At 40.2% G+C, this 142696-nt stretch overlaps 2 protein-coding genes across 3 annotated transcripts in view; both read right to left on the bottom strand.

Annotated features, from left to right (window-relative positions):
• Positions 1 to 2639, bottom strand: part of LOC110170159 (uncharacterized) — a 9151-nt gene extending 6512 nt beyond the window's left edge. For both annotated transcript variants that reach the window (XM_055164171.1, XM_055164172.1), the window contains exons 1-3: positions 2504 to 2639; positions 979 to 1040; positions 624 to 906 (exon numbers count right to left, since the gene is read on the bottom strand). In XM_055164171.1, the coding sequence (XP_055020146.1) occupies positions 624 to 906; positions 979 to 1040; positions 2504 to 2637 (479 nt within the window). In that variant the 5' untranslated portion in view covers positions 2638 to 2639. The remainder of the gene's footprint in view (positions 1 to 623; positions 907 to 978; positions 1041 to 2503) is intronic.
• Positions 2640 to 24318: 21679 nt separating this feature from the next.
• cspg5a (chondroitin sulfate proteoglycan 5a) lies at positions 24319 to 118482 on the bottom strand. Its single transcript, XM_020935790.2, has 7 exons — positions 118412 to 118482; positions 84530 to 85490; positions 55215 to 55403; positions 54288 to 54290; positions 39492 to 39645; positions 30583 to 30639; positions 24319 to 24734 (listed from the first exon to the last, which is right to left on the bottom strand). The coding sequence occupies exons 1-7, from the start codon at positions 118437 to 118439 to the stop codon at positions 24570 to 24572; spliced, it is 1557 nt and encodes a 518-aa protein (XP_020791449.1). The 5' UTR covers positions 118440 to 118482; the 3' UTR covers positions 24319 to 24569.
• Positions 118483 to 142696: the final 24214 nt, after the last annotated feature.

Here is a 142696-nt window from a genome sequence, read left to right as displayed (position 1 = left end):
TGATGGCGAACCAACCAGACATAGTGGTGGTGGATAAGAAACAGAGCAGAGCCGTGGTGGTGGACATCACAATACCAAGCGATGGTAATATCAGGAAAAAGGAACACGAGAAGCTAGAGAAATACCAGGGGCTCAAGGAAGAGCTGGAGAGAGCCTGGAAAGTAAAGGCATCAGTGGTGCCTGTGGTGATCGGAGCACTCGGGGCTGTAACCCCCAAACTGGAAGAGGCTACAACAGATACCGGGAAAAACAATGGACATCTCAGTCCAGAAAAGTGCAGTACTGGGAACAGCAAAGATACTGCGCAGAACTCTCAAGCTCCCAGGCCTCTGGTAGAGGACCCAAGCTCAATGAGGGTGAGAGACCAACCACCGTGGAAGGTGAGAAACACATTTTTTTATATATATCTTCATGGAAACCAAACCAGACAAAGTTACAGGTCAGATCTGTGGAGAGGCAACCCCACTCACAGTCAGAATGCCTGTTTTTTTAGGTATTTTTGAGCAATAGAACCACCTGAAATTAAATAAATGTAGAGATGTTTAATGTAAATTTTTGGCTACTCTTTCCACCTCTGGATTTTGGTTGTCATGTGTTGAGAATTAAAGTCTGTTACAACTTACAGCTGATTGTTGTTCCCATTATTGTCCAAAGAGTTGCCCACGCGGATCTCAGCACCGTCCAGTCTATGACCACAGCAGTCTCCTCTGTTTGTGATGGTGATGGAGGTAACTGTGTTCGACTCCTGCAGGTCCACTCTCCACCAGGGGTTAGTGGTGGTGGCTGTGTGGGTGCATGAGTCATGATAGTAGTTAGAATTGCGGTTACCATCAATGGCATTGGAAGCAGCTCCGAGCTCATCGTATGTGTCAATCTGGGTCGCTTCTCCGGTAAGAGCCAAATTAACTGAAAATCAACAAAAACAAATGTGTGGATTGCAGAATAGTTAGGCAAACACACAGAATTTCTCATTCTTACTTGTATTAGCAGAAGCTGTTTCCACAATGAGCAAAAACAAAACTGGAAGTTTCATAATGTTTCTGTAAAGAAATTATATCTATGAATACAATATGGTTCATAGCAGGAATGTAACAATATCCAAGTCTCGATACAATATTATCACAATGTGCATCTCACAGTATAATATTTATTGTGATATTTTGGCTAATATAATTGTAGATGGGATGCTTTTTTGCTTTTAAAATACCCTGACAAGAATTTAGTGTGAATTATTACTGTCATAATCTTAATAATTCAAGTAAAAAAACATATTTCTTCATATTCTTAAGCTGTGTGGAAAAATCCCTCAGTCGTCCAGGTAGAATCCATGGCAATGGTTCTGCTTCAGAACTGAAGAAGCAGCTTGGATGAGTTGCGAAATTTATTCATCCAAATAAACTTTTTCCAGTTGACAAATTGAATTTCTCCTTTGCCATATTTCTTCATGCTGTCTGCTCTGAAATGAATCATGGTATATGTAGTTACCAATGTTTATTAGCTAGTGCTACTATCAAACCATGCATTTAAGCAAAATAACTTGTAATTCCATATATTGTGACACCCCCATTATTGTGATTTCATATTTTGGTTATTGTTACATCACTAGTTCATAGCAAGGTTGTCAAAAGAATTAAAAATCACATACTAATAGGTACTAAAACTAATACTGAACCTAAATGGTCATATTTTTATACCTTTCCCCTTTCAAGGCACTCAAAGCGCCTTACAGCATGGTGGCGTAAGGACACAACAACAGCATTCATCTGTGGGAGTTGGAATTGCACCAACAACCCGTATACCAATGTTTTTACACTCTACCAACTGAGCTGCTGTCGCCCCTGACACCAACTAGATAATCATTTGGACAAGTATATTAATAACAAGGTAAAGGTACACTTTATTGGCCCTGTAGGGAAATTTGTCGTCTGCATTTGACCCATCCTTCAGTGTTACACGGTTACAGTGCTTGGGGACCCATCTTCATGATTTTGTTGCTAGACTTGGTCAGGACTTTGGCAGGAGAATTTGACCTGTAGGTGTCTTCAACATACAGGCACTTTTGCTGTTACTTAGACTTAGACAAACTATATTGATTTACAAGGGGAATTTTTTGGACACAGTAGTTCACACATCACAATATAATATAATAACAAAAAGCAAATACAGCCCTTGTGTGCATCTACACTGGACCCCACCAATCTCCAATCCCTAAGTTAACTTGAAAACTACCACTACATGAAATCACAAAGTGGAGCAGAGCATTTTGAGCTTTGGAGATGTAGACAGACTAATAATAAAGGATTACTCTCAAGTGTGAATGAAACAAAACACAACTGCAGGTCTGTTTTTGATGTGGAAGCAATATTATACCACACTAGTTAATCCGAAAATTGCATAATACTGGATCTTTATTTAAAAAAAGAAAAAAAAGGAAAATCTGAATAAAGAATAAAGACCTGCATAATAATATTTGTAATATTTGAAATGTAGAAGCAGAACTTACCTTAATTTGAGAAGAGAGACAATATGCTTCAGATGACACTGCTGCTGCTGCTTCAGGTCAAGAGTCAGTGCCTCTTTGTATTTACACACAAGCTGTGTTTTTATCAACTCTTTCCAGTACAAACACTTCCTCATGAATTGACGCACTGCCAAATGAATCACATCTGCAGAGCTTCCCTGTTCTTGTTATTTTGCAATAATTCCAGCAAATGCCTGTTCAGCCAATTTAAAACTCACTGATGACACATTTGGGTCTGGTCAAGTGGTAACAGAGGGAAACGGGCAGATTTTTTAGATTCAAATAGTTCTTTTTCAGAAACTAGAGGGACTATTGAAATAAGTAAAGTATCAGAATGTAGGAAAGAGTTACACTCCAACAGGGTCAAGTTAAACCTGTGATATTCTTTCATGTTGTTGACAAAGAATTTAAAAACTCATGTCGGTAACGGAGGGAATGAAATATGCTGCACTTTTTGGGCAATAAATACAAACAGTGATAACTCTTGGTTCTCACTTCCATATCCTTAACAAACTGGTTTGAATATTTGCTTCATATAGTTTTCTACCATATGGTACAAGATTAGGTTGAAAAACCTCTTACTTTTTGACTCATGAGATTTTTTTATTAAGAAAGGTCATGGTAACGGAGGGAAAAGTAACGGAGGGAAAATTGTGCAAACAAGTAGAAGGTGCAGGATTTTGCATAATTTGTCATCTTTTTTCTTCCAAATACTTTAATATTACTTCAAAATGAAAGGAAACTATTTCTATAAAATATGTCAGTCCTTCCAAGCAAATTTTTTTTCATTTTAAATACTTTTTTTTTTTTGAACCTTCATCAACAGTTCAAAGATGGAATAACACAAGATATGATGAAATACATCCATTTATTTACATGATTTGCAGGTCTTTGAAATTTGGGAAATAATTTTTGTTCCATGTTTCATACATGGTCTGTTTAAAACTTCTATGTAACTTTAGAACCAAAAATGGTACAGAAAAAAGGTAAACAGTCTCAGAAACAAGAGTACATATCAGATGCATTAACTTGAATTTTTGGCCTTGCTGTTTACTTCTGCATGACCAGGCCCATTTGCGTCAATAGGATGCATGGACTTCATTTGTTTACTCACAGGTGCATACACACACTGGAGAGTTACTTGTTAAATGCATTAAGTTCATGTGTGCACCAAATATGTAATAATAGCCAAGAGTTTCATGCTGAGGAAATGCACCCTTCGAGGCAACAGTTAAACTGAATAATAAATTAGAGAGAAAATAAAAAGCATTTTGCTTTGTAAAAGACGTGTTTGGGAGTGGCACCTCAAAATGTCGTCCTCTCTGTTTTCTTCTGCATGTTTCCCTTTCTCAAACTCTGTTCAAACAGCTCAGAACAGGAAATGTTGCTCCACTTTGTTTGGCTGTTGAGAGTTAGTGCTCTCACACACCTGGGATGCTGTCCTGAGGAAGTCGGACTGCAGATGGCGCTGTCGTCCTGCCTCCACCGGTAGGAAGACAGCGCCAGAACCTGTTTAAATCAGCTGACCAGACACGTCACAGCAACATCACGTGACCACTCTGAAGAAGACGCTAGTGAGCAGTCGAAACTGTCACGTATGAAATAACACTCTAGGTCTGAAAAAAAGAACCTAATAACATAGGTGTTCTATCCTATTCATATCCGGAGAATAAGGCGACCGGTCCATAACCTGCACGTTGTTTTCGGCCAGACACTCCTGACAGATGCGTGCGATATGCGGACGCTAGGGCTGGGTATCATTAAGAATTTGCCGATACACAGTGTTGTGAAGGTTACTTTTAAACTGTAATCCCCTACAGATTACAGATTACATACCTCAAAATGTAGTTTGTAACGTAAACGATTAAATTACTTAAAGTGAGTAACATAATCTGAATACTTTGGATTACTTGATTTGCTGTAGAGAAGCAAAAACTCGGATATCTTCACATAGGATGTTTTATCTGTTAAAGACAATAAAAAGCCCAGACTTTACTGAACCAAATTAAAAACATTATTGATAGAAGAGGAGGAGACACGGTCCGCACAACATGGTTTAGTCCTGTTAAATCCTGTTTTAGTCTTGTTTTATTCCTGGTTTAGTCCTGGTTTAGACCTGGTTTAGTCCTGGTTTAGCCCAAAATGTGAAAACAGGAAAATACCGCCGTGTAATCCATTTATTTCAACAAAGTAACTGTAATCCAATTACCACTCACTGAAACAGTAACTGTAACTGAATACAGTTACTCATAATTTGTACTCTGATTACGTAACTCTGGTACATGTAATCTGTTACTCCCCAACAGTGCTGATACGATACATACCTCGATACACAGGCCACGATACGATACATACCTCGATACAGTGACCTTTCGATTCAATACGATATATTTCAAATTGATTCGATGCAATTCAATAAAAATAAAGGCAAAATCATGTCTGTGATACTGAGTCTTTGTTAAACCACTTTTTGTGCAAAGTTCAACAAACATTTTAATCATCAAAACAGTGAAAATATCAAATGTGTCGCATAAAAAAGTTTCCTTCTTCTAAACAAGCACCAAAACTGTAGCTCTGTAACAAAATAATTGAGTAACATATACCAAAAATAATCTTGGTGATATATCGATACAGGAACCCACAATATCAATACTGTATCATCACATTAAGCAATACGATATATTGATATTTCAATATTTTTGCACACCCCTAGCGGACACATCTGAGCATACCAATGGCCTGCTCTCTCTCGTTTGCTGCTAAGCGTGGCATGATGACCGTGTGCGACATCTTTCATTTTTCCTCCGGGTTTTTAAAGTCTTCACCAACTGAGCTCAAATCATCGAAAGAACTCGTCGCAAGTTTTCAAACAATGTCCTTACGACTCACACGTTGAAAAATAGGGATTGGCACCGTCCATTATTTTGTTCTTTGGGCTGAAAGGTGTGGCTCCATTGTTTCATAACCCACGACTGATCGTAAACAAAACAGTTTTTGTGTACAAAGTTTTTTTATTCAAAATAATTTGGTATTTAACTTTGTTGCATTTTTAATGCCTCAGGCTACGTTCAGACAACTCAATTCAGATTTTTTTGTGAAATCCGATGTTTTTGCGAGGTTGTTCACATTTCCAATTAAATATGACTTATATGTGATCCCCTGTGTGAACGTAAAATGGCCCGAAAGTGTCCCCATTGCACACTGGAGACACGATGACGTCAACCGCAGCGAGCGTGCTCTGTGTTTACGGAAGTTGTCCAAACATGGACGCAGCATTGAGCACCTGGAGATTTTAAAGTTCCTCTCGTACCGGAGCCAGAACATGAACAACTTACTTGTTTTAAGGAAGAGATTGAGAAGGAGAAGGACAAGGTTTTTGGTCGTGGTGTTTTGTGGGGCAGCGGCAGCGACGTCCGTTGAAAGGAACACGTGGATGTGGAGACGGAGCCAAGAGTGGTGAGTGGTGATGTGCTTCACTTCAGTGACATGGAGTTCATTAACAATTTTCGCCTACTTCAGCACAGAATAGTGACGTTTGTGGCTTGTTGATAACGTGTAGGTCGAATGAATGTGCTTTCACACTGAAATCGCATGTCAAAAGATCAGATATGTATCGGTTTTAGGACCACATATCCAAGTGGCCTGAGTCGCATTTGAAAAAATCGGATCTGTGTCGCTCAGACTGTCATTAAAAGATCAGATTCAGGTCACATAGGGGCCAAAAAATCGTATTTGGGTCACTTCAGGCTGCAGTCTGAACGCAGCCTTAAGGGCTGTTCACACCAAAGCGTCAAAAAACGCCTTGATGCCTCTATTTGGGCTCCTTTGCATTTGAGTTTCAAAAATACTTGACGCGCGTCTGTTGCCCTGGAAACAAGAGCCCGGTCCTGGTCTTTTCCCGAAACAATGTCAGACCAGACTGATAGAGTGTTTTTATGACATAAAACATCAGCGGAGGAGATCGGGTCGACGACTGGGGTGTATATATATTTATACTCCACTAATGACACTGGATCAGTCTCGGTCTAGTCCTGGTTTGGTCCCGGTCTAGTCTCGGTCTAGTCTCGGTCTACTCCCGGTCTAGTCCTTGTTTAGTCCCGGTCTAGTCCTGGTTTAGTCCTGGTCCGGTCCTGGTGTATTCCTCGCGATCGGCTCAGTGATTGTGGCGTATATATTTATGCTCCGCTCATGTTTGTGGTTCTCGCTCCGGTTCTCGGGTCTTGCTTCCTGATAATAACGTTGCTGCGTCACTGGATACTCTTCCCTGATTGGTTGATGCGGCGCGTCTGACGCGAAAAGTTCAGCATTTTCAACTTCTTGACGCTGACGCCTTGGACGCGCGTCTAGACCGCTGACACCAAAACGCTCAAGACGCGCCGCGTCGACGCCAGATTCGCGCCGCGCTGACCCCGAAAACGCGCCGCAAAAACGCAGGACGTTCTAGTCGCGCGTCCACATACACTTTACATTGAAAGTGGACGCTTTGACGCCTTGGTGTGAACGGCCCTTTAGTGTATATTTATTTAATGTGTTCAGACCCTGTGCCAACGCCGCAACAAAAAGACGGAGGCGAGAGGTTGGATTTTAAAATAAAATATAGTTATGAACTAAATCACAAACAAAACATACACTGTTACTGTTACTGTCTTTGGCCTTTACACGACTCCTTATTTTTGTCTCATGATACAAAGGCAGAGAACACAAACTGACAAATAAGGGTCAAAGGTCAATTTTGAACATATAAAACACAATATTTTTCAGGGTATTTATTCACATGATAAAGTATGTCTCAAATACAAACAAAATGACATGAACTCATTTTTGATGTTACAGCGTTTTGCCTTTGTAGGGCAGTATTGTTCGATAAACAGGAAGTGCACTTAGCATACTAACTGTTGTAAGCTTTAATGTCACAGCAAAAGTTTGTAGTGAATAATTAGGATGCTCTGAAACCAAAAGGTACGTGAGGAATAACTTTGGATTGCAAACTGTTCAAAATGAGCCAGATCTGTTTTTCACATTTTTAGACAGCAGAGGTGGGACTTGGACTCGAGTTAGACTTGAGTCACTATTTTTAGGACTTAAGACTTGACTTGATAAAATGGACAGACTTGGGACTTGACTTGAACTTGAAGATCAATGACTTGGGACTTGACTTGAACTTGAAGATCAATGACTTGGGACTTGACTCGGACTTGAGGCCTGTGACCTGTTTTTACAGAATACTTTTTCTCTTTACAGTTTATACATGTGTGATTAATTTTACAGGGAAAAAACAGAGAATGTCCCTCCCACTTCTCTAATTACATTTTGTAACTGAAAATACTTTGATGTGGTATCCCCAAATGTACTACAGTAATATACAGTACAATACAGAGGGAACTACAGAAAACATGACCCTTCATGACAAAATAACTGTTATTAAACACTTTTAAATCTTAATTCTTTCTATTCTGACCGTAATGATTCACACTAAGATCTTGTCAAGACATTTAAAAATGACATTTAAAAAGCCCTTATATAAATACTCATGTATAAATATACCATGACTTTTTAAATACAGTTTATCTTAAAAGTCATAAATTGCAAAAATCTAAGATAAATTTGGTACCAGTGACTCGAGAGTTGACTTGGACTTGCCTGTCTTGGATTGGGACTTGACTTGGACTTGAAGTCAAAGACTTGAGACTTTGAGGCTTATATATATTTTTTTTTAATTCAAATTTTTATTAACAGTCAAATAGAGATGGCAAGTTTCAAATCACAAATGTACAACAATTTGCTTTTTTTTTTTTTTTTTCCCCCCTTCATCCTTCTTTCACATCACATATCTCTCTTTGATAGTGTTGATTTTTTATTTTTTTTTTTCCCCATTATTCCAGTAAGGATACAAAGAAAGAAATTAAAATTAAATTAAAATTAAAAAAAAAAAAAAAAAAACAAAACAAAACAAAAAAAAAAACAAGAAAAAAAATCATAAAAAATATTTGAAAACTTGAGTAGCAGTGCAAGGGATTGTCACTTTTTTTTGTTTTTTTGTTAGGGTGTTAATAATTGAGGCTTATTTTTGTTGTTTTATATTTGTTGTGGGTGTTGCTTTATGTGTTTGTGTTTTTGTTTTTATGTTGATTATTGTATTTTATTAAATGTTTTATTCTGTTGTCCTTAATAAAAAATAAAAATAAAAAAAAAACGATTTGAGACTTACTTGAGACTTGCAAAACAATGACTTGGTCCCACATCTGTTAGTAAAAATCATTGCTCTGCCTGAAATGTTCCACAGTGTGACATTAAACAGCTCTGCTCTAACGTTTATTCAATTACAGGTGGTTTTATTGCTCAAAAAATCCCCAGAAAAACAGATATTCTGACTGTGAGCGGAGTCGCCTCTCCACAGATCTGACCTGTAACTTGGTCTGGTTTGGTCTCCTGTGAATAGAGAAAGGTTTAATACCATACTGTGAAACATTCCAGACAAAGCAATAACGTCTCCACGGAGAAAAGCGCTTGACGGAGCCTCCATCGGGAAAGTGAACGCGCCTTTAAGTGTATCAGAAGATGCAGGAGCTGGGTGTGTCCGCTCTGGGCCACCGTACCGAGTTTGGGTTGTAGACGGGGAAAGGAGGAGGATCCGTGCGCACGTGGTCGTCCCATCTGAGGGCTCTCTCTTTGGCTCTGGCAGGCTGTGGGTTGAGGGTCTGACTCCGTGCTTGGCCGCGGGGCACTCTGTACAGGTAGACGTCGTAGCGGGCCACGTTGTCTCTGGAGCATCTGAAGTTCACCTTGGGAACGTGCAGCTCCAAGTCGATCGTGACCTTACGATACATTGCAATTTGTCATTTATTCTTTGGTGTTTTAGTGGAATTATTTTCATACAAACAACAAACAACAGACAGTGTAACATTCTTAACGAGACTGAATGTAAGATTTGGATTTTAAAGTACATAATCCTACCTGTATTCAGTGTTGGGAAGGTTACTTTTAAAATGAATTCCCCTACAGATTTCAGATTTCATACCCTAAAATGTAGTATGTAACGGATTCCATTAAATTACTTAAAATGAGTAACGTAATCTCAGTATTTTGGATTACTTGATATTGTCATGCTTTTTAAAACTACATGAATGTAACAACCACATCCTGAAAATTCTTGTTTGTTTTCTTCAAATTGTCTGTTGAGCCCAAGTCTCCACGAACAGGCAACTGTATGCTGTATAGAAGCAAAGACGAAGATGTTTTGTCTGCTTAAAGACAATAAAAAGTCCAGTCTTTCCTTAACCAGATTAAAAATATTATTGATAAAGAAATTATTTCTATATGAGATCACCTTTTAATTATGTCCACCCTACTGTTAGGTGTCATATTTAGTCAGGGAGCCAAAGTCTCAAAAACGGGTTGAACCTGACATCGCCTGCCATACTTTTTATTTGTGTTTTTTTTGTTAACTGTGACCCTGAGGACCAATAATTGGAGGGTCTGCTCTTCCGGAAATATCGCGAAAAAAAATTGTGGCCTTATGTTTTGGCATTAAATTGAGCCAAAATCATGTAGAAATGTGTTTTATGAATTTTTTTTCACTGAATGTTGTCACCACATGTGTTCTTTGCATCTGGAATGTATTTGTAGACAGCTTACCCAATCCACTGAGGATTTGAGGAAAAGTTTAACTTTTCAAAATTTTCTATCACAAACTGAAGGTTACCGACACTAAAATGGCCACAATTTTTTTTCGTGATATTTCTGGAAGAGCAGACCCTCCAATTATTGGTCCTCAGGGTCACAGTTAACAAAAAAAAAACACAAATAAAAAGTATGGCAGACGATGTCAGGTTCAACCCATTTTCTAGAGCTTTTGAGACTTTGGCTCCCCGACTAATTGTTTAGTCCTTGATTAGTCCTGGTTTAGATCTGATTTAGTCCTGGTTTAGACCTGGTTTACTCCTGGTTTAGACCTGATTTAGTCCTGGTTTAGACCTGGTTTTAGTCCTGGTTTTAGTCCTGGTTTAGACCTGGTTTAGTCCTGGTTGAGACCTGGTTTAGTCCTGGTTTTAGTCCTGGTTTAGATCTGGTTTAGTCCTGGTTTAGACCTGGTTTTAGTCCTGGTTTAGATGGTTTAGACCTGGTTTAGTCCTGGTTTTAGTCCTGGTTTAGATCTGGTTTAGTCCTGGTTTAGTCCTGGTTTTAGTCCTGGTTTAGACCTGATTTAGACCTAGTTTAGTCCTGGTTTAGATCTGGTTTAGTCCTGGTTTAGACCTGGTTTAATCCTGGTTTAGACCTGGTTTAGTTCTGGTTTGAGTTCTGGTTTAGCCCAAAATGTGAAAACAGGAAAATACCGCCATGTAATCCATTTATTTCAACAAAGTAACTGTAATCCAATTACCACTCACTGAAACAGTAATTTGTACTCTGAATACGTAACTCCGGTACATGTAATCTATTACTCCCCAACACTACCTGTCTTTGTTTATGAAGTAGACATGTTTAAACCAAATATAACTTTTACAAAAACACTCAACATGATTGCAATCCATGTACCACTTGTTTTTCTGAATTTCAAATAAGAACCAAAAACAATGAAATGGGAAAACAGTTTATTTCATTTTTCTGTTTTAGTGTCAAACAACAACAACAACAAAAGATTTCTACCTCTATTTCCAATATTTAATTTAAAGTTTATTTCAATTAACACTAATCAGAAAACAGTCTCAGTGCCTATTTAAATTTTGATATTTTTTTTTCTCTGGTTTATATGTCCCGGAAGTTCTGCTGCTCAGCGCCAGTGGAGGAGTTAGCAATTTGGGGGCCCTAGGCGAACTTGAGTTTGGGGCCCTCACTATAATGCACTGTTTTTTTTGTTTTTTTTTTTGTATTTCTTTAATGTTTATTACCAGTTTTTTCCCCATTGTTTATAAGACACACATCTTTTTTTGAGTTAGATTGTGGATTGGAAACTTGTCTTATTAGTTTGGTCACCTACTAGATAACCAGAGCTGAAAGTACTTTTATTTTTTTGCTAGTACAATTACATTTTTGTTTACATCCATTACATATGATTATGATTATGCTATGATTATGTTCAAATCAGGGTCCAGCTGACTAGTCCATTCTAGGGGTGGGCGATATCTTGATATTTAAAATATATCGAGATATTTTAAAAACTCAATATGGATTTTGACATATCGTATATATCGATATAATTTTTATATACTCTGATTTCGCCTCTTTGCTTATTTGCCGTCTCTGTACTCGTCCTCGTGCGCCTCTGCCTCCTCTCAAAACCAGCCCAGAGGATACAGAACTTGTCTCAAAAAAGGACAACTGGCTCCATTATACTGAGATACTTTGATTATTAAGGCGTTGGACAAACAGCAAACACGTGTCTACTGCTGTGAATGCTGAAAGTTACTAGCACCACGTATCTTTTCCACCATTTACAGACAAGGCAGCACCTCCTCTGTCACAGAGAATCATAGATCCATGGAGAGAACACCTATATTCCACTGAGTCCTGTCCTTTAGTCCAACAGAAGTTGAACCGCGTCAGCAACACAAGGAGCAAGCAGTTTTTTTTCCCCAGTGCTACAGTTTATGCAAATAAGCCATGCAGTTTTAAGTTTCGTTTCTGTAAAACATATACAAATGTTTGCAAAGTTGCATTAAACACATTATAATGTCAAACAGGCTGATGTGGCTCTATAATCGTTAAGCTTTATATGTTGTAAAGTTTAGCCATGTAAAGTTTATTTATGCAGAAGATTTTAATCAATAATCTTCTGAAGTGTAACTTGTACAGCGTTGGGTTTGATCTGCAGTGGATTGTGGGAAACCTCACAGCTCCTTACTGCTGGTGAGGAACATGGATCTATTAAACTAAAGAACCTCCCAAACTTCCTCTGCTAAAGGAGCTCATGGTTCTGGTTATCGTACGGTTAACAGAGTTAATGCAAAGATGAACTTGAGTTGAGCTGTTTTAATTTAATTTTGAATGAAAAGAAGGCAATATGTATTATTTTTGTATACAGGGATGTTTTTATTAATGTCACAGAAGCACTTTGTTCCAAAATGAACATTGTGGTATTTGTTTTTATAGTAGATTTGGGGGGTTATTTTTCCTGTACAGATATTGAGATATATATCGTATATCGAGATATAGCAAAATATATCGAGATATATTTTTTGCTCCTTATCGCCCTGCCCTAGTCCATTCTAACGTGAAAGGGGGGAATGCTTTGACAGTTAAAATAGATTTGACAATCATGGCAATTGGTTGGGGGCCCCTCCAGGTTTGAGGACCCTAGACGGCCGCCTACTATTGCCTAATGGTAGCTCCGCCTCTGCTCAGCCTGGCGCATGTGAATTCAGTGACAACCATGGATCTATAATCTAATTTTCAAAGATTTTATTATAGTTCTATGGTGACAAATGAACAAAGGAGAGTTCATCGCTGCTTCCTGTTTCTCATCATGGAGTTCAACAATGATTTTCTAAGGGGCAGAAGTAAATGCGTCGCTATAAATGGAAAAGACATGTTTGTCCATAAAACTGCAACGATTTTTCAGGTAAGTCTTCCTAGCAGCAAAACTTCAAGGGGCAAATAAACCAGAGAAAATAAAATATCATAATTAAAATAGGCTTGATGAATGTTTTTTTTTTTTTTTTTTTTTTTTGTTATTTAAAACATTTTTTTTTTTACACTAAAATGGAAAAATTAAATAACAAACTGTTTTCCCATTTTATTGTTTTTTGTTCTTAATTGAAATTCAAAGGAACGAATGGTACATGGACCGATAACCAATGGTCGTTCATGTTATAATTTGGAGTTTTGGTTCTTGAGACAATTATCCAATCAGAAACCAGAATGAGCCTCACGTGCTTCTTTCATTTGTGTTGTTGTTTGTTTCAATGGTGAAATCCAGTTGGTTTAAAGCTAAAATGCCTCTCTCTGATCTGAATGGTCACTCCCTGAACCCCAGCACCTGCAGCTCAGTGAGGGAATTCTGGAGGTTCTGAGCTTTCACATGTGGCTACTGAGAATGAGAAACCTGGCTGCGTCTCATTTCTCATTCTTTGCTTCCTTCTCCTTGATTCCTCTCCTCGATTTTGCAGGACATGGGTGAGGAAGTCCCACCCACAGAGGAGACAAAGTGAGGAGAGAGGATCTAAACTCCTCACTGAGACCAAATAAAGTTTGATTCTTTTCTCTGATCTCTGATCCCCGTATCTTCCCTCATGTTTACTCCTTCCTTCTGTGGTTTTCTTTGGGACACCGCTTAATACGTCACATCTGATTGCTGAAAAATGGAGGATTGAGGAGAGGAATCAAGGAGAAGGAAGCGAGGAAAGTGAAATGAAACACGGCTCCTTTCTGTTGCAGGTTTAAGGCACCGGCAACCCAGGTTCAGTTTTAAAACAGTAAGAGCCTTAACGACATGCACTTCCTTTAACTGCCCAGATTTTAAAATGGAGGCATTTCAGAGTTCTTCAGTTGAATCTGAAGCGTTAAAATGCAGATGTTTTAATCTTAAAGGTGCACTATGTAACTTTTCGGTAGTGGTTTCATCACCGTCTTCTTTCTATAGAAATGTGATTACTTTATTCAATTACAAACGGTTTTATTGCTCATAAACAGGCATTTCGAATTTGTGTATCATTTGTTCATTTGTTTTTTTAAAATAAAAGCAAAAAGAAGAAAACAAAAAACAACTATTTTCTTCATTATTTGTTTCCAAAACCAAAATGGAAATAAAATGGATTATGATTTGTTTTTTTCAGTTTTTGATTTCGCGTTTAAATGAATAAAGGAAAAAAACGGATAACAGACGTTTTTCCGTTTCTGTGACTTAAATTGCAATGCCAGACTGAACCAGGACTAAACCAGGACTAAACCAGGACTAAACTGGTCTGGTCCCGGTCTCAATCACAGTCTGGTCCTGGTCTTAGTCCTGGTCTTAGCCCAGGTCTGGTCTCAGTCTCAGTCCTGGTCTAGTCCCGGTCTCAGTCCTGGTCTGGTCCCCGTCTCACTCCTGGTCTCAGTTCTGATCCTGTTCCCGGTCTCAGTCCTGGTCTCAGTCCTGGTCTCAGTCCTGGTTCAGTCCTGTTTTAGTCCGTATGCGACAACACGGTCACAGAAACGGGAAACGATTAAACCATTATTCATTTAAACCACAAATCGAAAACTGAAAAAACTTTATCAATTTTTTTTCATTTTGGATTTGGAGACAAATAATGAAGAAAATAGTTGTTTTTATCCTTTTCTTATTTTTGGTTTTATCTTGAAAAATGAAAAAACGAATGATACACAGATTCATTCATCACCTCTCCACAGATCTGACCTGTAAACTTGGTCTGGTTTGGTCTCCATGAAGATCAAAAGGTTTAACACCGTGCTGTGAAACATTCCAGATGAAGGAATAACGTCTCCACGGAGAAAAGCATTTGACGGAGCCTCCACAGAAAAGTTACACAATGCACCGTTTATCTTCTTTAATGAACTAATATCTCTCTGGACTGTTTTTTGTTTTCTTTCAACTTGAAACAAAAACTGTCTAAAAGTAAACTCAGGATATACTCATAGATACTACTCTGATACTGTCCATCTGAAACTTTAACTTTAATAAGCAATCATAGCATCATTTAATTGCAATATTTTCTTTTCACAATTCAGTTTTCTGTAGGTTAAAAACTGGTGGTTGATTTTACTTGACTTTGTCCCCTCCTAGTGGACTATTGTGTGAAGTGCATGTTTGGTCTGGGCCTCTGTTACATTGAAACATCTTGCGTTCTCCAAAAACTGAATCCATCACAAGGTGGAACAGAGCGTTTTCCATTTGAGAAAAGGTCTCGGAAATCACTAAATACGCTGGGTTTGTGATTTAAACACTTGTGAATGAAACAAAACGCAACTCCGGTAATGTTTTTGAAGAGGAAACTGCATTATAACATCAGAAAATAGTGTAAAGGGCCAAATAGTGCCCTTTAAAGGTGCTATGAGAGCAGTTTTGAAGTCCACACTGTTGAAGTCACGGAGATCCAAGCGTGTGGGAGACTGTGTACATTTAGAGGAATGCAGCAGTAATTGGGTTTGGATCTGTGTGTGTCGGATAAGATGTGGTCTCCATGGATACGGCTCCTCGCAGTCTGGGGATGTGTGCGGAGGGTACTGGCAGCTGATAAGCCTCGAACACAGACATGAGGGGTCAGCGGTCACGGAAAGAACCCGGTCACATATATACAATGACTAAATTCATGCAAAGTTCAGACGGGCCTGACTGGTCAAAATGAGCAGCCATGAAAATATTATGTTGTAAAAGTAGTGTTATCCCATTTTAAACTTTACCTCGGACTATTTTTGTACTTAGGGTTACGCTACTACAGTATGATCTATGTTATAATGGTGTTTACTCATCACAAACAAACCTGGATTTGCATTTAGTTTTTGTTTTTTTTAGCACACAAACCCTGCATATTTAGCCTGAGTTTTCCTCTCAAATTGAAAACCCCCTGTGATGTCATGTGGTGATACAGGAAATGCTCCACTGTGTTTTTAAAACTCCAAACACCTTCATTAGAATCATTTGGATGATTTCAGTCCTACTCAACAAAGAATTGTAATTTTCATTCCCGCTCCCGCCCGTATCTGTGATATTTTGTCCCTCTCCCGCACGCAAATCCTTCAAGATTGGGACGTTTGGAAAGAGAAGTGGAAAGGAACTGTCTAAAACAGGGGCAGGCAAACTACGGGCCAAGGGCCATATGCGGCCCTTCAATCTTTTTAATCTGGTCCACCGAACTTGAGTAATACTACTACTACTACTACTACTACTACTACTACTACTACTACTACTACTACTACTACTAAAAAAAAAAAATCATCATCATCGTCATCATTTTCAGTGTTTTAAAAGTCATTTCAATAAATAGTAAATACTGTAGGACTTGAAAGACAGATATTTTGTTGTACTGCTTTGTAATGATTTTCAATTATGGTATATATATATATATATATATATATATATATATATATATATATATATATATATATATATTATTTTTTTTTTTTTAGTTTTTTTAGTTTTTTAAATTTTAGTTTAGTTTTTTTTTGATTAAATATGTTACCAGGTAAGGCAATTGAGAACACTTTCTCATTTGCAATGACGACCTGGATATTTCAGTAGCATGAGATATGTTTTCTTCATATCCCATGTTATTTTTTTCTCTTATGAGGTGGATTACCAAAAAACTCCATCTCTGCTCCTGTTCCGGCCCTTCTGTCAAATTTTGCAACCCTTTGTGACCCACGAGTCAAAACCGAGCCCACCCATGCGCAAGATTAGACCACATCCGCAAGTTTAGGCTCTTAAAATGTTTATATTAATGCCAAATAAAATATCCAGCACAAATGATGTATGATAGACAAACATTAATATTTTGTATATTTTACTTTACACTCATATTTAGTTCACAGGACTGAAGTTTATCATCCCACCCGCCCGCTCCAGCATTGTGCAGTCCCACTCCCGCAATGAGCTTTCAAAATGTGTCCCGAGCCACACTGTTTTTCATCAGGGCTCTATCCTATGGCCTCTTAGCCAGGCTGGCGCCACCTCTGCTCAATTTCATTTCTCTCCAGCGACTAGGTCAGGAGCCGGAATACACTAGAAGATTCAGAATAACCCCAGAAGTGCGAGTTCGGGCACCAGCCAATCAGCGAAGAGCCATATATTCTGTGTTGGCAACAATTCCCAAGATTGAGGATTTAAAGCCGGAACAAAGAGAATGTTTGGTGAATTTTATCAAGGGGAAAGACGTTATTGTCCTTCTTCCTACGGGATTTGGAAAAAGCTTAATATACCAATTAGCCCTGTTAGCGGCGCTTTACATAGGTCACGACCAAATAGCAGCGATTGGTTAAATGAAAAAAAAGTACCCGCCTACTGTCAAGCGAACAAATCCTAATGCTGCGAGGTCAGACGGTGAAACCGGCTGATGAATCAGGCTAATGGCACCTGCACGTTTGGAGCACTTCCATTGTGGCGACTCTTTATGCAGTGTTTTTTGTTTTTAGGTTTTTTCTCAGTTTTCATCGTTTTGTGCTTTGCATCGTTTTTCTATTTGCGGCTCATTTGATGATGATCCATTTGTCTTTGTTTCTTGCAGTGTGTTTTTTTTTTTTTTTTTCATTTGCACCACATTCTTTGTTTGTACCTCATTGAAACTTGTATCTGAGTTTATGAATTTGCCTCGTTTCTGTACTTGAAGCGTTTTTTTCTCTAACTGAAATGCACTGGGCCGTTGTAGTACGTCTGACCCCCTTCGCCCACTGTAGAATCGCTTTCTCAGCATAAACATCATTGGTTGAGAGGTCAGATTCACCCCAGCTCCCATAGATGAATGCTGTTGTCGTCCTTGGGCAAGACACTTAACCCACCTCGCCCCTATTGTCTGCGTACACTGCTGTATGAATGTGTGTGTGAATGGGCGAGTGGTTCCTTGATGTAAAGCGGTTTAAGTGCCTTGAAGGTGGAAAAGCGCTGTATAAAAATGCGACCGTTTACAACTACGTGACATCACAAGGTGGACCAGAGCATTATGAGCTTTGGGGATGTAGACAAACTAATAATAAAGGATTACTCAAACATGTGTGAATGAAACAAAACACAACTCCAGGTCTGTTTCTGGGAGGTAAAAACATTCTAACATTCTATTAAAGCTCACAAGAGTTTGTTTTGTGTAATGTGGGAGCTTTAAAAAATATAAAATGGAAAAACTTTGCAGAGATGTTACAATCCCCAAATGTTCTTCTTCTCACATGGTCTGAATGTGTGAGACGCGGCCCCTCCCCCGCTGCTCTATGGGTAACGTAATGCCCACTTGTTGCCATGGCGCCCACTGTTACTTCTGGCTCTCCACTTGTTTAAGATCAGAGCCCCTCATACAGATCGGAGTGGGCTTTTGCGGATCGCCCACTGCTCTCTGCAAAAAAGCCCTTTCTTCAGGCATTTGGCAGTTGAAATGCTACTTACTGTCTTTTGTGTTTTTTTGGAAATAGAAACTGCTCCAAAACCTCCGCGCTCGCCAACAGACCCACCCATGCACTCCGCTGGCAGCACCCCTTCGCCATGGGAATGCTCTGTGCCATACCAAAGCCTATTGACTATTATTTGAAAAAAGATAGAGGAGTTTTTTTGTTTTGTTTTTAGTTTAAAGGTGCACTGCGTAACTTTTCAGGATAGGGCTCCACTACTAATACACACTGTTGCTTTGTCTGTAATCTTCCACGATATATAGAATGCATTTATTCGGTTATGGGTGTTTTTATTGCACCGAACTATAACTTTAAAAGCATGCATTCTTACTGTGAGTGGGGTCACGTCTTCACAGATCTCACCTGTAAATTGCGGCGGCATCTCCAGCTCGTTTCTATAGAGATTGAGGCTACGTTTATATGATGACGGTCTGAACAGAAGACGCAAAAGTGGCATCGCGTCTTCATTTTTTATTCCGCGTTTAGACGAAATCTGCGTGCATACCGTGACGCAAAAGTGTGGGGAATTCGATTGTGCATGCATGCCAGGCGGCTAGGTGGTGATGTATGCGATGTAGACGTGTACGCGACGTGAGCAGATCTGACCAGAGTTTTGCGTTTTGGGCAGTGTAGACGGAAACGCTACGGCGGAGCGTATTCAACTTTTCAGGTTTTTGCGTTTTTAAGCCCCAAAAAACGCCGGCACCGTCTAAACGAAAGGCACTTCCGATAAAATATTTTGTCGTTTTAACCACAACCGGAGGCTAACTATGGCCATTGACATGCACTAGCCTTGCACCAGCGACCTCTGTAAATACAAGGACTGGATGGATTTTTTTCCGTCTCCACACGTATCCAACACTCTAGCTCACTAGAAAATGAAATCCAGTGTCCGAAATTCCGAACTGCCCTTTAATCTGTGGAATGGATTATCAGAAGAACTAAAAGTGTGTAGGAGCCTGGTACAGTTTAAAAAAAAAAAACTATTTAAAAGAGAAACAATAAAAAAATACCTGGACGAGAGACAGTGATGCCCTCAGCAGAGAGTGTGAGGTCAGGGGGAGGGAGGTGTAGGGTCAGAGAGTGTTGAGCCAGTGTGGTGTCTGGATGAGTGTGTGATGAGTGAGTGAGTGTTTTGTTTGTCTTGTCTTGTCATGTATAACATGAGTTAGTATATTGAATAGCTGAAGTGTTGTTCTGTGAAGTATGGGATCGGAAATGGAAATGGAATAGAAATGGAATCTAGGTCGGGGTTGGTTTCCTTAAGGTTTTCCAATTCTCTCCATCAACCTAAAACAGACACATTGGGAAAAATCTTCCATCTAAGATATAGTCCTGAACAAGTATAGCTCAAGATCTGGAGATAGGTCTCTGGGTGCTGCACTGTGGCTGCAGGGTGCTCCTGACAGCCCCAGTGACATTGAGGAAAGGGCAAAATCACTCTAAAAAAGAATTTACACCAACCTTGCCTTACCGTCTGTAGTAATGTAAGTTTAGTAACCATCGATGTAGATGTATTGTCTGGAAAAGGGAGCAGATAACATAAGATGACTCTTCTTTCTGCTCCTTTTCTTTCATTTCTTGTATGTTTGATGTTGTGACATTGTTGATGTCTTTTTGTACTATATGAATGAAATGAATAAATACAGATACAAATCTATTGTTTTCATTTTGGTTGTAATTTAACAGCAAAGTAAAGTCTGACACTCGGGTGGAGAGACGTTGAAGCACTTAATATAACTGAAATGAATTTTTGGCATGAACTTATCTTCTCTGAGCACTCAGAAATGGTGTGTTCATATTTTGCCTAGATTGTTGCGCCACAAGTAAAAATACAGACTTGTCATACATAATTTAACCAGACATGTCCAATCTATGGCCCGTGGGCCAAATGTGGCCCTCAGACAATTTTTTCTTGGCCCTCAGGCTTCCAGGTGAATTGGCCCAAATGACCTTGCATCAATTAAAAATGAACTTTTACTGCACGTTTTTGGAAAATCTACCTTGATAAAGCTGATATTTAATATTTAGTGTGTGGTTTTAAGGATCTTAGCATGAATAAAGGACTGATGGCCCATTCTAACGTGTTAAACATGCACATATTTCAATTATTCACTGTATTGAGCATCAGTCTACAGCCCTCGATCAGCCCTCTGCTTCATCTGTGTTTAGATATGTGGCTCTTGATGAAAAAAGTTTGGACACCCCTGCCTTAAACCATCACTGGACTTGTTCTGTGGTGACATTGTTTCAACATTCGAGTATAGTTAGTATAGTTTCCAAAATGTAGACATTACTTTACCTTTAGAAAGCCACAAGAAAGCTTCATATGTGCAGGTCTTGTTTTCAATCTCATTTAAACTGCTTCACTCCTCGGTGCGTCAGCAGGTGGAGCTCTCGGAAACCTTGCTGGCTACAGTTGTGTTTTTTCCATATCGTTCCATACAGTTTTTCAGTTTGCTAGCGTGTCGGAGCTTTTGTTTGGCCATGTTGGGAGCAGGCATGTGCAGATGACAGACGCTTTGTCATTGAATGTGAATATAAATGTATACAAGGCTGTGTGGTCTATTCAAACAGTCTCATGGGTGGAGCCAGTGTGTGGGAGAGTGGGCCAGAGAAATGAAAGCAGGACTGACTGACCCATGTATGCCCTATGAGAAACCACCATTATGTAAACCCTGCCTTATGCAACCAAATATATATACATTTAATGGAATTTCGCTTCCAGCCACTCCCATTTGAAGCTCACTTTGTGTCGGCGAGTGAAGATATGAAACTAAATTGTAGGTTTTACTTAAAAATACTTAATAGCAGTATGCATGAAAAATATATGTAGTTTATAATGAGCTAATACTTTATTAAATTTACTACTATATGTAGCCTGCATTCTGTCAGTTGCCAGTGTCTTAAAGGTGCACTGTGTAACTCTATAGAAATGTCATTGCTCTGCTTGGAATGTTCCACGGTATGACATTAAACACATTTACTTTATGTTTATTCAATTACAAATAGTTTATTGCTCAAAAATACATAGAAGAACAGACATTCTGACTTTGAGCAAGGTTGCCACTCCACAGATCTGACATGGAACTTGGTCTGGTTCAGTCGGTCTGCTTGATGACAGAAAGATTATGAAACATTCCAGACAAAGCATTAACATCTCAAAACATCAACAAAAAAAGCAATTGATGGACCCTACACCCAGAAAAGTTACACAATGCACCTTTAACCTGCAGATAGAAGACACATATATATTTTTTTCATTCTCAGTATATGGACAGGCCTCATGTGAAAGCTCAGAACCTCCAGAATTCACTCCCTGAGGTGCAGAGGCTGCACTAGCACTGATTCATGATTGGCTGGAGGTGCTGGGGGTTAGGTAGTGACCATTCAGATCAGAGTTTTTAACCAGCTGGATTTCAGCATTGAACCTAGCAACTCACATGAGACCCATGTGAAGGTCTGCTTTCTTTCATAAATACATAAATGAATTATGCAACAGAAATAAACACATAAAAAAAAGAAAAAAGAAATTACTATAATATGTTAATTTAGCAAAGTTCTAAGGTATCCACTTTTGATGTAAGCTACAGACCTCAAAGTAGCAATGACATGAGTGGCCCACTCTCCCACACACTGGCTCCACCCATGAGATATTTATCATTAGCCTAAATATAAACTTTTTTTTTTTTTTTTAATCCTTACTTTAAATGTATTATTAAAATATAATAATACATTTATTATTATATTATATTATTTATTTACTTATTAAAATATAATAATACATTTATTTAAATATAAAAGCCTGATCTCGTCAGGTCTTAAAAGCTAAGTAAGGCCGAGTCTGGTTAATATTTGAATGAGATACCACTGGGAATTCCAGGTGCCACAGAGGAGCACCAGGGGCAAAAACTGTCATTGTTTCCTTAGGCAAGACACTTCACCCACATTGCCTAGTAAGAAAGTGGTGAGTGCCTGAGTGTCGGTGGTGGTTGGAGGGGCCGATGGCGCAGATTGGCAGCCTCGCCTCTGTCAGTCTGCCCCAGGGCAGCTGTGGATTACACTAGTAGCTTGCCACCACTGAATGTGGAGAGAAAGAACAATGAACTGTAAAGTGTCTTTGAGTGTCTTGGAAGGTACTATACAAATGGAATGATGAATTCATTCGTTACATGTGAGACAGGGGTGCCCACTTTCAGCAGACATATTTGAAGCAGCATTTCACATTCACCAAAGCCATGCAGCCGGGGTCAAAGTTCAAGCAGAGGAACACACAGGCGCCATTTTGATCATGTTAAAAAGGTTTTATTTCAACAACGGTCTCAATCTCTTTTTGATTATTCTCTGTTTGAAGTTCAAAAAAGTACAAAATAAAATCAAAATACATCAAAGGATTAGAAATCACAAAAAACCAAGACACTGTGTTCCATTTAAAATCAACCCAAGCAATGTTTCCAATATTTATACACACGCACTGGATTAGTCATACATCAACATCAAAAACTCTCAGTAGTTTCATCTTTTTTTTTTTTTTTTTTTTTTTTTTTTTTTTGTACAATGACACCTTTAAACTGTATTGATTTCTTTTTTATTACAAAATACACTGATGCAGGCAGGGATTGAGTGCTGAGTGTACACATTAAAAGCGTGGCTTATGTTTTTCACTTTTTTTTCCACTGTTTGTCTATATGTGCATGTGTGCGGGTCAGGGGGTAGGGGGCAGTAGAGTGACAGTAAACAATGAATAAGGGAAAGAGCGGGGCAGCAGGAGAAGAAGAAAGGGGGGGTTACTCTCAGCTGGGGCAGTGGCAGCCTTGGATGTATTTGAGAACCATAGTAGCCGTGGAAGTCTCTGTTCCCTGCTCCAAAAAACTCCAGTCTACCCAATGAAGGGATTAGACCTGTCACGATAATTACGACACTGATTACTGGTGTTTGATAAATGATAGAACTTTTTTGGGGTCATTATTTATGGAGGGTACTATTGGGGAACTTTGATATTTTTCAGAATTTTACATTTAAGCTGAACAGTGACTATTTTATGACTCAATCTGGAAGAGTTTCATTTACTGTGGCGAACATTTTTAACAATACTGTACATTCAGATTAGTGTTTGGAAATAATGCTGCTTTATGGTTATTGTGCGGGATAAATTAATTTCATTGTCATCATTTATCGTCTGTAATTCTTTTATTTCTATTTCTATTCACTTCAAAATGTGTTCGTGACAGGCCTAGAAGGAACGCTCTATTCCTCAAAGTTATTATAGAGATGACACATTTGTGAAGCTGTGTATTCTTCAGCTTTACCCAGTTTGGAGAAGCAGACAGGAGCCATAGAAGCAAAAGTTAAAGTCATTTTGGAAGTAAGGAAATAAAACAAGTATTCCTGACAGATCCCCTGAATGAGTACGCGGACTGTATTGGCACAATAGAACAGCAAACCAAACAGTTCTAATTACATGTTCCCCCACATCATTAAGACTTACAGAGGCCTTAAGATATTTGACAAGAATACAAATTGCAGGTTTCCTAAATTCGTAAAGAAATCACAATTTATTCTGTAATTGTCCATGGGAGTCGTGGGTGAACTGTGAAGATAAAAACTAGATAATCAACCCACCTCACCACTCATGTAAACCAATTTGGTCAAAAGTACAAAGATTTTAAAATCGATAAAAGTTTTTTTTTTTTTTTTTTGTAGAAACAAGGATTAAGAATGCTTCAGAAGATGTCCCTTAAAAATGACTTCTTTCTAATGTTAAAACTTCAACTATTGCAATACCAAATCAATCAAATTTCAGTTCCGTTTTCAGTTCTCATAATACATCCATGGTGGCAGCGGAGGTGGGGTGACTTTTTTGCAGCAGCTGGGACTGCTTGGTGGCAGTGTAGCCGTATAGACGGTAGCAGACTGGGTTGTCGGGCTGGTAGTTGGCAGGCTGGTTGGTTGGTTGACCGGTCAGGCGCGCAGAGGTCAGACAGAGCTGGGAGGGCGCCCCCTGCTGTTGTCAGTGTGTCTGTGTTCACATCATGTTGTTCTGCATTGAGTTTACCTCGGAGTTCTCCTCGCCCAGGACTTTGTGGTGGTCGGGTTTGGGGGTCAGGGAGTTGTGGATGTTCAGGGATTCGTCCTCTTTGGGCGGGGCCTTCACCGGGTCCTCCAGCTTGTTCTGGGAGTGAGGATCATCCTGCCCAGAGAGGACGGCCAGGGCAGAGACGACAGTTAGAACACAATCAACACAACTTCTACTACTACTATGTCAGTCTATGTAAGTATACCTCATGTTTTAGTCTGAGCTCTTAAAGGTGCACTGTGTAACTTTTCTGTTTGGGGTCCGTCACCTTCATGTTTTCATGGATATGTCATTGCTCTACTTCAAATATTCCACAATATGACATTAAACCGCTCTATCTTACATGTATTCAGTTACAGGTGGTTTTATAGCAGGAAAAACAGGCTGTGAGCGGGGTCGTCTCTCCACAGATCTGACCTGCAACATAGTCTGGTTTGGTCTCCATGAAGATAGAAAGGTTTAATACCATACTGTGAAACATTCCAAACGAAGCAATAACATCTCCCTGGAGAAAAGCATTTGACGGGCGCTTTACCAGAAAAGTTACACAATGCACCTTTAATGTTGACACAATCTACATTTAGAAAGTATCGTCTTTTACAGTACTATATAGTCAGTGGTCCAATGTCTTCCTGTCATGATGATAATTAATTAAATATTGGTGTAATGATTTTAAAATTCTTATTCTCAGATTTTGGTTAAACTATATAATCTTGGGCAACAGGAATGAGATCAAAAACTGGATGAAAATAAGTTCACGCTGCATATTTGATTGGCATTTCGGCTCTTCATTTTAGAAATGGTTTGATTTTGTGAGCCGTATCGTTATGGATATCCAATATATCTGTTACAGTGAAGTTTTGTAAAAATAAATAAATACTTCATTAAAACAATAAATTAAAAGTACATTCAAAAATAAATAAAAATATCTGTGATACATTTTCTAAATTTCAATGGGCACTCTTCACGCTTACGTCACAAAACCGGAAGACTTTGGAAACACGTGGCGGACGACTTTCTTTGGACTCTGTTAGTGATAGTAACTCGGCCCGGTTTTCTTCATCTAGATGTGGTTGTTTTTTCTTTTTATAATTTGAATTTGTGTATTATAATGTGTCTAACTTAATTTTTAAAAATGTGATTGTAGTGTTCCGTTATGTTCAGCAGATCAAGTTAAAACCAGCCGTATGTAAATGACATGAAGACGCGATTAGAGTCCCGTCCCTCATGGAAAGCTTTGGCAGGTTGTGAAGACGCTGCTGCTGAATTCATGGTTTTATCACATGCCCAGTGTTGGTAACTACACCAGAAGTCGTCATCCGCATGTTTCCAAACGTCTTCCGGTAAGCGTGAATAGACTGTGTATCCTTCAGGAACAATTTACAAAAGGACACTTCAATCCATAACCTGTAGTTAATTTTGCTACTTGATCTTAAGTAGGTCAAGAATCCTGTTGTCTTTTTATTGTGATAATTGCTGTTTGTGAATTAGACCAGCGACTATATGGATATTACTACACTAAATTACGACTTATCTCAAAGGTTAAAAATAGCTAACAGTTTACTTACTTCCACACCTGTTATTTCTGAATAAGAATAAATCACACTGTAAGACTAAATAATTTAAAAATATATTTAAATACATCTCTCTACTAGATGTATTTGTTTACACATGCACAAACTGGGTTGCACCAACAATAATACACCAAATTTTTTATATATTTTTTTGAAGATAGCGTCCATAGCTTTCCATATAACAGCTATTTTGCGGACTCTTTGCAGACATCGCTACATTATTGCTGTTGTAACCCAGTGCCGGTCTCCAAACCTGTCTACATCTAAACAAAAGCTGCTAATGCAATGCTTATAAAACGTAGTAGCATTCGCATTTTGGGCAGATGGCTATCGTTTTGAACCCCATGCTTTGTTGAGGGGACTTGGAGGTGACCCGGTAGCGACCCCTCCCAGCCCCTGCCCCACACCTGAGCAGCACAGAAGCGCATGCACATCCACCCCATGCACGTCGCTCGCACAGGCCACCTCCATCTCCTCATGCTCACGGTGAATTCAATGGTATCAGCCCTACTACTGGCCAGGGTTTAGCTCCTCTGTGTGAGAAGTGCGTACCACCATCAGACTTAGCCAAACTCTCTTAGGGACATTGTGTTTTTTTTTTTTTTTTTTAAGAGCTTTCGGTTGACTTGAGTTGGAGCACATTAAGGTCAGGGAGAATTGATTGCGTTTGAGTGTGTTTCAGCTGTTTTTCCCCATTAACACGGAGACTGATCGACGCTACAGTTTAAGGGCACATCCAGGTTCGCTGATCTGCAAGCTTTTACTATTCCAGCTTGTAACAAAGAGTTCCACTCAGCAGATTGGATATATGTCTATTTCAGGCTTTAAACTATCACATATTTAAAGGTCCTATATTATTCTGACTTGACTCTCGTGAGTTTTAATCCATGTTTGAATATTGATACCTCCTCAAAAACAGACATGGAGTTGTATTTTGTTTCATTCATATGTTTGAATAATCAATTATTATTAGTCTGTCTACATCTCCAAAACTGAAAATGCTCTGTTCCACATTGTGATGTCATGTAGTGGTAGTTCATGTTAACAGCTCCCCTTAGCTTTATGGTGTGTTCGATTATCTGTCCGACTCAGAGGTCCGAGGACGTTTTGCTCGGACGGTGGAACTCAGAGAACTCAGAGGAGTGCGAGGAAGGATTCCAAGACAGAATCCAAAGTGGCTGCGCCCAGTGTCACTTTTAAGTATGAACTGTTATCATTGTGTTTGGACACTTTGGTGGTTTAAATGACAATTTCAGTCGCTCGTATTACTGCAATACTGTGTCCGCATCACTGTCTATGGGTATGGTAGTATTACTGCAGTGGCGTACTGCATCCGTATCACTGCCTAAGGGTATGGTGGTCGGTGTTGTGGTCAGGCAAATAATGAACAAAGACTTGTTTTAAACAGGTATTGCTAAATGTCCCTAGGGTTGCTAACAGAAGATAAACAACAAAAATAACAGCTTTCCAGTTGTTTTTCTTCAAGTCAGACATGCAAGACCATAACGGGGCGGCTAGTGCATTGGCTATGTCCATCCATATAGACAGTCTATGCGAGACTGTGCGACAAGTGTGGACAAGATGTCATATCTAAGATCAGAGTGGGAGACGGATGGATAATCAAACGCACCATTAAGCCGGGCTTACACTGTGTGATTTTGGCCCTTTTTGAGATGATTTTTCACTTGTGCCACTGTTTTTGGGATCAGGTTGAGTTTTACACAATGATATGTTGTGCTTCATGTGGGGTAATAAGAACTGATTACTACCTTTCTACTAGCTCCTGATTGGCAATCGTAGGTTGCAAGAATATCAAACCTGTTTGAAATCCAGTCGAAGTAGTTCATATAGTGTGAAGGTGAATCGTACAGTTGGTCGTACAGTTTGAGCTGCAGCTGACTGAAACGATCGATAATATCACACAGTGTATGTTCGGCATTAGTTCAGTAGAGATTCCAGAGCTGAAATTATTTAAATGATTCTAGTGAAGGTGTATGGACTTTTAAAACACTGTGGAGCATTTCCAGTATTACATATGACATCATAAGGTGGAACAGACTGTTTCTGTTTCAGAGAAGAACCTAAATCTGCAGGGTTTGTGTGTTAAACATGTGTGAATCAAATAAAACACAACTCTGGGTGTTGTTGATGAAGAAACAACATTTTAACATAGATCAGAAAACAGAGTAATATAGACCCTTTAAATAAACAGATCTGGATTTATGCAGTAGCCCCAAATAATGAAATAAACTAAAATAAGACACTTCTTCTTTCATGCATTTTGTGGATATCTTGTCATCTACCATTTATTCATGTATTCTTTGGAGCTAACATCTAACCATGTCCGTCATATATCCGTGTGGACAGCCCAGTCTAAATGCACATGCACAGAGCACAGTCCAGTGGTCTATCACATGGGGGGCCGGGCAGCAGCACTAGCCTGACTTTGTGTTGGAGATGAGAGAACTTTGAAAAGAGAGCATTTACCCGCTGGCTGCTGGCCTAGATAGTAACTTCAGGCAGGACGTGCGGGTACGTCACTTCCATGGTTACGGGATAGGGCCCCTCTGTCTTCCCGTCAGCGTGAAACTGGAAAACGTGTGTTGGTTTGTTGGTTTGCAGCTCGTATCATTGTGCATGGTGAGGGGGCAGGGAGCACAGAGCACCAGGACTGTAGAGCAGGTGTTGTTTGGGGAGTGGGAACAGATATAAACAAGGTCTGATGGAGATGAGGGTGAAGATGGAGGCACGGGGACAGGCCCTGCTTTTGGAATTTAAGATAGGGTTCAGTACCTCTGCAGCCCAGTCACCATAATGGGACTGACAACGAGGAGTAATTTTTGCCATCGTGGAACTGCCATATATGCAGGTTGATTTAGGTGATTTCATTGTTTGTCTATATGAACAACTAGTCCCTGATTTTCAAATTTTCTTTTTGTGAGAAAACATTAAAAACAAGACAACCTTTTGGCTGTCTGTGGATGTTCAAGGCTTTGGTTATTTCTGTCTTAGTTGAAGCTAGTCCCTCCTAACAGTAGTTCATTTGTTTACCTGTTGCTATAGTGATGCTCACAGCGTAGTGATATAACCTGGTGATATAACCTGGTGATTAAAAACTGTTGCCAGAACTACTTGAGCAGTCGTTCAAGAATAATGCATGGCAGAATTCTCACTGACCGTGGTATAACTATGTATATAAAATATAAAATCATGTTTTTCTAAGTCTATAGCAGCGTGTATTTGTGTCTCTCTGCTCTTAAAGGTGCATTGCGCAACTTTTCTAGTGGACCGTCACCTACTTGTCTCCGTGGACATGTTAGCTTTCACTGGAATGTTCCACTGTATGACATTAAACTTTTCCATCAAGAATTTATTCATTACGGGTGTTTCTGTTGCTCAAAAATACTCAAATCTCTCTGTGAATAGGGCTGCCTCTCCACAGAGCTGACTTGTAAGCCAGTTTATAGTTGTTTTCCTTCAGATATACTGTATGAGCTTAATCTTTACTTTGGCACATTCTAGACAAAGCAATAACATCTCCATGGAGACGAGCAACTGACCGAGCCTCCACTGAAAAAGTCGAGCAATGCATCTTTAAGTTCTCGTGTTCGCTGAGTCAGTTTTATCTATATTTCGTGTCCTCTTTGGGTTAGTCCTGGTTTAGACTCAGAAAAGTGATCCTTGGTGCGAAAAGTTTGAGAGCCAAGGGATAAACGAACGATAATTTCTCTTCTGAAACCATTGTTGAAGTTTGAAATGTTTTTTTGTGGTCCGTTTTGGTCTGGTTGGTTCTCAGGGCGGCAACAGTAAAATGTCGGGACATATCAAAATCCCTTGATACGATATTTTCACGATATGCATCTCACGATATTTTGTGGAGGCTTACAAAATTGTGAATATGCTACTTTTTCTGTTTTAAAAGCCTTTGGTTCTGTTATAATATGAAGAATTCCATTATTTCTTCATGTAGTCTGCACTGTCAACACCAAAGGATCATGGTCTATGTAGTATTTTTATCTATTGCTGCACCATGGCAAGGCAACGTAAGTTTATTTACATAGCGTAATTGATGCACAAAGTAATTCAAAGTGCTTTACTAAAGAAGAAAGTCATTCAAATCACAAAGAAAGACATTAGAATCACCATAACTATGAATTTAAGCAAAGAGACTTGTAATTCGATATATTGTGATGGCCTCCGATAATATTGCGAGACTTTTGGCGATACAGTTCGGTATGCGGACTGTTCCATTGGTTTTGCAGGGACGGGGGGACCGGGGGGCTGACAGGGCAGGGCCACAGTTATAATGGCGAGGGGCAGGGGGAAGGGGGGGCACAGGACTCTAGGACAAACTGTAAGGGGAGGCGGGACACTTGGCCGGGCCTTACCTCGCAGTCGGACTCCTCTTTGGTCTTACACTCCCAGGTGTATCTGCTCATGGTTTTCTGAAGGGAGGGGGACGGGCACACGTTATACTCCCACAACCACACAAGGCAAATTTAGAAAGACACGGCAGAGGAAAGAGAGACAGAGAGATATAAAGAGAGAGACGTAGAAGTATAGAAAAAGAAACCAGAGACAGCAAAGAGGAGTGGACGTGATTTAGATTATTTTACTCCCAAATACTAGATTCATTAAGACCTTTTAAAATGTTACATCAGAATGTTTAAAATCACATAACGGAGGCGAATGAAGGCAAAATGAGGAAGACCGTAATGCATTTTTTATGATTAAAGATCTATATATTACGCAAAATGGACTCTTGTGAGTTTTAAGCCATGTTATAATGTTGTTACCTCCTCAAAAACTTAACAGGAGTTGTGTTTTGTTTCATTCTCACATGTTTGAGTAATCCTTTATTATTAGTCTCTCTGCATCTCCAAAGCTTAAAATGCTCTGTTCCACCTTGTGATGTCATGAAGTGCTGGTTTTCAAGTTAACAGCTCCTTCTACCGTTCTACCTTCTACCTGCACTCTCTATGTACATTTCAACTTTTCTTTTCTGCATAACTTTGTCTATATTGCACCAAATATCACCAAAATTGGCCAGTTTGTGTATTTTGTGATGTATTTTTAATTTCTGTGTTTTCTTTCAAGACCGCTTTAAATGAATGGTCTATAATCAAAATACTAACACCCATGGTCCTTAGGTACATTTTTGTCCCACTGACTTCCATTCAAAATGGCTTTTTTAAACTGGCATTCTTTGGTATTGAAAACCCTTCAAAATGTTTTGTTTTAGTGTCTTTTTAAATAGTTTTGATACTTTTCTTTTTACTCTGTATCTTCAATTACAAGGCGATATCAATAGAAAGGCATTTGTAAAAAGTAGTCCGCACTGAAGGCCAGAGACGTAGATATTTGAAGTTAAAATGATAAGGTTGTGTTCTAGACAAGCCCCCAGTCTCTGATAATCCCAACACAAACAAATTAAAATTCCTTGAAAGATACAGAAAAAAATTTTTTTTTTTTCATGCACATAATTTGATCCTTTTGCTGTCAAAGATGGCATTTAAGGGGTTAAAATTTAAAAAAAATATTATATATATTTTTGGTATGCATGATTAGGGTATTAAGTAAATGAAAACACTAATATAAAAAAGTTGGACAAAAATCCATACTGCATAAAAATATTGTGGTATTCTTTTCCGGTGTACATTTTTGTCACAAAGGAACACAAAGGGTGCACAAGGGTTAATTCAGTAGAGATTGGAAATCCCAGAGCTGAAATCATCCAACTGATTCAATTGAAGGTGCATCGAGTTTAAAACCTCAGTAGAGAACTTCCTGTATTACCACATGACATCACAAGGTGGAACAGAGTGTTTTCAGTTTGAGAGAAAAACTCAGCCTAGATATGCAGGATTTGTGTGTTAAAAATGTGCGATTGAAACAAAACACAACTCCAGGTCTGTTTGTGATGATGAAACAAGATTAGAACATAGATCAGAGATAGTGTTACATGGGCCCTTCAACTTTTTGAGGACCACAAACCATTAAGAAAGTTGTGTATTCATATTTTTTGCAATCATCTCATCACATTAAAGTGTTAAACTTCTACGGTGCCTCCATGGAATTTGGTTGAATCTGGATGTTCCACAGTAGGGCATTAAACATATCTCCTTTGCATTTGCTCAGTTACAACTATAAAATATGATAGTGTGGGGAGATTCATTGTCTTTGTTGCGTGCATGACATCACTTTGTGCTCCACTCTTTTTGCTGTCGAGGTTCATTAAGATGGAAAGAGGAGGACAGACGCAGAGATCAGATAAAGACTTTCGGAGCCTGACTTCCTGTTAGACGATATTCCCGCCCGGCCTCATCAGGAGAGCGTCTCATCTCCCCCGTGTTTACAGAGAGCGCCCTACCGTCGGCGAACTGTTAGTTTACAGAGGATTTGTAGGGATGTTGTTTCATTAGTGGGTTTGCTTGGAATTGTCAAGAAAAGGGACGAAACATGGAACTTTATGGTTGTCTTTGAGAATAAATTGGGAGCGTTTGGGGTAATGGTAAGAAGGTATTTTCATGAAGCTAAAGTAGAATAAGCAGTAGGAAATGCTTTAGATAAAAGGTCTTTTTAGGTCTTGCAGGTGGTGGTGAGCTAAAATTAATTCCTTTAAAGAGCTGTCGAGGGCATAAGAATGAGTGGTGCTATATTCTGATTGGCTTATGTCTTAATATTTGTAGAGAAGTAGAGAAACTAATTGGCATGGAGTACTAAAGCTTTCAGAAATATTTGTGTGCGTAGGATAGAAATCCATGCATATTTGGCTGTAGTTCAGCATAAAATATCTATTTTTTCAAACTCTCGAATGAATCCAGTCGTACATAAAATGTATTGTGTATTTTATCCATCAGAATATGAATTGAATTGACGACATCAAGAATTACAATCACAAATTGAAAATTTACGATTATGCTTTCTTCAGTATGAATACGAATTCACAATATTGTGAATGTATTTTTGACTTTACTGTTAAAAATACATCATTACTTCACAGGCATTTATTGAGCAGAAGAAACATCGATCGAGATGCTGGAATTTTGCACCACATACAGACTGAACCAGGACTGAACCAGGACTGATCCAGGACTACAACAGGACTAAAACTGGACTAAAACTGACTAAAACTGGACTAAGAGTCCTGTTTTAAAAGTTCCGGTGCAAAAGTCCGGTATATCGATCAATGTGTCTTCTGCTCAATCAATAATGCCTGTGAAGTGATGATGTATTTTTGACAGTAAAGTCGCATCTGTGAATTTGTGTTCGTACTGAAGAAAGCGTAATTGTAAATTTTCATTTCACAATTGTAATTCTTGATGTCGTAACTGTTTAATTTGTATTCTGATGGATAAAATACACACTATACATTTTATGTATGACTGGACTCATTCAAGATTTTAAGAATATTTATTTTATGCTCAAATACAGACAAATACGCACGGATTTCTATTCTATGCACACAAATATTTCTGAAAGCTTTCTTACTCCATAAAAGGTGCATTGTGTAACTTTTTTTAATGGAGGGTCCATCAAATGCTTTTCTCCATGGAGGTGTTATTGCTTTGTCTGGAATGTTTCACAGTGTGGCATTAAACCTTTCTATCATCATGGAGACCAAACCAAACCAAGTTACAGGTCAGATCTGTGAGATTTTGAGACATAAAACCACCAAATTGAATAAATGTAAGGAAGAACTATTTAAAGTCATACTGTAGAACATTATCCATCCATCCATAGGAACAAGAAGGTGATGGAACTCCAACCAAAACCAAACCAAAAAGTTACATAATGCACATTGTTCCAAATTTGCAGCCATGGAAATGGTTGTTGGACAAAATGTTTATTTGAAAATGGCAAGAAAGGTTTTATCCCAAGCATCAGTAAAACACATTTAACATTTTGGGTTTTTGGAAGGTTGTTGCACTGGTTTAGTGGTTGAAACCTGGCAACCCTGCTACAACTAGAGATCGGCTCATATGAGCTTTTTCATGGCCAGTGCCAATACCAATTATTTAGAATCCTGAGGAACCAAGCTCTGCTGATATTTTTGGGCTGATATGTAGATTTGGGCTAATTTTGATAATATAACCCAGATGATTATGTCATTTAAATTGACTACAAACTCACACAGCCTTTTTATCACAACACCAGAATCTAGAATTGTTTAGAATTCAGAGCAGCCAATGGTTGATGATCTCTGCTGATGTTTTTGGGCCGATTTAAAAAAAAAAACAACAACAAAAAAACTCAAATAATCAAATATAATTTTAATACAAACTCATCCACGACCTTGTTTTGCTACAAACTGGATATGGGAGCAGTGTAGTCACATTTTTGCAGTGCTCTCTTTGGACTTAAGTGTTCAGATATGCTTCATGTATTTTTAATGCACAGCTAAATGGCTGGTTGGGCCAAAGAACATATCGGCCTCTGCTGGAGATTTAAGGCCGATATTAGCCTGATATTTTATGTTAATAGGTTCTTTTTTTCAGACCAAGTGTTTGTTTTCATATGTGAGAGTTTGGATTGCTCACTGTGCTCTTCCTCAGAGTGGTCACGTGATGTAGCTGCGACGTGTCCGGTCAGCTGATTTTTACAAGTTTTGGTGCTGTCTTCCTACGGGTGGGATACTGTCCTAAGGAATTCGGACTGCAAATGGCGCTGTCCTCCAGTCAAAACTGTGAACTTGTGAACTTTTACCACTCTCAGGAAGAGCGCTAGTGAGTAGTTGAAATGGTCACTTATGAAAACAAAGTCTTGGTCTGAAAAGAACCTAATAACCTAAAAATTCAGGCTGATATTTGCCCCTTTTTGCGTATCAAATATCGGCCTTAAATCTCCAGCAGAAGCCGATATGTTCTTTGGCCCAACGAGCCGTTTAGCTGTGCATTAAAAATACATGAAGCATATCTGAACACTTAAGTCCAAAGAGAGCACTGCAAAGATGTGACTAAACTGCTCCCTCATTCGTTTGTAGCACAACAAGGTCGTGGATGAGTTTGTATTAAAATTACATTCAATTATTTGAGGAAAATTACCAAAATCGGCCCAAAAACATCAGCAGAGATCATCAAACATTGGCTACTCTGAATTCTAAACAACTCTAGATTCTGGTTTTGTGATATCGGCCTTAAATCTTCAGCAGAGCCCGATATTTTCTTTGGCCCAACCAGCTGTTAAACTATGCATTAAGAACATACGGTACACATAAAGCTTATCTGAACACTTAAGACCAAAGAGAGCGCTGCCTCATCCAGTTAAAGGTTGTATGAAGGATTTTTTTGTTTGTTTCAAATTGTCAATGAAAGTTCAAAATAGAATTATAGAGACGCAGCAGCCTTGTAATTATGATGACCAGAAAAAAAAAAAGAATGAAAATCCATCAACTGTGGACGTGGTTGGGCCTGATAAACGTCAGCCAATAGATAACAAAGCTACCTCTTTATCTATTGGCTGTTGGGTTGTTAATCAAACTCCTTACGTTTCTAGCATCACTGACTTTCCGGCACACTGGGATTACGTGGTTTACGTTCGCCTCTCACGCACTGATGCCGTTTACTCAACCAATACATCGGTTCTTAGCGTCTTTTTCTTTAACTGTAGCTTCCTCTCACTTTGCACAAAGTTTGCTGTAATGGCGGACAAGAATTCACGACCAGTTCATCGCAAAAGAAAGTCCATTTTTGATGTCGCGGAAAGAAGAAAAGGGGAAAAGGAGCGAAGCATAACATTTGAAAAAGGACAAACAGTCGCTGCATTTCTCTTTCCTTGGAAAATCTTCTATACAACCTTTAACAAGATCATGGATGAGTTTGTATTAAATTCATACTCCATTATTTGGGGAAAATGACCAAAATCTTCCCAAAAACATGGGCAAAGATCATGAATATACAACATAATAATAACATAAATTACTGGAAGATCAAATTATCAGCCAACGGTTGTATTGGTCTATCTTTACCTGTTTTTGCAATCTTCTCATCAACATTACAAGTGTTAATATCTCTAACTACAACATCTGCGAGGTTTTTGTTTTGTGTTGCCTTGTGTCTTTTGTTGTTATCTATGCAAACACACAAAAAATATTCTGAAGCATTGATATCAAGCATTTCCAACTACTTTTATTCTAACATTCACTCTCAGAATTATCATGAAGTTTGTTTTTAAGGACAGGACGTGGGCTGTTTTGAAGATATTTAGTCTTATGTCGAGATTTGATCGGGGAAAATGTATTTTGGTTAAAAAAGGGAGGAGGTATGACTGTGATATGATTATGAAGTATTAAAAAGGAGACATGACTGGGCCAGTAGAGCAGCTTGAGAAACTACTGATGGAGTTGTTAGACGGTGGTACCACATCTTTCAAATGAAATGAAAAAAAAAACAACAAAAAAACAAACGAAATCTACTAACCATGCTGCTAACATGTTGATGCTAACAGCTAACCATGCTTTTGTTAGTTACGCTCTTAACCTTAGCCATATTCAAAGTTTATCCTGACAGATTCTTAAAGCACAAATATTCACAACGTTATCTTACCTGGTTTAGACCCTTCCCCCCAAAGAAACTACAAATCCCAAAGTTCCCAGTTCAGGATAAACAAATGAAGCATACATTAAGTTACGTCGGCACAGTTAGCAAAGCTGAGCATGTCCGCTTTGGAGCATGTTAGCGCCACAGAGTACATGAGGTGGGAATGCACAATACAGAGGTCTAGAAGTATTTTGATTTTGGTTTTACTTTATTTAGTGCAGATCTTTTTGAGAGCCATCGATGTTACTTATTTTTCCCACGAATGCTTATTTTATTCAAATGAAAACGTCTTGAGCTCTGTGATTTAACTAGTGTGACGTCGAGTGTTTGCCTCGAGATTAAATCAATAGGCAATAAAGTGGGAAACAAAATCAATAGCCGCAATAAAAGTGTAACGACTGGAGTCTTGAGGGTTGCCACGAGAACAGGCGAGGCCATAACAGCAAGAGAATAAGGCGGACTACAATGTCATTATTACGGTATTTAGGTGAAGTCAAACAAAGCTGTCCATGCATAATTTTTAGGGTGACCAGATGTTCATATTTACCCGGGACAGTCTCAGTTTTGAGGCCTGTGTTCCCTGTCCCAGCAGATTTATCTAAAACCAATGATTAGTACCAGTTTTAAACAAGAAATGCCCCAAGTGTCCCTAGTTTTGACCTGCCAACAGTAAAGAGAGGCATAAATTGTCACTTGTTTTAGGTTTAAACAGAAAAGCTGCTTAAAATCACCAAAACACAAGGAAAATGTGACTATACTGACTCACATGTTAGTCATGAATGGGCCAAGTGCAGAACAATTTTCCTTCATTACGCACTCGTTTCACAATTTTATTATTACCTACTAACCCAAACCAGGGTGTCCCAGTTTTTGATTTTGAAATTCTGGTCACTGTAATCATTTTAGGACTACAAAAATGTGCATAGCCTTCTGCAGTATTAACAATTCCTACTTTTTTATATATAAAAGTCCCGGCCCATGTTTATAAGGTCAGCTGTTATTCAAGGGTAAGGCAGGGCAGTTTCAGCTCCTCACTCAGTGTCTAAAACACTTGTAAACTGTGTATAAAAACACTAACGTTAGACTGATTCATGAGCAGGTTTGAGTTAAATTTATGATATATTTTGGTTTATGGGCTTGGAGATATTTAAGATGTAGAGAATTAGCGTATGTATGAAAATTTCGTTGAATTATTGTCGGACAATTTATTCCTGGTTTTCCCTTTTTGTATTCAGGGTTCCTACAGGTTTCTTCAAGTTAAAGTCAACCTTTTTAAGACCTTTTTAAGACCACTTATATAAAAACTTAATACCTATTTCATGGCCTATTTCAGAGACCTGCTGCATATCCAGACGCTTTTTGTCGCACGTTTAAAAATCTATGTTATTAGGTTCTTTTTTCAGATCAAGGGTTTGTTTTTCATACCTGACAGTTTCGACTGCTCACTAGCGGTCTTCCTCAGAGTGGTCACGTGATGTTGCTGTGACGTGTCCGGTCAGCTGATTTATACAGGTTTAAAACGGACGTTTAAAAAATCGTTAAAAGACTGAAAAAGCGTGTAGTGTGTGGCGGCCTTTACACTGTTAAGTTGTTTTTTAACACTGGTTACGTTATGCCGGACATACTCTGCAATACTTCCGACTGTTTCACTCAGCTCCAGCTCAAACTGTACGACCTAATCAAAAGGTTTAAAAGTTCACAGCTCATGATTCATGTTCTCACTCTATACGAGCTACTTCAACAGTGCGAAACCTGCATGAGAGGTGATCTGATTGTCGATCGGGAGCTGGTCATAAGGTATTAATCAGTTCTGGTTACCCCATGTTTACTACACGAAGCATTACACAAGATTAAGACAAAACTCGGCCTGATTGCACGAGTGAAAAATCGGCTCAAAAAAGGCCAAAAATTGCACAACATACATGCGGCTTTAGCAGTTACTTATTCCATGCTGGGAATATGGGGAATAGAGAGACTCTTACCCATAACCCCAGCATGGAACGGGCTCTGGTAACATAAAACCAACGTTAAGAAACAACATAACGGCATTAATCAAACTTTGAGTTCTGCTGAGATTTTCTTTGATTTTACACACTTTTGCTGAGCTTGCTGCTTGTGCTGCTGTAGCGCGTGATCTTCAGTGACATGTTTGGAGTAATCTGACCCGGGGCTGCGTCGCGTTCTCAATTATCGGGTCCGCCGCTCTTTATTTAGGCTGCGTTATTTAACCAAATAATGATGGTTGACAAATTAAACTTTTGAGGAGAAGTGCGATATCGAGAAGTTACATACTGTATAAATTTTATGACCCAGATATAAAAATTCTACTTTTTCAAGTCTTTTTAAGGTATTATTTCCAAATTCATACATTTTTTAAGACTTAGAGAGCTTTTTAAGACACTGTAGGAACCCTGGTATTATATGTAACACTGTGTTGTATGTAGGTGTATGTATTATTTTTGTTTGATTCTGCATCAGTTCTTCAAAAGACTGTAACAGCTCTAGATTTTCATTTGGTATAGTCTATGATGCTTCTGGCTCCATGATAAAAGATCCACTTGCTGGCTGCTTTCTACTATTGCAACCTCAAAAAACTCTATTTCTCCAATTCACAGCCACCTTGCTCATGGCATTCCCACCTCGTATCAGACCAGAATACTCATGCCCATGCATTAGGGGTCAAAGGTCAGCCAGAGGGTCGCGGGCGGGGTCGGGGAGATGCAGGAGAGGGGTGAAGAGAGAGGCAAGAACCACGTTACCTGACAGATAATGTTATCATAGTAAGCCAATGCACGGGCATGGGGGACGTTAGGAGGGGTGTCGCACAGTTTCCTTACATTTGGGTGGGAGCCCTCAGCGATGGTGGACAGGGAGAAATTGTCATTGTGCTGCTCCGATGAAGGCCTGTACTTACTGCAGAGAGAGAGAAAGAGGGAGGGAGGGAGGGAGGGAGGGGGAGAGAGGAAGAGAGCAGGAGGGAGTGAGATGGAAGTTAGGGGTATGGAGGGAGGGAGACAGGGGAGAAGAATGGGACACATTTTGGGAAGAGATTGTCAAAGAAGGAGGTGAAAGAAGTAGGGATGGAGGGAGGTGAGAAAAAGAGCAAGAAGTTAGCATAATTGCAAAACCAGTGTATGATTTAAACAAAATGTATTGCAAAAATACATGAATACAAAAAATAAACAACGGAGTTCAACAGGGACTGCTCTGGTTCAGGAAGTCCATACATAGTTTCTGGGAAAAACATGTGTTAAAGAGCCAATGTTACGCTATTTTCTGATCTATGTTATAATCTTGTTTTCTCGTGAAAAACTTACCTGGAGTTGTGTTCAAACATGATTAACAAATCAATCCTGCACATTTAGGCAGAGTTTTTCTCTCAAGTAAAAAGCACTCTGTTCCACCTTGACCTGCCGCAGGTTCTGGGGCGGTCTGCAGCCAAGTGTGAAATGGCTGGGATGAAGAACAGCTCCTCCAAATCCAAGGACATGGTTCTCGACTGGAACAAGGTGGCTTGCCCTCTGCAGATGGGTGCTTCAAGCGGAAGAGTTCAAGTATCTCGGGGTCTTGTTCACGAGTGAGGGGAGGATGGAGCGTGAGATTGACAGGTGGATCGGTGCAGTGCTGGCAGTGATGCAGTCGCTGTATAGAACCATTGTGGTGAAGAGGGAGCTGAGCCCAAAGGTGATGGTCATGAGCTTTGGGTAATGACTGAAAGAACAAGATCGCAGATACAAACGGGCAAAATGAGTTTCCTCCGCAGGGTGGCTGGGCGCTCCCTTAGGAGGGTCCCCAGGGAGCAACTTCAGCTGGCTCCCTGGGGACGTGTTCGGGTTATGTCCCACCAGGAGGAGGCCCCGGGGAAGACCCAGGACACGCTGGATGGACTATGTTTCTGTGCTGGGCTGGGAACGCCTTAGGGTCCCCCCGAAGGAGCTGGAGGAAGTATCTGAAGTGAAGAAAGTCTGGGAGTCCTTGCTTAGACTGCTACCCTCGTGACCCGGCTCCAGATAAGTGGAAGAAGATGTTCCACCTTGTTATGTCATGTGGTAACACAAGAAGTGCTCCATTATGTTCAAATTCCATTCACTTCATTTGGATAATTTTAGCACTGGGAATGCCAAACTGAACAAAAGGTAAAATGTAGCTGTTGACTCAACTACCGCTTGATGACATCACAAGGTGGAACAGAGCAGTTTGAGCTTTGGAGATGTAGACAGACTAATAACACAGAATTATTCAAACATTTGTGAATGAAACAAAACACACCTCCAGGTTTTTGCATGTTTTTGATGAGGTAACAACATTATAACTTGGCCAAGAGTCAAGTTTGTGTAATATAGGACCTTTTAAAGCAACCACTTTATGAATATTAGTCAGTACATAGTTAGTTAGCCACCCCAATGCCTTTGAACCCTTAATATTAATTTTTAATGAATCTATGGAAAAAATGATTGGAAAATTGACTTCCATAACCAGAACAGACTTTTGGGCTCTATACTAATATGAATTAGAGATGCACGGATGGGCTATTTTTTCATCCGCAACAGCAACACAAAACTCATCATCCGCCCGCTATCCATTTGCACCCAAGGTTTTGACAAATTTTCAAAAACGCACTCGCCCTCCATCCGCCGATTTTAGATTTTAGAACAATCATACAGCAAACAAACTAAGGAGCCTCGAAAAAAAATGCTAACTCTCTAGCTCATTCATTCCAAAATTCACTCAACGTGCATACCATATTTTTTGGACTATCAGATGTGCTCTTAAGCCTCCAACCCCATCAAAAAACAACTGCGTGCCCCACAATCCAGAGCGCCCTATACACAAATCCACTCAGGTGTCCCAGCATGACTTCAGTAAATTACAAAGCCACACCACCTGCACACGGCGTAGACAGCGACCGCACAGCGAAACACACCCGCAGCCACACTCATCACTCCACACGGACGAGGAACGGAACGGAGGAACGAACCAAAAAAGCGAGTGCAATGTGCCACTTCTAGACACAACTGAACAATTGAGTCACTGCGAACACGCCGACAATCCAGCGATCCCAGACAGCACCCTCCCTACACGCCACAACTGAACAAAGCCCAGAGTCACCGTGAACGCACCAACAAAGTCCAACTGACCCATCCAAGTGTTGTGTTTCGTTTAAAGTTCGTTGCGGTTTATTTGTGAAAAGTTCGCAAATAGACCATTTAATGACAAGTTTTCTGACTAGGCTATTTTTTAACCTTCTTACTACAAGCATAGACTGTACTGTTTTTTCAGATGTAGGTAACAATACATAACAATATAGGCTATATATAATATTTTTTAATTTGAGTAGTTAAACCACCACCCGCCCAAATTTAATTACAATATTATTTTTCGTCACGTCATCTGCCCGACCCGCGGTTTAGCCATGGATACCGCGGCTGTAACCGCAATCCGTGCATCTCTAAACTCTAAACTGTCAGCAATATATTCTTATATCATTGTACTGTACATTTTTGCAGCAATTTTTCATTTTTCTCTCACCAGCCAAGTTACATAAAACCCACCACTTGCTTGTTTCATCTCATGTGAAGACTGTGGGACTTCCCTGTGGTCGGGGCTGCTCTGAACAGCCTTTGAAAAGCTGCTGTTTCTAATGGCTTTGAAGCACCATGTTTATCGAGAGTCTTAATGAGGTCAGTGTTTCAGAAAAAAAAATCTGTCAAATCTGCACAAGTTGCTGTATTCGTGTCTCTCATCCTATCTGTCTCACCAAAGAATTAAACGAAGAATTAAAGGACCTGTACTCAGTTTTTTCCCCATGTATTTGAGAAACTATGTCTTATCCCAGAACATATATTGTATAAGCAGCTCTTGAGGTCAAAGTAAGTCCACTGTGTACTGTCTGTATCTAATTATAAAGCATTTATTGTCTGAGATTCAAGAACGGGCTCAATTAACGCTTACGTCACAAAAGCGGCAGACGTTTGGAAACATGCGGATGACGACTCCCTTTGGGTTTTGTTGGCGATAGTAACAAAATCTGGTAAAACTAAGAAAATGGCCTGGTTTTCTTCAACTAGATGTCATTGTATTCTTTCTTTTCCCTTAAATTGTGTATTATAATTGGAAATCTTTGGCGGATTGTGAAGACGCTGCGGCTGAATCCACGGTTTTATCACATGCCCAGTGCAGGGAACTACACCGGAAGTCGTCATCCGCGTGTTTCCAAACGACTTTGGGTAAGCGTGAACAGGGCATACTCCGTGCGTAGCATATACTAGTCCATTGCAAAAAAATTCCAATATCATGAAAAAGTTCCTGGCTGACATTTCTGTTTAAAATATATTTTTTAAAATTGATTTTATGTAATATTTTCAGAGACACAGGACTCAAATGTGTCACGACTCAATATAATACTGTATATGGACTTGACTTTCGGAAATGAGAGACAAAAAAAATATTGAACTTTTTCATGTTATTGTAATTTTTTGCAATAGACTATTAGTAGTTGTTATGTGATGGCAAAAACGCATCACTTGGACTACTGCAAACTATTTAAAGGGCCCATATTTGTTTCATTCACACATGTTTAACACATGAGCCCTGCATATTTAGGCTGAGTTCTTCTCTCAAACTGAAAATATTCTGCGCCACCTTGTGATGTCATGTGATAATACAGGAAGTGTTCCACTGTGATTTTAAACTTCATACACCTTCACTGGAATCATTTGGATGATTTCAGCCCTGGAATTACCAATCTCTACTGAACTAAAGGTAAAACATACTGTAGCTGTTAACATGAAAACTAGCACCACATGACATCACAAGGTTAAACAGAGCATTTTGAGCTTTGGAGATGGAGACAAACTCATAATAATGGGTCACTCAAACGTGTGAATGAAACGAAACACAGCTCCAGGCAGAGTCTTACATTTGATGGATACCCACAAAAAGTGGCTGAAACGGGTGGGTTTTATGTTTACGGAATGTTACAGGCGCGTATGCAGGTGGGTAGTGATTACACACGGGCAGGTCAGGTGAATCAAATGAACGACAAACGAGAGAAAAATATTTGACGTGCATCCAGGACGTCTGTTGCCCTGGAAACAAATGACATTTCCCGGTCTTTTCCCGGTACGATGGACCAGGCTGCGAGAGACTTTAGTGGATTTATTACATAAAACCATCAGCGGAGGAGATCGGCTCAACTGTGGTCCTGGTTCAGTCCTGGTTTAGTCCTGGTTTAGTCCTGGTCCAGTCCTGGTTTAGTCCTGGTTTAGTCCTGGTCCAGTCCTGGTCCAGTCCTGGTTTAGTCCTGGTCCAGTCCTGGTGTAGTAGTCCTGGTCCAGTCCTGGTGTAGTCCTGGTCCAGTCCTGGTGTAGTACTGGTCCAGTCCTGGTGTAGTCCTGGTCCAGTGCTGGTGAAGTACTGGTTTAGACCTGGTTTAGTCCTGGTCAAGTCCTGGTGTCATCCAGGTTCAGTCCTGGTGTAGTACTGGTTTAGACCAGGTTTAGTCCTGGTCCAGTCCTGGTTAAGTCCTGGTCCAGTCCTGGTGTTAGTACTGGTCCAGTCCTGGTGTAATTCCTGGTTTAGTCCTGGTGTAGTCCTGGTCCAGTCCTGGTGTAGTCCTGGTTAAGTCCTGGTGTAGTCCTGGTCCAGTCCTGGTGTAGTCCTGGTTAAGTCCTGGTGTAGTTCTGGTCCAGTCCTGGTGTAGTCCTGGTTAAGTCCTGGTGTAGTTCTGGTCCAGTCCTGGTGTAGTCCTGGTTCAGTCCTGGTTAGTCCTGGTTAAGTCCTGGTGTAGTTCTGGTCCAGTCCTGGTGTAGTACTGGTGGCTCTGCAGTTGCGGTGTGTATATATTTATAATCTGCTAATGACACGGCGTAGGTTCAGTGCTGGTTTAGTCCTGGTTTCGTTCTGGACTATCGGGCTGTCGGACTAACGGGCTTGACCCTGATTTCCCGGGTTAACGGGCGAGCGTGGTGCTGTACTGCGCAGGTGCGGGCGGGGCGCGTCTCCATAAACGGACCCATGCAGGACTCTGGTGGTAAAACAGGAAGTGCTCCACTGTGTTTTTAACCTCCATACACCTTCACTCGAATCATTTGGATGATTTTCACTGGTTTATAATGTCTTAAAGCTCACAAGGAAACTTTAAAATGAACTGGTTCCATTTTGCAAGTTTTTGAAAAAGTTAAAATGGAGTAGATGATTTTCACAGTTTTTATGGCATTCATTATAGTGAAAGTAGTAAGTCATCTTTTTTTTTTTTTTTTTTTCTTTACTGTCACAAACGGTTTTACTTAAAATGTGATCCAACTTTTTTCCACTTCTCACTTGTTGGTTTTACACACACTCGTCGGAGGAGCCATCTTTCTTTTCCGGGCGTTTTAGCTCTTTTCTGGTGCGATGGCTGGAATCACAGAGCAGATGGAGAGTGGGAGTTTTGACAGCCGACGCGACATGTCCGCCTCTCATTCTCCTCTCCTCTTCCTCGTCTCTGTCCTCCTCTCCTTTCCTTTCTCCTCGCTTCCACCATGTCTCTTCTCCTCATCCTTGTTTCCTCTCTCCTTCATCATCTCCTTTTTTCCTCCTCATCCCTTCTTCTTTTCTCATCCTTGTCTGCTCTCTCCTTATTTGTCTCCTCTCTACAATCTTGTCTCCTCTCTTCCTTCTTGTCTCCACTTTCCTTCCTGGTTTCGTCTCTCCTTCCTCGTCTCTCTTTCTTTGTTCCCTTTTTCCTCCTCTCATGCTCCTTTGTCTTGTCTTTCACCTCTCTCGCATCTCTATCCTTGTCTCCTCTCCTCCCTTATCCCCTCTCTCCTTGCTTGTCTCCTTGTCTCTCTCCTTTCTCATCTCCTCTCTCCTTTCTTGTCTCCTCACTCATTCATCCTCTCATTTCGTCCTCCTTGTCTCTTCTCTTCATCCTCATCTCCTTTCTCACCTTTCCTTGCTCATTTCCTCTCTCCTTCCTTGTCTCCTCTCTCTTTCATCCTCCTATTCCTTCCCTACTTGTCTCCTCTCCTCCCTTATCTCTCTCCTTTCTCCTCTCCTCTCCCATATCTCCTTCCTTGTCTCATCTCTCCTGGCTCCTTTCCTCTCTCCTTTCTTGTCTCCTCCCTCCTTCATCTTGTCATTTTCCATCCTCATTTCCTATCCTTCCTTGACTCTTCTCTCTCCTTTTTTCCTTCTTCATCACATCTGTTCTTCCTTGTTTCCTCACTCCTTCATCCTCACATTCCTTCCTAGTTGTTTCTTCTAGTCATCCTCTCCTTCCTTAACTCCTCTCCTTTTTCCTTCTTTTTCTCATCTCTCCTTCCTTGTCTCCTTATCTTGCTTTCTCTCTCCTCTTTCCTCCTTTGTCACATCTCTCCTTCCTCTTTTTTCCTCTTCTTCCTTCCGCTTCCTCATCTCCTCTCTCCTTCCTTGTCTCCTCACTCCTTCATCCTCCCATTCCTTCCTGCTTGTCTCTTCTAGTCATCCTCTCCTTCCTTGATTCCTCTCCCTCCTTTTTCCCTTCTTTGTATCATCCCTCCTTCCTTGTCTCCTTATCTGTCTCCTTCTTCCTCATCTTCTCTCTCCTTCATCCTCTCATTTTTTGTCTCCTTGTCTCTTCATCCTCATCTCCTTTCTCACCTCTCCTTATTTATTTCCTCTCTCCTTTCTTGTTTCCTCCCTCCTCCATCTTCTCATTCCCATTCTCATTTCCTATCCTTCCTTGAATCCTCTGCCTTCTTTTTCCTTCTTTGTCACATCTCTCCTTCCTTGTCTCCTCACTCCTTCATCCTCTCATTCCTTCCTAGTCATCCTCTCCTTCCTTGATTCCTCTCCCTCCTTTTCCCTTCTTTGTATCATCCCTCCTTCCTTCCTCATCTTCTCTCTCCTTCATCCTCTCATTTTTTGTCTCCTTGTCTCTTCATCCTCATCTCCTTTCTCACCTCTCCTTATTTATTTCCTCTCTCCTTTCTTGTTTCCTCCCTCCTCCATCTTCTCATTCCCATTCTCATTTCCTATCCTTCCTCCTATTCATCCTCTCGTTCCTTCCTAGTCATCCTCTCCTTCCTTGATTCCTCTCCCTCCTTTTTCCTTCTTTGTATCACCCCTCCTTCCTTGTTTCCTTATCTCTGTCCTCCTTCCTCATCTTCTCGTTCCTTCTTTGTCTCCTCACTCCTTCATCCTCTCATTTTTGTCTCCTTGTCTGTTCATCCTCATCTCCTTTCTCACCTCTCCTTATATATCTCCTTTCTTGTTTCCTCCCTCCTCCATCTTCTCATTTCCTATCCTTCCTTGATTTCTTGTCCCTCCTTTTTCCTTCTTTGTCTCATCTCTCCTTCCCTGTCTCCTTATCTATTTCTCTCCTTTCACTCCTTCATCCTTTCCTTTTTTGTCTCCTTGTCTCTTCATCCTCATCTCCTTTCTCATCTCTCCTTATTCTTCATACTCCTTCCTTATCTCCTCTCTCCCTCCTTTGTCCTTCTTTGTCTCATCCTCATCTCTCCTCCTTTGTCTCGTCACCTTTCCTCTCTCTCTCTCTCATCAGGTCTCTCACAGCTGTATGTAGGTCACCCCCTTCTTCCTCCTCTCTCTCTCCATCCCTCCATCCATCCATCCCTCCCTCCCTCAGCGCGGCCCCTCCCCCCTCTGCTCTCACTGCCCTACTTTCGGCTGGATCCGCGCGCCATGACATCACCGTTGTCGCTTTCTCCGCTGCGGCGCTTTTTAAACCCACCGGTCCCGATCCCCTCCTCGGTCACGGATGCTAAAAATAGTTACGACAAAAACCCAGAATGCACCTGTTGGGTTTTCCGGGTCGTCTCTTCCACAAGTACATGAGGTGTTTTGTGTTCCTTTGGGTGTATTTGCAGGAGTAACGTGGGTTTGATAAGATTATATTTTAAACTCCCTGCGACAAGTTGAGCTACTAAAACACAATTAAGATCATTATATTTAAAATTAATAACAACTTAAAATTTTTGTCTCAGGTTTGGCAAATTTTACTTCCTGGAAATCGTGACATCACTCTAGGGAATTCCATAACTGTTACCTAGCAACCATGTATAACATCAAGCCTAAACTCCTCTAATGTGCACCAAAATTATGATGATTTTATTAATATTTTATGATTATTTGACAATTAACTAAAAACACAATTTTATTATGTTGTTGTTGATATTGTTGTTGAATTTTATTATGTTGTTGTTGATATTGTTGTTGAATTTTATTATGTTGTTGTTGATAAAAATGTGTTTCATGTCTGTAAATTGTGCCGAAATTTTGGACAGAATTCTCAGTGTGATGTCAACAATATGGAACTCTCTACTTTCTGTAATTTTCAGCATATTTTTCAACTTTTCTTCACAAATTACTTGATTGGTGTAGAGTTATAGTTTACATTTTCAATTGGTATTATCCCATCCACATTTGTACATATTCGTGTCGTTTTCGTTGCAGATGCGGTGTTCGTTCACACTAATCCGATGGAAAACAGCTCAAGACGGAACGATCTGGTGCCGCCAGCTCCCACAAATTCATCTGAGTACAGATCTGTGTGGACGCCTGAAAACGCTGACGTCACTGTGACTTGCTCCTTCCTGATTCGCTGGGTTCATGACATCGGTCATGTGACGCTATTGCGGAAAACAGTTTATGAAAAGACTCGTCTTAAAATCAGCTGCTGCAACTTATTAGTGTTTCAGGCAGTTTCATGTTAAAGCGAGTTATAGTTAGATCTATAGGTCTATGCGTATGATTTGCAGATGTGTAATCTCTGAAAAGTTTAACATAAACCATCTCCAACGTGACAAAAGCACAGGACACTCACCATCAGCAGAACACCCCTGTGTTACAGAAAGAACACTCATATTCCTCTGAGCCGTGTCCACATCAGCGCACAAGGAGTGATCTGTTTTTGAGCACTTAGTTCTTGTTGTTGTGAAGAATAATAACAACTGCAAACCATTTACTAAATTTTTTTGGTCTATAAGGCACACCGGATTATAAGGTGCAATATCAATAATGTTGAATTCTCTTGTTAATTTTCGTATAAGGTGCACTGGATTATAAGGCGCATTAAGCAAAATAAACAGACGACACTTGAGACTGAGCCTTAGTCCAGGCGTCCATGATCCATTGACAGATTGTGGTGTAATTCGCCCGGTGTTGCCTCCCTGTCTTGGTGAATGTGGATTATGAATGTGAATGTGAGTGGATCATTGAAATGTGGTTTTTGTTTTTTTTCCCTACGAGGACGACTCAAATATACATTGAGTAATAATGTGTTTAATGCAGCTTTGCCACATTTGTTTACGTTTTAGAGAAACAAAACTTAAAACCACATGGCTCATTTGCATAAACTATAAATACTGAAAAAAACAGCTTGCTCCTTGTGCACTGATGCAGTTCAGCTCCTGTTGGACTAAAGGACATGACTCAGTGGAACATGTGTGTTCTTTCTGTGACAGAGGATGTATATCTATCAATCTATATCTATGTATCTATCTATCTATCTATCTATCTATCTCTCTCTCTCTCTCTCTCTCTCTCTCTCTCTCTCTCTCTCTCTCTCTCTCTCTCTCTCTATATATATATATATATATATATATATATATATATATATATATATATATATATATATACACATATACATAAAAAAAAAAAAAAAATGTGTTTCTCACCTTCCACGGTGGTTGGTCTCTCACCCTCATTCAGCTCGGGTCGTCTACTAGAGGCCTGGGAGCTTGAGAGTTTTGCGCAGTATCTTTGCTGTTCCCAGTACTGCACTTTTCTGGACTGACATGTCCATTGTTTTTCCCGGTATCTGTTGTAGCCACTTCCAGTTTGGGGGTTACAGCCCCGAGTGTCCGATCACCACAGGCACCACTGATGTCTTCACTTTCCAGGCTCTCTCCAGCTCTTCCTTGTGCCCCTGGTATTTCTCTAGCTTCTCGTGTTCCTTTTTCCTGATATTACCATCGCTTTGTATTGCGATGTCAACCACCACGGCTCTGCTCTGTTTCTTATCCACCACCACTATGTCTGGTTGGTTGCCATCACCATCCTGTCAGTCTGTATCTGGAAGTCCCACAGGATCTTGGCTCGGTCATTCTCCACAACCTTTGGAGGTGTTTCCACCTTGATCCTGGGGTTTCCAGCCTGTACTCTGCACAGATGTTTCTGTACACTATGCCCGCCACTTGGTTATGTCGCTCCATGTATGCTTTCCCTGCCAGCATCTTACACCCTGCAGTTATGTGCTGGACTGTCTCAGGAGCTTCTTTGCACAGTCTACACCGTGGGTCTTGTCTGGTGTGGTAGATGCGAGACATATATATATATATATATATATATATATATATATATATATATATATATATATATATATATATATATATAGGAGCTGGAGAGAGCCTGTGGCATCAGTGGTGCCTGTGGTGATCGAAGCACTCGGGGCTGTAACCCCCAAACTGGAAGAGGCTACAACAGATACCGGGAAAAACAACGGACATGTCAGTCCAGAAAAGTGCAGTACTGGGAACAGCAAAGATACTGTGCAGAACTCTCAAGCTCCCAGGCCTCTGGTAGAGGACCCGAGCTGAATGAGGGTGAGAGACCTACCACCGTGGAAGGTGAGAAACACATTTTTTTTTTTTTTAGATAGATAGATAGATAGATAGATATGATATGAATGACATATATTTCTGCTCCTGACACCGAACTAAACTTCACTATTTACTTTTTTTTTTTTTCCAGATTTTCACTTTTTAACGCACCAATGACAATATCCATGCAATGTAGAGACTTTATAGCCAAGTTTATGACAAAGGTGTACAGGCATCTTGGAAACTCTTAGTGCATACTAAGGACATAACAATATCTGAATCGCTCAGTGCGATACTTTCATGGAGGCTAACAAAATTGTGAATATGTAACTTTTTCCTTTTAAAATGCATTGATAAAACTTTGGTTCTGTCATAATCCAAAGAACTAAGACTTAAAAGTGCTTATAACTGTTATGTCCTCTAAAACTCCTAAAACTTTAAAATTTACACCTTTTTTCACTGTTATTTAACAAGTGAGATGTACATTTCTTGTTAATTAATTTAAGTATCTTATTGTTTTCTGTTTTTTAGTAGTTTCATTGTGACTTTGACTGATTGTCCTTGTATATTCTATGTTTTTGAAGAGCACTTTGGCCAGCTTGTTTTGGCCAAGTGTTTTATAAATAAAGTTGGTATGGTTTGGTTATTTCTTCATGCATTACAATGAAAACGAAGCAAAGAATCATGGTCTATGTAGTTCCCTCAGTTTTTGAGCTATAGTGCTGCACTGTAACTATTGACTGAAGCAAAGAGACTTGTAATTCGATAGTCCATGATATCATTGTGAGACCTTTGTCGATACGATATCACGATATTTCGGTTATATTTACATCCCTAATGTATACCCGGCCGTGACTTAAGCTGCACGCTAGTTAGTCCTCCTGCAATCTCTTCTGTGTGTCTAACTCGATCACATTTGCATGGAGCCCACGCCTCGACTCATCCACCGCTGCTCCGTTACCATGGAGATGGCGGAGGCTAACACACGGCTAGCTCAACGCAACCCCCAACGCAGCTGCAGCCTTTCATGTGCACTGAGAGGACACTCGCTTTCAGTCTACCGTGAAAATGGATCTCACTCTGCCATATATATACAGTACAACCACAATCATTCACTTTGGACAGAAAACAAAGCCTGCGTTCAGGAACTTCTCCACAACTTTCTAGATCGCCCATAAAAGCAGGAGGCAGGTCAGACTTTTATGGTGAGATGTTCAGGTAGCAATTTTCTTACAGTCTGAGAGTCTACGTCTGGGTTGACAAAGGTCCTATATTACTCAAAATGGACTCTTGTGAAGCTTTAAGTCATGTCATAATGCTGTTACCTCATCAAAAACCAACCTGGAGTCATGTTTTGTTTCATTTACACATGTTTGAGTCTGCATCTCCAATGCTCAGAATGCTCAGTTCCAACTAGTAATGTCATGAATCGGTAGTTTTCGAGTGAACTTCCGCATGTTACTTTTTATATTTTGTTCAGTAGAGACGGGAAATTCCAGGGCTGAAATCATCTAATAGGCTCTATTCACGCTCACGCCACAAACCATTTTGTGACTGTTTGCAGTAAGTAAGTCTGACAAAATCTAAGAAAAATGAGAAAATGTCCCAGTTTTCTTCAACTCCATGTTATTGTATTGTTCCATTATGTTTGGTTAATCAATAATTACAACTATGCCCCAGTTTTCATCATTACCCACTGACACACAACTCCGAGCGCACTGGGTACATATGATTTCCACTGTCACGGAAATCCTGGAAAAGTCATGGAAACTGAAAATGTTATTTTCCAGGCCTAGAAAAGTCATGGAATTTTGTAAATTTATTGAAAGTTTTAGAAAAGTCATGGAATTTTAGTATCGATTTCACGCAACTACAGCGTTCTGATAAGTTCTCATGAGGCTATTCTGATTATCTCCGAACATCTGCTCCTTTTGTTTAAAAGAGACGACAATAAATGCACTGACAGGATTTTGAATGTTAAAAAAATATAATCCCAAACCATAAGGTGAATGGAATGCAGTAATGTGGCATTACAGGGTGAAAATTTTTTTTTTACTCAGTACAAATGGCAGTGAGGCGCGTCACAATGCTTTTTTAACCTGGATTGAAGTGGTTGGTTTTTAATTTTTCTTCATACAAATTTGCCGTGATATCCTAGATTCCAATTCCCAGTCCAAGATTAGTCCAGGGTTCGTCCTGGTTTAGTCCTGGTTTAGACCTGGTTTAGACCTGGTTTAGACCTGGTTTAGACCTGGTTTAGTCCTGGTTTAGACCTGGTTTAGTCCTGGTTTAGACCTGGTTTAGTCCTGGTTTAGACCTGGTTTAGTCCTGTTTTACACCTGGTTTAGACCTGGTTTAGTCCTGTTTTACACCTGGTTTAGACCAGGTATTGTCCTGGTTTAGTTTCGTCTTGGTTTAGTCCTGGTTCAGTCAATATACGGCGCAAAAGTTTGGCACAGTCTTCGCACAGTTTTGGTGAGAGTAACTTAAAAGTGCTGCAATAGTAATGTAATGTCTTACATTTTAAATGCAGTAATATTGTAATGTAACAAATTACTTTGAAATGACAGTAACAAGTCATAAATGAAGTAACTTGCCAAAGAGTGTATATGACATCACAAGGTGGAGCAAAGTGTTTATAGTTTGAGAGAAAGGTTTGTGTGTTAAACATGTACAGTATAAATGAAACAAAACACAACTCCAGGTCTGTTTTTGATGATGAAACAGCATGATAACATACATCAGAAAACAGTGTCATATGGGCCCTTTAAGCTCTCTCCAGGGACAGACAGACGAGCAGAAGTCCATTGTTGGAAAGGCTTTATCTGTGGTTAAGCTGTTCCCATTATGTTCCAGTGTATTTGCCACTGGCCACACTTTGGACAGAGCAGGATCCATATTAACATTATCAATAAACGCCGCAGTCCAGTGCATTAACAGCAGCTCAATACCTCACAATGGAGCACTTTACCACCCACAGACTCAGGGCCCCTCCAGCTAAGAGCTCTGTAATGTGGGCAATAAGGCCGTGCTGATAACTATGCATTAAGATAATATACAGGCCCGTTTACATAGTGCTTTATGGAGAGAAATGTGATGTTTGAAGTTGGTGGAGTTGGTTTGATGTCCATTTTTTATATATGTTTTATATATATTAGAATGTTTAAGGGTCATTTGAGTAAATCTTGATAGAGGTTGTGATTCTTTGTCAATTCTGAAGAAAATCTGGTAGCAGGTAGCATAAGAAGCCTGAGTTCTTACTGTTTTTTAAAAAATCAACTACCGTAATTTCCAGACTTTAAGCTGCAACTTTTTTCACACACTTTGAAGCCTGCGACTGGAGGGTTTATCTTCACAGTAGATGCACGCAGCCTGAGTGCAGAAAGCTCCACTGTCTGTGCCCTTAACATGAAGTTGCACTGTTGTCAGAACATTAAAACAGTTTACACCGTGTGATAAAATAAGTTATGATGCTAAATGAACATTAGTGAGGGAGAAACATCTTAATGACCTGTATGTGTTAAATGCAGGTGAGTGCTTAAATGACGAAAAGAAACGTCTCAAACTTCAGCAGCCAGACATCCACTCATACCTGATACACCTATCCCCGCCCCTAGGAGAACCTGAAATCTGCTGAAAATCCCACAAGATACTGACACAATACCAGACAGGACACTTTCTGCAGGAGACATATGTAGTAGAGCATCAAGTGATGGGGGTGCGAGAGAAAGACGAACAGGTGAAGAGATGATGTGCCATTGCAGAGGAAGATGCTGGTTTGATTGTGTTATGAACAGTTATTTTGCGCTTCATGCACACACCATCCTCATGGAAAACACACGAAGAAATCCAGATGATGCGGCTTTTAAGTTAACAGCAAGTGATGTGGCTGTGAAAAAAGAAAATCGAGCTGCTGCACGTGAGCTCGGCATCAGTGAGTCGACGGTGAGACGTTGGCGACGGCAGAGTGACGAACTGACTCAACGCAAAAAGATTAGAAAAGCTTTCAGAGGTGATAAAGTGGACACCTGCGGCTTATAGACAAATGCTGCCTATGTATGTACACAAATTCAGTCGATGTGGTTTATATTCAGGTGTGCTCAATAGTCTGGAAATTACGGTACAATAACCAGGCCAATGCTGTAAGCTCTATATAGAGGACTTCAGAACCTCAAGATTTTCCTCCCTGAGCTGTAAAGGCTGCTCTAACCCTGATTCATGTTTGGCTGCAGGTCCTGGGGTTTAGGTATTGACCGTTCAGATCCGAGAGTGTTCCTAATGCCTTAATATACTTACATTGGACTTTACAGGCTCATCGAAGCGTCTCAAAGTAGTAAGCTACTACTTTAGCCATGGCTGTCCTGGGGCAGACTGATGGAAGATAAGCTGCCAGTCTGTGCCATTGGCCCCTCTGACCAGTCACCTTTCTGGGTATGAAAGCGGTGAGTGTGTGAGTGCTGGGAAGACCACTAGAGATGGGACAAGATCTAGTACCACAAGATCTTGCGAAACGAAAATATGATTGTGTACAAATGCCGAAAATGATCTTGTGTGAGATTTTTTCCTATGTTTTTTTGTTTGTTTGTTTTACTTTTGGATTGGATAAAAAGTTAAGTACTGGTGAGATACATTTTTTGAGAAGCTGTAGTCATAAAAAGAAATGCTACAGCAAAATTATTAAATGAAGCAAAATAAAAAAAAACGGTAAGAAGAGAATTGGGAAGTGGATTGCACAATAGTAAATAAAGTCACAATCTTGTCCTGTCTTCGTAGATCCAGTCTCGTGTCTCATCTAACCACTGACTCACTGTCTCCCCACAATGAATAAAACATCAGAATTAAAATGATTTCATACTGATGATTTTCGAGCCTGATTGAAGCAGTATCTGTGAGTCTGACCTGCGTCTCCGGAGCTTGTTGTTCTCGGTCTTGAGCAGGTGCAGTCTTTTGGCGAAGCACACGATGATCATGAAGAGCAGCAGCAGCACCACAGCGGAGGCCCCCACAGCCAAACACAGCACCTGGAACTCAGTGACCACAGACTCACAGCGCGCTCCTTTGTTCCACATGTAGTCCTGGATGTTACACCTGCAACACAGCACAAGACAGAGGAGGTCAGGACCAGGTTTTATGAATTTATTGAGGGTAAAATGTAAAAAAGTACATATGACAGGTTTTTGTATGTTTATAATTATGACTTGGTTTGGTGCATTTGTATCTGTTACCCTTGTCCAACTAGAAAATAAAATTATACATGTCACCCTCCACCAAAAAATAAAAAACTTTAAAAAAAACTTGAAAACACTGCATTTTAGTGAGACACCTGGCTTTAATCAAGGCAGTTTTATGTGATGTCATGTAGTACTTGAAACTACAATGGCCACTGGAGGCAGCACTCACTAAGTTTTTTAAAAAAGAAGCTGTAAATCTACCTACACAGCAAAACCATGGAGTGTTAAAATTGATTGACTTTCACAGAATCAGTTTGAACATTTTCTCAGAGTTTATATGAGTCCAATCTGTTCTAGAGTTAATTTAACATTTTGGAAATGTTAATTAACTAACACTGGACCAAAGTTCCAGTTTAACCCTGAAATCAAGAGTTATATTAACATTTTCAGAGTAAACATATAACACTTTGTAGGGTTATCCTGATTTGACTAAACAACACACAGAGGTGTTTTATTTTTACACTTTATTTTAGTTAATTTAAGATGAAATTCTGTACAAAATTGGTTCAAACTGGTCTTCTCTGGTGGGAGTTTGAAGCGGTGGGTGGGAGGTGCCAAATTAACACTAAAGGCCTGTTTACACGAGAACGCTTGAAGGTGAAAATGACAAAATATTTTATCGGAAGTGCCTTTTGTTTAGACGGTGACTGAGTTTTAGGGGCTTAAAAACGCAAAAATCTGAACCCACCCTCCAGAGTGGAAAAGTTGAACATGCTCCGCCGTAGTGTTTCCATCTACACTGCCCAAGACGCAAAACTCTGGACAGATCTGCTCACGTCGCGTACATGTTTATGTCACATACATACAGTACACAGAAACCTGGCATGCATACCCAATCCAATTCCACACACTTTTGCATCACCGTATACACGCAGATTTCCTCACGAAAACGCTTGTCTAAACACGGAATAAAAAGTGAAGATAAGACATCACTTTTGCGTCTTCTCTTCAGACCGTCATCATATAAACGCAGCCAAAGGGAAGTTGAATCAACACTAAGGGAAGTTGAATTAACTTCAAACATATCAACTCTGGCAAATAACCCCAACTCAAACCCTCATTTAACTTTCAAATAGATAAAATAACACTTTTTGTATGAAAAACAACTCTGAAATATTTACCCTGAAATTTTAACCCTCCAGTTTTTGTTGCGTATGTTGCACTAAAATTGACTAAAAAGGTCTAGGAGCAGACAGTACTCTTAAAACACCATATACACAATTCATCAGCATAAAAGTTGACACAGGGTTGGTTTAGTTCCACTTTAACAAAAACATTGCATTAAAAAATCTTAGGAAAACAAAAATGTGGCTGTGTGCTATAAATATTCCAGTCATGCTCTTGGAAAAGAACAAGGCTCAAAACTTAGACAAAACGAAATCCAGGCACTCCACAAACATAAAAGCTGCACAAGGAGAAGTAAAGTTAAAAGACCTTTATTTTATTATTATTATGTTTTGACCATAACCCTCGTCTTCATCAGGGCTTAGTAAGAATCATAAAAATTGACCCATGATCATAAAAAAGACAAAAACATCTTCTGCCAAACAGTCACATCACAATTTTATTTGATACTATTTATTTTTATTGGCCACCACCACAAAGGACATACAGGCCGTGTCTCATTTCTCTTTCCTCACTTCCTTCTGCCTTGATTCCTCTCCTTGATCCTCCATTTTTCAGCTGTCAATCAAATTAAAGGGTGTCCCAAAGAAAACCACAGATGGAATAAACCTGAGGGAGGCTTCAGGAGCAGACATCAGATAAAAAAATCAAACTTTATCGGTCTCAGTGAGGAGTTTATATTCTTTCTCCTCGCTGTGTCTCCTCTGTGGGCGGGACTTCCTCACCCATTTTCTGCAGAATCAAGGAGAAGGAAGCGAGGAAAGAGAAAAGAGACGCAGCCAGACTTCAGAAACATTGAGTGACTCCTCCTTTACGGTCCACTTCCTCTGTATCTCCATCAGCGGTCACATCAGTGCGTTCATGTGTGAGCGTGGCCGCAGACACATGTGACACATCTGAGCCCCGGCCACACTACGGCGTCTGCCCAGGGCCAAAAACCTCTCGCACAGATGGGCTTTGTCTACACACTCGCGGCGGTTTCTTATGGCACCATCGATCTCGGGTTTAACCAGACTGTACTGCTGCCATGGCAACGCGCACTCACTCCACACACCACGGGGAGAAATGAAACTTTTTCGATGCAGCAAATACGTCATCGGAATATTTTAGAATCGGGTAAATAAACTGGTTTATTTTCGTTGTTCCCTCATCAAAACATTACCAAGTTGTCTTTTATCTTTGGCTCTGGTTTGGACCTCGTTTGGACCTGCTTCAGATCTGGCTGAGACCTACTCTAAAGAAATACTTTAAAGGTTCTATATTATGCAAAATTGACTCTCGTGAGCTTTAATCCATGTTAGAATGTTGTTACCTCATCAGAAACATACCTGAAGTTGTTTTGTTTCATTCACAAATTTCCTTTATCATTACTGTCTGCATGTCCAAACCTCAAAATGCTCAGTTCCACCTTGTGATGTCATGTAATAATAGTTTTCAAGTGGACACCTACCTTTTATGTTTAGTTCAGTAAAGACAGATTGGCAATTCCAGGGGTGAAATGCAAATACAAATTATTCTAGTGAAGGTGTGTGGCGTTTAAAAACACATTGGAGCACTGTCTGTATTACTACATGACATCACAAGGTTGGGACAGTTTGAAAGGGTTTGTGTGTTAAATGTGTGAATGAAACAAAACACAACTCCAGACATGTTTGTACTGTATCTCGAGAAAATATACCATATTTTTCGGACTGTAAGTCGCACTTTTTTCATGGTTTGTGTGTTTCTTGTGACTTCTACTCCAGTCCGACTTATACATTAAAAGTTTCACACTGACAGCTGTGAGAGGCTCTAGGCTTGTGTGTCAGTGTCTGCTGCTTCTATTACTCCTGTACCACTGTCACTCCACTCTACTGTGCATGTCTCCTGCAGAAAGAGCCTCTGTCCTGTCTTGTATCATGTCAGTCGATCGCACAATTACTTCTGTACCACTGAAAATTTTTAATTTAGAAGAGGAAGCGGCGCTCTGTTTACCTCTGGAGGTCGTGGAGTTGTTCGGAAGTGACACCGAGAATGGAGAATTGAATGGATTTAGTGATTTGGAGTGAGATGGAGAGTTTGGTAAACTTGTTTTGTTCTGTTGTTTATTTTATATTTATCTGCAGAACTGTTCATATGTGAGGTTAACAGTCTGTTGTTCTCTCTTCTATTGTTATTACTATATTGTGACGTTCAAGACGAAATTTCAATTTCTAGTCTCTGATTTTATAAAATCAATTTCCCCCAAAAAGTGCAACTTATAGTCTGAAAAATACAGTAGATGCATGAAGTTAGTGTCTGTCATGTTACGTTCTTAAAGAGGCACTATGGAATTTTTCTGGTGGTGGGAGTTGGAGCGATCTGATCTGAAACAAAACACAACTCCAGGTATGTTTTTGATGAGGTAACAACATTATAACATGACCTAAAGGTGCACTGTGTAACTTTTTGATTGAGGGTTTGTCACCTTCTTGTTTCTAGGTGTTACGTGCTGGCGCCCCTTTGCACATCCCATTGCGTGTATTAATTGTGTCTGTTTTGGGGCGTGGTTGGTTCGCATATAAATAGGCCCAAAATATGTTACGACTCGGGTGGGTCAAACATATTAATGAGGACACAGGAGGCGAAAAGGTTACAAAAGTAAAAGATGTTTTTATTTTTAAGTTAATTTTAATTTACTTTAAAAACGCTAAAACACCTCCCGTGCCCAAAAAACAAAGTAACAAATGAAAGGTGGACCTGGTGAGCCGACCAAACAGAACAAAAGGGTGCGACACCGGGCCAACCCTATACAGGGCCGTAGGAGCCGGTGCCAGCACCCGTAACTAACGACAAAAAAAACCCAACAACCTAAACTCAACGGAAAAGCGAAAACAGGACAGCCGGTCCCACCAGGTCAAACAAAAGGCTAACGGCTAACAAAAGCTACCAAAACGATGAAGCAGGGGAGCCAGCAGGGCGTCTCCCAGCGCAAGGCGTGCGCGCTCCGGTACCTGCGGCGGCGGACGAGGAGGAGAGAGCGAGAGAGAGCGACGGGCTCGCGCATTTGAGGCCTCCTGCCGGAAATGAGTACAAAAAAACTACAAAAACATAATTAACTTATAAGAACAAAACTAGGCAGAAATGCTACAAAAAATATAAACAATAAAAAGAAAGCAGGGAAAACCAAAAAGTGCCCAAATGTAACACCCCCACCCAGAGTCACTGAATTAAAAAAAAGACACTAGGTCATTTCTATGTCATTGCTCTGCTTGGAATGTTCCACAGTATGACATTAAACAGTTCTACCTTACATTCATTCAATTGCAGGTGGTTTTATAGCTCAAAAATACCTAGAGAAACAGGCATTCTGACTGTGACCGGGGGTCGCCTCTCCACAGATCTGACCTGTAACTTGGTTTGGTTCGGTCTGCTTGAAGATAGAAAGGTTTAGTGTCGTACTGTGAAACATTTCAGACAAATCAATAACACGTCCACGGAGAAAAGCATTTGAAGGACTCTCCACCAGAAAAGTTACACAATGCACCTTGTAGCCCTGCACACAGAGCCACGGTTTATGTAAGTCACCCTTAGTATAAAGAGGAGGATGCTGAGAGGAGAGGGGTCGTCATGGCAACGGCAGCGGCAGATGTCATTCCATCACGCACACCTCTCTCTCTCGCTCTCTTTCTCTGTGTCTTTTCTTCACTTGGGATTAGCCCCTCCCTCCTCTGCTCTGTTCTTCTTCTCGTCTCGTTGGCCCCTCCCCCTCCTCGCCTCCAGCTGAATCACGCCGGCGCTTTCGTTTCATATCTACACAAAATAGTGCAACGGCGCTACAGAGGCATTCACACGTCTCTTCTTTTCTGCATCTCTGCTCTTCGTGCGTTTTACTTTTGTACATTTTGTCCCGTGCATCAGATCTTAAAGAACCCATATTACACTATTTTCCGATCTATTTTATAATAATGTTTCAGACCTGGAGTTGTGTTTTGTTTCTTTCACACGTTTAACACAGAAAACCTGCGAAGTTAGGCTTGAGGTCTTCTCTCAAGCTGTGTTTTTAAACTCCATACACCAGAGGTTTCCAAACTGTAGCTCGGGAACGTCCAAGTAGCTCGCCAAGGGATTTCTGAATTATACATATTTCGCTGAATAACTCAAATTTGACTGATTAAATGCCTATTTTAATAGGTGACATTTAATAGATGTCATATTTGTTAGCCTGATTCACCGGCCGATTTAACTTCGTGGAAACCGTCTGACCTCGCAGCATTAGAATTCGTTCGCTCGACGGTACGCGGGTACTTTTTTTATTTAACATATCGCTGCTATTTGGTCGTGACGTATGCAGTGCGCCAAATCCTGTAGGAAGAAGAGCAATAACGTCTTTTACCTTGATAAAATTCACCAAACATTCTCTTTGTTTCGGCTTTAAATTCTTGATCTTGGGAATCGTTGACACCACTGAATATATGGCTCTTCTCTGATTGGCTGGTGCCCGAACTCACACTTCTGGGGTTTTTGCGAACTGTCTAGTGTATTCTGATTCCTGACAGTGTCACTGGAGACAAATGAAATTGAGTGGAGGCACTAGGGGGTGTCAGCCTGACTATAATTTGTGCACTAATAACTGGATAATGGGTTATGTTTTATAAGCATCTAACTCAGACCTGGGCTTTGTACAGCTCCAGGGCCCTTTGATTGACTCTGACCGTCCCATGTAAGCTTATCTGGAATTAAAAAATAAACACGTTTTATCATTTTACTTGGACTAAAGCTGCATTGCTTTTATTTTAGAGGTGTTTTAAATGACATTTTTTGTAAGGCAACCTCACTTTTTCATTGCTTAGTCATAACATAAACTCTTACCAGTCTGAGCAGCTCATCAAAACAATGCTATTTACTGCTTTTTATAAAGAAATACAATTAATATCATGCTGAATTGACTTGTGCATTTTGGCCCGGCCCTCCACAATATTTTCTGTTTCTCATGTAGCGTCATGGAAAAAATAATTGCCCACGCCTGATCTAAATGCACCTCATCTACCACTTGCCATGGCTCTTATATTTACTCAATTTCTAGTGACTGCTAAAATGAGTAGCTCTCTGGCATTTTCATTTTACAAAAAGCAGCTCACAAGAAGAAAAAGTTTGGAGACCCCTGCCATAGACCTTCAATAGAATCATTTGGATACTTTCAGCTGTGGAATTGCCAATCTCTACTGAACTGAAGGTAAAAGGAGCTTCATGACATCACAAGGTGGAACAGAGCATTTTGAGCTTTGGAGATGTAGACAGACTAATAATGATAAAAGGATGCAACACATATGAACAAAACAAAACACAACTCCTGGTATGTTTTTGAGGAGGTAACAGCATTATAACATGGCTAAAAGTTCACAAGAGTCATTTACTTTTAATCTGCCTAATGAAGATGCTGTTGACAAGTACTTCTCCGTTTTATTTATTTTATTTTGATTTATTTTAAATCCAACAGTAGAGTGACCAGATGTTCTTGTTTACCCTGGACATTTCCCGGTTTTGAGCCTTGTGTCCTCTGTCCCAGCAGATTTATCTAAAACCAGGGATTTGTCCCAGTATTATACAAAAAATGTCCCAGGTGTCACCTATTTTTGACCAATTTTATCCCTGCTAATAGTACAGAGAAGCATACAGTGTCATTTTTAGGTAAAATACAGAAAAAATGCATAAAAATGACCAAAAAGCTAAGAAAATGTGTCTATACCAGAGGTCGGCAACCTTAAATACTTTGGAGCCATTTGGAGCATTTCCCACAGAACAGAAAAACACCCAGAGCCACAAAACCCTTTTGACTCTAAAATGAGGATAACACTGCATATCTTTTTTTTTTTTTTTTTTTTTTTTTACCTGTATGCTCTATTTAAAAGACTATAGTGTGCTGCATTTATGAAATTAATGAAATGCTACAGAGAATATTTGTCCATTCATATATATACAGTCTATGACCTGCAGATTTATACTTTCTGAAAAGTTTCACATGAACCATCTCCAACGCGACAGAAGCACAGAACAGACTCCACATCAGCAGCACGTCCTCTGTCACAGAAAGAACACTCTTAGGTTACGTTCAGACGGCAGGGCTTAACGCTCAATTCCGATTTTTTTTGTGAAATCCAATGTTTTTCTTTCCAATTTTCATTCATTTCCAATTAAATGCGACTTGTATGTGATCCCCTGTGTGAATGTTAAACGGCCCGAAAGTGTCCCGCGTGTGCACTGGAGGACACGATGACAACTGATCAACTGCAGCGAGCGTGCTCTGTGTTTACGGAAGTTGTCCAAACATGGACGCGAGCATTGAGCACCTGGAGATTTATAAAGTTCCTCTCGTACTGGAGCCAGAAAAAGGAACAACTTACTTGTTTTAAAGAAGAGATTGAGGAGGAGAAGGACGAGGTTTTTGGCCGTGGTGTTTTGTGGGACAGTGGCAGCGACGTCCGTTGAAAGGAACGTGTGGATGTAGAGACGTAGCCAAGAGTGGTGAGTGGCAATGTGCTTCACTTCAGTGACACGGAGTTCATTAACAATTTTCGCCTACTTCAGAGCAGAATAGTCACGTTTGTGGCTTGTTGATAACATGTAGGTGGATGAATGCGCTTTGGCCGTTCAGACTGAAGTCACATGTCAAAAGATCAGATATGTATCGGTTTCAGGAGCACATATCCAAGTGTCCTGGGTCGCGTTTGAAAAAATCGGATCTGTGTCGTTCAGTCATGAAAAGATCAGATACAGGTCATATAGAAGCCAAAAAATCGGATTTGGGTCACTTCAGGCTGCAGTCTGAACGTAGCCATATTCTACTGAGTCGTGTCCTTTAGTCTGACACAAGCTGAACCACATCAGCGACAAAAAGCGCACTTAAAGTTTATGCAAATTAGACATGTGGTTTTAAGTTTTGTTTCTGTAAAATGTAAACAAATGTGCGCAAAGCTTCATTAAACACATTGTTATTCAATGTCTATTTGAGTCCTCCAGTAGGAAATAAAAATACAAACTTAAATTATTTACCTGCAGTGAACCAAAACTGCTGCTTCTGTGTTCCAGCATCATTTTATCATGTGTAAGCCAGTCTCATCAGTCGTGAAGCAAATTAATCTGTCCACATAGCATGAAACGTTCTTAAAGTTTTCTTCAGAAACTTTTTCTTAACGTGCATTTTTTTCCATCATTTACCTACCAGGGGTCGAAAAGCTCAATAAATGATGCGGCTGGCGTAGGACCTCGTAAATCCAGGTTGCCAGATTTGTGCCAGGTGTCGCACATTAGTGGCTTTCATGCATGTTTTGAGCGGCCAAAAAATGAAAAACATTTTATTTGAATGCTACAAAAATATCATTATCTACAAATTTAGAATAACATTTAAAAACGAATAAACTAAAATAAAAATATATTGTAATTAAATACTCATTATTTATTTTCCAAAGTCACAGGGAGTCACAATAGAAAGATGAAAGAGACTCACATTAGTGCCGAGTGCATAACAATTTTCTTTAATTACGCACTCATTTCAACCCAAACCGAGGATGTCCCAGTTATTTTGAAAATCTGTTCCCCCTATCCAACAGAGCTATTTTACAGTGCTTCACCACACCCCCATTTTAACTGAACATTTCTTTAGGGACCCCTTTAACCCAATTAAATATGTGTGAGTTTTATTTGGCTCCTCTTTATTTGTGTATACACCTTTGTTCTCTCTGCGCAGTCAATACTTACCAGATTAGTCTACCCTAGTGGGACCATTCGGGTTTATACAGACCGATAAACATGTCACATTGAGCCAGCAGGGGGTCGCCGTGGTGCAGATGTGCTAAGGCTAATAAGACCTCCTGCTGGTGAGAAGAGGTCAGCGCGGGTCAAGGCCAATTAAAGCCACTGTACCTGATTTTCACCTCCTTAAAAACATGAAAAACAGAGCGAGTTCATTTCAAACGGTTTTCGCAACTATCAGAGACCTGTGCGGAGTTTTGCCCGTGACGGTCAATGTAACAACAAATCGCATGCTAACACACATTTCCTGATTTTTGGGCAATAAAAACAGGTGGAAAACACTTGCTAAAAAATTATCTGGTTTGATGCACCTCGTGGTAGAGGTAGTAGTAGAAGACATAGAAGTAGTGGTAGCAGTAGTAATTTTGTTGTAGCAGCTGCAGCAGTAGTTATAGTAATAGTAGCAGGTGCAATAGTAGTACTGGTAGTAGTAGCCGATGCGGTAGAGCAGGGGTGTCAAACTCTAATTCACAGAGGGCCGAAATTAAAAACTGGGACTAAGTCGTGGGCCAAACTAAATATTTATTGAAAAATTTCAACAACATCTGCATATTTTCTCTTAGTTTGAGATATATAATGTTAAACCTTTTCTTATTAAAATACATGTTTAATAATAGTTTTGCTTAAAAATTGAATCCAGAACAAGCAAAATATAAAATAATAACAAAATTTTAAATAAATAATGTCTCTAGTCTATCTGTTGCCGAGGGGCAGCTCTTATACATATCTGAAATGATCTTGTGGGCCAAATATACTTATATCATGGGACAAATTTGGCCCCCAGGCCTGAGTTTGACATATCTGCGGTAGAGATTTTTGTTTAGCAGCTGAAGAAGTAATAGTAGTTCTAGTAGTAGCAATAGTACTAGTAGTAGCATATGAAGTAGTAGTATTTGTAGCAGCAGCAGCAACAGCAGCAGCAGCAGCAGCAGTAGTAGTAGTAGTATTTTTGTTGTAGCAATTGTAGTAGTAATTGTAGCAGCTGCACTACTACAGTAGTAGTAGTTTTTGTTGTAGCAGCTGCAGCAGTAGTAATAGTAGTAATATTTTTAGTAGTAGTAGCAGATGAAGTAGTAATAGTAGTTTTAGTAGCAGCAATAGTGTTAGTAGTAGCTGATGCAATAGTAGTATTTGTAGCAGCTGAACTACTACAGTAGTACTAGTTTTTGTTGTAGGAGCTGCAGCAGTACTAATAGTAGTAATATTTTTAGTAGTTAGTAGTAGTTTAGTAGTAGCAGATGCAATAATAGTAGTTATTGCAGGTAGTAGTACTGTTAGTAGTAGTAGTAGTAGTAGTAGTTGTTGTCGCAGCTGTAGTAGTAGTAGTAGCAGTAGTAGTAAAAAATAATCCATTGATTCAAATGAGAACTTCACCAATCCAAGTCTGGAGTTACAGTACAGGACTGGACAGGGAATGAATATTTAGCATTTTCTCTATATGTTTAGGTTTAATTAGTTGCAGAAATAAAGAGACAGCAAAGGTTAAAATACAAAAATGCTGCTCTAGTCCGTCAGTGCAGAGGCCAGAAAAACTGTATTAATAAACATGATGCAGAGAGAGGGGAGAGAAAGTGCTGACAGTGCATTCTACAGAGAGGTACTTTCAGTTCACTTTTTGACTGTTTTGATTTTTCAGAATTACACTGGAACAACTGCAGGCTACATGCTGTAAAGGCGCACTGTGTAACATTTCCGGTGGAGTGCTCGGCTCTACAGAGATATTGTTGCTTTTCTTAAAATGTTCTACAGATGGGCTTTAAATGTAGCTCCATATATCTCCATGGAGACAAGGAGGTGACGCCATCAGGCCAAGTTACAGGTCATATCTGTGGAGAGGTCACAGAGAGAACATGCAAACTCCACACAGGGCTCAAGAATCAAACACAGGACCTTCTTGTGGTGATGAGAAAATGCTACTACTCCGCGTGTATGTAATTATGTGTAAACAACATAAAAAATACATGCTGAATAAAATATCATTAGATAGACAGATATAATTTCCTGTTTTCGCTGTTGTAACTTAAGTTGTAATAGTAGTAGTACTAGTAGTAGTAGTAGTAGTAGTAGAAGTAGTTCTAGTAGTGGCTGTAACAACAATAGTAGCAGATGTTATAGTAGTAGTAGTAGTTGTAAATTTTTTGTTGTAGAAGCTGCAGCAGTAGTACCGTATAGCAATTGTAGCTGCTGTAGTAACTGAAATTGTAGTAGTAGTAGTAGTAGTAGTAATAGTGGTGGTAGTAGTAGTAGTTTTTGTTGAAGCATCTTAAGTAGTAGTAGTAGCAGTAGTAGTAGTAGTTTTTGTTGAAGCATCTTTAGTAGTAGTAGTAGTAGTAGTAGTAGTAATAGTGGTGGTAGTAGTAGTAGTTTTTGTTGAAGCATCTTAAGTAGTAGTAGTAGCAGTAGTAGTAGTAGTTTTTGTTGAAGCATCTTTAGTAGTAGTAGTAGTAGTAGTAGTAGTAATAGTAGTAGTAGTTTTTGTTGAAACATCTTAAGTAGTAGTAGTAGTAGTAGTAGTAGTAGTAGTAGTAGTAGTAGTAGTAGTAGTAGTAGTAGTAGTAGTAGTTTTTGTTGAAACATCTTAAGTAGTAGTAGTAGTAGTAGTAGTAGTAGTAGTTTTTGTTGAAGCATCTTAGTAGTAGTAGTAGTAGTAGTAGTAGTAGTAGTAGTTTTTGTTGAAGCATCTTTAGTAGTAGTAGTAGTAGTAGTAGTAGTAGTAGTAGTAGTAGTAGTTTTTGTTGAAACATCTTAAGTAGTAGTAGTAGTAGTAGTAGTAGTAGTAGTAGTAGTAGTAGTAGTAGTAGTTTTTGTTGAAGCATCTTAAGTAGTAGTAGCAGTAGTAGTAATAGTAGTAGTAGTTTTTTTGTTGTAGTAGTAGTAGTAGTAGTAGTAGTAGTAGTAGTTAGTAGTTTGTGAAGCATCTTAGTAGTAGTAGTAGTAGTAGTAGTAGTAGTAGTAGTAGTAGTAGTAGTTTTTGTTGAAGCATCTTAAGTAGTAGTAGTAGTAGTAGTAGTAGTAGTAGTAGTAGTAGTAGTAGTAGTAGTTTTTGTTGAAGCATCTTAAGTAGTAGTAGTAGTAGAAGTAGTTCTAGTAGTGTTATTTCAAGCAGCTGCAGCAGAAGCAGTACTAGCAGTAGTAATAGTAGTGGTAGGAGTAGAACTAGTATTTTAAGCAGCTGCAGCAGAAGTAGTAGTAGCAGTAATAGCAGTAGTAATAGCAGCAGCAGTATTCTTACATTGAGTACAGGCCTGTTGAAGTAGAGTTGGCCAAGGACATGTAAGGTGTAAGGTTTCTCCAGGTCCAGGTTTCTGTCATTCCAATTTAAAGATGCATTGTGTAACTTTTCTGGTGGAGATGTTATTGGTTTGTCTGGAATGTTCCACAGTATGGCATTAAACTTTCCTATCTTCATGGAGACCAAACCAGACCAAGTTACATTTCAGATGTGTGGCGAGGCGACCCCGCTTAGAGTCAGAATGTCTGTTTTTCTAGGTATTTTTGAGCTATAAAACCACCTGTAATTGAATAAATGTAAGGCAGAGCTATTTAAAGTCATACTGTGGAACATTCCAGGCAGAGCAATGACATATCCCGTGTTTGTATGTACTGTGTGTAACCTCTGAATCAGTAGAACAATGCAGGATGTTGCTCAGAGCATGTATTGACATGTGTACTCTGACCATAATGTGTTCAGATAAAGCCTGTCCCCAGAGACCGCTCACAAAACCATCATCTCAACAGCCAACAATTACTCCAGCGCAGATGAGACCGCCGCACACCTCCACCAATCAGATGAGACCAGAGCAGCCACCCGGCCAATCGGAAGTAACCACTGCAGAAAATGGCCAATCAGAAGTGAGTGCAGTTGACAGTAGCCATTCACATGTGACGATAGAATCCAGTAGTCAGTCACATGTGACTACAGGAGCCAGCAGCCAATCACAAATGACCACTGTTTGCATCGACCAATCAGATGTGACCACAGAACCCAATAGCCAATCAGAAGTGACCATTGTTTACATCAAAAAATCTGACATAATCACAGCAGCCCCAGAAGCCAGTGTCCAATCAGAAGAGACCACTGTTTGCATCCACCAATCAGATGTGACCATTGTTTATGATAGCCAATCAAATGTGTCTACAGAGGCAAACGGCCAATCAAAAGTGACCACTGTTTATACTAGCCAATCAAATGTGTCTACAGAGGCCAGTAGCAAATTACAAATGACCACTGTTTGCATCCACCAATTAGATGTGACCAAAGCACCCAATAGCCAATCAGAAGTAACTACTGTTTACATTAACCAATCAGACGTAATCACAGCAGTCCAAGATTTAGCAGCCAATCAGACGTAATCAGTGGTTGCATCCACCAATCAGATGTGACTACAGAGGCTTGCGGCCAATTAGAAGTGACCACTGTTTATGCTGGCCAATCAGATGTGACTACCGCACCCAACCAGCCAGAAGTGACCACCATTTGCATCCATCAATCAGACGTAACCACAGCAATCCCATAAGCCAGTGGCCAATCAGAAGTGACCACTGTTTATATAAACCAATCAGGTGCGACTACAGAAACTGACTGGCCAGTAAGAAGTGGTCAAATGTGACTATAGCAGCCACCAGCCAATCACAAATGACCACTGTTTGTATCCACCAATCAGATGCGACCACAGCAACCTATAGCCAATCAGAAGTGATCACTGTTTACATTAACCAATCAGATGTGACTACAGACACCAGCAGCCAATCAGAACCACCATTTGTATCCACCAATCAGACCAAGCAAGCAAGAAGTCAGTGACCAACCAGAAGTGACCACTGTTTACATAAACCAATCAGGTGAGACTACAGAAACTGACCGGCCAATAAGAAGGGGCCAAAGTTAGCATCGACCAATCAGGTGTAACTGCTGCAGCCCTAGAATCCAGTGGCCAATCGGAAGTGACCACTGTTTACATCGGCCAATAAGACACTCATTTATCTGATAAGGCAACACCAAATTAGGACGTTCCAAAACACTGGCCAATCAGATGTGACCAGACAAGCCAACAGCCAATCAGATATGAACAGAGCAGGTAATGACCAATCAAATGTATAACCACTGCAGCTATCAGCCAATCTGATGAGACTACAAGAACCGGTAACCAATCCAATCTGGACATAACAATACACTGTCCAATCATACGGAACCAGGTACCAGCCAATCAAAATTTACCCGGTAGCTATGGACCCATCAAATGTATTACGCATCTATCAGCCAATCAGAGACAACCATGCATTAAATTAGAAGCAGCTACCAGCCAATCAGATTTTACAGTTTTAATTATTCTTTTGATTTGGACCAATCAATTTCAGTGTCACCTTCAGGTCATTGCAGCGGGCCCCAGCTGTGTGCATTGGATATTGGATTAGTTTTAGCTCGAAGCGTTAATGATTTGGGGGTTTTACAGACCGTAATATGCTGACAGTTCGCATTTTAATAGAAAGCAAAAAGGAAACTGGAGGGTGCTATTGAACATTCAAATTAAATTCAGTTGTAAAAAGAACACCATTTTCTGGAAGCTGATGTTTTTGCTGCATCTTAAAGGTCCTAGCAGTGGTCATTCTGATATAATGTAGCTTTTCTATTTATTTATTTATTTTATTTTATTTTATTATTATTTTGTAGTATATCATTTGATTAAAAAGTACTCTTGCAATTAATTTTACAATTCCTGATTAGTAGTTTCCCCAAATTATTTTTTTAACTCTTACTTGAGTAATATATTTGACCATTACTTTGTACTTCTACTTGAGTAATATTTTGAAGTAACAATACTCCATATCCTGCTTGTTTCTATGGATATGTCATTACTCTGTCTGGAATGTTCCACAGTATGGCATTAAACAGCTCTACTTAACATATATTTACTTTACATATATTTAATTACAACATAATTGACATAAATACATATTCCAACCATTATTTGCCTTGTCTTTGCTGCATGAACAAAAAGAACAGGAAGAAGATAAATCTTATAAACCCTGCTCCGTCCACAGATCAAAAAAAAAAAAAAGTCTTTAATAATCAATCTCCACCCCAAAAACCAAAACATTCACCAATGAACCATATGTATGTTACAATATCTCTCTTGTGCTTTTCATTAACATTTTGCTTAGTCACACAGTCCATTGTTATTTTATCTTTGTACTTTTTCTTAAAATTAGAAACACTATTGCAACTTTAAAATCATAATTTATCTAGTTCAATATCTTGACTCCGAACACAGAGACGCATTTCTATTTTAATGTTGTCCTTGAGAAAAAATATTGTCTTCTATGGTCACAGTCTTCTGAGACAAACATTTTGCAGAGCTTTGGGTAAATGTCTTTGTTTGGCTCTCCACAGAACTAAAAGAACCTTAAGATCAACTAAGTCTTGAAACTTTAGTTGATTAGACTTAAACAGATGAGTGGTGTGCTCTCTGAAACCCTTTTTGTTGATTTGTATTGTTCTTTTTTGCAGCAGGGAGGTTTATACTACAGGATTGCCCCAAACTTCTGAGCAGTAGCAAAAATACGGGAGAATTAATGAGCAATATAACATGTGAAGTGATTTACAATCTAACAGATCTTTTACTTTATATAAATGTATATAAAATATATTTTTGTAGGACATACAAGTATAGCAATCATGATAAAGACAATAGCAATACATTACAAATATATATACTGTACACTCTACGTATACATTTACACGTGCAAATGCACATTACATGTATGTATACATGTGTGTGCATACACACACACACTCACACACAGAAGTTATGGCCACATACCTATTAAAAGTTTTCAGAATTTCTATCAAAAAAAAATTATACATTTATGTATTTTTACTGAGACTGATGAGCCTTCCAATTAATTTTTTTGTCTAAAATTATTCCCAATTATTCTGACCTGTAACGTGCTCTGGTCTGGTCTCCATGAAGATAGAAAGCTTTAATGCCATACTGTGAAACATTCCAGACAAAACAATAACATCTCCAAGAAGAAAAGCATTTGATGGACCCTCCATCAGAAAAAGTTACACAATGCAGCTTTCTGGAGTGGAGTTTTTGTCTGAAATAAAAAACAAACTGGAAAAAAACTTTTTATTTCCATCTATTTTTTGATTAAAAAGTTACGTACTGGCACTTTAAGTAGTTTATGACCACTCAACCACCTCTACCACATCTGCGTATTCCCACTGCAGCATGTTTGGCAGAGTTTCACTGTTTTGTCGGGAGCGTGTGGGCGAGATCCGCGATGGGGTCTCGAGTCGTAGCGTGCATCCAGAGAGTCGTTCAAAGCTTGTTAATGACATCAAGCTGGTCTCATACAAACAGGACCGCAGCACAATACAGGGCCTGGCTGCTCCCAACATTTCCACCAGTCTGGCCAAGTGAGTCATTCTGTGCCTCCACCTCTGCTCACATCCACACAGAGTTCACGCGCTGGTCTCTGCAAAACTGTGAGCTGTCAGCAGTTTGTTCTTGTTGTAAATGTTCATGGGAATGGACTGAAGACTTGCAAGGTTGATCAAAACTATGTGGGTTTTTCAGAATACTTCAAACTGACTGCGATATATATATATATATACGAGAAAGTAGTCAACTGGAGTTTTGATCTACGTTCTAATGTTGATTCCACGTCACAAACAGACCTAGAGTTGTGTTTTGTTTTACACATGTTTAACACACAAACCCTGCATATTTAGGCTTGAGTTATTCTCTCAAATAGAAAACACTTGTGACAGTTATGATGTCATGTGGTAATACAGGAAGTACTCCACTGTGTTTTTGAACTCCATGCACATTCAGCAAAATCATTTGGATGATTTCAGCCCTGGAATAACCTGTGTTCACGCTTACGTCATAAACCAGGGAGACGTTTGGAAAGATGCGATGATGACTTTTGGCGGGCTCTGTTCGGGTGACAAAATCTAGATAAAATGAGAAAATGTTTTCTTCATTTACATGTCACTGTAGTGTTTTGTTATGTTCAGCTAATCAACAATTACAACCATACCTCAGTTTTCATCATTTCCCCACTGACACACAACTCTGAGAGCACTGGGTACATGCGATTAGACGAGATGACGGTGCCAAATATACACACATAAGTTTGTAGTCTTCATTTTACTCATGGATCTATAATAAAAACTGGATAAGGCACTCCCCCTCTCCTGGCTGCTCCATTGATACTGCAGCTCCCGGGAGCTTGGGCCAAAGAAAGAATTCTCCTGTAGAGCTCAATGCATTTTTTTGGGAATTCAAATTGCCCTTGTTCGACTGACAGGGCATCAACAACTTTCACAAAGGTTGGATTTTGTAGGGATTCTTTTCTATTTTCAAAACATAAACTTTTAAACATTTTTAAATCATCAAAGCACCTAAAAGTTGACTTTGTAAGACTTATCCTCGCTCTAGCACCTGTCGCTCTGATTGGTCCAAACTCTGCATGCCGTGCACGTTGCAGACATCACATGGGTGGGAGGAGCTCGCCCATATTGAGGACGTGAATTTGGAAGTGAAATTTGTTTGGGGGCCCCATTGAGCACAGGCCATTGAAAACAATACAGCGCCATCTTGGATTCATCTTCCAGATTTGATTATAGTTCTACAGTTTTACTGCTGATGACATGTGATCACATGTTTCCAAACTTCTTGGTTTGTGATGTTAGACGGAATAGAGCCCAGAGGTGGGACCAAGTCGTTGTTTTGCAAGTCTCAAGTAAGTCTCAAGTCTTTGAACTCAAGTCCGAGTCAAATCCCAAGTCAAATACAGGCAAGCCCAAATCGAGTCTCAAGTCACTTGCCCATAAGTCCAACTCAAGTCCAAGTTGTCTGCTTTGAGCTTCAAGTCATCTCAAGTCTTTAAACCAAAGTACCAAAAGTACCAAAGTACTTACATTTTAGCAATTTATATGAATTTTAAGCTAATTTGTACTTAAAAAGTCATGGTATATTTATATATGAATATTTATATAAGAGTTATAAAAATGTTAATCTTGCCTTTTAAAATGCCTTGACGAGATTTTAGTGTGAATCATAATGCTCAGAAGAGAGAATTCAGATTAAAAAGTGCTAAATAATCTTTTTTTTCCCATGAAAGATCATGTTCTATGTAGTTCCCTCTGTTTTACTCTACAGTATTGTACTGTATATTACTGTAGTTCATCTGAAGATACCACATCACAGTACTTCAGTTCATCCAAAGTAACAAATGGAGAAGTGGGAGGGACATGTTCCAGTTTGTTCCTCTAAAATTCAGCACAGCATGTTTCAACTAAAAAGAGAAAAGTATTTTATGAACACATATTTTTTAGGAGAAGCATCAAGTTTTCTCAAATCGCAGGCCTTAAGTCAGAGTCAAGTCCCAAGTCACTGACCTTCAAGTCCAAGTCGAGTCCCAAGTCTTGGTCAGTTTTATCAAATCTCAAGTCCTAAAAATAGTGACTCAAGTCTGACTTGAGTCCAAGTCATGACTTGCAAGTCCTACAGTCTTTTCTGAACTAAAGCTAGCTGTTGAAACCTATCACGTCATGACATCACAAGGTGGAACAGAGCATTTTGAGCTTGGAGATGGAGACAGACTAATAATAAAGTGTTACGAAAACGTGTGAATGAAACAAAACACAACTCCAGGTCTGTTTTTGATTATAATATGGCCTAAAGCTCACAATAATCCATTTTGTGTAATACAGGACCCTTAAGTAATCGAGTCTCTCTTTTTTTTTTTCCTTTCTTTTTTTAATGCATTTTAGACTGATTTATCCTGAGCCAACAAATAAAAAATAAAAAACTGCACCATAGAGTATTTTTTATAGTAGTGGAATATTTTACACTACAGGAGGCAGTGTGGCGTGTTAGAGAGAGCTGACAGTGAGCTACAGCGGCTGGTCCTGGGTCAGTGCTCCTCTGCTCACTACCATGTGTTTAGTGCACAGGCTAAGAGCTAACGGCTAACGGCCCGCTGGAGGCTGCTGCTGCTGTAATTGAATTGGTCTGATGTACGACTGCACGGAGAGGTGGACCCACAAAGACCTGCCCAAACCTCAGATCGACCATAACATTATAACTACTGACAATATAGTGAGAAGATTGGTTTATTTATTGTTTATTTGAGCAGGGACAGATACGACAAACATCTGATCTGGTTCAGGCATCACAGTGTTTATAGCCAGGGCTAATTCGCAGCACATGTCCCCACAAGGGCTTTTAAAGTGGTCACTAAAAAGCTGTGGGATTATTGGAAGAAAAAGCAATAAATACAGTGAATTTGTCAAGAGAATTAAATTTCAAAATATTGTAATCTCACACTTTCACATTTCACTCTTTCTCAACGACCTGCCCTCTCCCTCTCATTCTCTTTCTTTATAACGGTGACCAGACATATTTACCATATTTACTGTATTAACCCGGGACCACTGGAGCAATTTGGGGGCCCTAGGTGAACTTGAGTTTGGAGCCCTGATTTTAATGTACTCCACTTTTTTTTCTTTTTTTTTTTTTTTTTTAATATATGGGTTCGGTCAAGTGGTAACGGACGGAAACAGGCAGATTTTTTACATTCAAATGTCTCTTATTCAGAAACTAGAGGGACCATTGAAATAAATAAGGTATCAGAATGTAGGAAAGAGTTACACTCCAACAGGGTAAAGTTAAACCTGTGATATTCTTTCAAATTGTTGACAAAAAATTTAAAAACTCATGTCGGTAACGGAGGGAATGAAATATGCAGCACTTTTTGGGCAATAAATACAAACAGTGATAACTCTTGGTTCTCACTTACATATCCTTAACAAACTGGTTTGAATATTTGCTTCATATAGTTTTCTACCATATGGTACAAGATTAGGTTGAAAAACCTCTTACTTTTTGAGTCATGAGATTTTTTATTAAGAAAGGTCATGGTAACGGAGGGAAAAGTAACGGAGGGAAAATTGTGCAAGCAAGTAGAAGGTGCAGGATTTTACATCATTTGTCAACTTTTTTCTTCTGAATACTTTAATATTACTTCAAAATGAAAGGTCTATAAAATATGTCAGTCCTTCCAAGCAAATTTTTATCATTTTAAATACATTTTTTTTGAAAAATCATGTACCTTCATCAACAGTTCAAAGATGGAATAACACAAGATATGATGAAATACATCCATTTATTTACATGATTTTCAGGTCTTTGAAATTTGGGAAATAATTTTTGTTCCATGTTTCATACATGGTCTGTTTAAACATATGGAACTTTAGAACCAAAAATGGAACAGAAAAAAGGTCAACAGTTTCATAAACTAGAGTACATATGTATCTGTTCAATACATTTTTATATCAGATGCATTAACTTGAATTTTTGGCCTTGCTGTTTACTTCTGCTTGACCGGGACCATAAATGTATTGTCTGTTTTTCCCCATTGTTCTTGAGACACCACATTAGGGTGGATTGGAAACTTGTCTTATTAGATAGGTTGTTAGTTAGATAAACAATGCTAGTTAGTAGTTAGTTAATCAGAGCTGAAAGTAGTTTTATTTTTTAGCTAGTACAATAAAAAAAATTTGTTTACATCCATTACATATGATTATTGTTATTTTTCTTATGATTTTTGTTTAAAAGAATACTACTCTCATTTAATATCATAATGAGAGAAAATCAAATTGCTCTGAGGCTTCAGTCGTCAGTAGCACTGAGGGCAATAGGTTGGGGCCCCTCCAGGTTTGGGGACCCTAAGCAGCTGCCTACTTTTGCCTAATAGTAGCACCGCCTCTGCCCGGGACAGACCCAGTTTTGAGCCCTGTGTCCCCTGTCCCAGCAGATTTACCCAAAACCAGTGATTTGTTTAGGTAAAATACAGAAAAGCTGCTTAAAAACAACCAAAACACAGAAAATGTGACTATACTGACTCACATGTTAGTCATAAATGGGCTGAGTGCAGAATAATTCTCCTTAATTACGCACTTACACAATTTTATTATTACCAACTGCCCTAAACCAGGGCTGTCCCAGTTTTTTTGTTTTGAAAATCTGGTCACCCTATGCAGGTGTAAGTGTTTATAGTCGAGGCTAATTCACAACATCAGTCCCCAGAAGGACTTTCACACTGTTCACTAAAAAGATGTGGGATTATTGGAAGAAAAAGAAATAAATACAGTGAATTTGTCAAGAGCAAATAAATCAAAATATTGTAATCTCACACAGTCACATTCCACCCAGTCTCACATGGAGGATAATCTGTCCCATTTGATTTAGAATTTTGAATACAGCTGAATTTCTCAATTTGAATTTCCCATGTTTGAATTATTTTTATTCTGAATTTTAGTTGCTGAGATGAGTATTAAGTATGCTTTTTCAATATGTTTCAAATTCAGAATAAAAATTTCACCTTTTAAATATTCAGCACATAGAATATATTTGCAAGTAATTTTGGATTTTTGCTGCAAATTTTTTTCACTGCAAATTTTACACTCTGAATTTTAACAGCTGAATTTGAGGGCTTCCAATCCAATCCAACTTTATTTGTATAGCACATTTTACAAACAAAACAGTTTCCAAAGTGCTTCACATAGCAATGCAAAACATTTTACTTAAAAAACAAAAAAAAAACAAAAAAAAACAGCAGAATTATGTTTAATAAAAACACTAATAGAATAAATAAATTAAACTATAATAATAAAATCAATGAACAAAAATAATAAAGTCAATACATAAAAGCAATACTAAAAAAAAAATTTAAATAGTTAAAAACAATAAATAAAATAAAAGACACAGAGGACCACACATCTTATGCGGTATCAGGGCTTGAAAATATTTAAACTGAATATTTAAAAGGTGATTTATTTATTTGTTTTCTCTTTTTTGAATTTTAAATGCTTTGAAATTTTACACAAAGTAAGTAAGTTTTTAGTTATATAGCGCTTTTCACAGACATATATCACAAAAACGCTTTACAGAGCATTATTCATTCACTCCATACCCAGTGATGGCAAGATACTATAGCCACAGCTGCCCTGGGACAGAGTGATGGAAGCACGGCTGCCAATCTGCACCATATGACCATTCCGACCACCACCACTCACGCACACACCACTTTCATACTAGGCAATGTGAGTGAAGTGCCTTGCTTAAGGACATAACGACATTTTTTGCAACTGGCGCCCCACTGTGGCACACATGTTTTTTCAGAGTTAAAAAATTCCAAGTGAGTGGCATTTAAAATTTTAAATCTGATGAAACAAATTATCTTCCATACTCTCAACCCCTGTCCTCTCATTCTCTCTTTCTATGTGGGTTTTTCAGAGTACTTCAAACTGGCTGCGATATATTGAGAAAGTAGTCAACTGGAGTTCGTATGTTCTGCTTGTGTCTTGATGGCCTGATTCATCAGTCAGTTTCACTTTGTAGAAAGTGTCTGACCATTAGGATTCATTCACTCGAAGGTAGGTGGGTACTTTTTTTCATTTAACCAATCGCTGCTATTTGGTCGTGACATATGTAATGCGCCACTAACGGGGCTAACTGGTATATTAAGCTTTTCCCAAATCCCGTAGGAAGAAGGACAATAACGTCTTTCCCCTTGATAAAATTCACCAAACATTCTCTTTGTTCCAGCTTTAAATCCTCGATTTTGGGAAATGTTTCCAACACAGAATGTATGTCTCTTCGCTGATTGGCTGGTGCCCGAACTCGCATTTCTTGGGGTTTTTGCAAATCATCTAGTGTATTCTGATTCCTGACCTAGTCGCTGGAGAGAAACGAAATTGAGCGGAAGCACTAGGTGGCGCCAGCCTTGATGGAATAAACTGAAACTTAAAGGTCCTATATTGCACTATTTTCTGATTTATATTATAATATGAAGTAATATTTTATACTAGTCGTCCAACTCTCTACCATTTACACACACATACTGTCTACTAATCTACACAAACAATAGTGTGGAGTCAAAGAAGAGTCTTGCCCAAGGACATATCAACAGTAAATAGCCAGTAACAGCCAGACACAGGAGGAACATGCAAACACACAGCACAGGAATCTAGCACCTTCTTGCTTGTAAATTTTATATGTAAATAACTGGTCCTGGGGTGCTGCCTGGAGAATGTCCCAGAAGACTTTGGAAAACAAACCAAACGCCTGGAGTAGATTTTCCTCATGGGACGATCAGAACCTTGAGGAGTTTCTTGGGCATTTCAGCTAAAGCAATGACCTCAGATTCCGCTGTTTTCTGCTTTTGATAGGAGTAAGTATAGCTATTATTTATGCATTTTTGGACCCCTTTCTAATATTTCACTTTTATTATTTTATTTTAAAGGTCCTATATTACGCAAAATTAAGTCTTTAATTGAGTTTTAAGCCATCTTAGAACATAGTTTCCTCATCAAAAACATACCTGGAGTTTGTTTGGTTCCATTCTCACGTGTTTGAGTAACCCTCAAAAAGCTCAAAATGGTCTGTTCCACCTTGTGATGTCATGTAGTGGTAGTTTTCAAGTTAAAAGCTGTATTTTATCTCATCAAAAACAGACCTGGAGTTGTGTTCTGTTTCATTCGCACATATTTAACACACGAAACCTGCATATTTAGGCTGAGTTCTTCCCTCAAACAGAAAAAAAAAGCACTCTATTCCACCTTGTGATGACATGTGGTAATACAGGAAGTGCTCCATACACCTTCACTAGAAACATTTGGAAGATTTCAGCCCTGGAATTACCAAACTCAAACGATAAAAGATTAATCAAACATGTATGAATGAAACAACACAACTCCAGGTCTGTTTTTGTTAAGGTAACAACATTCTAACGTGACTTAAAGCTCAAAAGAGTTAATTTTACATAATATAGGACCTTAAAAATATATTTGAGAGAAAAAAAAATAATCGGATCGTACTATATTTGTATTGTGTTGCAGTAAATGTAAGTGAAAGGTGGTTATTTTAAACTGCATGGAGTTAACTGTGTCTCTTGGCTGCACCACTGCTCTATTGACCCACATCCTCGTGCTACTCCAGCGAATCCTCCCGTGTGCCAGATCTGCGGAGGGGGCGTCCCAAAAACACCACACATCTGCTGACTGACGCAAAGCTTGCATCTCTCGCTGCTCTAGTCATCTGTCCACAGCCCGAGCCATTTCACTAACTACAAAGAACTTGCTGATTTGTCATGTCAGAAACTGAGAAGGAAAAATGGTGTTCGGTGGTTGGATTGAACTCATTTTTCAAGTCACAAGATCGCCAATAGAGCTGTCAGAAGTATTGAAAATCAGATTCTAATTGATATTAAAACTAATATGGAAACTTTGACCAAAAAAGTCACATTCAGGACAGAAATGAAGCTTTCCTGAATAGCTTTAGAATGATATGAGCTGCAGAACAAATATAAGAGCTCATAGACTAGTATACGCCCATGGACCACTGCAGAACCTACCTGAACCACTGAGAGACTGTAATATAAAAGAATGTACTACAATTTAAAATTGAAAGTCACATTCTATTGTCTAAAAAAGACTGAGGTCTTGGAATCGGTATTGAGTCTTTGTCTGTCCTGCACTGAAGGCATCTACATCAAGAGGTGCAGGACAGAAGCGTACAGCATCATGGAGGACCCCACGCATCCAGCACATGGACTTTTTACAGCTCTCCCATCAGGCAGAAGACTGTGCCACCTACAGGCCAGGACCACCAGACTCCGGAACCGTTTTTATCCTGATGCATAAACCAGGAAGAGATTTGGAAAGATGCGATTACAACTTCCGGCGGGCTCTCTTATTAGCCTGATTCTTCGACCGGTTTCACTTCGTAGAACCTGTCTGACCTCACAGCATTAGGATTCGTTCACTCGACAGTAGGTGGGTACTTTTTTTATTTAATCAATCGCTGCTATTTTGTCGTGACGTATGTAATGTGCCAAATCCCATAGGAAGAAGGACAATAATGTCTTTCCCCTTGGTAAAATTCACCAAACATTCTCTTTGTTCCGGCTTTAAATCCTCGGGAATCGTCAACACAGAATGTCTGTCTTCATCTACATCCATCTCAACCACTTTGTTTACCGTTGTGCTGTACCACAAAAGGGATCCAGACAGGCGCGACGAGTTTGACGTCATGGCTTCACAGCTCTTCACTAATTGGCCGGTGTGTGGTCTACAACTTCTGCGGTTCTTGCAAACTGTCTAGTGTATTCCGATTCCTGACCTAGTCGCTGGAGAGAAATTAATTTGAGGGGAGGCACTAGGTGGCACCAGCCTGGCTACTATAGTTATAGGAAAAATGTGTCCCAGTTTTCTTCATCTCCATGTCATTGTAGTGTTCCGTTATGTTCGTCTAATCAACAATTTAAACCATACCTCAGTTTTCATCATTTCCCCACTGACGCTCAACTCTAACCGCACTGGGTACATGCGATTTGAAAAGATGAGGGCGCCAAATTCCAGATGATTCCAAACAGCACATACTTATGCAGTCTTCATTTTACCGCTGATCACATTTACTTTAATGGGTTTGATCACAGTAGGTCGACGAGCCCAGTGTCGGGAACCACACCGGAAGTTGTCATCGCATGTTTCCAAACGTCTTCCTGGTTTGTGACGTGAGCATGAATAGAGCCTTTTCTGTCGTGCAGCCCTTGACACTAATGCTCCTTACAAAACAGCACTAACTTGGAAACACTTTAGAAAATGGGAGCGGATGGAGGCTGTTTTTTTTAAAGACTGTACTTAACATACGATGTTTTAAACTATTAACTCTTATTTCGTTTCTGTGTATTTTGTATACTGGCATGACAAATATTCTGATTCTGTGATAAACCTTTTCTCAGTCAGACTCCGCACATTTGGCATTTGGAGTCCCACCTGATCAGACCCCTCCTCGTCCTCCTCGTGTTCCTCCCTCTGCTGATCGGAGACTGATGACATTTCACAGTGAGTTTGGTGGAGCTTGTGGTCTCAGACAATTTGTTCTACATTTGTGACATTGTGACATTTTATTTCAGCGTGCATTTTGGCCATTTTAAAGGTATTTTAAAACTGGAAAAGAGTGTAAGTACAGAACAGTGGACGTGTACGGACCGGCTGGGGTGAAAACAGTGTTGGTAAATCATCACAACTGCAGTAAATACAACTTCGCATCGAAATATAATATAAGTAACAATTACACATACAGCAGGTCAGTCACATTATGATTCAAACCAAGTAGCTTAATGCTGTTGTGTCTCTGAGTAAGACACCTCACCAACATTATTGCTTTTCTAAGTAATTGTGGGTGTGACCAACAGGAAAGGCTAAAAGAGATCACTATACAACTCCAGGAATAATCTGAGGCCAAACCAAATTAAATTTAGTCAGGCTGGCACCACCTAGTGCCTCCTCTCAATTTCTTTTCTCTCCAGCGACTAGGTCAGGAATCAGAATACACTAGACGGTTCACAAAAACCCGGAAGTGCGAGTTCAGGCACCAGCCAATCAGTGAAGAGCCATACATTCTGTGTTGCAACGATTCCCAAGATCGAGGATTTAAAGCCGGAACAAAGAGAATGTTTGGTGAATTTTATCAAGGGCAAAGACGTTATTGTCCTTCTTCCTACGAGATTTGGGACAAGCTTAATATACGAGTTAGCCCCGTTAACAGCGCATTACATACGTCACGACCAAATAGCAGCCATTGTAAAAAGTACCTGCCTACTGTCCAGCTAATGAATTCTAACACTGCGGGGTCAGACAGTTTCTACGAAGTGAAACCGGCTGATGAATCAGGCTAAACTAACTATATAGCTATTCCAGAATAGCTAAATCAGCATTTAAAAGGCCTGTACAAAATTTTTATTTTTATTTTTTCTATGAATTTCAGTAGAGGTCAGATATTGTACAAGCAGTTTGAAGTAAATAGCAGTAAATATGTATGCTGTGTGCTGTGTTTTATTGTCCAATAATCAGGAAGTGTGTGTTAGCATGTTAGTAGCTGTAAGCGTTATCATAAGTGCAAAAGTCTGGTCTCTGGCTGGGGTTTAGGTAGAGGCCAGGTCAGAGAGAGTCCTTCTAGGTTTAAAGGGACAGTCCAGAATTTTGGACATAGAGCCTCATTTTCTAGTGAGCCAGAGTGTTGGAGACGTGTGGAGACACTTTTTAAAATATTTCATCCAGTCCTTGTATTTGCAGAGGTTGCTGGTGCTAGGCTAGTGCATGTCAATGGCCATAGTTATCCTGCCACTAAAAACAGTTTTACCCACTCCACAAAAGACCCGAAACAAATCTATTATTACACCAGACTGTCCATGTGAATGTCTGTGTTGATAGAATAATTTTAGTAGTAAAACCAACCTTGCATTTGAAGGATTTATGTCTGAGCAGCAGCAGTGAGTTATACTTCCTGACAGAAAGCTTGGCAGCGGCGGACTGATATCACCTAGCACCGCTGCTGCTGAGAAAATAGTCCATCAACATGCGACGATTCATGCGATGCAAAGTTAGTTTTATTTCAGACATTATTCTATCAACACAGACATTCACATGGACAGTCTGGTGAAATAACAGATTTGTTTTGGGTGTTTTGTGGAGTGGGTAAGACTGTTTTTAGTTGCAGGGTAACTATGGCCATTGACATGCACTAGCCTAGCACCAGTGACCTCTGCAAATAAAAGGACTGGTTGGAATATTTTAAAAAGTGTGTACACACGTCTCCAACACTCTAGCTCAATAGGAAATGAGGCCCTATGTCCAAAATTCCAAATGGATTTCAGAATTGTAACTGGCAACCCAAAGTCATGTGAGGCTCATTCTGCTTTCTGATTGGATAATCGTCTTGAGAACACCAAATTATATCATAAACAAACTGGGACATTCTGTTCAATGTTTTTGTAATTCAGAATAAAACAGCTTTACAGTTGTTATCAGTAAAAGCTATGATTGATTTGAACATGTTTAATTGTGATAGGCCACGTTTAGGGAATTTTAAATCAAATTCTTAAAGCTGCACTATGTAACTTTTAGGTTGGGTGAGTGGAAATGTCATTGCTCTGCCTGGAATGTTCCACAGTTCGACATTAAACAGCTCTACCTTACATTTATTCAATTACAGGTGGTTTTATAGCTCAAAAATATCTAGAAAAACAGACATGACTATGAGCGGGGTCGCTTCTCCACAGATCTGACCTGTAACTTCATTTGGTTTGGTCTCCATAAAGATAAAAAGGTTTAATACCACACTGTGAAACATTCAAGACAAAAAAATAACATCTGGAGAAAAGCATTTTCACGGACCCTTCACCAGAAATGTTACACAATGGACCTTTAAGCATAAATTCGACACAATACAAGAATAAACAAATATACTTTTCTCATGTCGTTCTTCAGTTCTTTTACTTTTGAGAGAAAAGCTGTTTTGGCAGCAGGGCGGACATTGCCTCATAAAGCTGTTGCTGCTTAAGCCTTCCCATATGTCCTGGATCCAAACACCACTAAATCTGAATCTAACATCTCTGGACTAATGCAGGATCAGGAGACAGTCACTAGTGCTATCTGTACGAGCGCGAACGGAGCTCTGGAACACGTGCACGCCCATGGAAAAGACAGGGAGGGAGAGAGAGAGAAAGAGAGAGGGGGAGAGAGAGAAGGACAGATTTTATGGAAACAACAGCAGACGCATTCTTTCCTATTATGGACTTCAGGTAGATTCACTGTCCCTCCGCTGGTCACATGCTTAAATCATATTATTTTCAATCCGCATCAGTTACAGGTGAAAAGTCTTAGAGAAATTGTGACGTAAATGCGTAGAAACTAAAGTGAAATGTTATGTTTTGGATCTCAGCGCTAATTCCTTATTTTCTTCTGAAGCTTTTTTCCACAAACTGACTGAGTTATACGCATCATCCAAAACAAGACAATCAAGACAGGACTACATAAACCGCAATCCTCGGCTCCATTTAAGTGCAGCCAACATGAAGAAAGTTGCTAAAGCCTTATCCAAAGAATATGACAGCAATAATTACACTTAAAAGCCTGTCAAAGAAAGAGTAGAAACTCTCCAGTGCCTTGAGCCTTCCCACACAAAAACATCATAACAAACCATGATGTATCGAGTGAGTGTTTACCTGCAGAAGACGCCCATCCCCTCCAGCAGGTAGCACTGTCCCCCGTTCAGGCAGTAGTTCTGCTGCAGGTCACAGGGTGAGCGGCAGCTCCCGTTCACTTTCTGGTAGCCCACTCTGCACCCGCCCCGCCCGTCAGAGCCGTCCACAGGCTGGGCAGCGGGGGGTGCCGCCACAGGGCCACCCACGCCAGCCCGGCCAACTCCGGGCAGGAAGGAGCTGGGCCCGGGGAGGCGGGACCTGGTGCGGGACAGCCGGAGGTCCACGTCGCTCTCATAGGCGTCAGTGGTGGTCATGTAGTAGTCTTCGGCAGTAGGAGACACGCCATCATCGTAGGGTGTCAGGTAATCGTAGTTATCCGGCATGGCCCAGGACGTGGGGTCGCCGCCCTGCAGCTCATGAGCCTGAGAGGAGGGAGAGGGCGGGGCTAGGTCTAGGCCACGCCCACGGGAGGAAGGGTCAAAGAAGTCTACGTGCACTTCGTCCTGGCTGGGAGGGTTGGTGGAGGGAGGAGGTGTGGTGGTCGTGTGGAGGTCCAGACTGAAAACGGCTGTGTCCTTGTTGTGGATCCAGGGCGGGGCAGTGTGAAGCTCCTCCTCGTCCTCCTCCTCTGGCTCCTCCCCCTCCGTCACTTCCTGTCCCTGTGCGTTGCTAGGCAGCAGGTGCTCTGTCTCAGCTGAATCGGGGCTGATCTGAGAGGGAGCTGCCGTCTCTGCAGCAGGGACCACTGGCTCAGAGAACATACCACTGCCCTGGTCTGTGTGCCCGTCCTGCTCACCCGCACGGGGCAGGCGGCCTCCTCGAGGGCTGGCAGTGCTCACGGTGCTGGGACCGGCTGAGGCGCTCACTCCGGTTACCGTGACAATAGACTCCACAGCCTTCTCTGGCTCCGCCTCCTCGGGCAGAAGGGACGTGATGTTGGTTGAAATCTCCGGCTCGGTGCCGTTGGGTAGAACTTCATTACCTAAAAAACAGATTGACAAAAACACGAATCATTATTTTTGTTGCTACAGATTTGACTGCAGGGTCACTCAATGGTCATTTAACAGTTAGCATGCTCCCCGCACAGTGAGGTCGTAGTCTGGTCTGGTCTGAGCAAGTCCCTTACTTTCTGTCTGAATGTAAGAAGGGAGCAGTGCAGACACCTGTCCAACTTTGGGACATTTTTAATAACAGCACATCTCAAATACAGAAGACATGTTTACTCCAATATTCTCATAACTTTTAGAACCAGAGTAAAGAAAATCCTGGGTTTGATTTCCAGACCTGAGAGGACATTTGAGTGCAGTGTCCCCCTCTGATGGGTGCTTAAGAATTCCCTTAATGGGGTTCTACTTTAGGCCAACTTAACAACATGACAAACCTGAATATGATATATACTGAGCTTGGAGCAAAAACTAAATCTATTAAAGAACTGTATGTATACAAAACACGGAAGACTCTCAATGAATTATTAACTGCAAGTCAAAAATAAAATGATTCAGAACAGAATGTCTTGAGTTCAGAGTCCATGTAAAAGAAATCTCCGGCACTTAGTTGGTCTGATTCGAGGCTTGGGCCGTGCTTTTAGACTGCTCCATGTTCAAAGTGTTCCTAAAATAGACAGTTGACTTCTTTAGTGGGCACCTGTTTGAAGCATGTTTTAGCACAGAACTATAGTGCATGGCTAAAAGTGCAAATGTGACTTTTTTTAAGGGCCCATATTGCACTATTTTGGAGTTATTTTGAGTTTTGTTTCATTCACACACGTTTAACACAAACTCTGCATATTTAGGCTGAGTTCTTCTCTCAAACAGAAAACACTCTGTTCCTCCTTGTGATGTCATGTGATAATACAGCACATGTTCCACAGTGTTTTTAAACTCCATACACCTTTACTAGAATCATTTAGATAATTTCAGCCCCGGAATTGCCGCTCTGTACAAACAAAAAGAAAAGGATAGCATGAAAACTGTCGCTTCATGACATCACAAGGTATAACAGAGCATTTTGAGGTTCGGCGATGTAGACAGACTACTGTATTTTTCAGACTATAAATCGTGCTTTTTTCATGGTTTGGGTGTTTCCTGCAACTTATACTCCGGTGCGACTTATATATTAAAATGTTCATACTGACAGCCGTGAGAGGCTCTAGTCTTTGTGTAGTGTCAGTATCCTAGTACTACTATTACTCCTAAGTACACTAAGTCACATTTCACACAAACAGAAATGTTTTCTTACTGTCTGTCTCACATGTTCTGTTCCTGCATACCTGAAAAAATAGCCGCTGTAAATAGCCGCTGTCCTGCTGCAAATAGTGAAATCTGCAGCTGAAAACGGTAATCAAGCAGCAGAAAGAAAGTTTGGAGTGAGCGAGAAACTTGTGAGGGACTGGGGAGAAGCGGGGATAAAGAACACAGCTTCACGACAACCGGTCGAGTGCACCATGCAACTTTCCTGGAAGTCAATGGATGAATCGACAAAGTCTAAACTTCAGTGACAACTGAAACCATCCTGTTGGAATTCAGAAAGACTGGAATAATTCTAACTGGAACTGATGCTGAGTCTGACGACAGCTCCACAGAAGAGGACGTGGCGCTCTGTTTATATCATGGATCTATGGTTTATCTCCGTAATTTGCGCAGAAGTGACATCGAGGATGAAGAATTCAGTGGATTTAGTGATTTGGAGTTAGATTGTGAGTTTGGTAAACTTATGTTATGTTGTTTACGCTATAATTATCTGAATAACTGTTAATATGTTACATTAACATATTAACGCCTCTTCAGCCAGTTGTTCTCTACTATTCTGTTATTATTACTAGAACTTGCCTTTCAAGATGAAATGTCGGTTCCTGGTCTCTGATTTTACAAAATACTCCAAAAAGTGCGACTTATATATGTTTTTTTCTTTGTCATTGCGCATTTTTTGGCTGGTGCGACTTATACTCCAGAGCAACTTATAGTTTGGAAAATATGGTAAAAATAAAGTTACTCAAATGTGTGAAAGAAACAAAACACAACTCCAGGTCTGTTTTTGAGGAGGTAGCAACAATATATCATGACTTGAAGCTCACAAGAGTCATATTTGTGTAATATAGGACCTGGTTTAGTTCTCAAGCAGTCCTGGCTCAGTCTTGCTTTAGTCCTGCCTTTCCCAGATAATACGGTAGACCCTTAAGACCTCAAGTGAGAGGACAAATCAGCTGTAAGTCCCTGGATCCAATTAACCACAGCAGTGATTGGCTGATACTTTCCGAGTGGGCAGGACTTTGCCTCATGCAGAAAGGAGCTCTACGTCGCCCCCTGGATTATCAGTGTAATTCCCTAATGTACTTTTGAGGCGGTGATCTGGGATCAGGGATTACAGGCAGACAGCACAGTGACTCTTCTGTTTACTGTGAGGGAGGAGGTCAGGAGAACTTCAGACTCAAGAGTCATCATTTTAAAAGTGCACTGTCTGGAATGTTCCACAATATGACATTAAACAGCTCTAACTTATATTTATTCATTTACAGGTGGGTTTATAGCTCAAAAATACCTAGAAAAACAGGCATTCTGACTGTGAGTGGGGTCGCCTCTCCACAGATCTGACTTGTAACTTGGTCTGATTTGGTCTCCATAATGATAGAAAGGTATAATGCCATACTTTGAAACATTCCAGACAAAGCAATAACATCTCCACAAAGAAAAGCATTTTACAGATTCTCTGCCGGAAAAGTTACAAAATACACCTTTAAAGACGCTCCACCTGATTTTTACTGTTTTTAAAAACTTGAAAACCAGGATGAGTTTTTAAGCGATTTTCACAAAATTCAGAGGCCAGAGTTTTTCTATCATGCTAATGCTAACAACAACTAGCATGCAAACAGTGCACATCCCGATTCTTGGACAATAAAGCGCTTTATAATTAGATGTAGAGCTGCTTATACAATATATTTGTACTTAGGCAAGACCTTTTTTTTTTTTCAAATACATGGAACAATTCAGGTACAGGATCTTTAAAGGTAGCCAGACTGGCACCACCTAGTGCCTCCCCTCAATTTAATTTCTCTCCGGGGACTAGGTCAAGAATCAGAATACACTAGACGGTTTGCAAGAACCCCAGAAGTTTGGGCACCAGCCAATCAGTGAAGAGACATATATTCTATGTTGGCAATGATTTTTAAGATCGAGGATTTAAAGCCGGAACAAAGACAATGTTTGGTCAATTTCATCAAGGGGAAAGACGTTATTGTCCTTCTTCCTACAGGATATGGAAAAGCTTAATATACCATTACATATGTCACGACCAAATAGCATCGATTGGTTAAATAAAAAGAGTACCCACCTACTGTCCAACAAACGAATTCTAACACTGCAAGGTCAGACAGTTTCTACGAAGTGAAACCGGCTGATGAATCAGGCTACTTTAAAAATGCATTGTGTAACTTTTCTGGTGGAGGGTCCGTCAAATTTTTTCCACGGCGATGTAAATGCTTTGTCTGGAATGTTTCACAGTATGGCATTAAACCTTCTAAACTAGGCCAGGTTACAGGTCAGATCTGTGGAGAGGCAACCTCGCTTACAGTCAGAATTCTTGTTTTTCTAGGTATTTTTGAGCTATAAAACCACCTGTAATTGAATAAATTTAAGGTAGAGCTGTTTAATGTCCTACTGTGGAACATTCCAGGCAGAGCAATGAAATATACATAGAAATGAGCAGACTCCTCAAACAAAAAAATTCATAGTGCACCTTTAAGTACCATCTTTTCCTCCCCTAAATTATATGTGTTATCGTGTATAAAAGCTGCTATCTCTTTAGTTTAGATCTGTACATGCTCTGAAACGTGATTCTTGTTTGACTTTGAACAAAATCCTACTACCAAAAAATAAACCGCAAATCGAATCACAATTGCGATGCATCAGAAAAAGTGACATACAGTTCCATGTTTTTGCCAAACTGTTCAGCCATAGTTATGCTTTAATATGAGTCTATCTGAAGCCCGTGTTGGAATGATGGTGTTATCGTGAGTCCTGGCTTTAAAGCACACCATTTATGTCAAATAACCATTTTATAGTTGTTTCTCCTTCTCATTTACCCTCTCAAAGTTCTGTTTGGAGTGATTCATGCATGTTTGCGCAATCTTTATTTTCAAGCTCAACTCCCGTTATAATGTGACTTAAAGTGGCATTGTATAACTATTCAAATGCTTTTCTCCATGGAAATATTAGTGCTTTGTCTGGAACGTTTCAGAGTATGGCAATGAAACTTTCTATTTTCATGCAGACCAAAAGTTACAGGTCAGATCTGTGGAGAGGCGACCCCGCTCACAGTCAGAATAACTGTTTTTCTAGGTATTTTTGAGCTATAAAACCACCTGTAATTGAATAAATGTAAGGTAGAGCTGTTTAATGTCATACTGTGGAACATTCCAGGCAGAGAAATGACACATCCAGCAGGTGACGGACCACCAACCAAAAAGTTACATAGTGCACCTTTATATACAGTAGCTCACAAGAGTTCATGTTCATTTTACTCTGACTTTTCCAGGTAAATCAATAAGAGCTCCATGGAGATAAGTAGACAAATATTCGTTATTCTCACTGCCAAAAAAGTATGTAATCCATAAAACAGTGTAAATAATCAAGTTACTTTTAGAAGGAGTAATCAATAGTCAGTTATAAGAGAGTTCAGATCAGCACCAGTCATCACAGAGACAGAAACAGGAGATGTGTGTGTGGGAAGACAGACAGGGGTAATTGGGGTCAGTCCTAGCCCCACCTCGGCCTCTCGTGTGTGGGGACAGTGTCACGTGTGTGTGTGTGTGTGTGTGTGTGTATCTGTTGTGTGTGTGTGTGGAGGGTGCAAAGTGGGTGTGAGTGCAATTGTTCTGGGGTGACGCAGGGCCCCCTGGACACTTGCATCGGTTTCTCAATTCATAATTCAGTCTTTTGGTCAGTTCTTCTGGACGTGTTTAAAATGTGAACTTTGAAAAGACTCCTATATGATTATAACATATTTTGAATCCAGAGGTAGGTAGAGTAGCCACTACTCAAGTACAAGTACAAGCCGTGGACCAAGAAATAACTCAAGAAAGAGTTGAAAATATTCAGGAAAACTACTACTCAAGTAGGGCTGGGTAAGTAAGTAAGTAAGTCTTTATATATATAGTGCTTTTCACAGACATATGTCACAAAGACGCTTTACAGAGCATTTTTCATAGATTCATTATTCTTTATGTCATATCATTCAGAAGTTGCAGATATGATCATACCTCGATACATATGCCACGATACGATACATATCTCGATACATGGGCCACGATACGATACATATCTTGATACATGGGCCACGATACGATACATATCTCGATACATGGCCACGATACGATACATATTTCGATACATGGGCCACGATACAATACATATCTCGATACATGGTCCATGATATGATACATATCTCGATACACGGTCCATGATACGATACATATCTCGATACATGGTCCATGATACGATACATATCTCGATACAGCGAGCTTACGATTCAATACGATTCAGTATGTTATATTTCAAATCAATTCAATACTGTTCAATAAAAAATGAAGGCTAAATCATGTCTGTGATACTAAAAGTCTTTGTTAAACTTCACTTCTTGTGCAAAGTTCATATGAAACACAAACATTTTAATCATCAAAACAGTGAAAATGTCAAATGTGTTGCATGAACGAGTTTCCTTCCTTTGAACGAGCAACAAAACTGTAGCTGTAACAAAATAATTTAGTAAATAAAATATACCAAAAACTCTTTACTCTTGGCGATACAGCAGCCACCGATATCGATACTGTACCATCACCTTAAAACAATACGATATATCAATATTTCAATATTTTTGTAACACCTCTATACTTAAGTAAGAGTAATTAAATGTTGCAAAAATCTGATATTTTCAAAGAATAGACCCAAAAATTTCACAAATTAAGTCAAATCTGAAGGAGCAGTGCGAGAAACACAAATGTTCAAAACATTTTATATTGTCAACATAAAGCTTTTGTCACCAGAATCATTTGGAATTGCTGATCTCTACTAAAGGTAAAAGGAGCTGTTAACTTCAAAACTACCACTACATAACATCACAAAGTGGAACAGAGCATTTTGAGCTTTGGAGATAACCAGACTAATAATAAAGGATTACTCAAACATGTGTGAATGAAACAAAACAACTCCAGGTCTGTTTTTGATGAGGTAACAACATTCTAACATGGCTTAAAGCTCACAAGAGTCCATTTTGCGCAATATAGTACTTTAACGCCTCACATAATCCATTTGTTACACTACAACGTGACATTGCGTTTGCTTTGACCATGGTGTCCGTTTAACACCGATGACAAAGAGAGAAGCCCACAAACACGGGGGCTCTGATTGGCCACGGCAGCTTGTAAAGTAGATGCTGATTGGTTGTGACAGCTGACCCAGACCTGTGGACAATGGACAGTGTGTGTGTGGGAGTGAATTACGCAATACTGGATAGACAGAAAGCTGTAAAGGTAAATATATCGCTTGCATTTCAACACATGTAGTCATCAGCATTGTAGTCCTAGTAATTGTCTCTTGTGAGCTTTAAGCAATGTTATAATGTTGTTACCTCATTAAAAACATGGAGTTGTGTTTTGTTTCTTTCACTCATGTTTGAGTAACACTTTATTATTAGTCTGTGTACATCTCCAAAATGCTCTGTTCCATCTTGTGATGTCATGAAGTGGTAGTTTTCAAGTTACCGGCTCCTTTTAGCTTTAGTTCAACAGACAACATTAGAAAAAAATAGAGCAAAAATTATCCAAATGATTTTAGTGAAGGTGTGTGGAGTTTAAAAACACAGTGGAGCACTTCCTATCAGAGGTGAGGGCTTGCAAGTCAGACTTGAGTCACTATTTTTAGGACTTGAGACTTGACTTGATAAAATGGACTAAAGACTTGGGACTCGACTTGGACTTGAAGGTCAGTGACTTGAAACTTGACTCGGACTTGAGGTCTGTGACTTGAGAACGCTTGAGAAGCACTTTTAAATCTGAATTCTTTCTGTTCCGACTGTAAGGATTCACACTAAGATTTCGTTAAGACTGTGTAAAAAGGAAAAATTTACATTTCTACAACTCTTATTTACCGTATTTTCCCGGGTTATTAGACACGGTCTTAAGCTTTTAACCGCATCAAAAAACGACTGCGCCCCGCAATCCAGAGCGCCCCATACACGAATCCACTCAAGTGTCCCAGTGTGACTTCAGTAAACTATAAAGCCGCATCACCCGCAGCGCACGCAAACACACACGGAGCAGACAGCGACCACACAGTGAAAAACACCCACAGACACACTCATCACTCCACGTGGACGAGGAACGGACCGAAGGAACGAACCAAAAAAGCGAGAGCAATGTGCCTTTCTGAGTCACAACTGAACAACTGAGTCACTGTGAACACGCCAACAATCCGTTGGTCCCAGACAGCACCCTCCCTACACGCCACAACTGAACAAAGCCCAGAGTCACCGTAAACGCCACAAACAAACAAAACCACTCACCCATCCAACTGTTGTGTTTCGTTTAAAGTCTGGTGCGGTTTATTTGTGAAAAAAGTTCAAAAATAGACCATTTAATGACAGTGCGTCTTATAATCCAGAGCGCCTAATAGCCCGGAAAATACAGTACTTTATACTCATATATAAATATACTATGATTTTTTTTAAGTACAATTTAAAAGTCAAATAAATTGCAAAAATCTAAGCTATATTTGGTACTTTGGTTTAAAAACTTGAAATGACTTGAAGCTCAAAGCAGACGACTTGGACTTGACTTGGACTTATGGGCCAGTGACTCGAGACTCGACTTGGACTTGCCTGTATTTGACTTGGAACTTGACTCAGACTTGAGGTCAAAAACTTGAGGCTTACTCGAGACTTGCAAAACAACGACTTGGTCTCACCTCTGCATTCCCACACGACATGATAAGGTGGACCGGAGTATTTTCAGTTTGAGAGAAGAATTCAGTAAATCTGCAGAGTTTGTGTGTTGAACATGTATGAATGAAACAAAACACAACTCCAGGTCTGTTTGTAATGAGGAAACTACATTAGAACATGGTTTAACATCCAAAAGAGTCAATTTTGCGTAATACAGGACATTGTCTTACAAGAAAACTAGTAAAAAGTGGCCAGAAATTAATGATAAATATCAGACTGAACTCTTCAAACAGCAGCTGCCATGGCAACAGGTGGAAGTGAGGACAGCAATTTCACACTACGTTTATACACAGGTAAGGTGGGTAAAGTGTTTTGCGTCTTATCCAAGAACAACAACAGTATGCACAAGTTCAAATCTTGAGAACCAAAACACCAAATGATCATAAAACGTTTTAATAATTAAGAATAAATCAGTACAGTTATTATCAGTAAAAGCTATATTTGATTTGAACATGTTTATCTCATATCTGGAGACAGTTTGGTCAAGTTTATGAAATTTTAAATCTGAATCTTACATATTATCTCTACTACATTACAACCACTATCAATTACGGTTGCCAAAAATATTGAAAATCTGATACTCGAGACTAGATACTCATTTGAGCAGGTATTCATAAAAAAGTCACAGAAATTAATCTGAATGTCTTTAGAATGATCTTGGGCTGTATCAGAACAAGTATAAGAGCACATAGACTAGGAGACGCCCATGGGCTTGTATGGAACCAACCTGGACCACTGAGGAATTACACAAATATAAGACCACATGGGAATAGAAAAGAAAGTACTACGATTTGGAAAGTGGAAAATCACATTCTACTGTCTAAAGAAAGAGTGTTTTTATTATTATTGTGGTATCAAAATCTGATTGAGTATCAAGTCTGTTCCTTAGTATCGGAATTTGAGTTTGAAATGTTGTGTTATGTGCCTTATAGACCCTCCCCAAGCACACACACACACACACACACACACACGCCTTCTAACCTGCTCCTATCTGCATCTGGAACTCTACTCTACCTCTCCTCTTTCTCTTCTTCGTCACATAAATCCTTTCATCCGAGGCTCCACAGGTGGCGGGATGCAGGATGGATCTGTTGCCATGGAGATGCACCCGGCCTGGTAACCGTGGGTAACGGAGGATGCGGCGGTGGCGGCGGTTCGGAGACAGGAGGAGATTGTGTTTGTGTTTGCACGGTGGAAATAGATGGATTCATTCTCACTAACAGCACTTTAAAGAGCCCATCTTATGCTGTTTTAAAATCTCTGTTCTAATGTAGTTTCCTCATCTGACACAGACCTGGACTTGTGTTTTGTTTCATTCACACATGTTTAACACAAAAACTCTGCAGATTTAGGCTAAGTTCTTCTCTCAAAAAGAAAACACTCTGTTCTACCTTGTGATGTCATGTGGTAAAACAGGAAGTGCTTCACTGTGTCCTCAGTGACATCATCACTATCAACTTCGTCTCCTGTCTCCTACACTAGACCATCTCTGGCTATCAATTGTATCTGCATCCAGTTATGAAGCACTTTTACTCTGAGAACCAGGAAGTGTACATTAGCATGCTATTTGTTGTTAGCATTATCATGATGGCAAAACTCTGCTATGGCCTCAAGTTGGATGCTTTATGTAAGTGAGGAATAACTTTGGACCACAGTGTTTAATAAACTACTGTAGTTCTGTTTTGTTTTTCACAGTAAAAATCTGGTGCCTCTAAAAAAGTGAGTTTTACACTTTTATATATGCCGTATTTTTCTGACTATAAGGCACACTTAAAACCTTTTTTTAAATTTATTTATTTATTTTAATTTTATTTAATGGGACAGCGCATAATTTTTTCATTAACCTTAACAGGAGAGATGCATTGTACCAGGTTGTAGCACCAGGGCAAATTTCCACCTGTAGTTCCTGGACAGGTTCATTGGTTGATTGTATTTAATAGACCTTGGCTATCAACTGTTCTTCCTGGAGACCTACGTAGCATGTTTTGGGTTGATGGGGGAAACCGGAGCGCCCGGAGGAAACCCATGTAGACACGGAGAAACATGCAAACTCCACACAGAAATATAATCTGGTGTGTCTTAAATATTAATTCTGGTTGTGCTTACTGACCCCCACTGAGTCGTGTCCTTTAGTCCAACAGAAGCTGACCACAACAAGGAAAGCTGTTTTTTTCAGCGCTTATAGTTTATGCAAATGAGCCATGTGGTTTAAATTTGTGGTTAAGTGGTTTTAAGTGTGCAAAGCTTCATTAAACACATTATTACTCAATGTATATTTGAATCGTCCTCATAGGGAAAAAAAAAAAAAACTTGAATGAGCCACATTCACATTCATAACACACAATCAGCAAAACAGGAGGCAATGCCGGCCGAATTCAACCATGATCTGCCAATGGATCGTGGACGCCTGGACTAAGAGATCAGACTCAAGCGTCATTGTGTGTTTCGCTTAATGCGCCTTATAATCCAGTGCAAGTTACGTATGAAAATAGACGAGAGAATTCAACATTATTGATATTGCACCTTATAATCTGGTGCGCCGTATATTCCAAAAAATACAGTAATATTAATTGTTAACACATTATAATCACCATGTCGCCTCTTTTGAAAATGTTTTATTCAGTAAAAACAACATTAAAATGTGTAATTAGTTTCAGTTTCATTTTTGACACAGAGTCAGCACCAAGAGTCTGAGATCTCGGCGCTTTGTTACTCCCCCTTCAGAGCGCTATTACGACACAATTAGCATGCATCCCACTGATGAAACTACTGCACATAACATGAGGTTTGATGAAGGAATAATCTATAGCATGGCAGAAAGCTCCAATAAGTCCGTTTTGCATAACACGCTCTCTTTAAACGAGTTTTGCTTTCACTACAGCTTGACTAAAAGTGGACTGAAGTTGCCCATATGCTCGTCTCTTCTTGTGTAACGTTCAGAGTCACAGATGCGAGGGGTTTCTGAGTGCGTCCATGCAGCTAACTCAGCCTCTTCTGCACTGTGCTTATAATTAAAGCAATTACACATCTCTTCTATATGCACGGATAATACATAACCTACATACAGCCTCCTATAGTGCAACCATCCACTCACAGTGATTAGAAATGCACAGACTCATATTTTCATCATAGCCGACATCATTTGACTATTTCTGTAGTTATACATTGGTATTTGTGTCACATGGAAACAGAGGGAGGACCCAAAACGCAGGACTGCTTCAAAAAATATTTAATGACAAATCAGAAAATCCAAAACTCAAGACTAAATTGCCATGGCAAGAGGGACAGAGACAATGGAACAACCAAGGGCAGAGGAGAACACAGGGTATAAATGCACACACAGACACAGGTGAAACACATTAGGGCGGGGCAAACAATCAAGACAGGAAGTAAAACTCAAAAATACAAGGTGACAGAACAAATGTCAAAATAAAACACAAACTACAACCACCCCCCCCCCCCCCTCTGAAGGTGGAGTCACAATGAAGTCGGGAGGGTGGAGGAGGAACCTGGAGGAGGAACCTGGAGGAGGAACCTGGAGGAGGAACCTGGAGGAGGAACCTGGAGGAGGAACAAGAGATCTGAGAACACAGTCAGGACAGTCTGGGGTCATGAAGGTAAAGGCAGTTAGAGGGGGTCAAGTGGCCATGGAGGCAGTCCAGGGAAGTTCAATGTTCTGGGAGCTCTTAACTACGTCACCAATGGCGATGGCAAAGACCGAGACAAGAAGCATCGTTTGGAGCACACTTTGAGGAGGAGCAGGGGAAGGATCTGGAGGCAAGCTCCCTGGACGGAGAACAGTGTCCAGCGAAGCTGCAGCAGGGACACAGGGAAACAACCACCCCAGACGGAGAGAAGTGTCCAGCAGTGGCTCAGGAACAGAAACAGGCAGGTCAAGGTCAGAAGCTCCAACAAAGGCTTCAACGGAATAGGATCCAGGGATGGTGGGCAGTCTGCACTGGCATTGGGCTCCAGTGGCTATTGCGAAACAGGTGGGAGCTGAGGTGTAGGAAGGGCTGAACAAGCAGGGCCGAGCTGCCTCCTGCAAGCCCCATATCTCCTGGTGACACTTCTGGAGGTGGCAAACTCAGGCAGGCTTAGTCCTGGGCCTGCAGGAGACAATCCACTTCCCCACACATAAAAAATAAAAAGTAGAGCAGTCTGCTTGGGTCAGATCTGGTTGGTCCATTCTGTCACGTGGAAACAGACGGAGGACCCAAAACGCAGGACTGCTTCAAAAATATTTAATGACAAATCAAAAAATCCAAAACTCAAGACTAAATTGCCATGGCAAGAGACACAGAGACAATGGACCAACCAGAGGGCAGAGGAGAACACAGGGTATAAATGCACACACAGACACAGGTGAAACACATTAGGGCGGGGCAAACAATCAAGACAGGAAGTAAAAAACTCAGAAATACAAGGTGACAGGACAAATGTCAAAAATAAAACACAAACTACAACCACTACAAAACATGAACCATGACAATTTGAGCAGCTCTTGTCTTGCCCCTGCACAGATATATATGATCAAAATAAGTCAGCTGTGTTCAGTTTGCATGTACTGTCATTAAAAAGCATGTCTGAGGGTTGTGAAAAGCATTTATAAACTCATCATTTACAAAAAAGTCAATGCGTGAATATTAGTAAGAAACACCGTCTAAACCAGGGTGTCAAACTCATTTTGGTCCGCTGGCCGTATTCAACCGACTTTGATCCCAAAGGGGCCGGATCAGAAAACTCATGGCATATATACCCTAAAAATAACAATAAGTTCAAATATTTGTGCAGTGAAATGGAAATCTATTACAGAAATCGTTTTTAATTGATGAACTCTTTCTTTTACAAAGTATTATAATATTATGAACAACCTGAAACTTTAAGAAAAATGCAGTTTCAACACAGTGTTTTAACATTAACTTGTACGCATTTCATAGAATTTAGTCATGCTTTCTTTTTGTTCCTGAAACGTGTCATCTTTTAGCCTACACAAGTGCATCAATATCAGGCACCAAGTCCTGAGTAGTTACTATCTTCAGAATGTCAATCAAGTGCTCATGTGTTCATTACTGAGAAAACCCGCTCACAAAGGTAGTAACTGTAAATCTGTTATTTCTATCTAGTTGCATGTCTGCGGGCACATCAGAGGTTTTGACTGTGAATGGTGTGTGAAAAAATTGCAAATTCTGTCTTCAGGCTTTAAAATATAATTAAAATATTTTAGTAGAAAATCAGCCGAGGGTCAGATTAAAGGTCTTGGAGGGCCAGATCTGGCCCCCAGGCCGTATGTTTGACACCCCTGCTCTAAACAAATAGATACATGCTCTACAAAGTTCTTCATAAATGTTATAGTTTTATAGGAAATAAAAAGAAAATATATACTTTGCAATCCTGGAGAACAAGTACATGCACATTTAAATAAACAAACTTCACGGGGTAAGGCAATGCAATGACATGTCTGTGTTAAAAACATACTTGTCCCCACTGTACCTGCCTCCAGAGTACTGCGAGTACTATAAAACTGCAGTATGAAGTACACACAAGTTCACAGTGTCCTTCCACGTGATACAGTGGGTCAGCAGCATAACACCAACACTTTCTGATCTATGTTATAATGTAGTTTCCTCGTCACAAACAGATCTGGGGTTGTGTTTAGTTTCATTCTCACATGTTTAACACACAAATGCTGCATATTTTGGCTGAGTTATTTTCTCAAACCAAAACCACTGTTCCACCTTGTGATGTCATGTGGTGATAGAGGATGTGCTCCACTGTGTTTTTAAAGTCAGGACACCTTCACTAGAATCATTTGGATGATTTCAGCTCTGGAATTGCCAAACTTTACTGAACAACAAAAAAGTAAAAAGTAGATGTTAACTTGAAAACTACCGCTTCATGACATCACAAGGTGGGACAGAGCACTTTGAACTCTGGAGATGTAGACAGACTATTAATAAAGGATAACTCAAACACGTATAAATGAAAACAAAACACAACTTCAGGTCTGTTTTTGAGGAGGTTATAACATGGCTGAAAACTCCCAAGAGTCAGTTCTGCGTAATATAGGACCTAATCAACAACAACTTAACAAAAGAATCTAGTCCACCCAATGGGAGCTGATGTCGCCATAAACGTCATCACAACAAAGCACCATATGCTGTCAGCCGCTCCTATGGATAGTTCCCCATCTCACCAGTGAGTAGATGATTATTTTCAGAAATCTGCAATGATTTTCAGTCCCTTGTAACTATTTTTGCTTTTCTTTTTTCCTGATTACCTAAACCACCTGTCAATCACTCTGATTTGAACCTGAACTTGAGTGAACAGTGACCAGACTCACATCTTTGTAAAGTATCAGAGAAGAGTGTTTTCTGGATCACTGTCAGAGTGGTCAGTGTAACACCAACAAATCCAAACATATTTCACCATCACAATCTGACAAAAACATACTCCTGTTCCAACCGCAGATAACAGCTTTATTACTGCTATGAATCAAAACTTACATTACAAAAAAAAGAAAAGAACTGTATGGTACAAAGGTTTTAATGATGATGCACTGACCCTGTAGCCTGATTCATCAGCCAGTTTCACTTTGTGGAAACCATCCCACCTCGCAGCATTAGAATTGTTTCGCTCGACGGTAGGCGGGTACTTTTTTTATTTAACCAATCACTGCTATGTGGTCATGACATATGTAATGCGCCAAATCCTGTAGGAAGAAGGACAATAACGTCTTTCCCCTTGATAAAATTCACCAAACATTCTTTTTGTTCCGGCTTTAAATCCTCGGTCTAGGAAATCGTTGCCAACACAGAATGTCTGTGTTCGTCTACATCCATCTCGACCGCTTTGTTTACTGTTGTGCTGTTCCACAAAATGGACCCAGACAGGCGCTTGAGTTTGACGTCATGGCTTCACAGCTCTTTGCAGATTGGCCAGTATGTGGTCTACAGCTTTTCAGGTTCTTGCAAACCGTCTAGTGTATTCCGATTCCTGACCTAGTCACTGGAAAGAAATTAAATTAAGCGGAGGCACTAGATGGCGCCAGCCTGGCTACTGATCCAGCTTTTTCAGTTTCAATATTGATACTTTGGGTTTTGGCATCTGCCGATACCTGATATTAACCAATAGCACTGTGGGGACTGGAAAAAGAATTCTATTTCTATCAAAACATAGTCACTTTACTACAAAATGGATCCAGTTGTGCAAACCTGCTGTGTACATGTCCTGTATTGTGTGCTCACCTGATCTGTACTAAATATACTCACACACAAATCTCTCCTTTGCCCTTTTCTGTTATTTCAGTACTTTTTACACAATAATATAAGCAGGTATATACATCGTGGGGACTAAAATCTGTACACACATTTATGGGGACCTGCATGTTTTATAGTGACAAAAATCAGGTCTGGTAGATAAAGACACACACGTCTGATCAAAGTTACGACTGCGTGAAGGGCTTGACCCGAGACATCACATTGCGTCATTAATACCAAAATTCGGGAGCTTCAGAGAACTGCAGTGCGGATTTCTTTCTTCTTTTGACAAAAATCAGGTCCCCGTGATGTCAATTAATGCACGTAAATTAATGCAAGTCAATATACTGTCCCCGAGAAGCACGGAGACCCACTGAGTGAGTGAAGGTGGCCTGAATGTTAATAAGTCACTGTGAGAGGGGTGGAGAGGCATGCACGTGGAGAAGGGCGCGCACGAGCGGAGGAGCGTGCACGTGCGGGGGAGCGTGCACGTGCAGACGGGCTCATGCACGTATATGAACTCAGTGACTCTCTCCACAAGGACACAGAACACACTGCACAAAAAGGAAAAAGGACCAAAAGGAAAATATAGTGCGCTTGTGTCTGTTATATAGATATAACCCATGACACACGCGGATCATTGAGTTGTAATCTGTACATTTTAAATCGTAATATTCGTCTAAAACAACTGACAAAGAAACAACCAAAATGACTAGTCAATGTTGCTGAATCCAACGTGTATCACTGATTAAGAAAATGAAATTGGAGAACACAGTAAGTACAGAGCAGTGGGCGTGTACCAGTGGGAGTCAAAACAGGTTGATCGACAAAATAAGCGATTACAGATTGCTCAAACATGCACAAATCACTCCAAATACAACTTCGAGAGAGGGGAAACAGCTCTGACATGGTTAAAAGCTCTTTTGCATATTCAGTCTGCTTTAAGTTTTCATAATGTTCACAGATGAAAGGTCCTGGGTGTGATTTTGTCCAAGTATTTCAGCAAAATGTGCCTTGCCCCAGTACAGATACATTGTATAAGCAGCTCTTGAGGTCAAAATAAGTCCACTGTGTACTTTCTGTATCTAATTATAAAGTAGCAAAAGTCAGAATACAAAAGGTAACTTTGGATCACAGAACTACCGGTTTGGGTGTTTCTTGCGACTTATACACTGGTGCGACTTATATATAAAAATTTTCAGACTCACAGCCATGAGAGACTCTAGGTTTGTGTGTCAGTATCTGCTGCTACTATATCTGCTGTTACTATAACTTGACTTTGAAGATGAAATGTCGGTTCCTGGTCTCTGATTTTATAAAATACATTTCCCCAAAAAGTGCTACTTCTAGTCTGATGCGACTAATATATGTTTTATTCTTCTTCATTGCGCATTTTTTGGGTGGTGCGACTTATACTCCGGAGCGACTTATAGTCCAGAAAATAGGGTAGTTCTGTTTTTCCATGTTTTAAGGCCGTAAAAATGTAGGTACAGCATTTTTAAATAGGGATGCACGATCCAGCTTTTTCAGTTTCGATATTGATACTTTGGATTTTCGCAGCTGCATTAGCCAATACCGTACTGCGGGCTGGAAAAGGAATTCTATTTCTATCAAAATACAGTTAACTTTATATGAAATTGATCCAATTGTGTTATTAATCCAACAAGTAACTGTTGAACTATATGGCTAAGTTAACATGATAAAGCTTTCCAGGCCCACATTAAGGCCAATTTATGGTCCAGCATCAAACTGTCTGTGTCACAACGCAGTGAGTCTGCGTTGACGTGAACTCCCTACACAGAGCATCTGGTCGACCGACAACACATCGAAACGATGCAGACAGCAGGGGAAGCGACGCAGACAATAAAGGCTGTGATTGGTTTTCTCTACCACCTCTCTACATACATTTTCTGTACTCCACTTTACTTTCTTTCATTATACACTGAGTAATAATGTGTTTAATGTAGCTTTGTGCACATTTGTTCATGTTTAACAGAAACGAATCTTAAAACCGTGTGGCTAATTTGCATAACCTAAGTGCTCAAAAAACAGCTCGCTCCTTGTGCCCTGACATGGTTCAGCTTCTGTTGGACTTAAAAAGGACACAAGTCAGTGGAATATGAGTGTTCTCTCTGACAGAGGAGTGTTCTGCTGATGGTGAGTCTGTTCTGTGCTTTTATCGTGTTGGAGTTGGTTCATGTTGAACTTTTCAGACATTATACATCTACAGGTCATACACATATATCCTATATATGAATGGACATATATCCTAGTGAATAGACCTCGACGCAGATCTATAAATCAAAAACCACGGCGAAAAGGTGACGGGGGCAGTGTGTGTTAAGTCGACGCAGAACTATACTTCACCCTTTAGCCGGTAAATAGTCCCATTACATCCAATAAAAAGGCCCAACCAGGATATCAGCTAAGCCCATATCTTAGAACCGATACTCCGATCCAGCACTGATATTTGACCAGTATCAGTATCGGTACATCCCTACTTTTAAGAGAATGCGTTTGACCCAAAAGTCTCTCAGCAAGCCTATTTTGACATGTTTTAAGCTTGTATTTATTGGTTTGTCAAAGCCTGATCCCGTCAAAGCTCAGAAGCTAAGTGAGCCTTGTTAGTAAGGATGTAACAATATCTAAATCTCTCGGTACGATATTATCACGATATGCACCTCAGTACGATATTTACTGCGATATTTTAGAGCGACAAATATAATTGTAGATAAGAGACTTTTTTGCTTTTAAAATACCTTGACAAGATTTTGGTACTCATTATTACTGTCAGAAAAAGTAAAAAACATATTTCTTCATGTTGTCTGTTCTGAAATGAATCATGGGATACGTAGTGCCCTATGTTTATAAGCTGTTCCTACTAAAGAACAATGCATTTAAGCAAAAGAACTTGATATATGGTGACAGATCTCTATATTATTGTGAGACTTCTGACGATACAATATCACAAAATTTCAGTTACTGTTACATCCCCACTGGTTAGTACTTGGATGGGAGCCTGCTGGGAACACCAGGTGGCACAGCGGGGCGCCAGTCGTAAAAACTGTTGTTGTGTCCTTAGGCAAGACACTTCACCCACATTACCTAGTATGAAAGTGATGCTGGCGGTCGGAGGAACATATGGTGCAGATTGGCAGCCTCGCTTCTGTCAGTCTCGACAAATAATGCTCTGTAAAGCGTGTTTGAGCGTCCAGAAAAGCGTTATATAAAACTGATCCATTACCATTATTATTTGCACTGTCCTCATCTCACCCTAACTTGTCTAACTCCTGAGTTAGACTTTCTTTTGTCCCACTCACGTAAATGACTGTCCAAGGAGAAGCGCGGGGACACTGCCCACTCAGCACTCAAGCTCATTACAGCAGCTGTGAGTTTGACCCACGCCACCTGAACGCACCATCGCCAACGCGGCCAAGAAACACTGTACGCAACGTTTAGCGACCTTCTCTATACTAACATATGGACTCTGAACAGGTGGGACATAAGTATGCAAGTGTGGACGGCTCAAAGACAGCTGCACACGGATAAGGACAATGCATTCACAAGGATACACAAGATAAAAGTTGCCAGATATGTTTTTACGTTTTCAGTTTTTTACTTGAAATGTTGAATTTTGTAAGATCTGACCTGTAACTTGGCCTGGTTTGTTCTCCGTGAAGATAGAAATGTTTAATGCCATACTGTGAAAGCTTTCAGACACAGAACATCTGACAGGCCCTCCATCAGAAAAGTTACACAATGCAACTTTAATGCTTTGCTCAAGTGCTGAAGTGCATATCCTGGACAGACAGTGGCTTAAATCAGTTTTAGTAATATAGTTTATAGTTCATATTTTCACAATATTTCACCTCAGATTTGTTCTCGTGACAGGCCTAACCACACCTTTACAGCTTTATTCGATTAGCGCACTGGAGCGTTTCACTTTTGGCACAAATTGCTCCATTCTTCCTGCCCTTTTGTGCTCGTCTGATTTCACGGACCATACACCGCCGTCTGGATAACGCCGTAAACCTGTCCTGTCTCCTCTATCTCCTCCTCTGTCCTCTACTCTGTCCTCATCTCTGTCGTCTCCTCTGTCCTCTCCTCTGTCCTCTCCTCTGTCCTCTCCTCTGTCCTCTCCTCTGTCCTCTCCTCTATCCCCTCTGATATCGTCCAAACAGCCTGAAGTCTTGTGTGAGCCGGCACCAGAAGGCTCGCACACATTACAGGGACATCTGAGTCTCTGCTCGGGCTAAACATGAGCTGGAAAGTGCCAGAAAACTGTAGCTCATAATATCAGTGTAGAGTTTTGAGATGCCAGAGGAGCAGGATACAGGTCTGTAATCATAGAAGTTATTTGAGATGAATATTGGAACTGAGAGTGATAGTTATTTTGGTACAAATGAAAATGAAATCCTCTTTGTTGTGATGATGTTTACTGTGACTTCAGCACCCACTGGACACCACAGGTTTCTAATGTGGAAGTCAATGGACTTGTTTCTTTTTTTAACCCTTACAGACCGGCAGTATCATATACGATACCTGGGAATATGTTTTATATAACCACGCGTAACTATTCCATCCATGAAAGATAGAAACTTAGAGAGATAGAAAGCATATTTCTGAGCATATTTAACATTATCCTACTTCACACACTGCGTGATGACATAAGGAAAACGAGTGTCCAAGATGAACTTTGTTTTCCGTCACACATGCGCTCTGTCCATTTTGATTGGGCCAAACTTTGCCAAAGAGTGTAGTGAGTCAAAATGGTCGACTGCTCTGAGCGTCTGTGTTTGCAACAATTGAAAAAAACACTCTGCACTTAGTTCTCAAATAAATGGTAAATTGCACATCTTGGTTTGTGTAATTGAAAGGTTTATTTTCGTCAAAATGTACAAATCCAAATGTAATAAACCCCATGGAAATGCAGGAAGTGATGTGGCTCTGTGCCCTGGACCTGACACCAGCTGTTTCCACGACTGACACCAGGAAAGTCATGGGGCCATTGCACTTTGTGTGTGTGTGTGTGTGTGTGTGTGTGTTTTGAGGCAATACGGATTTTTTTAGTTTACTTAGAGATTTGATATTTTGCACTTTTGTAGCTAAGGCCCTAAATTAAGTATTTTAGTATTTGTCCAAAACATTGTTAATACATTGGCTGAAAAGAGTGCGAATTTCATTTTCAGTTTTTTTCTTTTTTCATGCGTATTTCTGGTCCTATAGGTTTATTACAGCCATATGACACAACTACAGCAACAGATTATAACACTTCATTAGGGGGTATAAGTGGGCATTTGAATCGCAAAATTAAGAAAAAAAATCCAGACAAGGACAAATGTACTAAAATTGCCTTTAGGTTTGAAAGGGTTAAGTCATTTTAGATGAACATTGTGATTTAAAATGTCCAATATACCATTAATTCATTCATTCATTAATCATTGGATTTATATAGCACCTTTCAAGTCACCCAAAGCTCGTTAGAGTACATTATTCATTCACTCCACACTCCACAAATATGACATTAAAAAGATCTAACTTACAGGTGGTTTTATAGCCTCTCCACAGATCTGACCTGTAACTTGGCTTGGTTTGTTGTTCATGAAGATAGAATGATTTAATGAAATGAACTGTGAAACATGTCAAATAAAACACATCTCCACAGAGACAAACATTTGACAGACCCTCCACCAGAAATATTACACGATGCAACTATAATGCATTCTTTTTGCATAATTCGGCAGAAATCAGCAACGTTTTTCAATCCCCTGTGATATTCTTTCCTTCCTTCATTTTAAACAAGGCGGTCTGGCCACAGTACATAACATAATGATCCATTGGTGTGGTAGATAATAACTATACACCAGGCTCAAGCACAATATGTCTCCTTTCACCCTGTTTTCGAAAACGTGCGTCACTGGTGAACTGCTTAATCACGCCATTGTTTACTCTGCCACAATAATCCAGATTTAGATTCAACCAGAGCATGTAAAGGTATCCACCATTCCAGTAGCAATGTGAGAGGATGTGTGTAGTTGCCATGGAGACGGAGGGGGGAGGAGACGGGATGCACGGACCAGCGTACCGCCTCGAGTATTCATACGTGTATCTTTTAATACCCTGACCATTTTTGACCCAGATATGACAGTTAACTCTTACTCCGCTGTACGTGGCTGATAGATTTCAAAGTAATTCTGCATCAGTACGTCAGCAGAGGGCGCAAGGATTACTTTTTTGAGGAAGGGCAAACAAAAACTGTGATTTTGAGGTGGAGAGTCCGTCAAAAGCTTTTCTCCGTGGAGATGTTATTGCTTTGTCTTGAATGTCTCACAGTATGGAATCAAACCTTTCTATGTTCATGAGACCAAACCAGAGCAAATTACAAGACCAGACCATGCCACAAATTAGATCTGTGGAGAGGCGAGTCCGCTCACAGTCATTTCTGAGCAGCAAAACCACCTGTAATTAAATAAATGTAAGGTAGAGATGTTTAATGTCACACTGCAGGCAGAGCAGACCCCCAACCAAAAAGTTACACAGTGTACCTTTAAATATCGATTAGTATCTTACTTTTGATACTTCTGACAACCCTAATTAGACTCAAATATGAACCAGGAGCTGTAAAGGTGTGTCAAATTGTAAATCCAAGCAGACCAAGCAGAGGCAGCCCCCTGTAGAAGCACCTTTGTGGGGGGAGGGGAGCGAGGAGGAGGAGCAGGGGGTAGACTGGAGGTGGTGAGCAGATTAGTGGTGATGGTCATCGTTTGGCCCAAGGTCAGACAGCAGACCACGAGCCAGATCTGCTTTAATCAACATCCACCTGAGTTTAACCAGACTAAACCTAAGCTTCATTGAACAAAGGACGACCAGATTCTCCCCCTGGTCTGTTGGAGTCAGGATTATTGACCTAAATATTGCTGTCAAATTTGGTATGTTACGAATGGCTGATTCAAACTGCTGTTGCTTATGACTAAAAAACAATTTTTCAGAAAGCAACAAGCAACTAGTCTGGCCAGTCCAGACTTATATCTCTGTTTTTACATACAGACGGATATCAGTCTGGTCACTGCCGTCCCTTTGTCACTTCTCGAGTCAGAACCAAACATGATCAGGTGTCTTTATTTCAGTGACACGAGCAAAGAAGAGAAAGAGCTCATTGGTCATCTATCGTTTTAAACCTCCCTGATACTTTTAATGCATCACACCCAACTTTTTAATGCATCACAAGTCAACCAGGGATGAATGTGGGTTCATGTGTGTGAATGTGTGAGTGTGTGTGCAGGCTCGTGTGTATGTGTGTACGTTCCTGTGCAGGTAGGTGCGTGCATGCATGTGTGTGTGTGAATGGATGCACATGTACACATATATCAGGGAGGGGGAGCGTTCAGATCAGCAGGTGGGGCGTGGGTGTAGCTTGGCCTGCTCCCACTTGAGTGGGGATTTGAGGCAAACCTCCAACACACACTAAACTTATTTTCAATATCCAAATTAACTAGTAATAATACAAGTCAGCAGTAAATCATCCGAATAGCCTGTCTATCCCCCCCGTGCACACAGACACATACACGTGCACACACACACACACGTATGCACACAAACGCACACACACATGTGGACACAAACGCATATGTACACACGCACACACACACACACTCATATGCACACACGCACACACACAAACACACGCATATGCACATATGACTTCAAAAATTTAAATCACGAAATGAAATGAAATGATTACACTTTCTTCAGTACCAACACGAATTCACAGACGCGACTTGACTGTCAAAAATATGTCATCACTTCACAGGCTTTATTTACTGAGCATAAGAAACCTTGATCGAGATGCGGGACATGCCACAGACTGAACCGGGACTAACCCAGGACTAACCCCAGGACTAACCCAGGACTAACCTAGGACTAACCCAGGACTAACCCAGGGCTGATTCCAGAACAGAACCAGGAGGACTAAACCAGGACTGAACTAGGACTAAAACAGGACTAAACTAGAACTAAACCAGGACTCACTGTCAGGACGGGGCTCGGAGTTGCGCCCACGTAAACTGTCGGGTGACCACACCCGAAAGTACAGCAGCAGATCTTCGCGTGCACAGAGGTAAGTGCAGCCGTCGCCCTATTGCGCTTTCTCTCTCACTCTGGGATTTCTCTGTCTCTTAAGTCCAAGATTAGTCCTGGTGTAGTCCTGGTTTAGTCCTGATTTAGTCCTGACCCGCCCATGTGTAATCACTCATATACCCACCCGTAAAATTCCGGAACATTAAAACCCGCCCGTTTCACTAACTATTTGCCCGTACCCAGTGCAGGACTCTGGACCAGACTCACATCTTCATACAGTACTGAATAAGTGTGTGTGTTCTGTGTCCAAATCTTTGAAAATGATCAAAACCAAACCAATTAAGCCAAACACCAAAATAATTATAAGCCTAAAGTCACAGGCTTATTGTCATTCAAATAACTGCACTCACTTTCCTCTATGTGTACCTGCTGCTCTAGTTTAGTCTTGCCAAATACCATAAAAAACATGCATTCTTTCTGAGAGCAGGGTCGCCTTTTCACAGATCTGACCAGTAATTTGGCCTGGTGGTGTAATGTAATGTACTGACCAGATAAATGCTCCAGCCTGAGTTTAATCCTGCTGTTCCCTGGTGATTAAAGCCTGCTGTTTAAAAATAGCCTCTGGTTTGGGACAGGTTTGGGTCAGAGCTGAGGTCCAGATGTGCACAGCTGGACTCACCCTCCTGTTCCTCCTGCTCGTCCTGCTCCTGACACGCTCCTCTGTTTCCTCTAAGACTCCCACAAGACACTCTCATCTTTATTTTATCTCCAAACTAAATAAACTATCAGCATTTCATTCATAGTTTTACCTGTGGTAGACCGGACACACTACTGCAGATTTAGAACTTGCCGCTACTACCAAAACATCTCCAGATCTGTGCTTGATCAAGACTAGCAAGAGGGTTGTTGTTTTTTTTGCCTGTTGTGCACAAATAAAGGGATTCGCCAGCAAGGGTTCACGAGACGTCAACTGAGAAATGACCACAGTTTACACAAAACATAAAACCAACCTGTCCACAAGCTCAGTGTGTTATACTTTAAGACTTTTCCAACACTGTGACATCATGTGAACACAACACATCTGACAGACATTGTGATTATGTCTCCCGCCAGAACCACACGAGTGGATCTGGAGCTGTGTCCTGTCTCCCTGATTTCACAGGAAAGAAACGTAAGCTCCGTTTGAGCCAAAAACAAACAAAAACAAATGGCTGCGTACATGTAAAAAAAGAGTAAAATCTACAGAAACTAATTAGGGGTGTGCATTGTCTTGAGTCTGACCATATGATCCACATCATGATATGCATCTCACAAGTTGATATATCACGATATATCCCGATACTAAAATAATGGATGGTATATTGTGATTTATCAATAATGACTTCTAATTACTTCACAATAATTACCATCAACTACACCTTCAGGAGAACAAAATTGTATGAAATATGAGAACAGTCTAAATGTAACGATATCCAAATCTCTCTGTACGATATTTTCACAATACACATGTCACGGTACAATATTTATTTCAATATTTTGTGGTCGCTGATAAGACTGCATATACTACTTTTATGTCATAATGCAAACACTTAAGATTTCATCTGGACTGAAACAGCAAAGGATCATGGTCTATGTAGTTCTCTTAGTTTTTTTTGTTTTTTTTGTTTTTTTTGTTGAAGTTGCACCACAACAATAAATTTAAGCAAAGAAACTTGACATTCGTTATATTGTGATGGCCCACGATATTATTGTGAGAGTTTTGATGATACGTCCATCTATCCATCCGTTCATTCCCTTCCTCTTATCCGGGGAAGTCTACGCAGGGACTCCCAGACTTCATTCACCCCGGACACTTCCAGCTCCTCCGGGAGAACCCCAAGGTATTCCCAGGCCCGCAGAGACATAGTCCCTCCAGCGTGTCCTGGGGCTTCCTCGGGGCCTCCTTTTCATACGATATCACAATATTTCAGTTATTGGCACTGTTGGGCCAGTAAAACTGTAATGCGTTATTTATTATTACTTGTTAGTGTAATTTCAAATTAATTTGTTACATTACAATATTACTGTATTTAAAATGTAAGACATTACACGACTATTGCAGCACTTTTAAGTTACTCTCACCAAAATAATTGAGCGAAGATGCTGAACTTTGGCGCTGTATATGGATTGAACCAGGTCTAAACCAGTACTGAACTAGGACTAAACCAGGACTGAACGGAGGACTGAACCAGGACTAAACCAGGTCTAAACCAGAATTAAACCAGGTCTAAACCAAGACTAAACCAGGACTAATCTTGGACTAGAACTTGGCATCTATGACCGCCCCTGATAGCCCCATGGAGCGTGGAGTTCTGCGCCGGTCCTTTTGCTCGCGGTCACCGGACAGTCTATCCAGGGGCACCTCCAGCGGTTCACCGCTGCTGATATCGCGGTGATTTTAGAGAATTTGTATGAAGAAAAATGAAAAACCTATCACTTCAATCCAGGTTAAAAAAGCATTGTAACACGCATTACTGACATTTGTACCGAGTAAACTATTACCATTTTTTCCCTGTAATGCCGAACATTACTGCTTTACAGCAAAAAGCAATGCATTACAGTAATTTGTTACTTTTATACACTGGTTATTGGTACATCCCTAGAGAACAGTGAACGCAAGTAATGAATCGATTTTTCTTACACTCCTAGAAAAAACTGAGAACAAGCACGGATTTTTCTGGAATCAACAATCAAAGCACAAACTATGACCCATCTCAGGTAAAACAAGTCATATATTTTGTTCTGAACGGTGTGAGAATTTTCAAGCGATGTCTTCTGAATTTGAAAGCCACGTGATACAAATTAGGGCTGTGGTCGGATCATCTCGAGTGTAGATGGATTTTTGGATTTTTCTGGATTCAAACAGAATGTAGAATGGACTGGCTGGTAAATATTGTGGACAGTTCCTACACACGCTGAAGTGAACGATCCCACCCAGACCCCCTCCCTCCCTACTTTCCCTCCTCCCCCTGTCTGTGTATGAGAATGTGGGTCTGCTCCCCTCATGAATTATTCAGCAGATCGTCCCTAATCCTCGTCTTTGTGCCGCGCGGGGGGAGGCTCTTTACACCAAACACAAGTCCACCATTTTTCACTCGCTTGTTTTTTGTTTCTTTCAGCTGTACCAGACCAGAGCTGGCCCTTCCCCATGCCTTTATATCAATTATATATCTATTTTTTAGTGGTATGCCATTATATTTTGGGGTAGAATTTATGGTGTGGGAATGTCTTTCTATACCATTATATATATATACCATTATATATATGGAAATGCCAAGTAAAGAAGGAATTTATGTGGAGGCCATTACCACTATAATTACTACTACTACTACTATTGCTACTACTACTACAACTATTCTTGTTACTACTACTATTGCTACTACTTCTACAACTATTATTGTTACTACTACTATTGCTACTACTACTACCCCTACTATTGCTACTACAACTACTACTAGTATTGCTACTACTACTACTACTACCACTACTATTGCCAATACTACTACCACTACTTTTTCTACTACAACTACTATCACTACTATTGCTTCAAACACTATCACTACCATTGCTACTACAACTACTACTACTATTGCTACTACTACTACCTACTACCACTACTATTGCCAATACTACTACCACTACTTTTGCTACTACAACTACTATCACTACTATTGCTATTACTACTACTACCACTACTATTGCTTCAACTACTATCACTACTATTGCTACTACTACTACTACTATTGCTACTACTACTACTACTACTACTATTGCTACTACTACTACTCCTACTACCACTACTATTGCCAATACTACTACCACTATTTTTGCTACTACAACTACTTTCACTACTATTGCTATTACTACTACTACCACTACTATTGTCAATACTACTACCGCTACTTTTGCTACTACAACTACTACCACAACTGCTACTATTTGTATTGCTGCTATTGTTACAGCTGATTGTTATTACTACAGTTGCTGCTGCTACTACTACTACTATTATAACTTCTAGGGCTACTACTACTACTACTACTATTGCTACTACAGCTATTACTACAACTGCTACTACTACTGCTGTTACTATTATGACTACTACTATTTGTATTTCTGTTATTGCTACTGCTTATTGTTACTAGTACAGTTGCTGCTGTTACTACTACTACTTCTTTGGTTACTGCTACTGTTGCTACTACAGCTACTCTTGCTACTACTACTACCACAACTGCTGCTACTATTGGTACTGCTACAAGAGCTGCTGCTGCTGCTGCTGCTACTACTACTACTACTACTACTACTACTACTACTACTACTACTACTATTACTGTAACTGCAACCACTGGTATGCTGTTGTTGCTTCTAATAGTTATTGTTACTACCACTACAAGTGCTGCTACTACTACTACTACTTCTGCAGTTACTATTGCCACTGCTAGTACAACTACTATTACAACTATGTCTACTACTACTACAACTTCTATTGCGACTACCGCTACTGCAACATTAATAATAACTACTAGTACTACTACTGCTGCTACTACTGCTGTCCAGACCATTATGTATATGACAATAGCGATGAATGGATTTTATGTGGGGCCTGAAGCTGTTTTTTTTTCCCATGTATTTGAGAAAAGATTGTCATTTAAAATATACCAGTAGATATATTGTATAAACTGCTTCTGAGGTCAAAATACGTCCACTGTGTGTTGTCTGCATCATTATAAAACATTTTACTGTCTGATAATCAAACATTTTATCATCTCAGAATCAGGAAGTCAACATTAGCATGCTAGTTGTTGATAGCTTTACTGTGACTCTGTTCTGGGAAATTGTGAAAAGCACTAAAAAGTACACAGAATGCATAAGGTAAGTGAGGGCGAAGTAAGTAAAATGAACTCTTTCTGTTTTCCATGTTTAAAAACAGTAAAAATCAGACAGAGCACCTTTAATCCTCGCACTTCCCTGGTGGATAAACCCTGGTTAAAAATAGACTGTAGTTCAGGACAGGTCCAGGTCAGTGTGCAGAGGTCCAGATGTGCACATATGGCACATTATGAGTTTTAGCCAACCACATGTGCGGTGATGTCTCAAACTATTCTCACTGGGAATTTGTTAAAGGTGCATTGTGCGACTTTTCTGGACTTGTCCGTCAAATGCTTTTCTCCATGGACATGTTATTTCTTTGTCTAGAATGTTCCACAGTATGACATTAAACAGATCGACCTTATATTTATTCAATTACAGCTCAATTTGTAGCTCAAAAATACTTAGAAAAACATGGATTCTGACTGTAAGTGGGGTTGCTTCTCCACAGATCTGACCTGTAACTTGGTCTGGTTTGGTCTCCATGAAGATAGAAAGGTTTAATACCATACTGTGAAACAATATTCTATCTTCCACACCAAGTTACTGGTCACATCTGTAGAGAGGCGACCCCGCTCACAGTCAGAATCCCTGTTTTTGTAATGCTATAAAACCACCTGCAATTGGAAAAAAATGAGGTGAAGCTGTTTAATGTCATACTGTGGAACATTTCAAGCAGAGAAACGACATATCTATAGAAACAAGTAGGTGACAGGACCCTCTACCAGAAAAGTTACGCAATGCACCTTTAAATAAAAGTTAAATATAAAAAAATCTGTTGCAGTTTTTGCGTTGTATTTTAGTGTTGTCAGAATATCAGATACAAATCAATATTAAAACTAATAAATAATAATAAAGCAAGAATTGATACATGATACAATAAATAAATAAATAAATCACCATTACAGGACAAAATCTGAGCTTTCCCAAACTGTTTTTAGTGTCATTTTGAGCTTCTTAAGAACAAATATAAAGACCTCATGCTAAGATAAAGAAAGTGCAGATATTTTACTCAAAAAGGAGTATTTTTATCTTCAGGGTGGTATCGTAATCAGAATCGTGTCAGTTCTTCAGCGTTATAATTGAGTTTTAAATGTATCGTAACGGCGCTATTGTGATTTGGATATGACTCTTATGTAAGCTGTGAGTTCTTTGTTGAGACAGGGCCAGACAACAAAGGCCCATGAAGCTCAAATCTCCATTATGACCTAATTCAGGGGCTGATGCCAGTCGTACCCCTATAGAACCCCCCCTAATGTACCCCCCCACAGAACTGACAGCTACAGTTATTACACAAAACTGACTCTTGTGAGATTTAAGTCATGTTATTATGTTGTTACCTCCTCAAAAACAGACCTGGAGTTCACACATGTTTGAGTTTTCCTTTATTATTAATCTATCTACACCTCCAGAGCTCAAAATGCTCTGTTCCACCTTGTAATATCATGAAGCAGTAGTTTACAAGTTAACTTCTTAGCTTCTTTCACCTTTTGTTCAGTAGAGATTGGCAATCCCAGCACTGAAATTATCCAAATGATTCTAGTGAAGGTGTATGGTGTTTAAAAACACAGTGGAGCACAGTGTTTTCAGTTTGACAGAAGAACTCAGCCTAAATCTTCAGGGGTTGTGTTAAGCGTGTGAGTGAAACTACTGCAAGTACATGTTTGTACGGAAGCCGAGAGGGGTCACAACAAACGCAAACGTCGCAACAAATACAAATGCGACAACACAACAAAAAGCCACAACACACAAAAAAAGCCACAACGGAAATGACCGCGGGACTGTACTTTAATGCAAACGCCGCAACAAATACAAACGCCAGAACACAAAAGCAAATACCGCAACACATTAAAAAGCCACAACACATTAAAAAGCTGTGGGACTCTATTTTCCGACGGACCGATCAAGCGGCAAGTGAAGAAGAAGAACTACAACATGAAAAGTAAAGGAACGGAGAAATTGGAAACGTAAGTAAAAGTAATTTATTGTTTTATCATTATTCGTTTCACGTTGTAGTTCTTCTTCTTCACTTGCCGCTTGATCGGTCCGTCGGAAAATAGAGTCCCGTGGTCACTTCTGTTGTGGCTTTTTGATGTGTTGTGGCTTTTTAATGTGTTGCAGCGTTTGCGTTGTGGCGTTTACATTAAAATAGAGTCCCGCGGTCATTTCCGTTGTGGCTTTTTTTGGTGTGTTGTGGCTTTTTGTTGTGTTGTCGCATTTGTATTTGTTGCGGCGTTTGTGTTTGTTGTGACGCCTCTCGGCTTCTGTATGTTTGTGATGAGGAAACAACATTATAACATAAATCAGAAAATAGTACAATATGATACTTAAAGGTACACTGTGTAACTTTTTTGGTTGGGTCCGTCACCTGCTTGTTTGTATGGATGTGTCATTGCTCTGCCTGGAATGTTCCACAGTGTGACATTAAACATCTTAATCTACTTTACAGTTATTCAGTTACAGGTGGTTTTATAGCTCAAAAATACCTTGAAAAACAAGTGTTCTGACTGTTATCAGGGTCGCCTCTGCACAGATCTGACCTGTAACTTGGTCTGGTTTAGTTTCCATGAAGATAAACAGGTTGGAAAAAAGCATTTGAGGGACTCTTCATTGGAAAAGTTACACAATGCACCTTTAAAGACAAAAACTAGATAAAATAAAAGAGTAGAGTTTTCATTTTGGTTGTGTTCATTGCATTTAAAAATATGCGTTCTTACTCTGAGCGGACTTGCATCTCCACAAACCTAACTCTTATTTGGTAGTCTCCTCCATCTTGTTTCCATAGTGATGCTGTTCCTAATGCTACAATCTTCCACGTTACGACGTAAAATGTACCTGTCTCCGTAGGGAATGTTCCAAAATATGGTTTTAAATCCATTTCCACAGAATCATGAAGGTGATGCGCCACCTCCAGAATGTTTTTGACACACTCTGTAACTTACACAGTGTGGAGTTTCCTCATCAAAACCACCAAAAACATACCTGCAGTTGTGTTTTATTTCATTCACACTGCAAAAACTCAAATCTAGCCAAGTTAACATGGCTTGAATTCCGAAAGTTGGATCATGATTTGAGTAAATTTCACTTGACAAGTAAAATTATCTGCCAGTGGAACAAGACTTTTTGTACTTAAAATATGAAAATCCATCTTGCTACACTTAAAATATGAAAAACAACAACTCTTTGCACTTAAAATTTTTACTTCTGAAGTTGAATCTGCTCAAATAAAGTAAAATGTTCTTAATTTACGTCATTTTAACTTTCCTAGACATTGCTTTTTGCCATGCACACACGTTTAACACACAAGATAAGATAAATTCTTCTCTCAAATTGAAACACTCCATCGCTCCACTTTGTGATGTCATGTGGTGATACAAAAGTGCTTCACTGTGTTTTTAAACTCCACACACCATCTCTAGAATCAACTGGATCATTTAAGCGCTGGAATTGCTGATCTCTGCTGAACAAAAGGTAAAGAGGAGCTGTTAACTTGAAAACTACCACTACATGACATCACAAGTTGGAACAGAGCGTTTTGAGCTTTGAAGATGTAGGCAGAACAGAAACAAAACACAACTCCAGGTCTGTTTTTGAGTTAATAACAACATTATAACATGGATTAAAGCTCACAAGAGTCAATTTTGCGTAATATAGAACCAGAACAGTTTGCGTTTGCGTGTTTTTCCTGCATCATGGAACCGTTTTATCGTGACCCACTTTTATCAACAAGAGTCAAAATCATTTCTTAAGCTCCCCATTTCCACTTTTACGCAACCATCACGAATTTCCAATCTTTAAATAAGTGAAACCGAACAGCAGTTCTAACTAAAGCCTATCCATATCTCCATCTCTTCATATGCAAATGAACAAAACGCACGTTACTCCCCCCAAAAAACTCCAATAATTACAACAAAAACCCTAAAATGCCCAGTTCGACAACGTACTCAAACTGCACCTCGCACGTCCACACACCTGTCAGTCACCTTTGACACCGAACGATCGCTGGATGAATTAAAATCGCAAGGTGTTTTAACGCTGTCTCCCTAACCCACAAACGCAGCCTCACTGACCTCCTTTCTGTACCGTACCGCTGCTGCACCCAAGGGACACTGTTGCGAGAAGAAAGCTGCACCGAGAGAGAAGAATCAACCCAAAATTGTACCTAGTTTTATTGCGTAAACGATCCAAAAAAAGACGCGTGCCAAATTTGGACAACGTTGCCAAATTGATAAAGCGGTTGGCAAGGTTGCCGCTTGGCACAGTTCCAACCAAAAAAATATTAAAAATGACATTGATATATTAAATCCAACTGAAAATATGAGGCGTTATTGGGCAAGGCATGATTCGATTTACTCGTGGTCGAATCCAAAGCAGCGTTGGAACAAATTTCGACTAGACAAATCAAGTCAAATCCGTGCGTTTTGATGACAAGTCAAAGGAATATTAAAAATGCGTAACGAGTGTCATTTTTGTGTGTTGGGAAACGTGTCGTCCTTGGTTGTGTGTTCAAAATCGTACGAGCAGATGTTGGCATTAAAATGGAAAATTCAAAAATAAAAAAAAATGTCATGGTTTGAGCGTAATGCGTGCGTAATGCTTTTTGGAAACGGTGGATCTGCGCGTAAATTTGGTTGTTATTTGTATTTCTGGATGCTCGTTTGGAGTGTCTTACCGTGCACAGCCAGCGGCATCAAGTGCATCGCCAGGACGCACGCGAGTAGCGCTAGTCTCCCGCCTCTCTCCATCCTCCGTGCGAGTCAGCGAGGTGAACACAAATCCAGAAAAAAAGTGGTGCAAAAAAAACACGCCGATTCGCTGAGGTCGTCCAGCTGAAAGAACGAGCGCGGTAAGATTCGGTTCGGCGATGTCTAGACTCGAGCCAGCACGCGCGTCTCGTCCATGGCGGTGGGGTTTTAGGGGTCCATCGGCGTCGGGTGCAGCGGGGGTGAGGGGAGAGAGAGAGAGGTGCGGTGGTCGGTGGTGGTGTCGGTTGGTAGTCCTCGGTGCGGCGTCGGTCGGTGTCGTGCGGGCAGGGCGAGCGGACGGGAGAGGAGCGCGGTGCGTTAAGAGCGGAGCGGGCTTCTCCTCATCTGGGGCTGAGGAGCAGGCAGCGAGACGCACGGACCCCTCCCCCCGCCTCTGCCTCTCCAAACAGTCCCCCCCCTCTCCTCCCTCCCTCTCTCTCTCTCTCCCTCCATCCTTCAACTTTGAACGAGTCTCTTCGATTCGGTACATCGTGTTATAGGCCAATAGTGTAGTGCAAGGAATTAGTCAGTGTTGGGAGGGTGACTTTTAAAATGTATTCCCCTACAGATTACAGATTACATGTCCCAAAATGTAGTTTGTAATGTAATCCATTAAATTACTTAAAGTGAGTAACGTAATCTGAATACTTTGGATTACTTGATATTGTCATGCTTTTTTAAAACTACATGAATGTACCAACCACATCCTGAAAATTCTTGTTTGTTCTCTTCAAATTGTCTGTTGAGCCCAAGTCTCCATGAACAGACTTTTGTTCGATGTGGAGAAGCAAAGACGAGGAAATCTGAACATAAGATGTTTTGTCTGATAAAAGAGAATAAAAAACCCAGACTTTACTTAACCAGATTCAAAATATTATTGATAGAGAAATGATTTTTATATGAGATCACTGCTGCCTTAAAGTATGTCCACCTACTGGTATCATATTGTTTAGACCTGGTTTAGTTCTGGTTTAGTCCTGCTTTGGTCCTGGTTTTAGTCCTAGTTTAGTCCTGTTTTAGACCTGTTTTTTGTCCTGGTTTTAGTCTTAATTTTAGTTCTGGTTTAGTCCTGCTTTGGTCCTGGTTTTAGTCCTAGTTTAGTCTAGTTTTAGTCCTGGTTTAGTCCTGGTTTAGACCTAGTTTAGTCCTGGTTTTAGTCCTGGTTTAGTCCTGGTTTAGACCTAGTTTAGTCCTGGTTTTAGTCCTGGTTTAGTCCTGGTTTAGACCTAGTTTAGTCCTGGTTTTAGTCCTGGTTTAGTCCTGGTTAGTCTGGGTTTAGTCCTGGTTTAGACCTGTTTTTGTCCTGGTTTTAGTCCTGGTTTAGTCCTGGTTTAGACCTGTTTTTTGTCCTAGTTTTATTCCTGGTTTAGTCCTAATTTTAGTTCTGGTTTAGTCCTGCTTTGGTCCTGGTTTTAGTCCAAGTTTAGTCTAGGTTTAGTCCTGGTTTAGTCCTGGTTTAGTCCTGGTTTAGTCCTGGTTTAGTCCTGGTTTAGACCTGGTTTAGTCCTGGTTTTAGCCCTGGTTTAGTCTAGGTTTAGTCCTGGTTTAGACCTGGTTTAGTCCTGGTTTAGTTCTGGTTTTAGTCCTGTTTTAGCCCAAAATGTGAAAACAGGAAAACACCACCACGTAATCAATTTATTTCAACAAAGTAACTGTAATCCAATTACCACTCACTGAAACAGTAACTGTAACTGAGTACAGTTACTCATAAATTGTACTCTGATTACGTAACGCTGGTACATGTAATCTGTTACTCCCCAACACTGCAATTAGTCTACATTTCTTTGGCGTTTAAGTTTTAAAGGTGCATTGTGTAACTTTTCTGGTGGAGTGTCCGTCACCTGTTTCTATGAATGTCATTGTTTTGCCTTGAATGTTCCACAGTGTGACATTAAACAGCTCTACTTTACATTTATTCAGTTACAGGTGCTTTTATAGCTCAAAAGCATCTAGAGAAACAACATTCTGACTGAGCGGGGTCGCCTCTCCGCAGATCTGACCTGTAACTTGGTCCGGTTCGCTTTAAGATAGAAAGGTTTAATGCCATACGGTGAAACATTCCGGACAAAGCAAAAACATCTCCCTGGAGAAAAGCGTTTGACGGACCCTCGGAAAAGTCAGACAGATTTGGTTCGGTGTTCACCTGAGTCCGGACTGTTGTTGTGTCCTTGAGCAAGACAATTTACCCACTCGAGTCCAACTCCGGTCCTGTGAGTGGAAGAAGGTGGTTGTGGGTTTGACTCCTGGTCCGGCCTGTGGTGTTCTGTATTGAAGTTTCTGCCCAAACTCAGCTGTTCCTCAGTCTTTCTCTCTTCTCTTCTCTTCTCTTCTTTCTTTATCCCCCCTCTCTCCCTCCTTCTCTCTCTCTCTCCATCTTCCCCTCTTCCACTCTCCTCTTTCTCTCGTTCTATCTCCTTGTTTCTCTCCCTCCTTCTCTCTCTGTCTATCTCCCCCTGTTCCTCTCTCTTCTCTTTCTCTCTCGCCATCTCCCGTCTCTCTCTCTCTCCTTTTCTCTCTATCTCTCCTTCTTCCTCTCTCCTTGTCTCTCTGGCATCTCCTTGTTTCTCTCCCTCCTTCCCTCTCTGTCTATCCCCCTTTTCCTCTCTCTTCTCTCTTTGTCTCTTGCCATATACCTGTCTGTCTCTCTCTCTCCCTCCCTCCCTCTCTCTCTCTCCTCCTTCCTCTCCTTTGTCTCTCTCCATCTCCCCCTCTTCTTCTCTCTCTCCTTCCTTTTCTCTTTCTCCTTCTCCCCTCTTCTTCTCTCTTCCTCCTTTTCTCTCTCTCCTTCTCCCTTTCTCTCTCCCTCCTTCTCTCTCCTTCTGCCCCTCTTCCTCCCTCTTCTCTTTGTCTCTCGCCGTCTCCCCTCTCTTTCGTCCTCCTTCTCTCTCTCTCTTCATCTCTCTTCTCTCATTGTCTCTCTCTACCTCCCGTCTCCCTCTCCCTCCTTCTTTTGCTCTCTATCTCTCCCTCTTCCTCTCTCTTCTCTTTGTTCTCGCCATCTCTCTTTCTCTCTCCTTCCTTCTCTCTCTCCTTCCTCTCCTTTGTCTCTCTTCATCTCCCCCTCTTCTTCTCTCTCTCCCTCGCTCTCCCTCTCTTCTCTCTTTGTCTCTCTCCATCCCCCTGTCTCTCTCTCCCTGCTTCTCTCTCTCCATCTTCCCCTCTTACTCTTTTTTCTCTACTTGTCTCTCGGCATCTCCCTGTTTCTCTTCCTCCTTCTCTCTCTGTCTATCCCCCCCTTCCTCTCTCTTTTCTCTTTGTCTCTCTCCATCCCCTCTCTCGCACCCTCCTATTTCTCTCCATCTCCCTCTCTTCTCCTCCCTTCTCTCATTGTCTCTCTCCCCTCTCTCCCTCTTTTTCTCTCTCTCCTTCTCCCCATATTCATCTCTCTTCTCTTTGTCTCTTGCATCTACCTGTCTCTTTTCATCCTTCTCTCTCTCGCCTTCTCCTCCTTCCTCCCCTTACTTTGTCTCTCTCCATCTCCCTCCTCTCTCCCTCCTTCTCTCTCTCTCTCCATCTCCCCGTCTCCCTCTCTCTTTGTCTCTCTCTCCCCCTTCTTCCCACCCCATCCATCTTTCTCTCTCTCTCTCTCTCTCTCTTCATCTCTCTGTCTCTTACGGCCCCCTCCCCCTCTCTCAGTCTGTCCCACACTCTTCCGTTGGTCTCATTCATTCCTTCAGTGTGTGGTGTGAATAGCGGCTCGTTCTCTCTCAGCTCGGGGCCCGTGCGTCCGTCCCTCATTGGCTCCTGGGGGCCTCTGTTTCCTTTATGTTTCGCTCCCACTATTGAAGGCGTCAAAACAAGCTGCAGGGCCCAGAGCTGCAGACGCCTCATTCACACTGGACGCTCAGATGGACCAATGTGAGGACGACTGAGCTGTTTGTCACAAGTAAACATGTAACGATATCAAAATCCCTCGATACGATATTTTCACGATATGGGCCCAGTCAAGCAGAAGTAAACAGCAAGGCCAAAAATTCAAGTTAATGCATCTGATATAAAAATGTATTGAACAGATACATATGTACTCTAGTTTATGAAACTGTTGACCTTTTTTCTGTACCATTTTTGGTTCTAAAGTTCCATATGTTTTAAACAGACCATGTATGAAACATGGAACAAAAATTATTTCCCAAATTTCAAAGACCTGCAAATCATGTAAATAAATGGATGTATTTCATCATATCTTGTGTTATTCCATCTTTGAACTGTTGATGAAGGTTCATGATTTTTTATTTTTTTTAACTATTTAAAATGATAAAAATTTGCTTGGAAGGACTGACATATTTTATAGAAATAGTTTCCTTTCATTTTGAAGTAATATTAAAGTATTCAGAAGAAAAAAACTGACAAATGATGTAAAATCCTGCACCTTCTACTTGTTTGCACAATTTTCCCTCCGTTACTTTTCCCTCCGTTACCATGACCTTTCTTAATAAAAAATCTCATGACTCAAAAATAAGAGGTTTTTCAACCTAATCTTGTACCATATGGTAGAAAACTATATGAAGCAAATATTCAAACCAGTTTGTTAAGGATATGGAAGTGAGAACCAAGAGTTATCACTGTTTGGATTTATTGACCAAAAAGTGCTGCATATTTCATTCCCTCTGTTACTGACATGAGTTTATAAAAATTTTTTCAACAACTTGAAAGAATATCACAGGTTTAACTTTACTCTGTTGGAGTGTAACTCTTTCCTACATTCTGATACTTTACTTATTTCAATAGTCCCTCTAGTTTCTGAATAAGAGCTATTTGAATGTAAAAAATCTGCCCCTGTTTCCCTCCATTACCACTTGACCGGACCCATATGCATCTCACAGTTTGAGTAATTCAATATGTCAACGGGACAAAAGTTTATTTGCAAAGATGTTCATTCTGTCTTCTTCTGTACTTTAACTTCTTGGGTTCTTTTTAAAGACAGTGCAGTAAAGTGGATTTACCTTGTTGACATGTTTCGGCTGCTGCATCTTCAGATCTGTGTCGTATATCAGCTGTTGTTACTTCCTGTAGGCGTGGTCAGACCTGATGGACCCGGCAGGTCGCTCAGACTGACCACACCTCCCATCGCCCGATGTCCCAGGTGTGTGAAAGGATCTAGTGGTCCGAAACATGTCAACAAGGTAAATAAACTTTACTGTATTGTCTTTAAAAAGAACCCAAGAAGGTAAAAGTTTATTTGGTTGAATATGTGTCACGGTTCATCCAAGCTGCTTCTTCAGTTTTGGTCAGACGCTGGTGGACACTTCCTTATATCTGCCTAAAGAGAGGAGCTAACTACACTGAAACTACTCTGAAAATAACACCCTACTTGTTTACAGTTTCTGTTTGTTAGCTCGGCCTATTCATCTGTTCTGAGTGTGGGGTCTGATTAGCAGAATCATTCAGCTCCATAACCTGGACCTGACCTGGATATCAGTTGTTGTTTTCTGTTTGTTTTGATTTAAGGATGGAGTTACAGATGGGAGACAGATGATGTCTGAGTCCTCCATTTCTGTTCAAGAAAGGATTTTCTTTCTTAACAAAAATAGCCTCTTTAACTGAACTGAAGAAGCAACGTATTCAAGCAAAATAAACTTTTATCCAGCGGACAAATTGAATTTGTCCTTCTGCAATGGATTCTACCTGGACGACTGAAGGATTTTACACACATGTACTGGCATATTTTGTGGAGTCTTACAAAATTGTTAATACTTTTTTCTTTTAAAAGCCTGGGGGATGCCTTGAAAAGCCTTGCTGTTGAAAAGGTGCTGTTATAATATTAAGAATAAAAATTGAAAATGGCTTAATAACAGTTACTGAAATAAACTTGGTAATCCCAATAGAGATGGGTTAATGGTCAGATCTATGGAGAAGCAAGCCTGCACATGTTTAGAATTCATGTTTTTTAAGGTATTTTTATGCTATAAAACACCTGTAATTAAACAAATGCAAGGAAGATACAGTATGTTTAATATCCTACTGTGGAACATTCCAGGCAATGAAATAACATCTCCATGGAGACAAGCAAATACACAGCAAAAACTGGAGGGTTAAAATTTCAGGGTAAAATATTTCAGAGTTGTTTTTAACACAAAAAAGTGCTATTTGTAACTATTTGAAAAGTTAAATGGGGGTTGGAGTTGGGGATATTTGCCAGAGTTGATATGGTTGAAGTTAATAGTCACATTAAAAGTCAAATTCCCCTAGTGTTCATTCATCTTCCGTAGTGTTAATTCAGCTTCCCCAAGTGTTAATTCAACTTCCCCTAGTGTTAATTCAACTTCCCCTAGTGTTAATTAACTTCCGTCATGTTAATTCAACTTCCCTTAGTGTTCATTCAACTTCCCTTAGTGTTCATTCAACTTCCTTAGTGTTCATTCAACTTCCCTTAGTGTTCATTCAACTTCCCCTAGTGTTAATTCAACTTCCCCTAGTGTTAATTAACTTCCGTCATGTTAATTCAACTTCCTTAGTGTTAATTCAACTTCCCTTAGTGTTCATTCAACTTCCCTTAGTGTTCATTCAACTTCCCTTAGTGTTCATTCAACTTCCCTTAGTGTTCATTCAACTTCCCCTAGTGTTAATTCAACTTCCCTTAGTGTTCATTCAACATCTGTAGTGATAATTCAACTTCCCCTAGTGTTCATTCAACTTCCATAGTGTTAATTCAACTTCCCCTCGTGTTAATTCAACTTCCCTAGTGTTAATTCAACTTCCCCTAGTGTTAATTCAACTTCCCCTAGCGTTAATTCATCTTCCCCTAGTGTTAATTCATCTTCCCCTAGCGTTCATTCAACTTCCTCTTGTGTTCATTCACCTTACCCTCGTGTTCATTCAACTTCCTCTAGTGTTAATTCAACTTCCCCTAGTGTTAATTCAACTTCCCCTAGTGTTCATTCAACTTCTCTTAGTGTTAATTCAACTTCCCCTAGTGTTAATTCAACTTCCCCTAGTGTTCATTCAACTTCCTTAGTGTTCATTCAACTTCCCCTAGTGTTAATTCAACTTCCCCTAGTGTTAATTCAACTTCCCCTAGTGTTAATTCAACTTCCCTTAGTGTTCATTCAACATCTGTAGTGATAATTCAACTTCCCCTAGTGTTCATTCAACTTCCGTAGTGTTAATTCAACTTCCCTTAGTGATAATTCAACTTCCTCTAGTTTTCACTCAACTTCCGTAGTGTTAATTCAACTTCCCCTAGCATTCATTCAACTTCCTCTAGTGTTCATTCACCTTACCCTCGTGTTCATTCAACTTCCTCTAGTGTTAATTCAACTTCCCCTAGTGTTAATTCAACTTCCCCTAGTGTTCATTCAACCTCTTAGTGTTAATTCAACTTCCCCTAGTGTTAATTCAACTTCCCTTAGTGTTCATTCATCTTCCGTAGTGTTAATTTAACTTCCCCTAGTGTTAATTCAACTTCCGTAGTGTTCATTCACCTTACCCTAGTGTTCATTCAACTTCGCCTAGTGTTAATTCAACTTCCCCTAGTGTTCATTCATCTTCCATAGAGTTAATTTAACCTCCCCTAGTGTTAATTCAACTTCCCCTAGTGTTCATTCATCTTCCATAGAGTTAATTTAACCTCCCCTAGTGTTAATTCAACTTGCGTAGTGTTAATTCAACTTCCGTCATGTTAATTCAACTTCCCTTAGTGTTAATTCAACTTCCTCTAGTGTTAATTCAACTTCCCCTAGTGTTAATTCAACTTCCCCTAGTGTTCATTCATCTTCCATAGAGTTAATTTAACCTCCCCTAGTGTTAAATTCAAACTTCCCCTAGTGTTAATTCAACTTCCCCTAGTGTTAATTCAACTTCCCCTAGTGTTAATTCAACTTCCCCTAGTGTTCATTCATCTTCCATAGAGTTAATTTAACCTCCCCTAGTGTTAATTCAACTTCCCCTAGTGTTAATTCAACTTCCGTAGTGTTCATTCACCTTACCCTAGTGTTCATTCAACTTCCCCTAGTGTTCATTCATCTTCCATAGAGTTAATTTAACCTCCCCTAGTGTTAATTCAACTTCCCCTAGTGTTCATTCATCTTCCATCGAGTTAATTTAACCTCCCCTAGTGTTAATTCAACTTGCGTAGTGTTAATTCAACTTCCTCTAGTGTTAATTCAACTTCCCCTAGTGTTAATTCAACTTCCCCTAGTGTTCATTCATCTTCCATAGAGTTAATTTAACCTCCCCTAGTGTTAATTCAACTTCCCCTAGTGTTAATTCAACTTCCCCTAGTGTTAATTCAACTTCCCCTAGTGTTAATTCAACTTCCCCTAGTGTTCATTCATCTTCCATCGAGTTAATTTAACCTCCCCTAGTGTTAATTCAACTTGCGTAGTGTTAATTCAACTTCCTCTAGTGTTAATTCAACTTCCTCTAGTGTTCATTCAACTTCCCTTAGTGTTAATTTGGCACCTCCCACCCACCACTTCAAACTCCTGCAACTGAAAAGCAGTTTGAACCAGTTTTGTTCATAATGTCATCTTAAATTAATTGAAATAAAGTGTAAAAATAAAACACCTCTGTGTGATGTTTAGCTAAATCAGGATAACCCTACAAAGTGTCATCCGTTTACTCTCGAAACATTAATATAACTCTTGATTTCGGGGTTAAACGGGAACTTTGGTCCAGTGTTGCTTAATTAACATTTCCAAACATGTTAAATTAACTCTAGAACAGATTGGACTCATAAAAACCCTGAGAAAATGTTCAAATTTAATTCAAATTTTAGCACTTTTTTCTGTGTAGAAGAGCCTCCAGCTTAGAAGTTACACAGTGCACCTTCAAGTAGAACAGAAAAAAAATATATATAGGGAATATATTATAATAACAAAGAGCCAAAATATAAATGGCAATAAAAATTCAAAATAAGACGCAAAAAGAAGCAAAAAGTCTGTTCTGAAAAGCGTGAGGTCACCAAAAGTGCTGTGTGCATGTCAGGGTCAACGGAGAGGGCTGCACCAATCTGTATTATTGTTTTACTGACCCCTGAACATTTACATATGACCCTAAAGTTCCCCGTATAAATCCAAGTTACAAAAATACAAATAAAACTATAATAAACTCATAAAAGAAAAGTTTGTTTGGCCGCTGATCCAACCTGAAACCTTCCTAACGTGGCAGAAGTAAAAAGAAGAATGACTTCAATGATTTCACGTTCAGTTTAAATCAGTCCATTTCCCGGACATGGGCGTGGACGGGGTGACACACGGGGCAGAAAACAAAAGGGGCGGAGGCAAGAGGGGTGGGGGGGGGTCACAGGAGGGCGGTGTGTGTGTGTGTGTGTGTGTGTGCGGAGGAGGGAGGGCACAAACAGAACAGGAGGGGTAGATCGTGTGATGAATGCCCCTGGAGAAAAAGGTGAATACAAGGCAACATAGAGAGAGGGAGAGAAAAGAGAGGGGAGAGAAGGAGGGGTGAGGAGAAAGAGTGGGTAGAGGAGAGAGTGAGTTAGAGAGATAGAGAGAGAGAGAGAGAGAGAGAGAGGATGGGGGAGAGTAAGAGAGGGTGAGGTAGAGAAAGAGAGGGTGAGATGAAGAGAGAGAGAGAGAGAGAGAGGGAGGGAGGGATAGAGGAGAGAAAGGGTGGGGGAGAGAAAGCGAGGGTGAGGTAAAGAGAGAGAGAGAGGGTTGGGGGGGAGAGAGAAAGGGTGAGGGAGAGAAAGAGAGAGGATGAGGTAGAGAAAGAGAGAGGGAGGGAGGGTGGGGGAGAGAAAGAGAGGTTAGGTAGAGAGAGAGAGAGGGGGGGAGGGGGAGAGAAAGAGAGGGTGAAGTGGAGAGAGAGGGGGGAGGGAGGGAGAGGTAGAGGAGAGAAAGAGAGAGAAAGGGTGGGGAGAGAGAAAGTGAGGGTGAGGTAAAGAGAGAGAGAGAGGGTGGGGGGAGAAAGAGAGGGTGAGGGAGAGAGAGAGAGAGAGAGAGAGAAAGGGTGAGGGAGAGAAAGAGAGAGGGAGGGAAGGTGAGAGAAAGAGAGTGTGAGGTGGAGGGAGGGAAGGAAGAGGTAGAGGAGAGAAAGAGAGAGAAAGGGTGGGAGAGAGAAAGTGAGGGTGAGGTAGAGAGAGAGTGAGAGAGAGAGAGAGGGGAGGGAGAGGTAGAGGAGAGAAAGAGAGGGTGAGGTAGAGGTAGAGAGAGAGGGGGGGATGGGGGAGAGAAAGAGAGGGTGAGGTAGAGAGTGAGAGAGGGTAGAGCACAGAAAGAGAGGTTGAGGTAGAGAGAGGAAGGGAAGGAGGGGTAGAGGAGAGAAAGAGATGGTGAGGGAGGGAAAGAGAGGGTGAGGTAGAGAGAGAAAGAAAGGGTGGGGGAGAGAGAGATTGGGGAAGAAGGTCTGAGATGGGGAGGAAGAAAATGGGGGAGACACAAGAGAGAAGAAAGGATGGATTTGGGAGGGATGAAAGAAGACATGAATGAGTGGTTAGAGGAGAGACAGAGTGGTGTCAGATAGATAGAGAGAAAGAAAGCGATGAGGATGGGATGAGGGAGATAAGGGAGAAAGAGGAGAGAGAAAGGGTGAGGGAGAAACAGGAGGGGGGGGTGTGTGGAGAGAGAGAAGAGAAAGAATACAGGAGAAAGGGAGGAGGATGCAGGTGAGAGAGAAAGATTAGATAGAGAGATTACGGAAATAGAGGGAGACACACAAGAGAACAAAAGAGTGATATATACGAGGGGTTAGAGAAGAGAGAGACAGAGGGAGGAAGCAGAAGAGAGGGATGAGACAGAGGTAGAGAGCGGGTCTGCATGTGTGTAACAGTTGTCGTTTATTTAGAATCCAATACAAAATTCAGATGTGGCATAAGACGCTCGGTGGAGTGTGAAAAGTAGGTCACGGGGACAGTCTGGATTCAGTGTGAGCTTTAGACACCATCGAGTCTTTGTTACGAGACACGCTTAAAGGTCCTAGATCACGCCAAACTGACTCTTGTGAGATTTAAAGGTGTGTCTGTTTCCATGGAGACAAGTAACATGCCAATTTACAGGTCGGATTTGAGGAGAGGTGGGCCCTTACTAACCAGGCTGGTGCCACTCTCCAGCGACTAGGTCAGGAATCAGAATACACTAGACAGTTTACAAGAACCCCGGACATTGTAGACCACGCAGCAGCCAATCAGTGAGTGCGTATACATGCATCAGTATCCCGGTTATGATCGGGTTTTTTGAGTATCCCGGTTTCTTCATGGTGCATATATACGCAGTAACCCGGTATCAGTATCCTGGTTATGGCAGTATCCCAGTTATTAGAAACCAGGATACTGTAGCTGGTATATTCCGATAGTAACCGGGATACTGGTGCATATATACGCAGTATCCTGGTTACTGCAACATAAAGTTGAGTGCACATGCGTCCAAAAGACAAACACTTTCCAGTCTTTTCATCACAACAGTAGCGACATAAATAAAGTGACCAACGTAAATAAAGTGACCGTACATGAGTGAAATGAGTGTAAAATAAAGAGCTGTGCTAAACCTGCACACGTACAAACTGCACTCGTATGACCTGCATTCGTGTGATCGCTGAAAAGCTAAAACATGAACTATCTCCTATACTGTATACGCACAGAACACACTTACGGCACAAGGAGCGAGCTGTTTTTATCGCCGCTAACAGTTTATGCAAATTATCCAAGGGGTCTTAAGTTTCGTTTCTGTAAAACGTAAACAAAGCTGAATTATATGATCAAACGGGGTGATGTGGCTCTATAGTGGTTATGGTTTATATGTTGTAAAGTTGAGTTGATTTATGCAGAAGGTTTAATGTAAGTAAGTCTTTATTTATATAGCGCTTTCACAGACATTTTCTGTCCCCCAAAGACGCTTTACACAGCATTATTCAGCATTATTCATTCAGCATTCATTCACTCTATACCCTGGTGGTGGTAAGCAACTATTGTAGCCACAGCTGCCCTGGGGCACACTGACAGAGGCACAGCTGCCATGCCACTCGGCACCATCAGTCCCTCCGACCACCACTATCACTCATACACACACACACACACACACACCACTTTCATACTAGGCAATGTGGGTGAAGTGTCTTGCCTAAGGACACAATGATTGAATTGATTGAATTTTAACTGACCTTGACTATCAACTGTTTTATGGAGACCTGGAGCATGTTTTGGGTTGATGGGGGAAACCGGAGCACCCAGAGGAAACCCATCCAGACATGGGGAGAAACATGCAAACTCCACACAGAAAGGCCCAGGCGACCCGGGGATCAAACCCAGAACCTTCTTGCTGTGAGGCATGAGTGCTAGCCACTCAGTCACCGTGCCGCCAATGTGGGATTTAATTGTGGGATATCTCGTAGCTCCTCACCGCTGGTTAAACCTCCCGAGCTTCCTATGCTAAAGGAGCTCACGGTTTGTATTTTTCTTGGTTTATTAAATTGAATTAAGTTAATTTTTGCACTTGCGCATTTGTAAGATTATGTCAAGAAACCGGGATACTCCATTTGATCATGTATACGTGAATATGAGTATCCCGGTTTCTCAGTGCGCATGTATACGCAGTAACCTGAATACTGACATAACCGGGATATGGCTAATAACCGGGATACTGATGTACATGTAACACACTCAGTGAAGAGCTGTGAAGACATGACGTCAAACTCACCGTGCCTGTCTGGGTCCCTTTTGTGGTACAGAACAACAGTAAACTAAGAGGTTGAGATGGATGTAGAGACAGACATTCTGTGTTGGCAACGATTCCCGAGATCGAGGATTTAAAGCTGGAATAAAAAGAATGTTTGGTGAATTTTATCAAGGGGAGAGACGTTATTGCTCTTCTTCCTACGGGATTTGGTGCATTACATACGTCACGACCAAATAGCAGCGATTGGTTAAATAAAAACGTACCCACCTATCATCAAGCGAAAGAATCCTAATGCTGCGAGGTCAGACAGTTTCTACAAAGTGAAACTGGCTAATGAATCAGGCTACACTTATAATTAAACAATAAGCAAGTTTAATACCCTAATCTCCATCATAGACTGTATATATAAATGGACATATTTAACCCTCCAGCCACCGCTTTCCAAATCGGAAGTTCGCATTTGGGGGCTCTGGATCATACTGACCCTGGCTCCCATTGATTTACATTAGAATATTGTCACCCCTCTCTCTGTAACTGCCGCTGTTCGTATTAACCCACTCTGATCCTGGTGTTTTTTTTGTTTTTTTCTTTATTTTGTCCATCAAAAAATCTATTCCTAATATACAGCCTGGCTGCGGCCGCCAGCACTGTGAGCTTCATTTGAGTGGAGCTAAATGCTGTGGATGACGTCACACTCGCTTAAGCCCGGTGTACACTGTTGCGATTTTTGGCCCTTTTTGAGACGATTTTTCACTTGTGTGACTGTTTTTTAGCTTGATTCAACAGCCGATTTTACTTTGTTTCATTTCGTACAAACCTCCTGACCTCGCAGTTTTAGAATTCGTTCACTCGACGGTAGGCGGCTACTTTTCAAAATTTAACCAATCACTGCTATTTGGTCGTGATGTATGTAATGTGCTGCTAACGGGGCTAACTGGTATATTAAGCTTTTCCCAAATCCCACAGGAAGAAGGGCAATACCATCTTTCCCCTTGATGAAATTCACCAAACATTCTCTTTACTCCGGCTTTAAAACCTCGAACTCGGGAATCGTTGACAACACTGAATATATGGCTCTTCGCTGATTGGCTGGTGCCCAAACTTGCTCTGCCAGGGTTTTTGCGAACCGTCTATTATATTTTGATTAATGACCTAGTCGCTGGAGAGAAATTAAAAGTGAGCGGCGGCACCCTGGGTAACTGTTTTTAGGATCAGACAGAGTTTTGGCCTAATTGTTTGTTATGCGTCATGTAGTAAACATGGAGTAATGACAACTGATTAATACCTCACGACCAACTCTCGATCTGCAATTGTAGGTCACAAGAATATCAGACCTGTTTAAAATCCAGTCGCCTCTCATGAGGGTTTTGCACTGTTGAAGTACTTCTACGAGCTGTGAACCTTTAAACCCTGTGATTTGGTTGTACAGTTTGAGCTGGGGCTGAGCGAAATGATCAAAAAATGTCGCACAGTGAATGTCTGACATTAGTCCACTTCTTTATACAGTCTACGATCGACATGGACACAACCAGGTGCTGGACTGGTACCAGAAAAGTTACATACTCCACCTTTTAGAATGTTGTTACTTCATTAAAAACAGACCTGCAGTTGTGTTTTGTTTCATTCACACATGTTTGAGTAATCTTTAATGATTAGTCTGTCTACATCTCCAAAGCTCAAAATGCTCCACTTTGTGATGTCATGAAGCTGTAGTTTTCAAGTGAACATCTGCTTTTACTTTTAGTTCAGTAGAGATTGACTGAGATTCATTAGATGATTCTAGTGAAAGTGTATGGAGTTTAAAACCACAGTGGAGCACTTTATGTGTTACTGCATGACATCACAAGTTGGAACAAAGTGTTTTTAAATCTGTGTATCATTCGTTCATTCTTTTTTCAATATAAAACCAAAAATAAGAAAACGAAAAAACAACTGTTCTCTTCATTATTTGTCTCCAAAACCAAAATGAAAAAAACAGATAACGATTCATTTTTTCAGTTTTTGATACTGTGTTTAAATGAAGAATGGAAAAAATGGATAACGGCCGTTTCCCGTTTACGTGACTTCTGTGACTGCGATGCCGGACTTCTGCACCGCATACGGACTGAACCACGACCGATCCAGATCCAGGACCAGAGCAGAACCAGACCGGGACTGAGACCAAGACCAGACCGGGACCAAGACTGAGACCAGGCCGGGACCAGGCCATGACCAGGCCAGGACCAGACTGGGCCCAGACCGTGACCAGAACGGGACTGAGACCGGACTGAGACCGAGACCAGGCCGGGACCAGACCGGGACCAGACCGGAGGCTCAGAGTCCAGGGCAGGGCCGGAGCTTGAAGCTGAGGCTCAGGCCCTGCGGAGACTCGGAGTCAAAGCGTGAAGTCCACTCTGGTCTCGCTCTGGTCCCGCTTTGGTCCCAGTCTGGTTCCGGTCTGGTCCCGGACCTGGATCAGCCCTGGTTCTGTCCGTATGCGGTGCAGAAGTCCAGCATCGCAGTCACGGAAGTCACGTAAACGGGAACGGCCATTATCCGTTTTTTCCATTCTTCATTTAAACACAAAATTGAAAACTGAAAAAACAAATCCTTATCCGTTTTTTCATTTTGGTTTTGGAGACAAATAATGAAGAAAATTGTTGTTTTTTTCATTTTCTTATTTTTGGTTTTATATTGAAAAAGGAATAAACGAATGATACATGGATTTTTTTTAGTATCTAGGGTGTGTGTTAAACATGTGTGAATGAAACAAAACACAACTCCAGGTCTGTTTGTGATGAGGAAACATAATAATAACAGAAAATCTTGTTTTACAGGACGTACATTCACTGCTGATTCGTTTCTATATAGTGAAATAGAGTTTGATGTTATGAATGCTTGTTTGCTCCTGTGCGCTCTGCTCCTCATAACAGAGCTAACAGCCGGTGTGCTCTGGAGTCATACGTGACCCATATTTCCTGCATGAAAACTCTGGTCAGTCCATTCTGTTGTGATCGTGATAATGAGAGCGCTGCCTCCGAGTATCAACACATACGTCAAGAAAACTGAAAAACAGTTATCCGTTTTTTCCTATATTACGCAAAATGTACTCTTGTGAGCTTCAAGTCGTGTTAGAATGTTGTTACCTCATCACACACACAGTTATGTTTTGTTTCATTCACACGTTTTCTTTTTTATTAGACTATTCACATCTCCAAAGTTCAAAATGCTCTGTTCCATATTTTGATGTAATGAAGTCAAGTTAACAGCTACCTTTTACTTTTACTTCAGTAGATATTGAGCAAGATTCAGTAAATGACTCAAGTGAAGATGTATGGAGTTTAAAAACACAGTGGAGCACATCCTGTATTACCACATGACAGCGCTGTCCTACAAAGACAAAAGGGCTTAACTCTCCAGAGTGTGAAACTGCAAAAAATTACTTCAAAGTTTCTGTTTTGTCCAGATAAAAGTATAATAGGCAGAGCTCCCAAAATTTGACAACTATTTTCTATAATGAAGAAATATTTGTATGTGAAAAATATTGAGCTCAAAATTGACCCTTATTTGTCAGTTCCTGTTCTCTGCCTTTGTATCCTGAGACAAAAATAAGGAGTCGTGTAAAGACAAAAGACAGAAATGGACTCATTATTTTCTTGATTTTGCGTAGACTTCCATCCATTATAAGAAAAACACCTCACCAACTTCGAGTCATCATTGTGTTTGTTTGAAATGATGTAGAAGAGCTTTGGATTTCCTGTGAAGTTCTGATCAGGATCATGCGGCGACACTTACACAGATAAACAGTTTGACACAAAAGTGACTTTGCAGTATAATATGTACAGTATGAATAAATATACCAAATACTTTCACTTTAAAGATCATTTAAGTATAATAGATGCATCAAGAATTTCAGACTTCCGGTCATTGCGCAGTTCATACTGGGAAGGATTTTCCTAAAAAGTGAGCATCAAACCTCCTTGTTTGTTTTCCCAGTGGGATGCGTCTACTGACAAAGCTGATCTTTTCTAGTCTTTTGAACCATATCACTTTTGTTTCTGGTTCTGATATTGTCATATTTTAGTTTTGGGATTCGGACATTGTAATTGTTGGTGTGTGATGTGTGTGACTGTTGTTTGTTTGTGTGGTTGTCCATGGATCCTAACACGGAAAAGCTGCTCGGAAAATCCATCCAGATATTTGTTTGCAAACTCCATAAATACAAAAGGGAATCAGATGTGTGTGACTCAAACAATTCTGTTGAAACTGTTCCAACTGTTTCTCTTCCCAACGAATCCAACTTTTGAATCCCAAAAAAATTGAAAAAAAAAAAAAAAAAAGACGCATCTCACTTGGAAAACAAACATGGCGGTTTGATGCTCACTTTTTTGGAAAGTCCTTTCCAGTATACATTGCGCATGACCAGAAGTCAGAGATTCTTGACGCATCTATTGAAAACAAAGATATTTATTTGATGTTATAAGACCCACAAACAAAACATACACTGTTACTGCCTTTTGTCTTTGCACGACTCCTTATTTTTGTCTCCTGATACAAAGGCAGAGAACAAGAACTGACAAATAAAGGTCAGAGGTCAATTTTGAGCTCAATATTTTTCAGGATATTTATTCACATGATAAAGGAGGTCTCAAATACAAACAAAATGACATGAACTCAGTTTTGACCAAACAGGATTATGGCGTTTTGCCTTTGTAGGGCAGAGCGGTGATAGTGTTTTCAGTTTGAGAGAAGAACTCAGCCTAAATATGCAAGTTTGTGTGAATCAGTGGTGCTCAATATGTCGATCGCGATCTACCAGTCGATCGCCAAGGTCGTGTGGGTAGATCGCCGTGTCTCGTCTCGGACTGTGTTTGGACTCGGTCTTGTCTCTCACTCAAGCTCTGACACTCAACAAGTGTGATCATATTTCATTACGGCCGCTGCTGTTGGTAATAAACTTGTAGCGGGTGCAGGAGCGTGTGGGGCGTCTCAGTGCAGCCTGTGCGCTCATTTGAAACCCGCAGAGACTCTACAGCACATCACAAACACACACGCTCCCTATGCACGGCTCGTCTGCAACAGCGTGTGCCCTCGTGTACCAGCGTGCATCACAGGGCAGGTTCAACTTCCTAAACATCCTACCTGTCCATCTGCCTCACGTCAGCACGCCGCCCCTCGCCTTTTCACGCTCTCGCTCCTTCCTGCGTACAGCGAACACAAGCCCCTCCCACAGTGCGGCTGATTAGAAGAGCAAGACCAAACGTGAAGCAAAAACCAGTCTAAATTTGTGTTCCAGTGTTGGCACAAAGCAGGTCTACAGCATAGAGCGGATCTACAGAACAGACCTACTGCCACATTTGGCTGAAGTTTGTCTAACAAAAGTGCACAAATGCATCTGTGTTTGTCACGATGTGCGTTTGGTTTGGTAAACGTGCAGAGGCTGGTAAATATCACTGCAAAACCAGAAAAGAATGCAACTCCAGTTTGGAACTTTAAAAAACAGGTTTAAAAATCTTCTTCACTTTTTTCACAGTTTTGTGTAAAGTGCCAGAGGAAGTTCTCTTAAAGAAGAGGTTCTCAAACTGTGGGGGAGGGTCCAAAAAAGGGGCACAGAGTGTTTCAGTGCAGTTTGTTTGGCTTTGTATTAGGTAGATCATTTTGACTTGGTCATTTTGTAAGTAGCTCACATGCTGAAAAAGTGTGAACACCCCAGTGTGAATGAAACAAAACACAACTCCAGGTCTGTTTGTGTTTTATGAGGAAACAACATAATAACATAAATCAGAAAATTGTGTAATACGGGTGCTTTAAATCTTTTTTTTTCAGAATGTTACAATGTCCAGTTTACTAGTACATTACACACAGAGGCGTTCAACTGCATGGAGTAAGAAACACCTAGAAACATATTAGTGTATTAGTAATAATTCATATTTAATTTTTCACTATGGATGAGTCCTGACTTCATACTCATCTTGGGAAGTGTCATCAGGAAGTGCGCTCTGCTGTATTTGGTAAACAGAGCAAAACTAACCTGTTCAGTTTCATAACATCAGCCCGCGGTCCAACATTCAGACTGAACTGGACCCAGCCCAGACCTCCACAATGGCCCATTCAGCCACAACACAAGCTCGCTACGTCTCCCGCCTCTTCCTAGTCTGCAGTTTGACAAGACCCATTCAGAAACACTGGCTCAGGATGAAGAGGAGCAGCAGGTCTACTCCGAGCTCTCAACGTTTGTGTGAGGGAGAGTGAGTGAATAATCAGGGAGAGAGAGAAAAATTAGGAGAGGGAGAATAGAAGAGAGAAATAAGAACGGAAGAAATGAATATCAAATAATGAATTTTTCTCTTTGTTTATTTTGTGATGTCTGAGCTGCTGTGTCCAAATAATTCCCCTTGTGGATCAATAAAGTCTAAATCTAACTCTAAGAATGATTTGGAAAGCATGGAAATAATCAAAGTTTTCACGCAGGGATCTTTTTCCGTTTTTGGCACTTTTTTAGCACTAGTCCTTATTTTATTTAAAAAGAGGAACTAGGAACTGGGCCACACGAGCTGGGTTCATTTTTGCACTTGCGCATTTGCAGTGTTGGGGAGTAACAGATTACATGTACCGAAGTTACGTAATCAGAGTACAAATTATGAGTAACTGTATTCAGTAACTGTTACTGTTTCAGTGAGTGGTAATTGGATTACAGTTACTTTGTTGAAGTAAATGGATTACACGGTGGTATTTTCCTGTTATCACATTTTGGGCTAAACCAGGATTAAAACCAGGACTAAAACCAGGATTAAAACCAGGACTAAAACCAGGATTAAAACCAGGACTAAAACCAGGATTAAAACCAGGACTAAACCAGAACTAAAACCATGTCTAAACCAGAACTAAACCAGGACTAAATCAGGTCTAAACCAGGAATAAACCAGGACTAAATCAAGTCTAAACCAGGACTAAACCAGGACTAAAACCAGGATTAAAACCAGGACTAAACCAGAACTAAACCAGAACTAAAACCATGTCTAAACCAGAACTAAACCAGGACTAAATCAGGTCTAAACCAGGAATAAACCAGGACTAAATCAAGTCTAAACCAGGAATAAACCAGGACTAAAACCAGGATTGAACCAGGAACTAAACCAGAACTAAAACCATGTCTAAACCAGAACTAAACCAGAACTAAACCAGGACTAAAACCAAGATTAAAACCAGGACTAAACCAGAACTAAACCAGAACTAAAACCATGTCTAAACCAGAACTAAACCAGGACTAAATCAGGTCTAAACCAGGAATAAACCAGGACTAAAACCAGGATTAAAACCAGGACTAAACCAGAACTAAACCAGAACTAAACCAGGTCTAAACCAGGTCTTAAACTAGGACTAAAACCAGGTCTAAACAGTATGAGACCTAACAGTAGGGTGGACATATAAGTTTCTCATTTCGCTTATAAAAATCATTTCTCTATCAATAATATTTTTAATTTGGTTAAGGAAAGACTGGACTTTTTATTTTCTTTCTCTTTATTTTTCAGTTTTATTATCTTCTACAGCAAACAAAAGTCAGTTCGTGGAGACTTGGGCTCAACAGCCAGTTTGAGGAGAACAAACAAGAATTTTCAGGATGTGGTTGATACATTCATGTCGTTTTAAAAAGCATGACAATATCAAGTAATCCAAAGTATTCAGATTACGTTACTCACTTTAAGTCATTTAATGGATTACGTTACAAACTACATTTTGGTGTATGTAATCTGTAATCTGTAGGGGAATACATTTTAAAAGTCACCTTCCCAACACTGTGCATTTGTAAGATTATGTCAAGAAAGGGTTACTCTATTTGATCATGTATACGCAGTATCCCGTATACTACCATAACCGGGATATAGCTAATAACCGGGATACTGATGTGCATGTATACAAACTCAGTGTGTCTCAATCAGACGCACTAACTTCTGGAACATTCTCCCGTTATCAATAAGACTACGTTCAGACTGCAGGGCTTAATGCTCAATTCCGATTTTTTTGTGAAATCGATGTTTTTGGTCGTTCACATTTCCAATTAAATGCGACTTGTATGTGAACTACAGTGTGAACATTAAACGGCCCAAAAGTGTCCTGCATGTGCACTGGAGACACGATGACGTCAACCGCAGCGAGCGTCTCTGTGTTTACGGAAGTTGTCCAAACATGGACGCGAGCATTGAGAACCTGGAGATTTTAAAGTTCCTCTCGTACCGGAGCCAGAACATGAACAACTTACTTGTTTTAAGGAGGAGATTGAGAAGGAGAAGGACGAGGTTTTGTGGGACAGCAGCAGCGACGTCCATTGAAAGGAACGTGTGGATGTGGAGACGTAGCCAAGAGTGGTGAGTGGTGATGTGCTTCACTTCAGTGACACGGAGTTCATTAATAATTTTTGCCAACTTCAGCGCAGAATAGTGACGTTTGTGTCTTGTTGATAACGTGTAGGTGGATGAATGCACTTTGGCCGTTCAGACTGAAGTCCCATATCAAAAGATCAGATATGTATCGGTTTCAGGAGCACATATCCAAGGCTGCGTTCAGACTGCAGCCTGAAGTGACCCAAATCCGATTTTTTGGCCCCTATGTGACCTGTTTCTGATCTTTTAATGACAGTCTGAACGCAGCTTTAGAGACTCCGACACTGGACACTTTCAAATCCCACTTGAAACAGCGGCTAAAGGAAAACCAGACTTGTGGACACTTTTAGTTTAGAACTGTCGCTTATTATTGTTTTTTCTGTTAAATTTGTGGTGTTACCTGTCGAGGGATTACAAATGGAAATGAGCATTCTTGCTGTAATCTGACATATTTCCACTGCAGTGTTGTAGATGTTCATTAATATGCACTGTCCCTTTAAATAAATAATCTGATTTATGCATTTATTTGTTATACTTTGGTGTTTTAGTTCTCAAGATAATTAATCCAATCATTAAAGATCCTATATTACGCAAATTACAGCTATCTTCAGGTTTGAAATCATCCAAATGATTCTAGTAATGGTGTATGGAGTTTAAAAACATAGTGGAGCACTTCCTGTATTACCACGTCACATCACAATGAGGAAAAGAATTGAGAGAAGAACAATGCAGGATTTGTGTGTTCAAAATGAGTGAATGAAACAAAACTAAACACAGGTCCAGGTCTGTTTTTGATGAGGAAACAACATATTTATTTATTTTTTTTCCTGAGAGTTTTATATTTGATTATTAGGATAATCTCATATTATACAAAATGTGCTCTATGGAAACACGTGCCTAAAGCCCATTGATGGAGCTCGTTTTTTTTAAATTTATTAATACTTCCCAGATACAAACGAAAAGGCACCATACAAAAATCACATCTAAACCTAGTAAGAAAAACAAAAACAAAACAAAAAACACAAAAACAAATAGCAGTTGTGAAGAAAAATGTAAACAAGAATTCATTTACGAACGAGCCATGGGGGCGAATTCTAAATCATGTAATCAAAGGAACAAACTGGCATCATTTAAAAAAGATACAAGAAACCCGGCTTCTCTTTTTTCAATCAGGTTCAATGAGTCAACAAAAATTCTTAGGTCATTACTAAAGTACGTTATATTTGGTTTTACCTTAAAACACAGGTGTCAAACATAAGGCCCGGGGGCCAGATCCGGCCCTCCAAGACCTTTAATGTGGCCCTTGGGTGATTTTCTACTAAAATATTTTAATAATATTTTCTATTAAAATATTGGTAATTTTCTGCGGTGCTGAGCATAGCAGTGTCTCCAGCGTCTCTGTACGTGGCCCCTCCCACCAGAGCAGCACAAATGAAGACTTGTCTCTTTCCAAACGCTCTTAAAGGACGATCGTTTTGACTGTTGACCGTGACACCCTCATCAGAAAAATGTCCAACATGAGAAAAGTGGAGCCGAGTGCAGAATTTTCCAAGAAAAATTGACTTATTTTTGTTTGCAGACAAGTTAATGTTAAAACATTGTGTTGAAATTGAATTTTTCTTAAAGTTTCAGGTTGTTCATAATATTATAATATTATAATAAGAAAGAGTTCATCAATTAAAAAAGATTTCTGTAATAGATTTGTGTTTCTCTGCACAAATATTTGAAATTATTGTTATTTTTGGGGTTTATATGTCATGAGTTTTCTGATCCGGCCCCTTTGGGATCAAAGTAGGTTGGATACGGCCCCTGGACCAAAATGAGTTTGACACCCCTGCCTTAAAACATCGACATTTGTGAATAAAAAATTTACCTAAGATTAATAAATTATTAATTCCAAACTCCTTCCTTTTATCTTCTCTTAATACACCAAATTTAATGTATTTTATTGTTAGGGAGGCAAATTTAATTCCCCTGGACTGAAGCAACAAATGAAAATCAAACCAAGGAAACAACATAATAACATAGATCAGAAAACAGTGTGCTATGGGCTCTTCCGTCAGTGCTAGTGCAGCCTGTGCAGCTCAGTGAAGGGACCTCCGGAGGTTCTGAGCTTCACATGAGGAGCAGGACGTAGGAGGGTGGGGTTTGAGCGGGGTGTCTGCAGCTCTGAGACCCTGTGGAGCTCCAGCGTTGGCCTACTTTCACCTCCTCCATTTTTCATGAGCTCCCACCCCACACACCAGCTTCACCGCCCTATTACACATGATAATTACTCCACACACTTCAATACACCAAAGATGGAACCATTATTTTCGGGGTCAGTATTTATCGTGTGAACATTTCCTTTGCGTCAGTGGAGGAGTTTTTGCTCTTTTTCTGTTAGATTTGAGCTGAACTGGGTTGATTAAATGACTTCTATGATTTAGATGTATCCTAACTACTAATATAAGTACTTCATTCTGCGATTTTTATTTTTATTTTTTGTGCAATTTTTCTTTGACTGTATTGTACATTTAGAATAATTTTCCTGCCTATAGAATCCATGTATTATTTGTTCATTCGTTTTTCAAAATAAAACCAAAAATAAGAAAAAAAAAATATATATATATATATTCATTATTTGTCTTCAAAACCAAAATGAAAAAAAAAAAAATTATACAAATAAAAATTGTTTTTTTAGTTTTCTATTTTGTGTTTAAATAAATAAAACATAACAGCCTTTTCTCGTTTCCGTGACTTAAACTGCAATGCCCGAGTTTTGTGCCACATATGGACTGAACCAGGACTAAAACAAGACTAAACCAGGTCTAAACCAGGTCTAAACTAGGATTAAACCAGGTCTAAACCAGGACTGAACCAGGATTGAACCAGGTCTAAACCAGGTCTGAACCAGGTCTAAACCAGGACTGAACCAGGACTGAACCAGGACTAAACTGGTCTCAGTCCAGTCCAGTCCCCATCTCAGTCCCACTCTGGTCCTGGTCTAAGTCCCGGTCTGGTCCCTGTTTCAGTCTCAGTCCCAGTCTGATCCTGGTCTTAGTCCTGATCTGGTCCCGGTCTCAGTCCTGGTCTCAGTCCTGGTCTCAGTCCTGGTCTGATCCTGGTCTTAGTCCTGGTCCAGTCCTGGTCTCAGTCCTGATCACAGTCTACGCAGGCGCACCTCCAGACCCGTCCCAACACTCAGTCCTAGTTCAGTCCTGGTTCAGTCCTGGTTCAGTCCTAGTTCAGTCCTGGTTCAGTCCTGGTTTAGTCCTGGTTCAGTCCTGGTTCAGTCCTGGTT

Source organism: Boleophthalmus pectinirostris, unplaced genomic scaffold (genome assembly GCF_026225935.1).
Source record: "Boleophthalmus pectinirostris isolate CB_2022bp ecotype Guang Dong unplaced genomic scaffold, ASM2622593v1 HiC_scaffold_6, whole genome shotgun sequence".
Lineage (NCBI taxonomy): Eukaryota > Metazoa > Chordata > Actinopteri > Gobiiformes > Gobiidae > Boleophthalmus > Boleophthalmus pectinirostris.
Note: the sequence above shows the minus strand (reverse complement) of the source record. Positions and strands in the feature narration are given on the sequence as shown.

Coding starts and splice junctions, on each gene's coding strand:
- cspg5a (XM_020935790.2), bottom strand. CDS start 118,439: ATGCACTTGATGCCGCTGGCTGTGCACG. Junction 85,491..118,411: donor GATGCCGCTGGCTGTGCACG/GTAAGACACTCC, acceptor TCTGTTTTTTAG/GTAATGAAGTTCTACCCAAC. Junction 30,640..39,491: donor ATGATAACATTATCTGTCAG/GTAACGTGGTTC, acceptor CCCTCCCTTCAG/AAAACCATGAGCAGATACAC.